Source organism: Acanthochromis polyacanthus, chromosome 2 (assembly GCF_021347895.1).
Source record: "Acanthochromis polyacanthus isolate Apoly-LR-REF ecotype Palm Island chromosome 2, KAUST_Apoly_ChrSc, whole genome shotgun sequence".
Taxonomy (NCBI): domain Eukaryota; kingdom Metazoa; phylum Chordata; class Actinopteri; family Pomacentridae; genus Acanthochromis; species Acanthochromis polyacanthus.
The window spans coordinates 21,876,867-22,021,045 of NC_067114.1; the positions used below are offsets into that span (position 1 = coordinate 21,876,867).

At 40.7% G+C, this 144,179-nt stretch overlaps 3 protein-coding genes and 1 long non-coding RNA gene across 13 annotated transcripts; all 4 read left to right on the forward strand.

The window, feature by feature from the left end:
* The first annotated feature begins 12,598 nt into the window (after positions 1-12,598).
* On the forward strand, positions 12,599-20,805 carry aktip (akt interacting protein). Of its 4 annotated transcripts, none has more exons than XM_022195092.2 (10): positions 12,600-12,766; positions 13,482-13,605; positions 15,144-15,355; positions 15,557-15,621; positions 15,962-16,062; positions 16,533-16,621; positions 17,231-17,329; positions 18,872-18,979; positions 19,095-19,155; positions 19,324-20,805. In XM_022195092.2, the coding sequence occupies exons 2-10, from the start codon at positions 13,558-13,560 to the stop codon at positions 19,429-19,431; spliced, it is 891 nt and encodes a 296-aa protein (XP_022050784.1). In that variant the 5' UTR covers positions 12,600-12,766; positions 13,482-13,557; the 3' UTR covers positions 19,432-20,805. The 4 variants fall into 4 exon arrangements, with proteins under 4 accessions (XP_051797441.1, XP_022050784.1, XP_022050941.1 ...); XM_022195249.2 differs by having other exon boundaries at positions 15,147-15,355; XM_022195173.2 differs by having other exon boundaries at positions 13,485-13,605.
* A 668-nt stretch (positions 20,806-21,473) lies between these two features.
* chd9 (chromodomain helicase DNA binding protein 9) lies at positions 21,474-98,616 on the forward strand. Of its 7 annotated transcripts, none has more exons than XM_022195368.2 (39): positions 21,474-21,614; positions 27,817-29,490; positions 50,937-51,346; positions 64,660-64,765; positions 67,277-67,423; positions 68,109-68,177; positions 68,440-68,495; positions 69,261-69,378; positions 69,733-69,819; positions 70,096-70,233; positions 71,325-71,446; positions 73,337-73,580; positions 75,825-76,001; positions 76,131-76,274; positions 77,630-77,885; positions 78,428-78,638; positions 80,354-80,549; positions 80,907-81,089; positions 82,522-82,707; positions 82,895-83,005; positions 83,127-83,326; positions 83,615-83,814; positions 83,942-84,101; positions 86,972-87,061; positions 87,865-87,968; positions 88,313-88,430; positions 88,551-88,608; positions 88,738-88,786; positions 88,915-89,161; positions 89,316-89,521; positions 89,984-90,859; positions 91,039-91,208; positions 91,447-91,677; positions 92,621-92,798; positions 93,169-93,317; positions 93,457-93,678; positions 93,923-94,072; positions 94,334-94,438; positions 94,692-98,616. In XM_022195368.2, exons 2-39 carry the CDS (start codon positions 27,913-27,915, stop codon positions 95,664-95,666), a joined length of 9,027 nt encoding a protein of 3,008 aa, XP_022051060.2. In that variant the 5' UTR covers positions 21,474-21,614; positions 27,817-27,912; the 3' UTR covers positions 95,667-98,616. The 7 variants fall into 7 exon arrangements, with proteins under 7 accessions (XP_022051060.2, XP_022051144.2, XP_022051224.2 ...); XM_022195452.2 differs by having other exon boundaries at positions 92,624-92,798; XM_022195532.2 differs by having other exon boundaries at positions 91,447-91,626.
* Positions 98,617-99,143: 527 nt separating this feature from the next.
* On the forward strand, positions 99,144-112,857 carry LOC110952406 (retinoblastoma-like protein 2). Its single transcript, XM_022196046.2, has 13 exons — positions 99,144-99,274; positions 103,247-103,370; positions 103,749-103,855; positions 104,017-104,120; positions 105,128-105,265; positions 105,355-105,519; positions 105,625-105,759; positions 105,847-106,023; positions 107,895-107,966; positions 109,030-109,090; positions 109,556-109,716; positions 109,855-110,019; positions 110,127-112,857. Exons 2-13 carry the CDS (start codon positions 103,297-103,299, stop codon positions 110,364-110,366), a joined length of 1,599 nt encoding a protein of 532 aa, XP_022051738.1. The 5' UTR covers positions 99,144-99,274; positions 103,247-103,296; the 3' UTR covers positions 110,367-112,857.
* Positions 112,858-125,408: 12,551 nt separating this feature from the next.
* Positions 125,409-126,123, forward strand: LOC127532979 (uncharacterized). Its single transcript, XR_007940591.1, has 2 exons — positions 125,409-125,680; positions 125,926-126,123. It is a non-coding gene; the product is annotated as an uncharacterized LOC127532979 (long non-coding RNA).
* Positions 126,124-144,179: the final 18,056 nt, after the last annotated feature.

Sequence of the window (144,179 nt, forward strand, 5' to 3'; positions counted from 1 at the left end):
TAGAGAGTGTTCACAGCCTGCTAATGGTTGGGGGATAAAATAGATTACCACAACATTAATTACAGTTCAGCGGCAAAGTTGAGCAGCCCGATGTAAGCACACGGTCAGCAGCACAACCATTACAGAGCCCTGTTGGAACATACAGAACTGCTTTTGAAGCTGGACAGTTAGTGTTATGGAGGTAGTGGTGTGCAGAGCTAAGGAGACATTTACATCCCTATATTGTTGCCACACAGCTAACAGAATTAAAAGAGTTCTTAAACAGATACTATTAAGAAGCATGGTAATCAGTTGATTACAATTGTCTAACACTTTGAAGTGATCGACTTCTAGTTCAATTAAAGTAATAGTTTAACATCTTGAGGAATAAGCCTTAAATCTTCTTAACTAATTAACCACTGATGAGATTGTTCGCTAAACATACCAGAAGCAAAAGTGTTATCAATTCTCAATAACTTAGCAAAACAGATGGCGGTGAAAAAGCCACCACAGTACAGTTACAAAGCAATCAAATACAGCCAACACTGTTTAAGTTGGAGTCAATTAGCTTAGTTTAGCATACAACTGGGAATAGACATAAACAAGCCTGGTCATGCTCTCATCTCGTCACAATGTCTTGATGTCCCATTTGAACACAGCATCATTTTTCAGTGAGAATTATATTTTGAAAGACCAGGATATAACATTTGAATGGGTTTTGCACTGAAATTAGTTGTCCGTTTGCCTTGATTGTGTGCTTAATGATGTGAAAATATATATTTAAATCCAAACCATGGTCCTTTAAAAACTTAACCGAGTAGTTTTGGTACCGAAACGTAAGTGAACAGTTAAAGGTAAACTAAAAATAATACCTGTCACAAAATAAAACAAAACGAAATGGAAAAGTAATTATTGAAAATGGGACTGCTAGCAGCTCTCCAGCCTCATCGTTAAGCTTTCTTAAACTAGAAAAAGTCCTAAACATCTATCAACATTGAATATTCGTGGCACTGATGCCAAAGGTCACCTTTCATGGATCTCTTCACCGTCAGCGGCTTTGACAAGACAACAGTAATAAACACCCTTAGAATGCGAACACGTTGGCTTGTTGTTGCCCCTTCTTGCAGTTCGTCGTGTACCCTACTTGCACTAATCCTAAAGACCTACTTCAGTAAAAATTACATTTTTTGCCTTGGAAACCTCTCCATCTGGTGTTTTAAATTGTTGCTATTGACAACATGAGTGAAATAAGCAGCCAGCAAAATAAGGGAACATTTCCGCCTTGAAACTGCAGTGTACTGATAACAGTCACAAAAATGCAAATTCAAACTTTCAGGTTTTCAAATGTAACAAACCAAAGGAAGCAATCCTGTCAACTGGCTGGGTGGGACTTTTCATTCTATTACTCTTGTTTAGAATCCATTATTGATTCGAACATGTCTGGCAGAAATAAACTGATATGACAAATCACTATTTTATAGTGTAGATTCATTTTATATTGTTGAAGCAAGGTTAAAGGTGAGCTGGTGTGCTCCAGCTGCAGTGAATGATGGGCAGATGGGTGGGGAAAAAAAGTTGGGATTTCATGAATCTGGACAATCTAGAGGACACAGTGGTGTGGAATTTCATCTATACTATTTAAGCAAGAAGGGATTATTTTAATGAAAAATGCCTTTATATCTAACTTTGGTATACAGAGATGAGTTTAGGAACTATATCAATGCCCAGAGAGGGACCATAACAGACAGACAGGAGACAGGAACCAGTCATCTTATACAACTCCGCAAGAAAGCAAATAACCATTTTCCAACATCTATTCTTTTCCAGTTTTCCAAGTAATATCAGTTTGTTCCACAACACATAATGATGGGTTCTAACATTTTTTTCATAACAAGTAAATATAAAAAAACTTGATCTCAGGTCACAAGTGAAGCATTCGGACTGACATCATTCATGTTGCAATATATATAGCTCAAAGTAGGTGAAAAGCATTGGCAAATCCACAGACTCTTAATCAGGATAAATTTCAAGATATCAGCAGCACAGTGCAGAGGCTGGATTATATCACTTGATACGTCCTGATGGAGAGATGACTGAGAACATCACTCTTTAACATGCATATTTCTTCTCGTCTTAACCTCTAATAGAGGATGACAGTAATCTAATCCAGGATCCTGATCAGCAGCATAAACTCTGGAATCCAGTTAGTAGTGAGGTCGCTCCAATGCATCATGGCGCCAAACTGAGAACTCTACCCTCAGCTTGGGTTTGTATGAATGACCTACAAGTAAAAAGGCAGAAGAAAATGTGCATTTCTTGGTCATGTTGAATGCTATTATTCTAAAAACTGTTCACAGCCCTGCCGAAAGTGGATAGCTTTAAGTATAGTTCCCTTTCACATCTAGCCAAACCTCAGAGACCGTTTTTGCGTGGAAACAGACAAAGCCTGGTCATTGTCATGTTGTTCTGCTTGTTTTGGGGTTGAGGCAAAATTAGTTGCAAGTGAGTTTGAGGTCCCGAGACGGCATGCTCCCACGATGTTTGGGCCACCATTTGTCATTATACAATTTGTCGGTACTGTTTTAACAAACAGGAAGTCCCTTAAAATGTGCAGAGGACCTGGCAAGGACGTGTCTCGTCCGACAAGCTCAAAGAAGAGAGCTGATGCGATTGGACAGATTCAAGATGGTGTGGTTATATCTGATGGCTGGGACTTTTTCCTCCCAGTTTTTCTGAGGAAGGAGCCAGTACATTTGGACAGCCTGCCAGCCACTTTAGCGCGTGAGAGCTCTCTCCCACAAAAAACATTGTCATTCTTGTACTCTTTTTTTGCCTCTGGTTTTTCTCCTGAAACACAGGCACCCATGTGTTCCAATAACTGAAGCAGCATTTTGGTTTGCGCTCCCAGATTTCCATTACTTCCCCTCCCTGTCTTCCAGTGGTTCCAGCTGGTGTTGTTGGATTGCATATTGCAGGATGATCCTCAGGGAAGGCATTGTTATGGAAGTTGGGTCTACTGCACTCGAATCTATTCTAACTCCATTCAACAGCCTCCCTGTCTTAACACCACAGCTGTCAGCAATGTCACTACATGATGAGCTGTGACACCACCGAATCTCGCAACGCTTTGTCACCCTGATACACTTAAGCATTGGTTACAGAGCTCCAGCTCGGCAAAGACATGCTGTCAAGTAAGGAAAGACCATTATCTGCAATAGACACAAAAGTACAGGGGATCCCTGCAGACACAGAGATGATTAAGGGCTAAGTGTCATTCTTCCTGTCTTGGTGTATTTTTTTAAAAAGCTCTATCTCTTACTGTCCTTTTTACCGTACGCCTCAGACTTATAGCCGTATCTCTCATGCCTGCTCTGAAAGGACACAGACCCTGACAACCATGTTGGGGTATTATCCAGAGCTACCGGCCCTGGTCATACACCACATCTCCTCAAAACAACCAAAGAAGGACAAAAGATGAGAGTAAGTCAATGTGAGGATTTAAATACACGTGAAAGGATGTCAGTGATGAGCATCAGGACAGCTGAGTGTGACTTGGATATGCAGAGATGGTGAAGTACTTAAGAATGCACACATCAAAATCCGAGTCATGGTTTTGGGGGGCCGAAGTAAAAAAGTTTACTTTGTTTCATTGACATGGGTCTGAGTATTGTAATGTAAGTTTTTTGACATAGAATCAGTTTATCCAAGGAAGAGTTACACTGATCACTCCAGTCAATACAGGTAAATACAAAATGCATTAAATTTGAATTTTCTTTTTGTTTCTAGTAAACGGTTATTTACTGAAGGGTTGTGTTTAGTTTTGAGGTATTTAATACATCACAATTTTGTTTATAGTTTTACTTCACTACATTTCTGTGGAAAATATTACACTTTTTTACATCTTCTTTAATTACACTCTTAGCCATTTTAGATTTTAGAACTTATGAAAAGAGAGGATAAAAAGGCACTATATTAAAGTTAAGTTAAAATTAATAAACCTGAAACTGTATGAAGTGAGAAATATTAGTCCTACTGCAATAGGCTACAATAATAGAATTATTAATTAATGTTAATAATAATAGTAGTAATAATAATAATAAGAAGAAGAAGAATTAATAATAATAATCACCATCATCATCATCATCATTACATACATTTTGAATAAATGGAACAATGACAGCTGGTATTTTGACTGTATAGTACTTTTACTCTTAAATGGTAAATTTATTTTGTTTACACCTGTAGATTTTGAATGCAAGACTTTTACTTGTAAAAAAAAAAAAAAAAAAAAAAGCATTATAAAATTATAGTATTTCTACTTTTAATCTAAATCTTTCTTCCGACTCTGCCAGCAAATACATAGCTTTAGTCAGCAAGTGGTTAGTTCAGTTTCGCTCACGGATTTGAAACAAGTGAAACCGCTCGCCTGCCTCTGTCCATAGGTAACAAAATCTGTAATATTTAAACAGAAGTTTTAAAAGGACAAATCACTGGGAGTACCAAGAAATAGCCAGGTGAATTCTTGGTTTTTTTCACTCTGGTTTTTGTATGGATTGAACACATGACATTTAATGTGTTAATTACTGAGTAGAGAGAGCTGCTGATAGCTGGATTTAGTTACATTAAGACAGAGCCAGGTCAACTCTTTCCACTTGTTTCCAGTCCTTGTGCTAATCTAAACTAATGGGATGCATGAAGTAGCCTTATTTACCTTACAGACACAAGAGTGGTACAGCTCTTCTCTTCTTATTTCTATTGAACAGGAAGCAAGCGAGCATATTTCCCAAAATGTTAAACTATTCCTTTAAGGGAAAGTTCTGATTTTCATAACTCGCCTGCCCCAGATTTTGCAGCCAGTTTGGTGCCCTGAAAGGAAAATCTTTCAGTAACAAGCCTGCTTCACCAACCTCTAGGCTACTGTGAGCCCATAACAGCCTGAAGAGAGCCATTAGTATTCAGAGAAACAGACAGACAATCAGGCTCCAGTTTTATCACTCAGCATTTGTAAGAATCAGATCTGAGACACAGTGGTATCAATAAAAGATCTCATTTCCAGCCTTACTCGAACAACTGCGCCTCTTTCAACCTACACTGTGGGTATCAATTGTGCTCTGAATAATGAAAAGCAATTATGTAGCTAAACAAAGCCGGGGTGGTAATAGGCTGTTGTTTTATTTTTATCCACAAAATGAAAATAGATTTTGCGGCTGCGTCTGGTTTTCTTTTTTGAGATCATGTGGGTCATGCTCAGGCCATGATCCTCCTCACACCAGTCTGCCTGCAGCGTTATTATGATGGAGGTTTCAATCCAGATGAATTAGACGGCAAGTCAGAATGAATGCGGGCGGACAGCGGCAGACAATCTGGCTGAAACGAGGAGGAAACAGAAGTCGGCTGCTTAGATTGTGTCTCAATTAATTATTCAAGGACCAGATTCTCTATCCAATGACCCTGGTAAAGAAGCACAAATTATTTAGCAAGCTGCCACATCAGCGCTTGGTGTGAGGACATGAAGCATGGGCTCTCACTGAGGTAGCCTATCATAGGAGGTATGTGAACCCCTGTACAGGCTGCTTGCTGCATGACACACGGCCTCATGGGTATTGATGGCTGTATCAGGGTACAGAGGTACAGTTTCTCTCTCTGTCACCCATCCAGCCTGTCCGCATCTGCCGGCTCTGATAAGAGAGGTAAAATGTACGCACTTGTAATCAACCGTGACTGATTCGGACAAAACAAAATCTGATCTCTGCCCTTTTTGGAAAAAGTGACACAGATGCTCTGAGAACAACTGAGAGCTCAGAGGGAGAATATGAAGCATTTTTAAATACTTCCTTAGAAGTAAGCCTGTCTAAAATGGGTGACTGTCTTGTTTGGTTAATTGTGTTACTCTGATCTAAATATACTACATATGTTTCATGTGCATATACAATCAAACATGTATTCATGCCGCAGTGTCACCAGGACAAAGTTTTGAACTTGGTGACATACAGTGAAACGAGACAGCCACGTCTGACAGCGTGATTGTCACCCTGTTATTTTTGTTGCTCCTAAAAAAGCTATATACTTTCCACAGCCACTCAAAATGTGTTATAATTTCAGAGCGTGCCAGAGGGAGAGGGAGAGGGAGAGGCTGGGTGAGGAGAAGGGGACAGACTGTTTGCACACACATATGCAGGTGGATGTGTGTTTGTAGTCCTTGTGATGTGATAGAGAGTTAGCCTTGATCTTGTTAGTGGTGATTGGGGTCTCTGTGAGACCTCACACACTGGGCTGTGGGTGTAATTGGCCCTGGCAGGTCGGCCTGTAACCATGTGGAGACTTAGGAAAGAGGAATGGGGAGGAGAGTGCGGGGCCTTTGTTTGTGGCAGCCGCCACATGTCTGCCTGTGTGGCAGTGCCGAGCTCCCGGGTGTGGAGGCTTGGCTTCGGGGAGATGATTGTTATAGCACTGGTGTTGGCTTTAAAAATGCCTTTTTAATGGGAATGCATTTCACAGGCAAGAGCAGTGAGGTCTGGGAAGCCAACATCACCGCGGCGGGGTACAGAAGTTCAGCATGTGCTCATGTCTGAAGATAGTTGATCAGTGGAAACAGCCTGCCATCTGCTGCTGACTACAAGAATAACAGACACGCTTCTTGAAGATCTTGCCATACTTGTGTTTTTCAGATGTTGGCTCTTTACAGACAAATATTCTATAACAGACATATGGAAGTTCCTCTGCATGTGAAAAAGCTATTTTCAAAAATCCCTAAAGGATGCCATATGAATTTAGCCTAAAACCAAATCTGTTTCTTAAATACACACGCACACACACACACACAAATCTTTGAGGCTTTTGTATTTCAGTCACTATAACTGGTCAAATCAACTTCACTTACCGCTTTTCCATCATTTCTTGTACATTTATTGTCTTTCTGCCTGCTAATTCTGCTTGTAAACAAATGTGATGCATATGTCATCAGTTGTGTAACTGTGGTTGTAAAGTACCTTAATTAAAGATCCATTCAATACATGACCTTTTCCACTTACCTCAAGCACTTTCAACGCTTTTCCTTAATGAACAAATGAATTATGCAGTAACTTAGGCTCAACCAACAAAAGGCATTTGCCGCCTAATGTGTTTGCCTAAATAGCAGTGAAGAGAAGGCCTACCTTTTAAGTGGATAAGGTACCTCTGTTCGGCTTGCGGTAAGTGTCTCGTTTAATTTAATTCAATAATCCTGATAAATGAAATAAATCCCTTTTGGGACATCCATTCCTTGAGTAGTGAGATAATATAAAATGAGGTTCACAGAGAAAAAATTAGGACATTATGGTTGATTGAGCTTTTACAAAAAGCAGAAATATTAATACAGAGATATTCTTTATGTTTATAATTTTGCAATAATGAATGAAGGCATCCATGTGGAAAACAATCAGAGCTCAAAATGGATGACAGTGATTGTGAGGCTTAGTGAAAGAATGCATTAGCATTTTCACACACTCCCAATGCAAATTGTTTCACTTAAACTTTTTAAATACCATTTTGTGTTCTGACTTAATTTTAATAAGTTTGCAGATAAGGAAGCATAAGCATGGACTTGAAAGGCAGATCGTGAGTCTCTGCAACACATTTATTCACCATTTGATTCATGAGAGGAAAAGGGAAAATTGAAAAGAATGAAAGAACATGATCTTCTCAGAGAAATAATCAATTTTGTGCTGAATTGAGATTATTTAAATACAATAAAAAAATATCCATATCAAACATTAATTTGAATTCAATATAGATGCTTGTATAATTAAATGTGCTACTCTGCACAAATTAAAAGAGGCCTTTCTGGAGGCTGGCGCTGCTTATATTGAAAATGTTCTACTCATACCCATGCAGCTCTGTTTGGGCTGAAATCCATCTAATAAATATGTTTTGTACTATTTGTTATGTTATATTATGCCCAAACTGAGTGTGTTTGTGAGTGACTCAGTTTAAGTTTTATTTAGGACATTAATATGATAAATAGTTCTTTAGAATTTGCTCACTTCAATGAAAACTTTTCACCTGTATTTATACATAACATATGCAAGAGCTGAAGTAATGATTTAGTTTGCGCTGCAGCTCACGATACTTGAAACAGCGCCATCAAATCTTATGATCAGTTTGTAAACGTCCAGAGGATTTCAATTCATTATGCGTGTGCTCTAGTCATAGAAAAGCTGTCAGTGATCTCACTCTAAATAATGGACCGACTGTAAGTCTAATTCTGCTGTTCTTCTGCTGTACCTGCTCATTACCACAGCGAACTGCTTTTATTTAACCCCTCTTTCCTCCCTCGCAGACTTATCACTTGTTTCCGGCAACTGCAGCCTCTTGTAAGTCAAATTGATTGAGTTGTCCTTGAACATCTGTTGTTCAGCCAAGCCTCAAAGGTAATCCTGCTAATGGCCCTCTAAGCTATCCACATAAACACACACATAAATAAAAATGTTTCCAAAGAGATTTGGTCATTGACTTGCTGCTAATCAATTCTGCAGCCGCATCTGTTGATGAAGGTTTGGGAAGTACAGAGCAAGATATATGTAGCGATCAATGGCTGGCACTGGGCTGACTGAACAGTGAGTGACAGTCACAGCTCCACTGGGAGTCAACATTTACACACAGATGGACCGGGCCTGTCGACTGTCTTGGCAAAAGGCTGCTGTACACACACATAGACACACGCAACACTGAAACACTGACCGATAGAATGTTGTCCATCAATGACACAAGTGGGAAAAATTACGGACTCGTGTGAAGCGGAGTCAGTAAAGTGAAGAAGTGACATTCCATAATTTGAGCTGCTAAGCTCTGGCACAGACTGATATGACTGCTGCTGGATGAATGCCGCTTCAGAACGCCAGTGTTTCAAGATTTTAGAGGGAAAAAAGGGGGAAGAAAAAAAGCTTTTGGAATTGCTGGCTATGTACATTTTTTATATTTGTCACTGAGTAAAAATACATTTTGTACACCTTCAGCTTAACAAGTGTAAAAATGATCATTAGCAGACTGTGCTGCAATACGTTTAATGCTAAACAAAGTCATAGCTCACAAATACAGCACGATAGGAGAATCAAAATGATGCACCATTAATTATCCTACACCCATCTTGCATGTGGCCTGTTATTCCTGTGATGACTGGATTCAGGATGTTTGTTAAAATCTAAATCAAAACGCCCCTGTCCAGTTTGATCGAGGTCACCCACCGTATGGCTTCCTACTTTTGAACAAAGAGAAGCGCAAAAGGGCTGAAAGATACCTGCTGCTTCCTTACCCATAGGGAGAAAGTCAGAAATTTCTCCAACACCTGGGCTTATAGCTAGAGAAATATCTGCATATGACAGACCAAGCTGGGCTTTTTTGGATCACTCGTGCTGCCAAGCAATATTCATAAATTTAATTTCCAATCTGCTCTCCTTTTATTAGTTTGGGTGTTATTAAATGAGATTGCTTCATCTTAATATAATATATTTCCAGGGCCTGTGGATGTGGCTAGGAGCTGATATTCAAATTCAATAACATGGCCTGTACTTAGTGCATGGCACTAATAAATGCCAATGTATGATGCATATGAAGACGGGGCTCAGCGTGGAAGTCGCAGCAGGCAATAATAATGCTGTGAATGTCCTTCAGAGGTGAGACATGCCTCTCTCCACCTCCGTGCTGTACTGCTCATATACCTGAAGAAGCCCAGGTGACCTACATACAGAGATCGGCAGGATAGGAGTGCTGAAGAGAGGAGAGGCGACTGTTCATATTTCCCTGTATTTTATTAACTAGACTTGACAAATCCCTGTGCAATGTATACACTGGCTCTGCTACTGCACACCAGAGAGACGACTATGTAAATCACAACTGTGCGACTGGCCTTTAACCTCTCCACCGGACGATGAGGAAACAGACCTGTTGGATCCATCTTGGAACAGACACCGGCACAGTTTGACGTAAGAGAAGCACATGACCAAGCAGCTACAGTTTATAGCAGCAGCTTGGTCGCAGTGTCTCACCTCTTAGCCTCTGTAGGGTTAAAACTTGACATCTCTCCCTTTTTTCTATTTTATCTCTAGAACCTGACAACTGCTCTTGCAAAGGTTGCAGCTTAGGAAGCTTAGCTGCAGCAGCGAGTGACCTTTACTTTTATTATGAATATTTCTATTTCATCATTATTATAGAGTGAAATCTATGCATATGATCAGCACAATGGATTTCTTTTTCATTAGTTGTGTAAAATGCCAGTCAGTGAATGGAGGGGCAGTCAGGGCTGCCTGCCAGACTAGCCCCCTCCACACCCCCACCCCCTTCCTCCTCCTCCTCCACTGGAGGATCTGACAATTGGAATTAATATGCGCAGAGCTTTTCCTCTCCTTATGTTGGCTGAGGTTTTCCAGGCAACTTTATCAGGGGTAACATTATCAAGAGCTTTGCCGAGAGCTTCTTCATCATGCTCACATCCGAGCCTGCCCAACACTTGTCACTGTCAATCACAAGGTGATAATACACAGATGATTCTCTCATTTGGTTTAATAAAATCTCCAGGCTTATTTGAACTGCAGTCATTACAGCAAATAATTGCTGCATTGAGGTTTTAGCCAGGCCATGGCCTTAGGGATAAGGAAAGACTATTGCTATATGAAGGATTTGGCTGATGTTCTCTTTCTTTACTCCCCAGTTGTTCATATTTCTAAAATGAATATTACATTTGAATCTAGATTTGACTTCTTTATTCAAACTAACATTGTTATTACATATTATCTGGATGTGGAGTCATCTGTTTTCACTTTTTGTATCTATGTGCTGTCAAGACAGGTTTCACCAGGGACTGCCAATTGTAATTTTTAACTGTCATTTTAACCGAATTGTAGATCTGAATCAGTGGGCCTAAAATTCTCTGAAGAAATGGACTCACAGAAGGGAACATATTTCATCTTAAATTTGAATTCTGGCACCAGAGGAAGGTGAGTAGCTGGAAAATTCAGCTGAAACCACAATATATAAATCTTTCAGACAGGAACAATCTGATAATAAAATATCCCATTACATCATTGAACTACTTGGCAAATATTTAAAAGGATCTGATCTGATGCTTCCTATTTAAATGTATGTGCAGCATTTGCTCCCAGCTAACCTGAAATACATTTAACACTCGTTACAGAGCTTTTTGATGAATTTTAAATACTCAATTACATCTAAAATGATTATCAAGTCAGGGTATCTTATTTGACCATCTCTTCTCCATGCCTATAATAATAATTATATTAATAATGAAAACAAAACAGAAAAAAAAAAACAAGCAAAAAAAACCCCATCAAAATTAAGAGTTTAAATGCAGCTGATCAAAACATTTTCTAGTATAAAGGCTCCAACAGGTCACATATTCAATTAAGTAATCCAATCTTCCCACTTTAATTATATTCATTAGTATATTTGTTTGACCAAACAAGGTCACAATAATTGATTAGATAAAGAATCAATGGCAAAGACAAAAAACTCATTACTAGAGCAGTGGTGTGAATATTTGCCCCCCCCCTGTTTGGGTCGGACAGTATATCTCAATGTCGATGAAGGCAGAGAAGGCATAAACTTATTTGTTTTGAGGTGGTCTTTGATTTGTACATGTCAAAACAGTGATGGTGACCTTGCATTGTTGGCTGCCCCAGTAAAGTAGTGGGACACTAATTACCTTTGTCAGTGAAGTGTACTTGGGACAATATACAATCAGATAACAATAATGGAGTCAATAATTTGTATTTACTCTGAAACTTGGACAATGTCATTTCTCCCAATTAGTGCAATCACCCATGCATTAAATTAGTTTTTTTTCTCTCACCCAGAAAAAATAATTAGGGGTAATTGTTAGGAAATCAATCAATCAACTGAATGAACTGCCAATGAAGCGTGGTCAAAACTAAAGAAATGTGTGACACAGATGGCTTGGGTGCGTCTTACCCTCAGGGGACATTGTTGTGCAGTACACTGAAACATTGAAACAAAGGCAAGACAAAAGTGTGTATTTTCATGTTTATTTAAATTGCCCCTGAACACATTTGATTTGGTTTGACTGAAATTGTTATTTAAGATCCTTTGTTACTTTCAATTATCTATGCCCTATTAACCTTTCCACAAAACAGACTAGAGATTTCATACTTTGGATTTGTAAGTATTAAAATGCATATTTAGTGGCTTAATCTGTAAACTTATAAACAATATTTATTCAACCTAAAATGAAGCCTAAAGCCTAAACACTGAATACCCTAAAGAAACAGATACGTAGGAAGATGTTTACTATTTGCACAATTGATTAGCTATGAGTCACACACACATAGACAAACTTGATCACAAGGTGACTTAAAATGACAGGATGACGTCATTATTTTTTTTCCCTTAAATGCAAGCTACTATCAATAACTATACAAAATAATGACTAATGCTTGTGGATTTAACGTCTGACTGACAGCAAAGCATTGATCTATCAGCTACTACCTTTTCTGAGTAAAGTCCACATTGTCCTTCACGTGAAAAAGGCACCAGCCAATCAGCTGCATGAACGTTTTTCCCACAGACCAATGAGAATCCGCTCTCGCACACCAAAACGCCCCTAATTAAGTTAGATTGAACTCCGGTTTCTGTGTCTGTCAAATTATTTAGCTAGCAACATTAGCTTGCTAACTGGGATGACACCCAAAGGAATGCTGGGCAGCTTGTGCGGAAATTAAACTGGGAAACGCGTTAACATCTCCGTAAAAGGGACTTTTACAGATCTCGAGCAAACAGAGTGAGTTACATCACGAAGCTTCCTTACGTGCACTAGATAAATTTAAAGGAACAGTCAAGCTGTTAGCAACGTCAAAGATAGCTTATAAGCTAACGCTATAGATAGCATAAAGTGATACAGGTGAGATAACGTCAGTGTGTGGACATTAACACAAATTGTCTTATGCATTGACAGTATATTTAGTCTACAGTTCAGATGTCAAGCAGAATTACATCTTTTTACTAGCTAACACGAGTTCTTAATGTTTGCTAACGTAGCACCGTTTTCACCGGCTGTTGCGAATGACTCAATAATACGACGTACTGCCAGAAATACCACAACGTTAATGGCAAATTGGACTAAAATCTAAACATTAGTATAAATTGTTATCACCCTATGGTCGACTACTTCAGCTGCGCAACTTCTTAACTCCGACAGCAGCACAGCTGGTAGCATACTTAAGGTAACAGCCAAGTTAGCACGAAGCTAACCTATCCCAAACATCATTCCTGAGCGGTACAGTTTGTCGTTGTAGCATTCCGTTAGCTCTGAAATGTAAGATAATTCAGTGTTAATTGTTGACTTGCAAAGGTAAGTGGCTGTTGTGTTAGTTAGAAGACGTTAGATCAGCACTGTGTTTGATTGCAGTGTGATCACTCTGTTTATATGTGTTTGACCCCAGCTGCGGCAACATTAATTTGTTTGTGATGTGTGCTGTGTCTTTTTTCCATCACAGCAGCGGATGGCCTGGACAGCACTTGTCGTGGGACCTACATAAAATAGGGACACCAATCTGATCCTCTGAATGAGTAATGAACCTAAACCCCTTCTGGAGCATGTCTTCCAATCCAAGTCGTAAGGTAAAATTAAACGCACTGAATTACTTATTGTACTTCTCTCATAGCAATACCATAAAATTTGACATCACCTGAGATGGACTTTGTGTGGGACAGCATATAATCAAATCTGACAGTGGACAGTCTTCAGTGGCTGAAGGTTTGCATTAGATGACAGTGGGCAGATACATTTAAATCTGTGGAAGCCTTTCTCTGAGGTTTACTTCACATGATGGTCATGAGCTTTGCAGAGCTGAAAACCTCTTTCAAAGTCTTCCCACTTAAGTAATGTAGCTTAACCTTTATAATGAAATACCCTAGACAGTTTGACCTATTGTAATATAACTGTCCCCTAAAATTGGAGCCTAGTTACATGATTGGGTTTAGAGTCGACTCTATATGCACTTTCTTACTCAATTGGTGGTGTAAAGTTTCAATGTTTGCTGAAAAAACAGAGAAGCATAAACATATTTACTCATGTTCCTAGCATTATGAGTTTCTCTTTCAAAGAGACAATACTGAATCGGTGTCATCAATATCCAGTAACAACAAACATGTCTGTATGTGTCAGTCACAACCTTTTTGCCAGTTATAGTCAGTGATCATTTAATACTCTGCTTTATTCTCCATTTCTCTGTTCTCTCCGTTTTTGTTTTGAGCACCACCGTCGTAGGTCTAGTTTTCAGTTCTGCACCTGTTCCCACTTGCATTCATTTTTCTAGGAATCTTACTAAACTGGATTTTTTTAATACCCTAGTTATAGGTGTGGTCTGCAGCTCATTTTTTGGGAAAAAGTTCTTACTGTGTGGAGTTCAAGTATTACTGTATGACTTAAAACTTTCAGTTCTGATAAAGTGAATCTGCTAATTTTCATTGTTGAAGTGTTTCTTATGCCATTGGTTTACTACTGTTCACAAGTGCTAGAATAAATTTCCAAACACAGGGGAGGGGAGACAAATGTAAACACGCTGGTGCAACCCTGCTGAGGTGAGAATGAGGCAAACAAACTACTTTGAGCATGGGTGTGAGTCCATTCATTTGCCTCGTCACGGAAACTTTTTAAAAACATTCTATAGCCATGTCAGACCTCACAGATTGTGTAAGCTAGATCTGTTTCATTAGAGTACTGTTCAACATGGGCATTCCTGGCATACTTGTAGTGATTATCACCGGTACTCATTGTGGCTTCCTGATGCATCCTGACACCTTGCTGCTGTGTGCTAAATGTGTGCTCTGGCGCTGTACTGTAACTGATTTTATCAATTTCAACAGTATTAGTAAGATACAGTGATAGCTGTGTTTCAAAGTGCTTCTGCTTGTGGTGACATGTCTTCCTGATAAGCTGCAAACCAGATGGGCAGTGTAACCTGAGAGCTTGGTCACAGCAAATGGTCATTACCCTGGGCCACTGTGTACTCTTGAGTGTGCATAATAGCTCATAAACAGTAGCCTTCTCTAAATCTGCCTCTGCAAATTTTCCTTCTGTCTCCTTTTTCACATAGCAAGGATTTTTTTTTATGGTTTATGTGCTGGGATCCCTGTCATATTTTTGTCCAAAACAGCAGAGATCTGATAACGAGGACCAGAGCGGGCACGGGGAGCAGAGAGCCAGCCCAGCCCGGTTGTCCTTTGGCAAAAAGCAGCTTCCAGCCATTCCTAAGAATGCAGTCCCCATTACCAAGCCTGCATCAACAGGCACTCCGGCCCAGTCAGCCAATGGCACACATGCCTCCTATGGCCCTTTTTACTTGGAGTACTCTCTGCTGGCCGAGTTGTGAGTATTGGTCCAGTATCAGAATTCAAAATTCGTTTGGTTTGTTTTAAACCCTGTGTCATGTTTTATTAACATAGGCTTAGTCTGTATTTTCCTGGCATTAAAGTATCCCTTTAGTTTAGTACCTAAGAAGAAAATGAGTCATGTGGTTTTTTTTCCCCTATTTTGCTTTGATTTAACTTCCTGCCATGTGACCTGCAGCACACTAGTGATTAAGCAGAAACTCCCTGGAATTTACGTCCAGCCATCCTACAAGTCGGCTCTAAGTAAGGACACCCCTTTTTACAACTCGTACAATTTATAGTGTTTCATATGTATCCTAATAGAAAATGTGGCTCCTCAATGACTTCCAATGTGCAGTTTGCAAAAACAGAAGATGCAGAACTAAAATACAAATATTTATGTTCTATACTGTTTTTTTTTAAAAATTATTTCTTGCTCATTTTGTAAGATCCCATCATTTTTATGCAACATATGTCACTGTATACAGAAAGTATAGTTTAGCTTTGAAATCTATGCACGGTCACTGATCAACTTGCTGTGTTTTTACTCTGCTTGGTTCAGCATGACTTGATTCTGAAGTGTCATGTGTCTCCCCCTGTTTAGTGTGGTTTGGGGTCATATTCATCAGACATGGGTTATACCAGGATGGTGTCTTCAAATTCACAGTGTATATCCCAGATAACTACCCAGATGGAGAGAGTCCTGTAAGTATTGGTGAACTTTTTTGCATGCCTGTTTTTTTTTTTTTTAATGATTATGATTTTTGCCACATTCCCTGGAAAAAAACAACTATGATTGTATTTTTTTTTTTTTAGCAGAAAAAAGACTTTGAGTACACCCAATCCTATAGTCTTTCTACATATGGGCAGGATTTGTTCCATCATGTCAAGAAACTTTAGATTTTTCCATTTCTCTAAAGGCTTAGAAATAAAATATACATGCCATCTGAAATTATCCTCTGAAAAAATGATCGGTGTAGTAGCATTTAAACGTACACATTTTACATAGTTCACTGTTATGGATAAAATAAATATAAAACTCTTTAGAGCCATTAACAAGTAGCATTTGGCCTTAAATTACTGGATCTCTAATTTGTTAGAATTGTCCTAAATTTTTGTAGAACAAAAAATTGGGACAGACTCTCAAAAAAATTGTTCCTTGTGCTACATTTCAGAAATTAGTGTTTGACATCCCAGTCTTCCATCCCCTTGTTGACCCGGTGTCAGGAGAGCTTGATGTCAGAAGAGCTTTCACCAAATGGAGGTATGTTCTGTTTCTTTCTGTTTTTGCAAATTTCTCTCGTTTTCCTCGATTGATGTTTTGCAGTAGCAATAAGTGAAAACTAAATTATTCATTTGTGCACCCTGAGCCAGTCCTGTTTGTCCTTTCTCTTGGACTGAAAGGAAGCAGAGAATTGCAGCATTACAGCACCAATCTCAGATAAATCAGAAATTATGTACAGTAATACACAATCGGGTAACAACAATGAAACAAGTAGAGAATAAAAAACTAAGGATAAAACTTCAGCTGTGCTATGTGCTGAATATGCACTGTAAAATTGTAGATGCTGTATAGTACTTTAAGGGGGGCGGTTCTGCTGAATGTTCTCTGCCAAATCCTTTTGCACCAAACAAATTGATTGTAATAAGACTGTTTTCAAGAAGACAGCCTTTAACATAGTAAGAATAATGGTTTGAGATTTATAACCATTCTGTGAAGCTGTGTTGCTTTTGGTAGAGATCAAGGTAATAAAAAATATTTGATACTGTAAGTCACCTCAGTTTTGTCACTCCATTTACTGATGGCCTGGACCCATATTTCTGGGATAAAAGGTAAAATACCAAAGTTGAACCCTATGTTTTGTTCTTGCAGACGGAATCACAACCACATCTGGCAAGTCCTGATGTACGCACGAACGGTTTTTTACAAGATCAACACCACTGAACCACTCAACCCAGAGGCTGCTGTGCTGTGAGTTTGACCCTTCTTTATATATGCCTTATCCTAACATAAGAGAATATGTTCAAAAAGATTTTTACAATCGGAACACAAACTTGCATTATTAAAGATGTGTATTTCTGATTAATTTAATGTTATCATCATAGAACAAAATGCTTTTCTTTCAAAAATAAGGACATTACAAAGTGACCCCAAACTTTTGAACGGTAGTGTACATTCTGACTTATATCGAGGACTAATAACACCAACAACTGCTTGTTTCTGTTAATGTTGCAATTCTACCAAAATAATGACTTTAATATATTACCTGCTTAATTGTAGTCATACCGATACTGAAAGAGTATTAAAGCAGAAACCTCAAGAAAGGTAAAAAAAATATATTTTTAGCGTGAAAGCAAGGCTGTGATGTGAAAAGAAGGCATGTTTTCACACACTGTCACATCCAGCCAGGTCTAGAGGAACTCTTAATCATCTCTTTACATGATCACATCTCCACCTTTACATGCCACATTGCTGCTTATAAATGTTTAAATCGTTGTGGAGATAAGTTGGAGCAGTACCTTATTGCACATTTAAATCATCCACTTTCAGTCTGTAGGAATTAATTTTAGCATTTATAAGTGGTGATGTATAAAAGCCATGTACAACTAAGTGTTATCAGTGTGAACGCTGCGTTTGCATATAGATATTGGCTGAATTGTTAGGTTGACCTTAGATGAGATAAAGCTAAAATAAACTGTTATAATTACCTTTAATCGCCTCATAAAACTCTGGTGAAAGCATTTTTCACAATGCATCCCACTCATTTGATGTATATTTGAAGGCAGCAGCATGATATAATTGTTTTCTATCACATGTACTAATCTGTCACCGTTTGAATCCTTTGAACAAGTTGGCATGTCTGCTGGAGAGATGCTTTGCCAAGCTGGACATGTCGGCTCGCTTGATCTGCATCTGTGAAATCTTTTACAAATGGGCTATGTGGTGTCCAAGAGCTTACTGTTTTGTTATAGAAGTGAAAAATGGCCATATTCTGCTTTGTGCATCTGCTTTGTGGAAAGTTCATGGATTGTTGGCAAGTGCACTAGAATTAGCAGCTAAACCTCATTTGTTCAAAGGGAAAGTTGCATTGTTCTCATGAGAGGACAAAAAACTGTTCGGCCGTATGGCTGCAGCGAGTGGAAGAAACTGATAGGGACTTCTCTAAAAAAGAAAACCAACTATCATTTGTAAGTATTGATAGTATCAAAATGGGTTATGTATTGTTTATAATGGCAGGATATTTCAATGTCTTTCTTGTATCCGTATACCGTGGACCGATAGTTTCCATATTTTTAGTGTCCTTGAACCAGCATGCATGACAGGGATTCTAGCCACTAAAACATCTTTGATTTTTGGTATAAGTCAAAATGTCTACAGTAAACAAGAATTGTTCTTGAAGACAATTCTCTTTGAGAAAGGACTTGGTTTTCATTAAGAAGAGAAAATATGTATTTAAAAGAACCTTTTGTCATTGCTTTGGTAAAGAAAGCATTACTATTTTTTTCTTCTTAGATATGAAAAGGATGTACAGTTGTTCAAGAGCAAAGTGGTCGATAGTGTGAAACTGTGCAACAGCCATCTTTTTGACCAGCCCAAGATAGATGATCCCTACGCAATAAGGTTAGTGACTGTCCCTATTTTTAACATTCCACTGCTCACCACTACCAGAAAACGCACTGTAATCCTGTGTGTAAGTGTCTGATGAAGCTCTGAAGTGAAAATCCATTGGTTTCAGCTTTTCTCCATGGAACCCATCTGTACATGAAGAAGCAAAAGAGAGAATGTTCACATACAAAGTAAGTTGAGCAAAACTGAAGAATGGTACCCTCTCATGTTAACTACATTAGCTGAAGAGGGCAATCTACTGCAGGAAGTGTTTCGTAAAGCCACAGTTTAAGCTATGAGCTTAGTATTAGTCGGGCTGTTGCTTTTGCGTAGCTGCTTATTTATCTTTGTTGCTCTAGAGACGGCCTGAGGATCACCACAAGGGAACGCAGGTGTCGGGGTTGTCTTGGGTAAAGCCTGGATCTACGCAGCCCTTTAGCAAAGAAGACAATCCTCCCCAGAGCTGAACCTGCAGTGTTGCAGCAGTGGCCACTAGAGGGAGGCACCAGCATCGGCTGCCAAACCACTGGCTTGCCTCAACTCCTCATCTGAACTGGACGCTTGAAACAGTTGGGAGAACTTTATATTAAATCTACGTTATTGCTCAGCTTTAAAAGCTTTGTAGGCATCTCTTCAAACAGCTTTAGTGTAAGGAAACCAAGTTTGTATCTTGCAAATCGACGACGACAAATGGATGTGTCACCAACATCATTTAGGCTGTGATGCTATCAAAGCGCATTCTCACTTTGATTTTTATTTCCACACATGCATTTGGTTAGGTGATAACATACTGTCCCAAAAGGAGGTGAGATGTATGAGCAAAGCTACTTGCATTCATATGGTGAGTGTATGATCAATGCCACTTGTAGAAATTGGCTCAGGACTGTTTATTTGTCAGACTTGGAATGTCATCAGTCACAGCTGTGTGAATGAAACATCCTACACACACCCTCTCCCAGTACCCAGTTAGGTTGACATGATATGTTTTATATTTGTTACTTATGGGACAATGATTTCTTTATATTTCTACTGTGTAAACTATTGTCTTACATAGTTCCTAATATATGTACAAAGCAGAGCAGGCAAGTATGGTTTTAATTAAGACGCTAAATAAGTAAGCTCGAGTATTTTATTTTGTCTGATTTTAAATCATTTTGAATGTGTTATGTACCTTTTGGTTATCGATTATTAAAGGTTTGATGTGTAAATAATGGATGCTGTGCTACAGTTTGACTTCATGAGACATATCTGCATAGACGCTTAGATTTTGTAAGCAAGTGTTTTGATTTTCTTTCCAAATTACTGTAAATTATTTAAGCTCCCAAGTCAAAGAAGTTACTGCAGGATCCCTACAGAAGTCTGAAGGAAAGTGGCAAATGTATTTTGATAAGGTTAAGTTATTAACTGCTTTTTGAACAGCACAAAATGACGGTAATATTTCCTCAAGTTCCAGAAAAATATCAGTTTGTACTTGATGTCGTCATCTGAAGAGCCATCTGGCTTGATAGTAAAATTGCTCCTCCACTTTACATATGCAAATATTGCCGGAAAAGGATGGAATGTATAAAATGCGTGGGAATCTTACAAGGAAATGACCATATAAGAATAGCAAATATGGTGCTGCAACCTGTTAGACCTATTTATAGCTGCTGTGGAAGGCAAGGATGCAACAAAATCACAGTGTACCTTGCACACACTGTCATTTGGGCTGTTGGCATCTTCAAAAGGGAGTTTTAATGTGTTCTGTATTGAACCATTCCTTCTCCATTGCATCGATGACATGAGATTCAAATGCTTTGTTTTTTTTTCTCTGAAATCAATAAAAGGATTTTAAGAAGTTACACTTTGTTTGTTTTGTGTATGGACTTGTAAATTAAGCATGAAAGCATCTGTTGAACTTAAATAGAATTAATTTATAGCATATGTTGACTTGATTTCTACTTTCCTATTTTGTTGTTCATTCATTATAAAATACTCTAAGGAACCCTTCCAGTGCACCTCATCTCACTGACACAACTAGGACATTGTAGATCTATTCTAAATGTGTGCCATAGGCAATTAAAAACGCCATAAATTTCATACTTTCTCTAATAAAAACACTATTTAGGACGACAGACTGTGTTGTCCAAAGTGGGGTAACTTAATTAAGGGCAGTATGTCGCCCACGCATGCATCCACCAGAGGTCGGTGTGCACCCACGGTGGAGAGCAGCTCTCCCACTCCTGTCACGTTCGCACCGAGAAGAGACTCCGGTCCATGTGCGAAAGTAAAACCTCTCCGGATTGGCTCTGGCTTAGACGCGGCCATCTTATGCACTCTGTCAACACAACGGCTTTACAAATCATTACCTGATATTCAGCCGCTGTCGGGCGCTAGTTTGGGCGGCACTGACCCCGAGGTTCTCATACCGGGGGAACCGGTTTTTAATTTAGCAGGGATATGCGTCATTGTGGCAAATTGTGGCTGATCCAATCACAGAGGGCGATACTAATATGCAAATGTCGTGTTATCACAGTCACGTCAGCAGCAGCAGCAGAGCCGCTGCGCCGTGGTCGCCAGCAGGAGTACAACTAACAACACAGTCACAACTTCGCCGATAACACTCTGTCTACATTCACGTCTGGAGTTGCGCTTTTGTGGTTCATTTCAGGTAAGAAACAACACTTATTTTGGTGATTTTTTGAAAGACATTTCGGACTCGCGGGGTTCTGTTTCATTCAAGCTAGGAGCTGTCAAATTTCGGACCGTCAGTCAGTGAGGGTCGCCTCAGCTGTCTGATGACACACCGCCGAGCTGAGTGTGGATCTTCCCGGTTAGAAACAACAGCCGCCGAGTTGCCAAACTTGTCTGTTCTCCTCAAGTTCCCGTGTGGGGCAGCGCATATCATCGTACTTTCTCGGAGTTTTGTCGTGTAAATGAGAATTGTGCGTGGCTTGAAAGTGCTGATTCTCTTGGTCATGGTGGTCCTGAACTGACAGCGACCAGCCGGGCTCAGTCAGCACCGCACTTCACCGAGCTCACAGCTAGCAGCGCCAGTGTAGTTTCAAGCCGACATTACAAACAAAAAGTCCATGGAGAAGAGCAAACTAGTTAGCTGAATTGTCACGGACTCCATAACTGACGACCTCTCCATCCATCTCCGGCCTCCTCCCCCCTCCTCCTCCTCCTCCTCCTCCTCCTCTCTCCTCGTCTTCTTCACTGAGCAACGTCACGACACCTTTTGAATCCAAAGTGAAGCTGTTCCTCGGAGCACGTGCGGCCGCCTCGACAAGCAGGGCTGACACTTTTTTAAAATTTAAAATCAGACGTCCTGCTTGCGTTATATTTGGCTTACACCGGGCGAGCAGTTGCGCCTAAAGTAGCGCAACACATTGCCGCCTCGCCGGCTTATCAAGCGCCACGCTCGCAGCAGCTGAAGCCATTTGTGGAGGAAGATGAAGAGGATGCTGCTCACTTCAGCGGTGAGCTCGGCGTCTTATTTAATCATACTAAGACTCATCAAAGCTTTGAAAACACGACAGACGTGTTGCCAAGTGACACATGGCGCCACTTCAACAATTAAACCATTTCGAGTCTCATGAGTGTTAAATGAAATGTGTTTTCAGTCACAGCAGCGCTTACTTTTATATTTTAACTAACTTTGCACAAGCTAATTTGCAGGTAACATTGTTGGTTTAACGCTGCTTGACTGAGGTGCGCAGAAGCAGCCATCTGTTCGACACCAGTCCCAGCATTTAGTACGACCTCGGGACAGTTTACATAGACGGTTCTTGTTGATATTAGGCGTGAGTTGCACGTGTCTGGATGGTGCTTTCAGCGTCATGATTATGAAGGAAACAGCTGGAAATCAACAGAGGGGCCTGGTCTGCGCCTCAGGGCCAGATGGCTGGTGTTTAAAGGTTAGCAGTGGCTCACATAGCTGGCTAGAGAATATGTGTACTGACTAACGGCACATGGGAAATGTGATATATATCACGTTTATATCATCAAAAAAAGCTTAAGCTTTCATCGTGTTTTCTACTCACTTTAAGTGCTGATTTCTGCAATTTTCAGCTTTGCTTTCATTGTGTCTCAGACTTACTTTGAATAACACCACGGGATTATCAGCTATGGGGGCTAGGTGATGGGTTCAACTGATATTTGGTGATAAACCAAAATGAATTGTCAACAATTAAAATAACACAAATCCCAACATAAAGCTTGTTGAAACGTCTATGCTTTACACGTTTAATTTAAGGAGAACTTTTCAACATATATCCTTCAGCGCTTATAGTTATTCCTCATAACTTAACCATTCAGATAGTGTTGATCGAGACTACTGCTGCATTTTCATGCATTCTTCAAGAAAACAATAGCAATAATAGGTGAATAAAATGGTGAATATTGACTTCAGCCTGATATTTGGCTAATAATCAGTTGAACCCTGTTATCTACCAAACAGGCATTGGAAATTACTTCAAGTAAAACTCCTGTCTTGAATTTGCATATGCTTTGTGTTCAATAAATGAAAGGAGGCAAGCACTTTGTCTGCAATGTTTATGGCTTCGGACAAATACGAAAATGTCAGCCTGAATGATCAGTGAACATCAGTGTAATTATCATTGATAACCTAGGTAAATAGTAATATCAAATAATTGCTCTTAGAAACTTTAAAACTTATTACTAGGATCAGAACTGGTGTGACACTGTTAAGCAGTGGTTTCACATGCGTTCTGGTTTCACAGGCTGACAGTGTGCCACAAATCATCAGTACACTTCATATCTGTGGCGACATCTAAAGAAGCTTTAATTGACAAGTAGGAAATAATCATTTCAGGGCAGTCACGTGATTTTCCAATAAACAAGATGGTAACCAAACAACGAAGTGGAGTGCACCTAGAGCTAGAAGGACAGCCCAAACTAAAAACAAGAATGGCTTCATGCCTGTGTGAAGAGATTTTTTTCTGGGAACTGGTGTTTGGAGGGGGGAGTGTTAATGTATTTGGAATGTGCATGTTTGCACGACAGTAAGCTTTAGCAGGGACTGTCGTGATACAACAACAAACTAGATTGTTTTGGGGATAAATTTGTGATTTAAGTTGGTTTACATGTCACGCTTTTAGCAAATGGATTTTCTTTGCAACTTTTTGAATGGACTAGGAATGAAACGTAGTGCTGTAAAGGGGTTAGTGTTATATTAATTGGTGTTATGCCTGATTTATCTCTTTTATTTATTCATGCAGGAAAATACACAGTGCTCAACACTGGTGATATTGTAACAACATAATAAAGTTACAGTGAAAATAAGAGAGATAAACACAAAGTTCGTAATTTTAATAGCAGCCTGCTATAGCTTGCTCTCTGTCCTCCACAAAATTTCTGGTAAGAACAGAATTCAACATGTATCAGTTATTACAGTTTTGGTTCCTCTTACAGTCCGACCATGTGCATATTATGTTAAGTGGCCACTTTGTAGGGTTAGGGTTAGTTAAATTTGCCCGTGGGTGTGATTGTGATGGTTATTTGCCTCAGGATTGTCGAGCAACCTAACCACATTGTAGCCCATCTCTTGGCTCAGGTACATTTGGTAGTATGGACCAAAGAGACCACTTAGGTTGATTTATAAGGAAAAAGGTAAAATTTACAATTACAACCATAGTCAAAATGCTTCTCTAAAGCCCCACTGAGACATTAATTTCTCTCAGTTACTGTGACAGCCTCTGAACGTGGCAGCTTCATTTCTGAATGAACTCTCTGCTCAATTTTTTGTCAATGTTGCAGCAGCAATCTTACCAGATTAGACATAGTAACATTTCCGTATCACTTACAGCAGGGCACAAGTCTGAATTGCATGTTGTCACATTAACAGACACGCTCAAGCAGTAAACAGACACGCTCAAGCAGTATACTCTGAGTTGTACGAAGCGATTTGGAGAAGCCCTTTTGTCCATTTCAGGACCAATATGAGTCCGGCAAAAGACACAGTTTGGGTTCCAATACCACAAACACCTTTCTGATTCACTGTGACCTATAATTTCATATTTATTGCAAATGGAAGTGTTCGTAAAATTAACATTTTACTGTGATTGAATAGTGTAACTGGTAAGATTCATAGGACTCATAAATAATGATTGTAATCCAAGTTTGCACAAAACATGAACAGGCACTGAACATAAGTTTGTTACTTAGTGCCGTCAACTGAGTTCATTACATACTTGCAGCATCAGACAGCAGTAAGATCCATATGAGCATCTCTAGAACAACAAAGTCGCATGCATTTATGTACATGGAGCAACAGCGGTTACTGAATTTATTACCCATAATTAAAACAAACACCGACATGGAGACAGAATTCGTCACAATGTGCACTTTTCTTCATTTCAGACAGACGAGTTGTCTGAAGATTTACAATTTATGAGCTGCAGTTAAATCATTTGTTACAGGTTGAGTCCTGACCTTTACACAGGTGTCCCAATATTTTTTACTTCATTTGATAAGCTCACTGTTGGTTTTGATTTATATTTTTGTTCGTGTATTATTATCAGGCGTGAACTAACCGTGACGTCACCCGTTGGTTTCAACGCTGAGAAAATGAAGCCCGGATTTTGCTACTTCCTGGTCGCCGTTTTGGATTTTTTTGGAGCCAGTGATGTAAAAAGCGTCATCAAACAGACTGGACCGGAGAGCAACTAGGGGCAGGATTGGCTGAAGACTCTCTTATCCCGCCCACATTTTACCACAGAGGCTTCTGTTGCTGTCTATCAAGTATAGCCACGCCCCCTGGCTCCGCCAACTTTAACGATTTATTTAAAATTCAGTATTGATTTATTTTAAGATCGGCCGCCTAATCTCTCATTTTGACCATGAAAACTAACGGGAAAAAAATCCTGAGCTGTAGAAAATCAGTCTATCAAATTTTATTTTTTCCAAAAATGAATTGGGGTCTATGGAGCAAAAGCTTTTTGGAGCCAACCCTAGCGGACGGCGTGATATTGCAAGTTTTTTGACAGTTCCGGGTTGGCTTCAATTTTGGAGCCAGATGCTACATCCACTTTATATACAGTCTATGATGATTATGCATTATACATCACTTGACACTGTTTTCCTCTGTCACTATCATGGCCATGTCTGAGGAATGTTAACATTAAAAAGACCTCTGTCTGAATGATAGAATGCCATCAACTGAACAGGCTGATAAAGCCAATAATGTTATGTATTCCATGTCTGAAAAGGACTTGAGTTGAGTTTGCTTACAACAGCGGCAACAGGAAAGCTGCGAGTTGAACAGGAGGGATTTCCTTAAAAGAAAACCAAAAGACCGTAACCTGCCTGTCCCAGTGAACCACATTTGAGTGTTTGATCATAAGATATGAGAACCCTGACAATGTTTTCAGACTTTCCAGTATCAATGGTTTTTCCTGTATGTTTAGCAAATAATAGGAAAAACATATTTGATTTCACATTAAGGCCCTGCAGTGGGAACTATACGAACCACTGCATTGTTATTTATGGATTGGCATAGCCATTTGAATCATTTGTTGTCATTTATTGGACCTGTGATTACAAATCACACAGTAATGAACCTGCTATAGTTTTGGACAGAAAAGCTACAAGGAACACCAGGTTGATATATGAGAATGGGATATAAACAATAGCACTTTAAACCACTTACCAGCCTGCCTGTCCTTTTAAATATATATATTAGTCAGTGAAAACAATAAAAGGATCTCCACGTGTGAGACTGAGATAAAGCAGAAATGCCTGTGCTTGTTTGTGTTTTTGTGTGCCTGTGTGCACAGCAAGTCAGCACATAATGACTGACCTGGGTAAGCTTCTGTCATCTTCCGCTGGTCTGTGGTTGCAGAACACACACATGCGCGTGCTCAAGAGGCCTCTTCTGCCTCTGTCCTTCGCTGTTGAAATTCTATCAGCTGTCTGCGCCTCCCACACATTCTGCAGTAACAGGGCAGGCAGCCTCATTGGTTGTGGAGGTGGGGGGTTGAGGTGTGTATGGTGTGAAAGGGGTGGAGGTACAGGAAGAGACACCTGCTGGTGGCTGGCGGTTGGTTTGCACCAGCTGCTTTGCTGCACACATGAAAGGCGGTGCTGATAGATCACTGACAGTAGCAAATTTCTCCAATACCCTTCTGACCTGACCATTACCTGGATCTTGAAAGCTGTTGAATGAGAATGAGAATTCATGTGGCTCTAATAGTCTTCAGGCATGTATCATTGATGGGGAAATTGATGATAAAGTCAATGTGATGGGAAAAATATCTATTTGATAAGCTGTTGTGTCATTTCCAACTGAAAATGACTCATTTTGGTGTTTGTGTGTGGTGAGGTTTCTGCTGATTACGTTAGTAAGTATCTTGTTTGTTTGCCAACTGTGATCTGATCTTCATGTAGACAAGGGGTTCTCTAAGTGGTTCTCCAGAGGTCTGAAGTGACTGGTGATTATAATATCACATTTAATCAACTCACTTATAAAGCATTCCCTTTTATTAGCGACATAACAAGTTGAAGACAGTCAAGATAAAAATCTATTCAAAATATATACAAGCCTAGTGGGAGAGGTGGAACTGTTTGTCTGCAGTCACTTTCATCAGTGTGACCGCTGAACAATGATGAATGAATACATCACAAACGTACATCTCTTGTAGCTAGGCTAGCATTAGAACAAGGCAGACACAGCTCAGACAGTTCATATTTATTTCTCATTCAGACATATTCTTACATTTACATTAGTTGTAGAGATTATGTGCTAAAGAAACTGAGAGAAATTCTGTAACTGAGCTGTAGGAGCTAATATTTCTTGTGTAACACATCTTCATCTTCTTATATTGTATTGTTTTCTCTGCATCTCTTGGCAGGCACGCAATATAATGGACATGCTGTAGACAAGCTCATTGGGACCAGCTTGGATCTGGAGGTGTTCCAAAGGTTCCAGTCACCCTCCTGCTTCTGCCATGGACTTCTTTGATGATCCCAACCTCTTTGTTGGAGGTTTGGAAGGGCTGGATGAGGATGGCTTTCCCACAGCACCATCACTTGTGGATGAACTAAACCTCAGTGCTGACTTTGAACCCCTCCAAGTGGAACCACTTGGCCCAGGGAAGCATCAAGACATGATGCCACCAGTCTCTACCCAACAAGCCATGTCAGGTTACAGTCAGCCGATGGGCCATTACATTGGCATTAAGACACAGAATCCTATGGGGCAGGCATATTCTGGTTCTCGGAGCACAGGTGGGGCCATGATTGCAGAGCAACATGGCCAGTACCCCAGTGCTGCCATGAGCCAAGTACCTCAGTCCAATGGGCTGTTCTGTAACAGTGGCAGTCCAATGTGGGGCAACCAAGACCAGAATGGGAATATGTACCACCCCTTATCTCAACAGCATCATCATCAGCAACAACAGCTTTGTCATCAGCAGCAGCAACTGCACAACCAGCACCTTCATGTCAGACAACAACAAACACAGCAGCAACAACATCTCCCGTGTCATCAACAACAGGAGCAGCACCACAGAATGCGACAGCAGCAGCTGCAACAACAGCAAAGTCATCAGCAACAGCTGTTAAACAGGCACCAACAAATTAACACACAGACTGTGTCCCTGCAGCAGCAGCAGCATCACAATTTCCCCTTTCACCAGGGAGGTCAATCCAATAGCCAACAGCAAATTCACCACACACGGCAGCAGGTTCAGCACCAACTAACCGTAAGGGAACCTCAGTTTCATTCAAGGGCTCTTCCTAGTAAATCTTACTTGGATAGTCAAAATGCTCCTCTGAGTGGGACTTGCTTGCAAACACAGCAGCAGCAGGGTAGCTACCAGTTGATCAGAGGAGGTCAAACTTTCTCTGGATCAGGACCAGAGGACTCCAACCTGCCTTTTCCCATGCATTCATCATCTGTGGTTCACTCTCTGCCGACATGCTCTGTCAGTTCCTCCAACGCTTACCAGCCGGCTCAGTACCCTGCCTATCCCGGGGAGCCAGAAATACCCAGTCTCAGCCAACAGTCTTTGTCGTCAGCCTCTGTATCTAGATCCACCACCACCACTGCAACACTCACTTCTACAGTGCCTGAGCTATCAGGAACAGCATGCCAGTTTCCCTCCACAGCACTTATGAGTCAGCAGCACACCAGGACCCCAGTTCACCAGACAGAGGAATGTCCTTTCCGGGCCATACGATGTTCTGGAGAAACCCAGGGAAGCTGCAAGTCATCCGAGATATTTGGTGAACCTATGAGCTGCTATCCTAGCATTGCCAGCCACCTGCCCTCTGAGCAGCCTCAGAGCTGCGGGGTTATCAACACTAATGGATACCAAGCTTTAGGAGACAATCTACTACCACCAGAAGCTCAGGATGGAGACTTAGAGGGCCTGGAACCTCCTGACCTCCTGCCTGACCTCTTGCCCCAGCTTGAAGATGCTTTCAGGCAACAAGATGGATCCAACTGTTCCTGGCCTGATTCCAACCAGGAGAGGGGCCATGAGGACAGGAAACCCCCACCTATTGAATTCAAGGAAGAGAAGGTAATATGTTTTGTCTTGACGCGTCTTAAAATTCACAAAAAAACTTTTTATAGCCCAGTTAATAGCTGAGTAATCATTAGAACTTTTGATTCTCTCTATACCAGTTCATACACATGCAACCTGTGCACTCTGTCCTTTACCCTTATTTCATCTTAGATACAGTTGCTAAGGAGAATGAATATTAAGTTGAAATTAACTGAAACTCAGACATGTAGTGTTTGCATAAATAGCAATTTTACTGATGGAGAGCATTTCTTTGCTTTCATTTGTGTGGTCTTTATCTTCCTAGTATATCACGGCAGAGAATCCAGTCCCTTGTGCAATGTTTAACTAACTATCCCAGATAAAACATGTGCTTGTCTAGAAGGAAACCTGCAATCAGTTGTAGAGTGGGGGAAGGTGGATAGGCAGTACCTATGGCAGTCTGAAAGCCTTCTGAAAATGATAATGGTCAGTCCAGCTTGGCCTGTCTATCTGCCCGGTGCGCCGACAGCAGGTCAGGCCTGATTAGGCTAAGAGTGGCAGGAGTGTCTTCAGGACTTAGCTGTAAGCATACTTAGGGCTATATCAAGATGTGGGTCAGGGCAAGCCAGAGGCACTTGCACGCTGCCTCGCTGGAGTGTGGGGGAGGTTGCGCGCTGTTGTGGTAGCTGCCACAGTTTGTGTGTCTCTGTGTATGAGCGCATGTGCACGTGTGAGAGAGCGAGTGGTGGGAAAAGAGCATGGTGAAGGAGAGTGGTTAGCACTTGAGAGAGGGGGAGGGGGTTTGTGAGATGGAGAGGGCAGTAGCTCATGGAAAAAGAAGGAGAGCTTAGGAAAGAAAGGGAGGGAAAGAGACAGAGAGGAAGAGCAGGGAGAAGACAAGCAGAGGGGGAGGTTGGGAGAATGCATTAGCTGGCTATAACAGGCTTCAGGCGGTTCCTGGACCTCAGTTGGCTGGTAACTTAGCAGCATCCACACAGCCTCCTAGCCCATGAGTGACACATGACCAACAGCTAAAGCAACAGACATTTCATCATGGTCTGCACACGTGAAAAAAAGACGTGGATTTCAGTACATGTGTGTGTTCCTCTTTGATAACATGTAAGATTTCAATAGTAACTCTGAATCATCTAAACTTGTTTTGTCAAAGGCAAAATAGACATGCGCACAAGTTGAAAATTCAAGCATTTTTTTGTAAGGGCTTTTGTGTTTTAGAAGGCCCACTGTCAACACAGAAGTGTTGTTTGACATTATTGTTGCCTGTCCTCTCTTTTCCGTATCTGCACTTACCCTATTGTAGTAAACACACAAATGACAACAATTTCAGAGTACCAGTTTGAGTTTGTCATTTAAATCTCTCTAAACAGGGCCCTCTTATTGGCAGCAGACTAATTATATCCCCCTACCTCTGAAACCAAATCTATGTCCCTGAGCCAAAACCAGCTTGTGTTTTATGTTTTAAGCACTTTGACTTTTTTTTCAACAGGCAGCAGGTGACAACAAAACTGGTGGTCTGCCGAGACCACAGCTCATCCACACAGGCCATTTGCTCATCTCTAAAGGTCCTTGATTGAAATGGGGCCATGAACCACAGCCATCTGAACGAGCCTCTCCCTGTCTGTGTCAACATCCAGTCCTGTGTTGATGCTTACAGGCTGACTGTGCTATTCGTGTGCACTGATGTGTGAAGAGCCTGCTGATAGTGTGTTTGCTGAACAGGCAAGGCATCAGGGGATAGCAGCCCACTCTTCACTCCCCCGCAGTGAATGCGGCTAATTAGGATTTCCAATGGTTGTAATGGTTAGCTACAGCTGTGATGGGCACCGAGGGTCAAGATTGAACAGTGGTCCCAGGCTTACATACTTGGAGGTTAAATTGAGTTAAGAAACGTCTTAGGTCCTGTTGTAATAGGTCTTAATTCAAATGAACAGATGTATGTAGAACTCTAGCTTAGGCCCGATGAATCATTTCAGCAGCATTTATGGTCTGCTAGGGGCTTTCTCTGAGGAGGTAGTTCAAGCTTGCAGGCATGAAGCATTCAACTGTGACCCTTCTGAGCTGGATGCTGGTTCATAATGCTTTTGTGTACTTGTGGCAGTCAGCAGGCAGTCTTTATGCTGTCACTAGTCAGAAACTTAAGATTGATGTTTCTGATTTCTGCACGTTAAACCGGGAAATTTATTATATGTAAGTTATATGTGCGATTTTGGGTGCAATGTTGCAAATCAATGAACAGGACTTAATTGTGGCTGTAATGTGAACAAGCAGTGGAGTTTCTGTGGTCATTGGATAATTAGTCTGACTCACAGATCGAGTCAGCTGTACTAATCCAATGCACATTTTTATCAAACTCAATGTATGAATTTGATCAAAAGGGAAAAATAACTATGCTGTTTGTTTGTCTGTGTGTATGCTATTTTTTGTGTGTGTGTGTTTGCCCACATCACTTGCTGTGTAAATGGGAAACTTAATGGTGCATCCTGATCCACATAACACTATTTCTGCATGTCCTGTGCGCATTTGTGCTCGTGCATAGTACAGGGGGAAGGGAGGGAGACCAGAAATGGCTGGATGGAAAAGATACTTAAAAGCCAGAGAACTGATCATATGAAATTATAATATTAAGTATTGTTAGTTATGAGAATAATTGTCAATCTGACAATTCAGATTCTGAGTCTTGGTGTCATATCGTTCTGCAGAGTCAGTGTTAGCTTCAATAGAAAAGGAAGCAAATAGATATATTTTGGCTCTTACCCCAATGCCCTTTGTCAAACCACTGACTTGTTACCTTTGCCCAGTACAAGTCAATGGTTTAGCAATTTTGGTTTGGTATAAAGTTTGGAGTCATAGTTTGGTAGGTTTTGGAGCAGCAAAACTTAAAAGAAAAATTTGATACTGAAATTGCCTAATTGTCCACAACCCTTATTGTAATGAGTAATGAACGGAAATGCTGCATTCTGTTTAGAAGAAACGACTCTGAGCTGTTTATTCTCAACTATAAAATAATGAAAGTATAAAATGTCTATTAAGGCAAGTGCAGCACATTTGCCTAAACTATCTTAAAGGGGAACTTCGGTTTTTTTCAACCTGGGGTCTGTTTTCATATGTCATTTCATACATGTGAGTGATGGAGAAATGAATTTTCGACATAGCTCCAGTATTTAGCCAGGCAGGCAGCTTAGCAGCTCAGCTAGCAGCTCAGCTAACGAAAAGTATTGGGCAATTACCCCCCTGCGTCAAAGTCCGCCCTAACGTGCTTTTTTCCCCACACAGACCAGCTCGGATAGTCTCAACGAGTGTCCCACAACATAATAGAGATGAGAAGTGAACGAAAACCTCCACATTAGCTGGCAATCGCTCTTTGTTGTGGTCTGTATCCAAATCTCAGGACGCTGGAAAGCAAATCTCATTCCGAAATCGCGTGATCGCTCGCGAAATCTCGCGAGAGCTCACGCCAAAACACCGGTTATAATAAATAATATAATAATATATAGTAAAACTGGCACAGTATCTTTTCAGCTTTCAAACTTTACCTGCTTGCATGCTGTAGCTAAAAGACGATAAATAGTGTACTGCTGAAACATTCCCGGTGGTGTTCACACTGTATAGTGTTTGTTCTGGTAGTGCAAGTTTGTCTACATAAATAGACTTCTGACGGTAACTGTTTGGCTCATTGAGGAACTTTAATTCTGAACTGTCAGTGCAGGAGTTTGATGCTTTATCACAAAATGTCTCCCACAAAGCTGACTACCAAGTCATTAATTCTAAAACGGGTCCAGACCGTTGTTTTTGAAGAACCGCAAGATAATGTTTGGGTGGGCAAACTTCAGATCCTGCCTGGTGCCCATGCGCTTAAGTTTCACCTTTTCCCACCTTCATAATGTTTTAGCTAATCTCACTGCAAAAATCTAGTTTCAGACTTATTGAACCAAATTGAAATCTTTGTATCAACATTTTTCTTTTTTTTCACACACCCATACATATATACAATTTTGTCTTTTACATTACCCACATGTACTGTTGAAGGATACTCAGGTAAAATGTTGCAAAGCACAATAATCTGAAAAAATGACAGCTTGCTGGCCATCCGGTTTAGTTGTTTGATTTTGGACATATTTTTATCTAATATGTGCAGGTTTACAGTCTGGATTTGGGTCTGATTGTGGTTTAGTTTTAAAATGGAATTTATGCCCTCTTTATTATTTTCTGTTCTTGAAGACAGTCTTAGCAATCTGAATGTGGGTTTGACAAAGATTTATATGGGTACAAGTTAATGTAAGCCTTAGAGGCAAAAAGGAAACTGGTTGTAGAGATTTGTGAAGCAACAGCAGCATATTCGATGTGTTCCTTCTTAATGTACTGGAGCTAAATTCACTCAGTCTGTGGTTCTGTGCACCGGGGTTAGTTTGAGAAATAAAGTTAGTGCATGAAATTGGACAAAGCTATATGCAACTGGCTAATTAAATATCCTTATTAAGCCAAAGGACAAGCCAAAGGACTCCATGAAGAACCCCAATCATTTCAAATGGCCAAAGGCTCGACTGCAAAATCACACTTTTAAAAACATTTGATTCCATTTTTATTGTCAGACTTTTATTTATATGTAAAGGGTACAGGATGTAAAGTAGAAATTTGAACAGCCAATCAGAGCGTTCGACACGAGAAGAGTTGATTGATAGTTTTCTAGATTTTTAAGAAAACTTCTTCCTCTTGTGCCAATGATTTGAAATTATATTTTAATTGTGATGGTGATTTAATGCAGCAGGTTCACAAATTAAAAAATAGACCTGAAGAAACAGTGAATGGATTCAGGTATTTTCATATCAAGTCAGCCTGAATTCATTTGCTCTGATGTGGAAATGTGCACCCCTATTTGTTGTTGTCAAGACACATGTATGTGTGTACATGCCAGCTTCAGTGCATTAACAAATGGCTTTGTTTTTTTTTTTTTGCCTTGCTGCCACACACTACTGCTCCAATTTCCAACACACCAGGAGCTTTAAATATAAGGGTGCCAGTGTCTCCTTTGCTGAATAGAATAGAAAAGAGGTGGAAGTGGAGACTGATGGATACTTATGGTCTGGGCTGCTGCAGCCACTGGAGGCCCCCTGGCAGTGACACTGAGCAGGTGTCTCCTTGCTGTCGGTCTGCATCGCTGCTTTAGATTTATTATCTGACTGGGTTTTGCCAGCTTCCCCTCACTGCCAGGTCTTGGCCTAAGAGTTGGGTCGGCAGTAAGCAACTCAGGGCGTTTGTGCAGGCTCTTATCTAGGCTTGCTGTCTGTATGTGTGACACTGTAGCTTTGTTGCTTTCTGACCTCTCTGAGGTTTATGTAACTCGCAGCCAACCAGCCTACCAGACTGGGCAGGGAATGCCATAATCTGCGCTGAAACTTGACACCACGCATCACCCCAGCCCTCCACCCACCACCCACATGCGCCACACACATACAAGCGCACAAACGCAACAACATTTTGCACACTCACACCCCTGGGAAAACTGCTGCTTCGGTGGCCACATGGTGATAGGCTGTCTTACTCGCACACTTTCTCTGATCACCTCCCCCAACATCCATACACAACCTAGCCTCCCTCTGGCTCTCTCTCCCAGTGTCTTTACCCTGTCTCTCTCTTGCTCACTCTGTGAAGCGCTGTCTGTTTCATCCGGCCTGATTGTCCTGTCTGTTTGGAGACCTGCCAGATGAGGGCGGAGGCGGGGAATAACTAAGGGTCAGAGGTAAACAGGAAGTCAGGTGGTCTTTGCTGTAGGCGGAAGGGGAGGGCTCATTGGAGGAGGAGTGGGTTGGGAGGAGTTGAGAGTGGAGAGGGAGGAGGGAGTTGTACTTGGATTGAGTGTGTCAGGAGCATGTGGGAACTCTGCCAGCCCCAACTGCACAGTAGGTCTGAATTTAAAGTATGCTCTTTCATGCAGCTTTTCTTTCCTTCCTACTCTCTTTTGCCTCCTTCTCAAGGGATTAAATGGCTTTGAATATTTTTCGGGGGTGATGGTTGGGTGAGTGTTTGCCCAGCAGTCAAATGTGGAGTTTTTTTCTTGTTTGTGTGTGACCAGAATGCGAGGCTTTTTGGTCGTTGGTTGTGACGTGAGGCAACCTCCTTGAACTCGTGTTAACCTTTGACTGGTGGAGAAGGAGGCGAGACAACCACAGTCAGTCTGGGTATAGAAAGAATCAGTTTGAGGAAAACAACGCGAAAACGGTTTGTAAATTAGCTCAGCGTAGAGTATAACACAGGAAATTAGAAAAGACATGAAGGTATGACGACCCCTTTGTCCTTGTGTTTACGTGTGTCACAATAGTTGTAGTGTTGTTCTTCAAGGGAGGGACTGTCTCAGAAAACTTTGGAATACAACATTTTCATATCAAGCAAAAGTTAAATAAAGTTAACTAGAGTATGGCTAGTTAAACTTGGTGAGTATACATTAACTCTGTATTTCTCCTCATGGTTTTCTGCACCAAGCTTTGACTTTCACAGAGCTAAATGTCAGCTACATTGTCCATAGAGTTGGCGGTTGGCTCACTGGTTACTGATTTGTAACTTCAGCAAACAGGTTTGTGTCAGTAGGAAGTCATTAGCTAGTTGCCATGGCTGCTAATGTTGTAAATGGAGACTTGGTTTATTGAGTGTTATGCTTGTGTTTTACACCACTGAACAATATTTAATTCGTGTTGGCAGACACATATTTGTTTACTTTTGAGGACGAAAGCTCAATGTCAAAACCAGCATGTCACCAATCTATGATTACTCGCAGTGATTCAGTGTACAGTACCCTTATCCAGCCTCTATTAAGGATGCATTTAAATAAAGATGCCATTGGTTACAGCTTTATTCCATAATGTCAAGGGTTTTAAAGAATTTATTGAATAGAGGATATGTTTCAGTTTATTCATTTCATCCAAAGTGGTTCTGTTCTTTTCTTCATAACACTTAGGAAAAACCTTGAGGAATCATGTCTGCTCATTGGTTTGAGCTTAGAGCCCATCTAATGTTTATGTTAATGTGAGAGTTTAGTTTTCGTGTTACAGTACATCACCTCTCCTGTATAAAGCCTAATTGGTTTTCATTCATTCAGTGCTCAAGAGTGTACTTACAGTGCAATGCTTGTCAGGAAACTGCTTCAAAATTTCAAGATGGAGATCCACAGTAGCAGATCCAAAGTAAAATGCGCTGTACGTACTATTGTGTCAGAAATTAAATGCGAAGAATGGTAATGTCATTCAAAATTATTTACACACTTAATTTTATTTTAATGAACACAACTACATCAATTCCTTCTGTGGAGTTAAACAATGAGAACAGATGCAGACAAGTAAAAGAAGAAAAAAAAAATGTTAAATACGAACTAAATTCAGCGAAATAAAATGGCTGAAGCTTTTCATCAACAGGAGGTCTCCAAAAGTGCAAGACTTAATTTAAAAAAATAAAAAGCCAGGGCAAGTTGAACTGGAAAGGTATGAAAACTTAAAAAGAATGGTGATCTGAGATATTGTCATTTATAAGCCGTTGTGCTTATTATGCCACCAGTTGGTTGTATATTAGCCAGCTTTATTGTTACTTGTGTATACATATTTTTTTTCAAAGCCTGTTTAAGTCTGGGCATTACAACAACATTTTAGGGCTGTTGTAGGTTAAATTGATGTATGATGGGTAATATTTTGAAAATGAGATCAGAATTTTCAAGATTAAAGTCACAAATTTAAGAGCAAGGAACTGATTATTTTTCACTTGTCAAGAAACCACATTACTTTGGTACGGACTCATGGGCTGACCCATAACCCAGGGGTCAATCAGGTTGTCTCATGATGTGACAAAGCTGCTATAAGTTATAAATAATTTGTAGAAACATTACGTAGAATAGGCAAGGCTATAGTTACTAGTTTGCTTTGCAACTCATCTTTCTCCACTGTCTTTCTTTCAAACTCGCACATGCGTGCAAGCCATAGCAGGTACAGTTCCTGTTATGTCCTGGTTGTTAATAATCTCCTTGAACTATATGGAAACCTACATCTATCATACATCTGTGTGCACCCAGGCCATGATTTATAACTAGCATCTACTGACATGAAGTCGTGGAAGACCAAGAGGATCATACAAACACACTGCTGCTCATAGTATTCCTATAATATTCTTTTGATATATCAGTGATCATTCAGTAATATTTGTGCTACTGCCAGTTGACCCTAGACCAGTGATCATCAACTGGCGGCCCGCGGGCCGAATCCGGCCCGCCGAACCGTCCAATCCAGCCCGCGACTGGATTCCAAAATTGTGAGGATCAAAGAGAAAATATCATGTGGTCCACACTATTAAAGCAGTCAGTCCAGTCATTATTAAAGGATCTGTTTTCCACATCAACTTTTCATTTCGTGGCCTTAGAGAGTGCCATTTTACCCGTGTTAAGAGGCCTTTTCCTGTCACTTCTGCGGTGTTTCTTTTTCAAGTGCTCTGTGAATAAAGTTGACTTGAGATGAGGCAAAATATCTCTATCACTCCTAGTGGTTGACTGTGGTACAGGTGATAGGATCACTGACTCATAAAGGCTAAAAATGCCTTCAGTTTTGTAATGAAATGGAAAAAAATATTAAAAAAATAAACATCAAATAATAATGTTATGCAAAAATTCGATTTTTATTTAATTTTTGTTTGAGGGTCCGGCCCCCAAAGTGACTGTCCGGTAAAATTCTGGCCCTCTGGCAAATATAGTTGGTGACCCCTGCCCTAGACCAAGCCACTGCTATAAAAATACTTTAGAGAGTCATGACAACAGATACAACTTGTACCGTGGGTGTTTGGTGGAACCTGGGAGTGGAGCAGGTGTGACTGAGGAAATTATCCTTTACTGACTGCACTGTGCTCAGGTGCTGCAGTTATATAAAATTTGAGGGCGTGTAACTGAAAATGGCTCATTTAAGAAACATGGGGAAACTGACGATTCATAGTTGATAGTTAACTGAGGTCTTCAAAGCAAGGGAAGGACAGTTCAGCTGTGTGTGTGGGTTCAGATTAGGGACAATAAGATTTTGAGCTTATAAAGAAAGATCACAGTTAATTCCAAAAAAATATGGAGTTGTTAATTAGCTGTGAGTAAAAAAGAAAAGAAAAGTTCCCATAATCTGCAGTACTGAATACAAATGTTGTACTTGTCTTAACACCTAAAACTGATTGGACAATAATAATGCAATCATCCAAGCAGATGTCGTAACGTTACCATGTGTAGGAGACTTTCGAAATGCACGCTGCCGCAGGCCATTCCTGTGATTCAGGTGGGTTTAATTGTATTTGATCCTGCTGAAAGTAATGGTAAACATTTCATGTGCTGTGTTTGTATGCAGTGTGCAGGCCATGTTATGCACCACTGATGTTTGTAAAACTGCTTCTTTTTTCAGAGTGGCATTGTGTTAACTTATCACACACATAGTTTGTTTACAGACTTATTAATCTTTCCCACACATGCATGAGCAAGGATTTTTCTTGCAGATGTATTTCACAGGAATACAAAGGTTAATTTATACCTTAAAGCTAAATCAGTTTCCGTACTCAAAATCTTATTGACCCTAATTTGAGGCCACTGTGGTAGGGCATCATTCCAGTGTGTAGTGTGGATCCATAATCAGGGTCTATATGGAAGAGACATCAGAAGAAAACCTTACTTGTGTTGTTGTTACAAAAGCCAATGACTAAAATATGCAAAGCAACATCTGGAAAAGAGTCATTTTGGAAAGGAGCGCTGTGGGGAGCTGAAACTATCATTGAGCCCTTTGGCCACAATCCACAAAGGTATGTTTGTTAAAAAAAGAGCAGCATTTAGTGAAAACACCTTGCCAGCTGTTAAGCGTGATGGTCTGCTTAGAGGTTGTGTGGCAGCCAGTAGTACCGGAAATGGCTCCTAGAAAAGGGAGGAATGACTCCTACCGTCCCTTGACCGTTTCCTTTTGGAAAATATATAACTACGATTTTTCTGGCGTATTGCAACTGCGATTAGATTTGTGATTTTTTTTTTTTTTAAATCAAACTTTACTTCAGGAATCATTGACATATATTTAAATCATACATTTCCCAACGAGACATCATAACTGTCACATCAGCTTGTACAACCATTGAAACAGCAGTTTAAACCCTGGACCAGGTGCGTTGCATAGCATATATCCTAAGGTTCTGGCTTTGCAATTTGTTATTTGCATGGTTTCAAATCGCAGTCTTGACCTGAAAGTGATTAATTGTCCACGCTTAGCACAGCATTTGAGCTTTCCCTTCTCATCCAATCAGGGGCTGACATTTGCATTTTTGGTCTGCTCATATTTTTAAACATTATTTAAATTCAGCCATTTTACATTGTCATCACTTGTTGCTTCATGTCCGCTCTCTCACAGCCCAGTCAATGCTCTGTTTGTCACGATGATTGGCTGTACTGAGCTAAGCTGACCTATGAATATTTGCTGCTACACTTGCGGTGAATGCAACACTTGAACGATACTGAAACAAACTACTTCTTGACAACTTGCTCGCTCAGATCAAACAGTTGTAAACAACATTGTCTATAGCATCATATCATAATAATCTGATCAATGGCAAAGGGGATGATCAAAGACCAGAATGACTTGCTATGCTTATTTTTCAATTAAAAATACATTCAAAGCACATGGGAAAGCCTGCAATATTTTTTTCTTTTTCATCAGTGCCACGTTTTTATTTCAAAGTTTATTTATTTGAGCTGCTCTGTACAGTCTCAAAATTTCACCATGGTTTTCAGATTTATCTCTATTTATTTTGTATGATTTGATGTACATAGAATTTGTTCATTTTTCTTAAAATTTTCTTCAACAATTTTCCTTGTCTTCTTTATTGCTGGCAGAAGGTCTATGTGCTTGGCCTCAACCATTCTAGCACATATTAGTTCCACAGACATCTACTACCTCGCACAGAGCGAGAGGTGGAAATCAGAGCAGGGAAAAAACAAATCCTTACTTCAACAAATCCTGAAGGCTGCAGGTCGACTACACACCCGCACCGTCTTGGTTGTGCACAGATGTATGTAGTTGCCTCTCTGTGTGTTCCTCTTTACGCAGGCATTGGCCCTACTCCCTTTGCACTGCTTCAATAATGAAGGAGTTGTAAAGGTCTGGCAGTAAGCCCCTTGCTGAATTCCCTTCCACCTCATCCCTCCCTCCTTCTCCCCTTCCCTCTGCCTCCATCTCTGTCTGGCTCTCGCTCGCGCATCCTAAGGGACCTCCTCTCAGCTCCACTCTTCAGTTTGCACCGATGTTCCCATTAATGAATGGCATCATCCGGCTTGCTTGTTTTGCACAGTTCAGCTTCACTTCACTGCCTGGTGTCTGACCTGCTGTGCCATCTCTGATTCAGAGAGCACCACGTCATTACTGAGAACAACTGCAGCTAAAAACCGATCTAAAAGAAGACCGTTCACAGTTTTGCTTTTGACACTTCATGTAAAGTACATGAAGACCTTGGGGTGTTCAATATGCAAAATGGATTTCAGGGTAGATGAATCATACAACTTCTGCAAAATTGTCACTTCTTTAGAGGCCACCTATGCTGCTAAGGCCTTTTCCTAAAGCTGTACCAGAAATCCAGCAAGGCTTTCCACTGTGTGTGAAACTGACAGGCAGGTACTTTTTGGTAGCAGTTGAACAGAACAGGGACTGATAGAATGTGATGGGTATGCAGGTTTTGAGTAGACTAATATTATAATGATCACAAAAGAAACCTGCAATTTAGAGAGTTGAATATCTTTGTGTTTCCAAGGAAAAGATCTGCATGCTACTGCTGTTATGTGAAATCTAGGAGTCAGCTACTCATTGTGAAAGGTGTCTCTCTGTGGATGGATGGCCTCATGCTTTCACTTTGGCTCATGCTCACTAGTGCACGCACGCAGCGCTAGCCCTTAAAATATCATCTTAAATCTTGCTGAGCGACTGCCCTCCTAGCTGACACTTAAAGATGCAAGATGGGCAGATGCCCTAGTTAGAATCACTGCCTGCTCTTCTCAGTCATTGGGGGTGATTGACACAGAGCCAGGCCTACGCTATACTCTGTATTCTGCACAACCCTCAAACCCACGTCACAGATGGTGTCGGTTTTTTTCTTTCTTTATTTTTGTAGGGATCACTGAGATAATGAGTGTCATGAGAAAGCCAAACTAAACCAAGCCACGAAACAGAGACCAGGCCACAAGGTGTTTTGTTGCTGTCTGTGTGGTCTTTACTCCAATAGGCTCTTAAACAAAATGAGATTTGAAAGGCATTCACTAAATTAGTGAATGAACGTTGTTGAATACTACCGTTCACATAGCCGATATGTTAAAAAGTCTAATTTGGATTGTATTAGTGATTTTAGAACATTGGGGGCAGGCAGTACTTTAATTCCAACTGTTATCTGGGTAACCCGTTAAGGAGAGGAAATAATTGCAAATGCTGACCCACTGGCCATACTATTCCAGGCACTGAAACCAGAAAATCATTGTTGAAATCATTGTTTAAAAAATTCAGAAGTCTGTTGAGTTGATGGTCAGTTACACAAACTACATATGTGAAACAACTATAATAAAGCCCCAAAATGCCAGTTAATAATATCACTGCCATTTTATTGTGAATTGTTCTATTGATTTCCCCTTTGTTTTATTTTTTTATGCATGTTAGGGCAATTTAGAAAAAAACAAAAAACACACTGGCATTTTCAGTGGCATGATTGAGATATAAATGGCTCCTCGTGGAGGTGATTGTGGACATTATTTCTCTTTACCTTGGGTTTCTGCTCTGCCTCCTCACAGTCACCCCCTAGTGTTCAGTTCTGTCCTAACCACTGGACAAGGCCTATTACGCTGTACTTGTAACACTTAGCGTGGATCTGTCTGCACTCACAAGCCTTGTTAGCAGTAGGAATATCTGTCTGTGCTGAGCATGGACAAATAAGAGTTGACCTCTGACATAATAACAATTTCATAGTATTGAAGACTGTTGGATCAGTGCTGCTTGGGAGGGCAGCAGGGTTGTAGTGGCACATCATAAACTTTAGCTGGACCAGTTAGTTAACTGTATCCAGTGCACAAATTAGTATATTTGGACAGAATTAACCCTGGCATAAAGATCAGTGTAGATGTTCCAGAGTGAATGTGAAAAGACAGAGGAAATTGAACAGACTGTTTTCTGTTTGTCTTTATAGTCATGGTCCTTTGGGTTTTACATGTGTGTTGACTATAAATATCTCAGACAGACACATGCACACGCACAAACGCAAGCAGAAAGGTCTGCTAGTGGTGTTGTGTCTTCTGAGTCTGATACGATGACAGGCTTGAACTTTGTTCATTTCTTCTTTTAACATTTTGGGATTGTTCAATGGTTAACAATGCAAAGACAGCGGTATATATGTCTGTGCTATACTGTATTTTTGTGCCAACAGTACGTTGAAAGAGGCTGGTAGACCATTCAAAAATGGCCAATTGTCATTATTTGCTATTGGGAATAAAAGAAAATTAATTTGAGTAGCTCTTTTGCACATAAAAAGAAGGTGTATGGAATTTTTTAATAAGCACTAGTTATTAAAGACAGGAAACTACATATCAGTCATATTTTCAGAGTGACCAGCTACAAATCCTGGCTCACCGTCCTGAAAATCTGCTCATCTGGCAGCTCAGTTGCCTGGCCTCAGCCAACGATAGAAGCAGCACCTGGGTGCAAAGATGTAATGTAGCATGAAATAAAACCATAATTTACTTGTTTTCTTGCAGTGACATTGTAACTATGATGCACACTTTTCCTATTGTTACTATCCTGTCAGTGCGTGAGGCTAGACTATAGTAATAATGCTCAGTTATACTTTGAGCAGCTTCTCTAAAGGGCATGCTCAGCCTAGCTACTCTTACTCTTGACCCTGGATCATTAATGCATGGTGCTGTATTTAATTGGTTGAGGAAGCATTGCTATGCATCCTGTCTGCTTTCATTTATCAACTCTACTGCGGCCTCACACCCGAGTCTGGCTGCAAACAGGCTTTTTAGACATACTTCTAATTAGCAGAGCTTAATTTTCTTTCTCATGCACCTGGATACCTACACAGTGTAATCTGCGTTTCACTAATAAAGCCATAGGTGTGACATTTGGTGATAGTTGACAAGGCATCAGTGATGTTTTAATTACTGTGAGAATTGCCGAAGGCTAAGTCTATTCTTAAACAACACTGGCAAACATTTCCACAGATGTGTGAAAAAGGAGGCAAGAGGTTAAATCAAAGTTGAAAATGGAAGTGATAACACTTTGTCAGGCATGTTTTTTCATGTCATTTGTAATGTAGTTGTAGAAATGAGCAGCTTCTTGTGCTGACTCTGTGACTAACTCAAACTTGGTCATTAACCCTTGGATCACGGATATTTCAATATATTTGAGCCAAAGCATTTTGATATGAAGACTGATCAAAGTCCCTTTCGGATGCAGCATTTATGCAAATCCACACTGGAAAATTACTTTTTCATGTTGAATCTCAAATCACCAGTGAACAGTTCTGAACTTGAGAGAGACACTAATTGCTACTCTTTACAGGAAATCTTTTTGGAAAAGATCTTCAATTAATTTGATCAATTATGAGCATTACACTTTGCAGAAACTCGTGTGTGTCATAGTTAAATATAAACTCTTTACACTATTGTTCACTGATCCAACAAAACAAGCAACCTTTAGACACTGGTATAACTTCTAGTGGCATTTTCTTCCTGTAAACTTCAAAATGTTTCTGAGCAGTTTATGGTCCTGTTACACTTTTACACACTGTGCACTTTATTCACTTTAATATCCAGCACCTCTATGGAAACAGCACAAGTAAAGAGAACTCAGCTATCTCTTTTGTGCAGTTTAACACAGTTATAGTACCATAAATCATTAAAAATTCCAAGTTCATAGGTTCTGGTTAATTCTGATAAAACAATAAAAGGAATCAAAGTGTACAACATTTCTCCTAGCACCCACAGGCTTTAAATGCAATAGATATTTTACTGCGTACATTTTTAATCCTCTATTCTTGTCTCCTATCTGCTCTGTGCAAACAAAACAAAATCTGGTTACTGCAAAGGGTTTATATTTGGCAGTTTTTTGAAGAAGGCATTTAGAATAAAATGATTTTGATGAAGTATCCAGACTTTTTAGCTTAGATTTGATTTAGATTTGTTTTTCCCCATGACACCAAAACTATGTCGGACTGTCTGAAAACTAGAAACTCTGCTGATTCTTGCTGTTTCTTGAGACAATAAATGTTGCAATGTTGGCGCTTATAGCATACCTTTCAAACCCACAGTTAGATTTTGGGGTTCAGATGGACAATTAATAATTTTTACATTCTATAGATACAAAACATCTGGAGAATTTTCAAAATGGAGAGTCAGCTACTGGACAATTGTCCTTAATTACGTGTAGATTTTATGTCATAGGGACACTACAGCATCCACTAGTGCTAGCAGTGTCATCCAAACCATCTCAGCTGTGATAGTTTAAAGCTGAATTAACCACTAACAAGATCAAACATGTGCATTTTCTACAGCGGTGCATAATGGATCAAACAGCTTTTTTTTTAATCATTCAGTGCACCATGGATAATGACATTAACACTGGGTGACACTATGTTTCAGCTGGCTCAGGATTTCATTTCCGTGCATGTCAGTAGAAGCTTGCTGTAGGCTCTGAAGCACTGGTGGGTGCTAGCCATCTTGTCATTTTCAGTCTGTGCATTGTTAGCTCTCAGCTCTCATTTCCCTAATGGTGAGTTAGGGGAGACTCTCACGGTGGTGCAGGCAAGAAATGAGAGCAGTGGCACACTAATACAGAGCCTTTGATGAGGAAGTAATGGAGTGTTCAGAGACAGACACCTGTGCCTCTGCAGCCACCCTACCTCACTGCACACACACACACACACACACACACACACACACACACACACACACACACACACACACACACACACACACACACACACACACACACACACACACACACGTTTTTTTTTCCACCCACTTCCTTTCACCAGCTCTGCTACTCCCCTCCTCTTCCTCTCCCCTCCCTCATCTGTCCTGAAAGGAAGCCACTCCCCCTCATACAGAGCTGCCAGGCTTGTTTGCATATTAACTGTCTAGTTGCCAAGGAGCTGTGGCTTCATGCCATGTGACCGTTGAAGCATGTGTATGTTGTTGGCTGTTTTCTTTTTTCCTTTTTTTCTTTCTTATCATGTTTTGAGAAAACAACCTTTCCAGTGAAAATAACGTGTGTTTTTTTTCCCTTTTTTTTTTTTTTTTACCAACGGCAGTGTATAGTAATGATAAAGGCTGTCTGTATTTTAACTAAAATGTTAACACTCTCGAAAGTGCCATTATGTCTATCAAATAGTCTTTTTTGCTGTTTCCATAATCTATTTGAGTGACGTATGGCAGTTGTTATGTGATGCTTCTTTGACTATAGTTCATTTTTCTGCCTTTCCAGTGAAAAAAAAATTGTTGAAAGCACAAAAAAGCACAAATATGTAGTTATGTGACATACAGTAATGTATGACAGTTTCTTTCTTCATGTTGACTTTGGTGATTTAGTACGGACTATAGGGAGAGTTTTTTTTGTTGTTGTTCATGTGAAAAGGGCACCTATTTCATTGTGAATGTGTATAGTCAATGTATCCCCAGGCACTGTACCCTGCTGGGCATTATCTGACAGTGGATTTGTTTAGCTTGGGGAGGACGCTGTTGCTCAGCTCCCAGTAAGCATGCGGTCTGCTTTAAAGTCCAAACTCCAAGGCCTGGCTTGGCAGGTTGATTCGATGCCTGCTGCTGCACACACTTGGAAAGGACAGCCATTGCTATGCGCGCATGGCAGTCATCACAGTCTCTGTAGGAGATATTAAGCTGTAGGAACACCAACCACAGAGAGGTAGTGTGAAAACTTCCAACACCACTGTCATACCAACACCCCTCACCCCCACTTAAACACACGGGGAGATTCTGAATAAGGCTGTCCACACCGTTCCAGTTGGTTAGTTGCACAGAATTTTATTTAGGTTATCTGCATAACATGCACTGAAAAGCCATATTGTGTTGTAACCGACACATGCTCACCCACATATTTCACACCGTACTTGAATAAACTTACAACAAGGAGTGTAGTGAAAGGGATCAGAGTGGAACAATATCATAGTTTATTAAAAATAACATTAAATGGGGCATGCCTTGCCCAAGAAAAAAAGATCCTGCCTGGAGGTCACGCTCTTTGTAAAAGCACATGGAGAGCATTTCATTTTTTTCCTTTGGTGATGTCTTACTGTGCGTGTTGTGGTGCATTATTAATGGCCTTAGGTCAGCAACCCTGCAGTCAGCCTGACCAGTCAGGAGTTATCTGCTGAGGTACTGTGTTTCCAAAGGTGCTAACGCTTTTAATCATATGTGGTGAACACTCATCGCAAATCAAATCTCAATATTAGGATATACATAAATTGATGCAATTATTTAGTGCTTTTAGATGTGTTCTACATCTAGTCATTAGAACCGTGTGTTGGGGACATGGCATTTAAAGTATAGTGCTTTCTAGCCTAAACTGGGCAGTTCATAGTGTGTGCATCTGGATGAAAAAGAAGACTGTGTTTGGTGAGAAAGACGACAGTTTAGCTGATTTTGCTCAGTAAATACAGACTGAAAAAGCTGATGGGGTATTTGTCAGTAACTCAGGCCTGACCCAGTAGTGCTGAGTACTGTACCTGGCTTCATGCCAGCTGTGTGTCTGAATATTTCCCAATACCATGTGCCAGCCGGTGCACATGGCCCCTGCATTGTGCTGTCAGGAGTTCACTGGTAGGCCTTCTCGCTCTCCAAGATTTCTTCTGGCTCACAGGAAGGGTTGCATATCTTGGACACATCCCAGCTTCCCTTATTGGAATTTTTTTCTCCAAGAGTCATAGCAGGGCCCGACCTTGACCTGGTAAGAGGGCTTGTATTCACCACTGTGTAGACTGCATGTGCCTGGTGTGGTTCGGAAGTAGAAAGTCTGATGTTGATCTCTTAATGTCTGTAACTTTGTTTGCTGTTTCTGTCGGGAATATATTTTTAGCTTTTGAGAATTTGTTTATCTGGGTAGTCATCGAGCTTCTTGATGATGTCGTTTCATGAATAAATCAGCACATCACTGGCAGCAGCCAACATGAGGACACAAAAAGCTACAATGCTGACAATCTGTGGCGTGGGAGAAATCCAGTACTTTGGGGGTTAAGTTGTGAAAGTTAATGTAATAACTGCTAGCACCATCTGCTGGCCTACTTCCTTACAGAGAGAGAGAGAGAGTGAGAGAGAGAGTAAGTGAGCGGGAGAGAGAGAGAAAAACGAGTCTGGGTTTTAACGACATCTCTAATATTCATGCTGATGCATTTTGCTGCTTTGTGCTTTCATTTTCCGCCGAGTCTCGAGCTCACCATACACGCCCCAGCCAGGGAGAGTGGAGGGCAGCGAGGGAGAACGAGGAACAAGATAAGTGGGGGGGAAAGGAGGAAAAAACAATGAGCCAAACAAGCAAGCAAGATAACACAAAAGCCTTTTTTGTGTGTAATAAAAGGAGTAACCTACCTTATCCTGGCTGGTGAAGAGGACGAGGAGAGGCGCAAAAAAGAGAAACGGGAAAGAAGAAAGAGCAAGAGAGACCAAGAAATAAAGAGGGACAAGACTCAGAGAGAGGCACTGAGAGCGCTCAGTAAAGGCAGGCGGAAAGAGGAATCAATGAGAGGGGAGGAGAGAGGAGGCAGGGGAAGGCAACTCTGACACACACGCACACAGAGAGAGAGTGAGTGAGGGAGACTTGGGTGAAACCGGACGGCAGCAGAGCAGCACGCAGCAGCAGAATGAGAGCTTCCTGGACTGCCACGCACCTCCTCTACCGCCAACAGCGCTGCTCCCTCATCACCCTGTGAAGAGACAAACGAGGGCGAGAGAGAAAGAGAGAGTGAGGGGAGAGAGAGAGAGAAAGAGAGAGAGAGCGCTCCCATGCGCTCCTCTTGAGCCCTGCCCGCTGGGGGAGGAGGAGACGAACAGCTCCGGCGCTCTTGCACTGCCCGAGGAGAAGAGCTGACCGGGAAGGAGGAGGGGAGGCAAACGAGGAGAGAGGGAGGGGAGGGGGGACACACGGCTCAAGGAATACTGAGGGAAAAACGACTGTAGGAAGGGAAAGAGTGATTGTGTTGGAAAGAGAGAGTGTGAGTGAGCAACGGAGAGAGAAAAAACCCGGCGAAAGGGCAAGGCTTTTGTTAGCCGGTTGGAGAGGGGGAGGAAAGAGGAAGGAAAAAAAACACCATGTCTACAGTGAAGAGGCCAAGAGGAAGGGTAAGTGAGCTGCTCTGAGAGCTGGGAGGGAGGAGGGACGAGGGGGAGGAGGAGGGGCCGGCAGGAACTGAACAACCTCCTCTGCTACTGGCTCATGCTGCACTGCCGCCATCTTGAACTCATTGCTGCTTTTTTTTTTCCTCCCTCCCCTCCACACTTACTTGCTTTGCTGTACTAGACCTTATCAAGGCATACTAGAATGAGTGCTCTCTTTTCCCCACCCCCACCGTCTATTCATTTCATACATCACTTTTTCACTCTGGCTTGAATTGCGCTCTCCAAACTGTCCTGCTCTGTAGTTTATGTACAGTATGTGATGTGTGTGAGTGTGTGTGTCCTCCATGAGTTGAGCCTGTCAGTCACCAGAGAGCTCACTACATGTGGAAATGAGGGGGTGGGAGCAAGGGAAAAGGTGTCCGGCCCAAATGGAGCTTACTCTACCTTTTCATCGGCTGTAATGGTCTTTGCCGTTTTCATGGCACTACGTGCTGCTAGAGAGATTGAAATCACTGCAGTGCTGGCAGGCTGTAATTTCAGTTATTTATAGATGTATTACACAGCTGCAGTGCTCTCAGTTTTGGTGCATTTTATCTTTTCTCTCTCTCTCCCTCTCTCTCTCTCTCTCTGATACGAGCCTATTTTCATATTTTTTCTTCTTGCTACCTCTTTCATGTGCGCTCATGTTCTTCCGCTCCTGAGCATTACTTTCTACTCCTCCCTCTCTCTCTCTTTTTTTTTAGCAATAACTTGAATGAGAACATTCCAGCATGATCCAGTAAATTTCTTCCTAATAGCCTCAGCAGTGTTGCACACGTGAAAATCATAATGCAGCTCTTGTGTGTGTGTGTGTGTGTGTGTGTGTGTGTGTTTTTCCCCACTTCCTTCCAAATGAATTGCTAGTTATTCAATTCCCTCCCCCCACTTTGTCAACGAGGTTCAAGCTAATTCTCTTTATTTAGCAAGGAGTGTGGAAAAAAAGCAACCAGCCGTGCCTGGGCCATGTAGGCATACGCAACACATTTTTAGATTAGGTCATCCATTTATGGGTTCCCTCTTCACTGGGCTCAAGGCCCACCACAAGGCGCTTGTATAGGCATAACCGCAGTCACGCCATCTATTATTCACATATTATCATGTATCAGACAGGCTGGATTATTTATGTCCACAAGGCTCACTGTAACCTGCTACGTTGAGCCAGTGTTTTACTCTACCTTTTAAAAGCTTACTTCATGCAAAAAATTTTGTTTGTATCAGGGTTTTCATGTCACATGCTTTCAGAGTTCAGAGAGACCTTTCCACCTGATCTAAATGAATTCTTGGAGGAAACACTGGCGGTTCTCATGCTGAATGTCCGCTAGTAGTTAGATCAGAGGCTGGGAGTTGACGTGAGCAACATGTGGAGTGAGGCAGGTCCACCCCCCACCCCCAGCATCTGGGAAGGGGACAGCAACAAGCTCTGCTGTCTGCGTGGTTCACACAGCCTCAGAAGGTTGTGACTTTCTAAATGAGTGATGGATAGTTTCACTGGTCGCATTGCCGTATCATGGTTCATTTTTTTAGACTCAGAAAGGGTTGCTATACAGTATTTTCTTTTTTATTTTAAGTCCATCTTTCACATCACATTTAATGTTCATACTAAGCTTCTTAGATTGTACAGTGAAATGGCATCTCGCTGTGCTGGTACCATTTTGTGTGAGGGGAAATAAAAATGTGCTGGTTTTATTCACTTGTAGCTGAGCCGTATTACTCTCTACCAGCCATAAATATAACATATCTTGTTTATGGCTTTTATTCTAACATAATTACTTGTTATGTGTCACAAAACACAAAGACAGATATTTTTAACAATGCTTAGAAAAAAGACCAACTGTAGCTTTTGGATGCGTTTAATGCCAGAACTGGTGAGAAAATAGATTTAGTACCTCAGTACAGCAGCTTTTCTTTAAAGGTCTCTTTGTCATTGGTTCTTTCTGTGGTACAGGTTTAAGTCTTCCACTAAAGACTAGAAGCCATCATGACTGTATTATTTCTGAAATATCTGTTATCCTGTGCTTCATAAATGTAAATGCTAATGATCTCTGTATTTTTTTCTTTCTGTCCTTAGCCTCGAAAGAACGCTAATGGTCCCGGTGGTCAGGTGCGGGTCCTCAGTCCCCCAATGAAGAGCAGCTCATCATCCTCCTCCTCTTCCTCATCGTCTTCGTCCTCATCTAGCTCATCATCAGAGAAGAGGGTGCCACGAAGGACGCTTCATCAGATGGAGTCAACTCTGCAGGACAAGCAGGAGAAAGCCAATAGGATAATATCAGAGGCTATTGCTAAGGCCCGGCAGCGAGGGGAGAAGAACATCCCTCGAGTTATGAGTCCGGAGAGCTTCCCCAGTTCTTCGTCACAGCATAGGACCCATCGGGACCGTGAGCACAAAGGAAACGGCAAGGCACGGCCCAAAGAGAAGGTCTCTAGGAAGGCCTGTATTGTACCCTCTTCCAAATCCAAGCAGAAGGCCAAAATCGGGTATGTAGCCACAACCATCGATACTGTTCTGTAAACCACTGCAGTGTACTGTTAATTGTTGAAAAATAATCCGCCAAGTGGAATTTTGATCTAATTTCTTTTAATTCAACTCATGCCTGAACCACTGTAGCGCTTCATGAGCTTGAATGAACAAGTGACAAATGCCACAGGTTAACTTGTCAATTTGCAACCAGACTTGAGACAAATGTAAAAAAAAATGTAATACCTTTATAGTAAAAAAGGTTTTAGTATAAAGTTACTACTCTTCTCTTTTCATCTCTATTAAATATTTTTATTCAGTTTGTACAACAATAGCAGCAAATGCACATCAGTTTTCTGAAGAACAGTGTGATATTTTAATGTTTAAATGGGCACACAATACAGTTAACTGTGTATTTCAAGAAGCCTCATTTATGTTTGACAAGGGCAGTTCTCTTCACATGATCTATTGACAGTACTTTTAAAAGAATCTGAACGATCCCATTAAGAAACGTCTGCCTCACTAAAAATTCAAATTGGGCTCCAATGGGTTTGAGCTTAGAATCAAAGCCCTATTACTTAGTAATTAAAATTCTATATTGTGTTTAACAATACACAGTGTCTTCTCAGTATGTGTGACTATAGGGCTGCAGTAGTGTATTTTGCTGATTTAGCCTGCTTGTGTGCTGCTTGATTTTGTTGGTACATTTTTTACTAGCATACATTTTCTGCCTGTGGTTGCCAAGATGGAAGCTCAAAGTTCAACAGAATGTACTGCACACCACAACCATAAACCGGGCTCAGTCATCAGCATAAGCATGGGAGGAGCAAACAAAGACTGCATTTACATGTGAGACAGTGCTGCCTCGTATGTTTGGGCAAGTAGTGCTGATGTATAGATACCGTAATCCGCCTCCCATCCCCCCTGTTTTAACTGCCATAAGCAGTGTGTAGCTATAAGCCACACCCAACACAAGCTATTAAAATATCAGCGAGTGCAGATGTTAAGGCAGAGGCAGGGAGACGAAGGAACAGGGGAATGTTTAAATATGGTAATGTCAGATTGTGCAGCTGAAAAGCGTTATTAGTTTTAAACCAGCACCGAGAACGCCTGTATTTTTGAGACCTAGAGTGAGAGTGACCGACAATGGTCAACAATCATAACTGACTGGCAGCTGCGTTGATTAATAATTAGATGAGCCAGGCAGAGGGAGAAAAGCTGTAGCAGATAATGGATTTTGCTTGTGCGTGTGTGCGTGTGTGCGTGTGTGCGTGTGTGTGTGTGTGTGATAATTACAAAGTTGTGGCAGCACGGCTGTTTGGGAGAATATTGAGATGATGGAGGCATTCATCAATGTGATACAGTCCTGCTGTAGTTGGAGGAATTTGTCTGGTGATGCTCGTAGTAACTCTGGTGTATCAGGTGTTCAATTAACCAAAGAATTGTTGATCTGGTAGAATCTCTGAACAAGCTCTGTTGTGATCATTAAGTTAAAGTTCTGTTTGATCAGGCTATTTACCTTTGATATGCAACACTTTTAAGATCAGGAAGCTTCATTCCAGCTTGGTCAGTCAGCGTACACACAGATGTGTTTCCCTCCGAACCACCTTGCATCTGTGGACACACAGTTGATAAAACCATCAGCGGTTAATCAAATGCAATCTAAGACTTGTTAGTCTTGAAGGGCAGCTAACAGTTTGTCCACAATCTGTTATTCAAAGGTGTCACAGATAACAATCCTAGCTGCTCCAAGGCAATGTGCTGTGTGACCTAAGAAACCATACCTAGCCTACATGTGAAGAAAGCATCAGATCAAGATGCAAGCAGCAAAGCTTGCTTATGGAGCCTAATATTGTCTCAATCAACCTTTTATAGCAAAATCTTAGAGAAAAATCTCTATAAATCTTTATTTTCTAAACCAACTTTAGTTTCAGTTTCTCAACATAGCCACATGCCTTCAAGCTGAGGTTCGTATTAATGCTATTATGCTGTGTTGAACCAACTTCAGTAAAGCCTAGTAAAGTTTGAAAGATGCATTTCTACTTTAAACATTGTGTGACTTAAGCTTTGCTTTACTTGAATTGATGTATGACACACATTTGTAAGCACTCAAACCTTAAAATGGTGTAAATTTAGAATAGGTCTTGTAGGACTGCACAGTTAATTGAATTTTTTTACGTTCTTGATTTCCCACAGTTAAATGTGCACGATCGACTGTGCTATTGACCTTTAAAAAGTATGCCCTACTTATACAAAACTCAGCACATAGAAAACATGTAGATAAGATCACATGGTTTCAAGTTGGGTAAATCTGACAATAGAAATAATTTATGGTTGCACACCTGTTTGATTTGTGTGTGCTGCAGATAGCAGCACATAGCTAGCATCTAGCATAGCCTGCATGTGAGGTGATTAGGAAGCATCGGTAAACTGTAGTGTCTATTGATAAGCAGGTGTTTTACAGGTGTGGCATTTTGGGTTCAATTTAATTTATATTTTGCCTCGAGGAGATGCATTGAATTCAGGCATAGAAAAAACCTATTTCCAGTCTTTATTTGATGCAGAGATTTTTGCATCAGCTTGAATTAATGTTAAACTACATTACATAGCAGTACTCTGTTTATTTTAATATGAAAGTGCAAAAAAAAAAGTTTGTCCCTGAAGTCAATGATTAATTGTAGTAAAAAATTGTGAACTCACTATTGGTAAAAAAAAATCATGATTATGTTTTTTTTTCCATAAATCATGCCACACTAGGCCTTGCATTTAGTAAAATTATAGTTTAAAGTTAAGGCCACTTTAAAAGACCGCAGTGATTGTTTAAAATGCACCTTTGACTCTAGGCCCCTCTCTTCCATTTCTTGCAAGTGAGAAAAACAGGTCCAATTCAAAAGGCCTTCATGCAAATGTGGGAATGACGTATAGCTGTCTGTATATGACAAAAGGCTTGTGGGAATGTGTGAATACTTCATATGAGGTGTGAGAACTCAAAGCTCAGAAAATCTTGAAATATTGCTGTTAGTCTTCACTTTTTACAATTAGAAGTAGAAACTGAAGAAAGGAAAATTCGGAGCACATTTTTTGGAAGAGCTGCACTTGAAAACCATTAAGTCCGGTTTCATTGAGGTAGGCAGTTCTAGTCCTTTAATCGTGAAAATCGGAACATGATCAGTTTGAGGCTCATGCCTCTACTCTAATGTAGTAAGATCTAAAACATAAATTTTATCATATTGGCCTGAACACTAGATGACCTGATTACGAGATGACTCTGCTTTTCAACACTTGCTTTTAGACTTTTGATAAAACAGTAGGCAGATGCCAGTTTAACTTACTGAAATTCATAACTTCATAAAAAAACAGGGAGTTACTATGTGTGGACATAACGCAGACAGGAGGAAGCTTTTTAGCATAGCAGAACAAACATACCACCGTAAAGCAACACTGAGTTGGCTGTAACTGTTGTAGCAGTAAGTAACAGTGTTAGGGGATCATCTGCTGCTGTGAATTTTTAATGATGTCATTTACATTTTTATGATGGACTCACAGGACTCTTTTTCAAATGTATAATCCATAAAAGTGTACTTGCATCACGGCTGTGGGTGTGTGGCGATGTTCTTAATTCTACTGTGGACTTTGCTTCTTTCTTCACTGTTCCTATCAAGGCCTTCTCCTCATTAACCTGAGGCATTGATAGCTGAAAGTTCAGCCAAGTTCACAAAGTTGTTAATGGAGCGGGGTTGGGGTTATACCAAGGTCCTGTACAAAATGCTGTGTTTAGACGAGAGAATATGTTAGACATGTGTTACATACAGCGTTATGTATTTATATATGACTTACTACTTTTCTAGCATGTTAAGAACTACGGCTTTCTAACAAAGACTGCTCTCTGTTTATTTTGTTAGTCTGCGTATATGTTGTTGGAATGTGTGTCTGTGCGGATGTAGTGAAGGATAGCCATGTATTGCTGTTGTGTTGAGAATGGTGTTCATTGAGACAGACTGCACACATGATGACAAGAAGCTTCTGGTGAGAGATTTATACCGGAGGAGTGTTCTGTTCACATGCATGCGCCGCCTAGGATCTCCCCATAAAATATTAATGCATCTCGGCTGCAGAGGTACTAACCTTCCACTAAAGTCATTACTTCAGCCTCTGCTCTGTAGAGGGTGTGTACTGGCCAGCGTTCAGAAAGCTTGAGGTTATGTGTGTATTTGGTGTTGAGTGTATGCTCATTCTTCCATTGCATCATCCCACTGTTCTTTAAGCAGGGAGTGGAGCCTGAGATAAGACTAATATCCTAATTGTCTGTGTACTTAACGGTCTGTTTCTCTGAAACCACTATGCTGTCATTACTATCTAGTTTTCTAGTAGAATCAATTCTATTTTTCCTAGTGTTGTCTGGATTACATAGCTGGTTTGCTCTATCCGTCAAGCAAATTAGGGGTCGTATCATCATATGGAAAATCTGCCTGATGAGAAACATAAATGAAAGCAGCTGATTAAAATATGGATGCACCAGCCGCTGTGACAGGTGGACATGATGCATATCCAAGAAGAATCCAGTTTAAAAAAATGTTCCCACATTTGTCTGTTTTCTTTATCCGTTTATCAGGGGTCTTTTACAAAACACAGCCACATCAAAATTTTCCTTTACCAAAGTTGAAACCAATGTTTTATGTAACCAAAGCAAAATGTGGCACATTAAAGTCTGCTATTATGGAAAGTAGTTCTATGAAATTTGGTTGATAACACTCTTTATCATTAAACTGACTTTAATCACTGTGACTCATCAAAGCTTAATTATAAACAATAAGCTCCAAAAGCATGAAAAATCAAAAACATCAACAAGCCCTTCTGCATTGCTGCTGGAGGGGGAAGTAGCCCTGGGGAAAAACTCGGCATCATCTGTTAAAAAAATACTGCAGGTGTTCGTCCTGCAGCTTCAAATGCTTATAGTGTGATGAAAATGTATCTGGTGTGAATCACACAGAAATCTTTCTTATGGAAGACATCATTTATTAAAGAATAAATGACATCACAGTTAATCACATATATACAAGTTAGAACGGAATGACAAATAGTTACAAGAGAAACACTCAGAGCGCAGTACTCTGCCAAGGCTGTTCATTCCCTAATTTGTGTATTCAGAAATCATGGCAACATAGAATCTGGCCATTTAATATAGATATACCGACAAACTAAATAAATAAATAAAATTGATGCAACCAGCTGACATAGTGTTCACTTGTTGTCATAGCTACAGTGACGCTGTTCCGCTATCTTGCAATGATACAGAAACCTTGAACAAATTTGTGGATCCATACTATACACTGCATCACTGCCAGAAATCTAATGAGGTGGTCCTGGTGTCATTTCTGACCTTCCATGAAAATTTCATCCAAATCTGTTAGTCTGTTTTTGAGTAATGTTGTTCACAGGCAAACAGATTCATAGAAAGACAAACGTATGTCGATCGTCACATAACTCTGCTGCGTTTCTTGTCGGAAATGTTGTTGGTAAATATACAAGCTCCAATAGTTATCATAATCTTTATTGCTAACTTACTGTTAGATAAGTCTAGTACCTCAAAATCATGATTTTAAAGTAATGTGAATCCTTTGCAAATAAGCATTACCAAACTATTAAATGAGAAGAAAAACAACAGAGTGGCTAACTAGGTAGTTTACAGATTTCCTCTGTCTTCTGTATGCCCTCACATATCGTGTGTTGTTTCCTCCTCTACTAGTGGGATACTGATGCCATTAACAGATTGCATTGAATAAAATTACTCAGGGTTTGGACATTGTTGATGAAATTTGGTATAATGTCAGTATGCAAATCAAGAAAAACTAACAGCAGCTTTGCCTTTAAGGATCTCATTGTGCATAAAAATATGGAAACTGAGTTTTATCAGAGACTGTTGGATTTAGATTTGGAAACTGTGTGAGATCAGTGCAAAACAACAACATTCAACAGCTAACATTTTAACTTGTCATAGTTGGTGCAGTACAAACTTAAAGCTCAAGATCAAAAAATTAGTTTTTCACCTCACAGTCTGTTTCAAAAAATATGTTTTCACTGAGAGATACTGGGCCTTGGGTATTGAAGGTGTAGTCAAGATGTCATCTTAGTTTTGGGGAGGGTGACGACTGGGCTTGCATTTCACTGTATAAATAAATTAGGATATAAAGTAGATGCAGCACATATAACTGAGTTTTGAGAAGAAGACATTTGTGTGAATACTAGTATTTCAGTTTTTTATCTTCTACAGGAGCCCGAACTTGACAAATGCAACTAAAACACTGGTAGGTTTTAGTTCCTACTGTTCCTACAGTGGATACAGACCTACCTGTATCTGCTTTATGCATTTCCATTTCCAATATTACTATATTAACCAACATATCCTACCTTTGGGAGAAGCAAGGGTTATTTTACAAGCTAGGCTTGACCGATCACAGGTCTCAACGGGCTGGAATTTGCTTTTCCAGGCAGCCTACCTGCTGAAAAATACCCTCATAATCATCGGATGAAAACACTGTGCCGCTCATTCCCTTTTTTTTTTTGTTTCTCCCTCCCCCTCCTCTTTACATTTTTTCCTAGTACAAATTTGGCTCTTCCAGCATGCTCAAAGCTGTGCATCCAATGTTTCCTGTGAGCAGGCATGTTCTAAATATGCTGATACTACAAAGCAGCATGGTAGCAGGGAAATATCAAACAAAATGGTGCTTGTGAGATCAATTACATGATAGAAAATGGAGGTTTAAGTCTAGTGTATATGCTGCTGCGTATAGCTGTTCATATTTCAGTGCTTGCCTGCTAGCCGTCTAATCTCTTTTCCCTCACTTTTTTCATTAGGAAAGGCTAAAGCTGTTTTTTAATTGTTTTCCTAGTTAATCCCTTGCAGTGTGCAAATGTCTACATGTTCACGTGTGCTGCCGTGTGATATATAAACATGTTTGTGGGTCTGTGCATGTCTTATTGCAAATGTGTTTGTAAGTGTCTGTGTTTTGTGCATGTGAGAGTAGTGCCCGTTTTTTAAATGTTTGCTGAATATAGCAGAAATCCCGTGTGGCCATGTGCTCTGTGCTGATACAGTATTTGTCTTTGAGAGGGGCCTTGATGGTGCTGTTACTACTGTTTCCAGTTGTGTTATGTGGCACTGAGATTATAGCCTTCCATTCATAAGAAGGGGGATTTCCTGACAAAGACCAGCACTACTGTGTCAATATGCCCCTCAGGACGAGAAATGCACACAAACACGTGCACGGCGCACGCTTAACAGCAATGCTGAGGATAACTCAGACACAATCCTAATGTCTGAGGTAGACCAACTATAGAACGATGAAGGTTTCTCTGACATGCTGAAGCACCACAGTGCAGCCTTGGTCTGCAAAGCACTCTCCAGTCTTGATTCTATTAAAATCAAACTCTCACACATACACTCCCAATGGCGGCATGCCAAGTAGGGCAGGACAATACTGGGGGGACAACGGATGGGGGTTATTTGGCACAATAGGAGGATGGGAGCCAAGAAATCCTTGAACAGAAACTAGCCTATTACTCTGAGGGAAAGGCTTGTGGTAGCCTATCATCGGGGATCACTCCGTAAAGTCAGATCAGGGGCAGCTGTAGTCTAATTAGAGATGCAAGATTATGTCTAGAGGATGGCCTCTTAAAGTCCTGATGGAGAGGCAAATAAATCATTTTCATCTCCATCAGTAAAAACATTAATGGCAGCCGGCCCCATCCAGGTGGCTGTATCTTAAAGTATTAAGATGAAACAAGGTGGAGAAGAGTGTGCAGTGCTAAAATTGAAAAATATAGGCTTCTTGTGGGTAAAAGCATTAGGTGGAGTCAACGAAAGATGTTCATTATGGTATCTGAAACTGTATGAACAAAATAAGATGCAACATTTCAGGGAAGGAATAAGTTTAAAGAATAGCTTAGAAAAATACCAGAAATGAAACATATTTTAAACATAAGTTTTTGAAAGAAATTTCAGTTATGGTATTAAAATCATTAAACATAAATCAAGTGCAGTGTAACTGCTGTGAACACACCAGCTTCCTTGTGTCTTCTACTTTTTAATAATAGAAAAGCCTCCTTTCATTTCTTTGCCTTAGATAAAGCAATTATCACAAAAGACAACTATAGTTAGCCTCAATCAGTCATAGAGGTGTCAAGATTTGGATCATGTAAGAACAACAGTAATTTCACAAGGGCTGCTATTTGGAGTCAAAATTTGTTATCCAAATAAGAGTCAACAAGATACCTAAAATATATATGTAAATGATACCTAATACTGTGTACTAGTAGTGTTGTCAGGTTCAAAATATCAGACCGCTCCACTCTTACTTGTGGGATACTAGTTATAGTTTTCTAATTAGGTCACAGGCGCAGACCTGGATTGTATTTGCACAAAATAGATCTTTTACACTTTTAGAATACAGAAGCACAACAGTTTTCTGCCTGGCTCTGTTGACAGATAATTCTGATGATATTTTTTTTCATTCTCTTGGTTTTAAAAGACATTGTATTGCAATTGTATTCCCTACCTCCCTCTCCTTCATTTATCCTAGCCTAGTTCTTAAAGCAGGTTTGCATAAAAGAAGAAAGTACATAGGAGGACTAAATTGAGCATACTTCACATCAGCGTGGTGTTTTTTCTTGTGAATTGTGTGAAGTAGAATATTGGGAGGCATACAACTTGTGCATATGTATCTTTCTTTCAAAGTATGTTACACTTGGGGACCTGGATGTGTTGTAGGTACGACATAATTCACCCAGAGCATGCTGTATTACTACTTAAACAATACTGATACATTCTGATGTATTCACTCCTACATGTCCCATGTGTCTCTGTGACTGGTTAGCATCTGTTACTAAATACATTGTGCAGGTTTCCTGCTTCTTTGTCATATTAGAAGAGATGACCATCAGACTCTGTCTTGCAGGGTTTAATATTCACTTTCCATATATGCAGTATTATGCAGTACATAAATTTTGCTTTCCAAACTGTCTTAGTATTCTTTTTAGCTTTTGCCTGACAAAATTTGCCTCTCAGCTTGGCCAGGCAGTTAACTACTTTATAGTACGTAGGTCAGTGGATATAATTTCTGTCATACTGTGGCATTTATACAGCCTGTGCAAAACTTCTTCACATCAGGGAGACTTGACTATGGACCCTGAAGAGCAAAACTGACTGCTTAACCTCTTTTTTTATCAGTGAGAGGTTGATTTAAAAGTCTGACTTTCCTCCCTATCATTAGAGTTAATGCAGTATATTTTAGCTTGGGGGAAGGCTATCCAGTCAAAGGAAGCATGTACATTAGCACCACTGTTAGTAAATGCTGGGTGGTCCTGTGTCTCAGCCACAGCAGGGTGGAACAGGCTGGAACCCTCACTCAGATGTGGTTTATGCTTTGTGCGTTTCTCTGTGTGTGTGTCCGGGTGAGTGAAATAAGAATGTATACTTTTAATTCAGTGTGGTATGTAATAGATGTCAGTACAAAGGTACCGCATCACTGTCAATATTCTGTCCGCACTGTCTGTCTCTGGCTCAATTGATGATTTTACAGCCCTCAAGTGTCTCGTTTCACAGTTCAAGTTTTCCCATATGGGAATCAGAGCGATGTTTTAGCTCTGTTATAGGCTGTTAGCAGCTGAGGTGCTGCTTGGTGATGTGACACTGCTATTCTGCAAGGTCCATATCACAGCCAGCTTTTATTTAGTCAATAGTGCTCTGTCCCATTCAGCTGCCTTAGTATATTTTTTTCCTTTCTTTTCCTATTTTTCTGGGCGTCACAGCTGGTTAATTTATCTTCTTACATTGTGTCACTGACTTGGCACATTGCCTAGCCATTCATAGTGTCAGTGGACATGTTCTGGTGTTGTTTTTCACAGGAAATGATGTCATCATGAACATTCCAGCCCACATTGCCAAATGCAGTCCCAAGGGCATGTTGCATGGCAACCATTAAGTGTCATTGTCAAGAGGATTTGTGAAATGTAATATCATCCATAGGGGGCAGGAACACCAGCAGAGGGGACAGCTCTTCCACATGGTGCTGCTGGACAAATGTGCTTATTTTTGCTCTCCGCAAATGTTATAATAGGTGCATGGATGGATGTTAATATGTTCTGGAGAGTCTTTAGTTCAAATAACCAAATCCAACTTTTTCGTTAGTTAGGCCTTGGGTGGGACATTAAATTATTTTTGACCAAATGTTGCTATGAATGTGAAGTTGAACGAGCTGATCAGGTCTGAAGACTGTCTTAACTATTTCAGAGATTTTATTTAAAAAATGGGTTTATTTCTGTTTGTATTTAACTGTAGAAATCAGGTAAAAAATGTAAAGATCTTCTGAGTCTCTTCTAGTGTGTGTGTGTGTGTGTGTGTGTGTGTGTGTGTGTGTGTGTGTGTGTGTGTGTGTGTGTGTGTGTGTGTGTGTGTGTGTGTGTGTGTGTGTGTGTGTGTGTGTGTGTGTGTGTGTGTGTGTGTGTGTGTGTGTGTTTTATCCACGTGATGTACCTTTGTCATTCAGCACATGGATTAGAGTTCACTGCTTCAGCTCCACTCACACAGACTAAGGAACTGTCAGTATTTACTTAACTGAATGGAAAGATTTCCAATACCCAAATCAAGTTGAAAAAAGATCTGACACTTCAAGTTAGACGAGAACTGGAGAATTTATTGTTCTTTTGTTAATGTATTGCACTGTAATACAATGCAGTCAGTGTTGTTTTGTTCCTCTATTTTACCTCTATATGGTAAGAAGATTTCTAAGATTGTGACGGGGAAAAAGAAATAAGTCCGTTTATGATGTATCTAAACAGAATTGATATATCTTGGAGGAGAAATGGTGACAAAACTGGAAATGGTGGATAAAAAATATCTTAAACCTTTAAATGGTCAAATTGCTCTCTTAACAAGTCAAGTCATTGTTTCTTACTAAACTTGCATATTGTTTAGCCAGTTGACTTTCTGTCTAGTGGATACCGAGTGTCTAAAGACATGATTTGCTGACAGTCTAACTGAAGGATTGGCGGTTAACGGGAGAAGGTATTAGCTAGTGTGGGAATCTTTGTTCAGCCTCTAATGTAATCTCATATGAACAAGCCCCACGGGGACATCCTCCCCACTAGAGACATACCTGCTCATGCACCATGTCTGAATAGGGCTGTGACTGCATGTGTGGCGCACAGAGGCTGTTTCTCTTCGTGGGAAGGAGGGGGTGGATTTGTTGTGTATGCAACATTGTTGGAGAGTGAGAAGGAAAAATGGCTTTGTTTGTTAGTACGACAACAATGTTTATATATATATATATATATATATATATATATATGTATGTGTGTGTGTCTATTTTTTTCTCTTTTTTTCCACCATTAATATCACACCAAGCTAGAGACTTGGCGCCGCTTGTGACTTGCAAGAGATAATACATGTGGAGAAGTGCAAGATAGGAAGTGTCTGCATAAGTGGTGAAAGAATATATGTGGAAAGGTCACAAAAATAATATGTGACAGTGTGTGGAAAAAATAAGAGAAAGTTAAAGCCTAAAGCACTAGCAAAACAGTAAAAGCTTGTGTCAGTTCATTGTGCAACCTGCTGATATTTGGGTTCCTGATATATAAACATTTTAGTAGTCTGTCTTGGTACTATAAATGTGTATCAGGCCGATGGTGAGAATTTTACCACTGACAAACTACCAAAGGTATTTTAGTGAGAAAAAACCCTGCAAAATATGTAGGAGCTTTAGCAAAGCACTGAATTCCTAATGGCATAAACAAATGCAGCGCCGTTTGTGAGCATTAAGATACATGTAAGCATTTGTGTAGTCACGATTCTGCAGTTTCTAACTTCAATGCAGTATCCTCCTGTGTGTGTTGCCTCTTTTGAACAGAGGAAGAACATGTAGCTGGTATCAATGTGTTTAGTCTGTGGAAAATGAGTACTGAAACGGTTTCATATTAAAATATTCAGAATCGATATACATTGAAAGTTAGACATTTTTGACAACTCTTGCAAGCATTCCCTATAATCCTTTCACTGCTGTAGTTGTATGCATGTCAGGGTTTAAAACTGCATGCTGACAGCTGTACAGAGAGATATTCTTACCAGATATAAGGCTTCAGTTGCCTCTATTTATGATGGACTGGAGTCTAGCTGAAGTAGATCTGTGAACATGACCGAGGATTCCCTTGCAAAGACAATTTTTTTCCCCCCAAGAAAGAGGTTATAGGTACTCTGCAAAGAAGTTCTATCCAGCGGCAAAAGAAACTTGCAGGCACCAAAATAAGAAGAAATAGTTTTTAACTATTCGTGTTAATTGGAGTTTAATTTCCTCAAGCAGAAGAGACATTTTTGTTAATCATAAAGTATGAAATGGCAGGAAAATACAGTAATCTCTGTTAAATATACAAACCGGGACTCATTCCTTTACTGTATGCAGAGTGTTCATGCTCAGTATCATGTGTAGTCAACCCCCAAAAGCCTATTCTGAGCAAGAAAAAAATCCATGACTACTCTATCTTAATGTGTACAGATGGAAATCTTCAGGGACTTATGCACGTGCAGTCTGCAGTCAAATGATCAAATGGTTTTGGATGCCTATCTAGCCTTCTCTTAGAATCCATCAGACAGCCTTTCACCCAAACAGTTCCTTATCCACCTACTTAGAAGCAGTTAACATGCCTGAATGTAGATTGAGAGCAAAATAACTTTTTTCTGGAATGAATGCCAGTTCTCTTTGCCTTAAGGTTTTTGCTGTGAAGAGCTGCTGCAAAGAATTCGGTTTTCACCAAGAGATCTCAGATGCTCTTAATATGAGGCTTTGGCAGTTTGAGTTAGACAAATTAAACGTTTCTCCAAATTCACTGTCATTTTAGCACATAATCCCTCTTTCTGGTTCTATGCCGCACATGATTTGTGCATGCTTTTGCATGCAATTTGTGCATGCAATTGTGTGAAAATTGTGTGATACTGACACAGTAAACGCATTTCTCCCCCAAGTATTTTGTAGGGCGTCGCACAATTGCCTGAGTTCTTGGTTATTTGAGATGGACTCTGATGCTATTTTTGACATTCATAAACACCAGAGTTGAAGATGCCTAGGTTCTGAAAATATGTGTAAAATCACGTTATTGTTTTCAAATCAAATGTTTAAGGACTGGAGATGATGACCGGTTGCCTCTGGGCTGTATCTTCAAGGCATTTGTCAACCCAGAATATGTCTATAAACAGTGGCGTGGTAAACATTATACACTTGGAGCAGGTTTTTATTACTCTGGCCTTCATTTCATTGTATTCATGGTGTGTCTTTCTCTCCCTCAGGAAAATTGTCATCAAGATTGGAAAGAAGAAAAAGCGAAAGCCAGACTCTTCAGAGGAGTCAGATGATGACCCTCCTCCTCGACACACTCCTAAAGATGACGACTCTGTAAGTTTCAGCATTTACACACACTCACAAATGAACACATAAAGACATATACACACACCGTGCAAGTCCACTATTAGTGTACCTAGAGCTTTAATGCTTTGGAGCACATGTGGTGTATTTCATCACGCTATGTCAAATTAAGATATAAACCCTAAACTGTGAGAAAACTGTTGAGTTTTAGGTGGAAATTAATCTACTTTTCACTGTGCTTTAATTCCTCACTTTATTCAGACGTGATGTTACGTTACTGCCTGTAGTGTCACCGCTGCAGTGAGAAAACAAAGGCAAAGGCTGGCTCTTTGTCTGTTAACATTCTGATAGAAGTGAGCGAGTGAAGTGGTGTCCTCGACCTGACTGTTCACACTGCTGCCGAGCATAGAGGAAAGCTTTGCAGCTTTAGTTTGAGCCTGGAAGGATTGACTGTGGTTCATGTGGAGGTCATTCAGTGGGTGGCTATCTCAAGTACACATTCTTATCTGTGTTGATGATGGAGAAAACTGACAGCGGAGAGAAATTATCTAGGTCAAAACATCAAGAATAGCACTTCTGCATGCACACAGATGCCTAAATTTAACACTAATGGCAAGTTGCATTGTGTTCAACATTATTCAAAATTGTTAATGTGAAAGGAAGTGTAGAAACAGCTGCCAGTGAAATTGAAGTGTCTCCTTGTTTTTTTTTTCAAAGTCAGAGTAATTAGAGCTACATTCTGGTGGAAAATTAAATACTGCTCTCTTGAATTTGAGATTATTTAAGGTTGAAAAGGACAGGCGATGAGTATCAGTTACATCTTAATTAAACCTGTTGAGTAGTCCCACATTATTGTCCAAATATTTATAGACTACCTTGTTTTACCTTACCTATAGGTGCACTGATCACACTTTTTGTTATTAAAAGAATTAGCTGAAATTTGCGAGTGAAATAAATATTTCTTTTATGAAAAATCTGTACTTTTTTATGATCTCATCTTAAAATGTTTAAAGATGTTCTAAGAGAATTTATGAAGCGCTCAGCTGCGTAATTTATCATGAAAGGTGGGATTACTTCAATGTAGATAATCAGGTAGAACTAATTCTGTAGAGCGCAATATAAAGTTAGACTGGACACATGCTGCCATAAAGTCAAAACCAAGCAAAAAGCTTGCATTCATAGTTTACATGGGTAATTGCTGTCTAGTATTTATTATGACCATATCACAGCAATATTGCGTCTTTTTTTTTGTAATCTGAGTAATTGTGATAATAGTAGTGATGACATCTGAAGTCAGCTGTTACAACACAATTCTGAGTTGTGTTCTTCTTTACTCGCTGCTGAGTCCTGTCAGATTTTTGACAAGTGACATGTCTGAATGAGTAGGGCTGACAAAGGACTTCGTCTCCTCTTACGCCCCACCACCTCTTCCTCGTCTTTTTGAGTCCTATCCGGACTACATCCTATGATATAATTACACTCGTTAAATGGCGCCCCTGGCCTTAATTAAAAAAGTCTGTTGATGACTCATTTAGGATGATCGTGTGGCAGAAGTCGAGGTAACGCGGCCGACAGAACAGAAGCGTGGTCTCCTCAGGGGTTCAGCCCTGTTGTCGTGGCATGTGGCAGGTTTGACTCTCCAGCTTCTGGTCAGCTTGGCTTTGTGGATGTGAGGGTATATCTCCACAGGGATATTATGCTGCACACCTAATTAACTTTGGCTCAATGGCATTTATTCCTAATTAACTACATATTATCATTAGGAGGGGTTCATGTATTGATGCAGGATACAGCAGCCCACGCATGTGATAATTATAAAGGCTTGACAGGAAGGAATAGAAAGAAGCTGGGTTTTAAAGCGCTCTCGTTTCTGATTTGTCTCATTTGCAGTATGTATGGTGTTTTTTTCTGGATTTCCTGCTTGATTAATGGAAATTTAACAGGGTCATTCATGGGTTATGTTTGGTCATTCATGGGTTATGTTGGGTCATGACCTGTTGAAAGGGAGAACCCATATTATCATTTTCAGTATGGAAATCTGTGACTGTTGATGTTGAATGCTTTTACCATTCATGTTTTTCACACATTGACAATTATAACTCATGAGTTGCTGTGATATTGAGAACGAAATTGCTCCAAATCTGACAGATTATCTCAATGCTACTTTCTAAAAATAATTTGAGCTGTGCATTATATTGAAGCTCTAGATGTTATACAAAATGTCAGGGGGATAGCCAGGAATTTACACAAGAGCAATTTTGACCACCTACTTAACCACAGTGTCTACCTGTTGCTGTTGTTACTTTGATTTACATTAAGTTCAAATTCAATGTAAATAATCTTGACAAAACAACTCAGAGCCTTGACAATAAAGCAGTCTAAATTAAAAAAAGTATTATTCTTTGACAACCACTGAGGGAAGGTAACCCAACTTACATCCTGAACTCATTTTTTTTTTTTGATGTTTTGAATTTGATTTATGAAGCACTCAAGATTGATTTTCTTTTTTGTGTGTAAATGTCCCTGTCTTTCTTTTTCTAGAAGAGGCGGTCTAATCGCCAGGTGAAGAGAAAGAAGTATGCTGAAGAGCTGGAGGCCAGGCTGTCCGATGAGGAAGTCAAGGTTATTGTCAAAGCCAAGAAATCCAACACTGCAGCATCCAAGGAACCTGCTGTTCAACTGTTTGTTGTAAGTAGCTCTGTCTATAGTGTCTTTTTGCTAAGAGGTTGAATTTAAATTCCTTTATTTCCAAAATTGAGGACAATATTGTTCCTGAGTGCAGAATGTAGGAGAAATTGATTTAACTGCTGACAAAGCTTGCAACTCTTTAAAGTATTGTTAACTTACAAAGATAAAGGATTGTTTGTGGCATGGATATTGTTGAAGAAGCCTCACTCACAAATTGAAGAACATGAACACTTCATTCTGTAGAAGAACAACAGGACTACAGCCTCTGAAGTGCAGAACAGCCTGTTCTTTTCACCATCATGCTGTGACGTACAAACCAGGACCCCTGCAGTAAGCCTGCACAAAGAGGAAAGACACATATTCAGTGGGCATTTTTAATGATTTACATGCAATAGCAGAGAAATTAGGAAGGGAGTATTGTGGAGACAACTCTGCTCAAAAACATCTTTCTCCAAGTACTGTATATTGTGGAAGAGTTCCACCCCACTTCCCATTGTCTAAATCTGTCACATGTCAGTTTTATTTATGTTATCACACATTCGCCTGAGGGATTTGCGATTCGCACAGGATGTGACAGACTCTTGTGTGTGGCTTTTGTGTTATGAAGACGTTTATGCAGCTTCATGCTGGGGGGAATCAGTAGTAGCTGTTGACATTAAATGTTTCATGTCCACTGCATTTGTAGGAGAATCCCACTGAGGAGGATGCTGCTGTTGTTGACAAAATCATGTCTTCTCGTATCACTAAGAAGGAGGTAATTAATTACCACTGTCATTTTTTGCTAGTTTTCAGTGATTCTAAGAGGCAAATTGTTGCTCCCGTTTTATTAAAAGCTGATAATTTCATTGCTTGATAGTAGGATTTTTTTTTTAATTAACACTGTCTGGCAGGTTCTGAGCATTTTAAACTTGATATTTTAATCTTTGTGCTATTTTTTATTTATTGTAGGGCTATGAAAAAATGAAGTCTTTGCTCCTAATTGTTATATTTTTCTGTCACTTTAAACCTCTTTGTAGGTTTCGCCAGGAGTGGTGGTCGAAGTGGAGGAGTTTTTTGTGAAATACAAAAACTAGTAAGTTTTTTATTCAGTTGTACCTTCTGGGTAGTTAGTGATATTTTCTTAAGAACTTTGTAAAAATAAACGCTGCCTGTAGTCATTCCAATAAGTGTGTGATCTGTTTGTAGACACTGTTCCAGACACTGCTGTTGCACTAATCTTCCTAAATTATAACAATTTTTTTAAAACTAAAATTAGGCCAAAACAGAAAGCAGATGTCCTGAAGGCTTTGTAAAACGATGCTGAATAAGGACTTGTGCAATCACAAGCTTGTATGCCTGTGATTGCAAAAGCATACAAGCATCACAGACATCCTTGGACGGCTTTCAGTGTTGGTGTGTGTGTGTGTTTTCATGAAATTTCACAACAATTAATTTTCCGATGTGAACTCAGGAATATTAATAAAACTTCCAGCTCATTCACACAGCAAAGTGTCAGTATGAAAGTTTTTGGAATTTAGGATTTATGAGCCATACTCAGCTTCTCAGAGAAAATCATTTCTTTCCACATGACAGATAATCTGTCATCAGCCAGATCATATTCTTACTTCTTAGCCAAATGCTGAAAAGGATAAAAATATGAATGTCACACTCGAAATTTTCTAAAACAAATATGACTGAGGAGATCAGTTCAGACAGCTTCCAGTGAAAGACTCCGTGACCACATCTGCAATCTGTGATCACACCTGCTGGCCACAGCAAATGCCCCAGATGCTGTTTGGAAGGTGTTTTTCAGGGTTCCTCACCCTAGTCTGTTTGTGTGTGTGTGTGCGGTCATCAGCTCCTATCTACACTGTGAGTGGGCCACAGAGCAACAGCTGGAGAAGGACAAGAGGATTCAGCAGAAGATCAAACGCTTCAAGATGAAACAAGCACAGAGGGCACTCTTCTTTGCAGATGTAAGGCTGTATGACTGTGTTTTGTGTCTGTGGACATGCTTAATACTGTCTGTGGATAACATTGTTTGGGCATTGCTATGAGCAGGTGTGTGTTTGCATAATTAGATGATTTTTAGCACACATGTGCTAAGTGTACACATATTTATCTATTGTGTGTGGATGTTCAATGCACTTTTTACGTTTGGTTTGTGTGGGCAGGCACATCTGTGTGCATATATTTGAATGTCTTTGCTCAATCAGTTGATACAGTAGTGATTTTTAGCTCAGATTCCAGATGGTGAGTGGGCACTTGGGTTTATTCTCTCCGTTTCGATCTCTCCCGTTCCCTTTTGTCTTTCTTCCTGTCTCTCTCAGATGGAAGAGGATCCATTTAACCCTGACTATGTAGAGGTAGACAGAGTGCTGGAGGTGTCGTATTGTGAGGACAAAGACACTGGAGAGGTAAAGGGAATCCTCTTTCATTTGTTATTCACATACATGAGTAGTGTGTGTGCGTATTTGTGTCAGCATTGCTGAACATGTTTTACTCTTTTTTTTTTCTCATTTTTGTGGTTGTGCTCCTTTCAGTATATTCTCCACTGTAGCGATGTCTTTGTATCTTAGAAATGCCCAAGGCCATCCTAATGGGCTGCCTCGCAGCCTTTGTTAATATTATAAAAGCAAAGCTTGGCCTCGCTCTAGTCTTTTCCAGTGCTGATTCTTCTCTGCCTGCTGCAGGAAGTGGTATACTACCTGGTGAAGTGGTGCTCTCTGCCTTATGAGGACAGCACCTGGGAGCTGAAGGACGACGTAGATCAGAGCAAGATTGAGGAGTTTGAGCAGCTGCAGGCAGCCAAGCCAGACTCACGCAGGATGGTAAGCCATGCCTACCAGCATTCCTCAGTCATCACTGTATTTTTTATTTTTCTATCACTCTCATGCTGTATATATGTGTTTTCTTTGGTTGCTTGTATTTTGAAGTGCTAATAAGGGTATTCCCCTGTTTTCAGAAATGTAGTGGAATCTTTGGTAAATAAGTGTTTACACAGCGTGTGCAAACATGTACTGTATGGTGAATTTAATTGGCATCATCAGCCAAACATTAAACTCATCTAGGAAAGACCTCATTCACACAGTAAAGAGAAGAAACTTGAAAGACAAACACCTGCTGTCACTCACTGCAACATCAGTGAACGATGCTTATACTGAAAAGGTAAAAATAATACTGTTTTTATCCGAGGATTTTTCCAAATAAAGACTCAGAAGATCTAGAGAACAGAATCTAAAAGGTAAAATTTAGGAAGGAAGAAATAAACTGGTATCAAAGAAAGAACAGTGTTTTTCAGCATAACTTACGGGTCCTCATGCAGGGAACTGCAAGTATTATTGTCTTTATAGTGTATTGTAGTAATCAGACTACACATGATCAGTTGTGTTTGTTGTACTGCTAAGACTTGCTAAAAATGTTTTCTTTCCTTCTTATCATTTTCACTTCTTTGTTCAGTTCAATAGTTTACATTTGGGTCAATCTTTACAGCACCTGTTTCCCAATAAAGAACCAAATGCATTTAAATGCTCACCGCCATTCGCCTAGTGCTGTATATGACAGGAATGGTTCCACACAAGTTTTAGACCAATTTCCAAAATATCACATGCAACATTACATGGTTGTCATGCTATCCTGTGGCTCTGCTGGTGTGACAAGGTTCGACTGGACGTTGGTTTCAGTGCCTTTGCTCTGCTTTTAATCACGCCTATTTCTTTGGAGTCTTCTAAGCTCCACTCCATGTATCTCCACTCTGCACTTCTTTGTCTTTTGTACCTTTAAAACAATTTTTACTCTTTTATCTCTATTACTTTTCTATACATTATATTTACATTCTGTAGGAATCTGTTCATTCAAAATACAAGTGTAGAGTTAATTTCACATCTGACATCTAAACTTACCCCTTCATTTTGTCATCTAGGACCGGCCCCCAGCTAATCTGTGGAAGAAGAGGGAGCAGTCGAGGGAATACAGGAATGGCAACAGCCTCAGGGACTACCAGCTAGAGGGGGTCAACTGGCTCCTCTTCAACTGGTATAACAGGTCAGTTTTACCTGCTGTCTATGCAGACCTGTACAGACCTGAAGCTCACTCGTACTAAGAATAACCCCAAATCCTTGTGTACTGCTGCAGTGAATTTGTCGTTGTGATATCTGCAACCCTGATCTTGACCAGGGCATGCAGGTGTGACACCACAGCGGTGATAAGAAGTGACGTGATCTTCTAGTCTTCTATACTGTGAAAAAAATGCACAAGTTGTTTGATAACTGTTAGCAAGTAAGTAATGTAAGTGACACCCTTGGAAGATAAATCTGGAGCTCAATATTAGACCTCCTGCTGAATATCTCCAGTTGCAAGTAACTTCAAAAACATCTTAATCTTAAGAGAGAAGCGCACACATTACACAATATGTACAGCTCTGGGTAGCTATACTGCAGGGTATTGACAGTCTGATGTCTTGCCTCTTCAGATAGCCTGGTCTCCAAATTTGATGCTGATGTTCTGTAAACATAGATTAGCTATTCATGATTGAGCAGGTTAGGCAAAACGTCAAACTTGTATTGTAAAACTGATAAAATTACACTGCTTTTCAAATCAAATATAATCTAATTACAGCTGAAATCAATGCAAAACTAATCTAAAATAAATAAGTTAATGTACACTCAGTTGCCTGTTTACTAGTATGCCAAGCTAAAACTGAATGGGAAAAAGAATCGCTGAGTGAAACACAGCAAGCCTCCAATACATCCTAACTTCATCAAGGTTATAGTATTCAGTTTTGCTTGTTTTGCAGACATGTTATTTCTGCTGTATGGTCATTTAGAAGGATGTAGATTGTGGTTCTGTTGAACTGTTTTGCTTGATAAAGAAATAGGTGTTTCTGTTATTTTGTCGGCCCCGTTTCTATCAGTATCGATAGCCTAAAGAACGGAAATATCTCTCAGTGCAGAATACTACAGTATATTTATTGATTGATTGCACATAGACATTTTGTATTTCAAGAAAAGTCTTCTTTGTGTATTAGGACTGCAGATAATGAATATTGAATGACTTTTCCTGTTTTGTATCCTGTGTGTGGACCACGCTGCGATTTGGCTGTATTCACATTATTTGGTGAGGCCTGTGTGGAGAGTCAAATTTCCTGTCAAGGTGCACACTGCTGCAACAACAATTGCTTTTCTTCGCCCACGATCACAAAAGAAGCGCTGCGCTGTACATCTGGAGTACACGGTGTCAGTGCGCTTGCATTAACCCTGGGAATTGGTTTTGTTATGTGTGAGCATGCGAGAGTTTGTGTATGCCTACGCACAGAGATTCATCAAAAGTAGAGAGCTGCTTAAGAGGCCAGTGGGAATATCTGCACGTTGCAATTAGCATCAAGACATAATACCCCCACCCACTGGACAGCTGAATAAATGGTTTGCCGGAGTACACCACGCAGCAGAGGCAGTTGTATTTGCTGTTATGTTGTATCTCATATCTTTAGTCTGTTATTACTGCTGATGATGTCGTTTTTTTCCTCTGTTGTTTGCTGTTTATTCTTTTATTATCATGGGAGTGTTGCATTTTCCTTGTGTCACTCCCTTTCCTTTTCTCCTGTTGGGCCTCCTTACTTTCTGTTTTTTTTTTAATCAACCAGTTTAAGAACACATGCAACAAAAAATCCTGCTATGAATGCACAGCACTTTGTCTTAGTGATATGAAGGCATAATGCCTGAGATGGCAGCCTAGTTAGATTGTAAACACCCTCACCTCCACACATCCACTTATGCTGTACACACCAGAGATAAAATATTTAGTTTTACACAGGCGCTCACAATATGCAAGCGGTTCATCAACTTTCTTAAACCATTTCTTCTTTTCTCTTTTTATTCTGTCACAACAGTGTCCACACCTTTTCTCTTCTAACCTTTGTTACCTTCCACTCGTCAGACGTAACTGCATCCTGGCCGATGAGATGGGACTGGGAAAGACCATTCAGTCCATCACATTCCTAGAAGAGATCTATCGCGTAGGCATCAAGGGCCCCTTTCTCATCATTGCTCCACTGTCCACCATCGCCAACTGGGAGCGCGAGTTTCGCACTTGGACCCACCTCAATGTCATCGTCTACCATGGAAGCATGATCAGCAGGCAGATGCTCCAGCAGTATGAGATGTATTTCAGGGATGCACAGGTAAATGGGGGCTGAGCTATCTTTGTGCATGGAACGCTTATAGGGAAGGGGATAAGTAGAGTCAAGCTAAGCTGAAGAAATATTCCATATTAATCAATTTAGGAAATGTATTAAATGAGACACCTCCCAATACAACAGAGTGTACATTTGTGTGAGCTGGATGTTAAGAGTGTTTAGTGGATTTAATACTTGGGTTTTCTATCAGTACAGCTAGACTCCACTATACACTATAGTCCACACCATTGTCAGTGTTTTCCTGTAAAAGCAAAAAAGCAAACGTCTGCAGAAATCTGTGCCCGTTTGTAGCCTGTGAAATTGTTATTCCATCAAGTAATCTCTATAATGAAAGGCTTACTATTACTTTCAAGTAAGAGTACAAGGGTAACAAGATTGACAGCTTTGCAAATGGCCCCAGTGAATGCACTTTCATTATAGGTTATACATTTCTTGTCAAATGCAAAAAAGCTTTAACAAATAATAGATTATTTTAGGTTCTTTAGGTGTGGTGTGTGGCAGTGCAGCTATCAGTGTTGTATGTTCTAAGAAAGAGCTCAGCATTCCCCCTAGTGGTGTTTCTGTGTTTTGTCACCACAGTGGCTGTTTATTCCTGAGAAAAAGCCTTGAGGAGCTGGGCAAGAGTCAGATGTATACTCACAAGAGGGCATCCAGCTTGTGTCACTTTTCTAACACAAACAAAATGATGGTGATTGAGAGGCCTTTTAGTTATTTCTGACATACCTAATCTTTCCTTTTTAAGGACAGGCAAGTGGTAAGAAATACTGCTGTGCTTACCTTTAGAGTGGAAAGCAGTGATTCACTTCTATTAAAATAATCACAGTGCTTTTTAGAAAACAGCAGCACTGTCAGCAACATGAAATCCAGTGAGTAATGTAATGATATGTTTCAAATACGACGCCTGCTTTCAACAATGGGAGTCAAATATTGAAAAGCCACGCAGTTCGTGATCACCACGTGTAACACAAAGCCCAGATACACTTTACGGTTCTGTACTACTGCAGTAAACTCACTGAACACAATGTTTGAGAAGAAAAAAACTCACCTCTGTAGAGAGATAGAAACAGGCAGTTTAGCACAAGTTGTCTGTAAAGAAAAACGTCTTTATTAAGGCTGTGCGTGTAACAATCTTTAGAAAATGTTTACTGTTTGTGACTATTGATTAACTTTTTCAATTGTGTCAAATATAATATCAGCAAATGTTTCTTAAAAATCTGTATTTGTATATATATATAAGTTAGTGCTAAAGAGTTCAGATCTTGTTTCAAACATTTCAAAAAGAATTGTAGAATATTAAAATCAAATGTAATTGTTTATGTAGTGTGCTCACTGTGTTGGAAGTGAAAATGTTTAAATGAATAACCAACTTAAAATACTATGTCCCCATATAATGTGAATCAAACAGGGGCCCGTGTCTGACAATAAGTAGGTTGTGAGGTAGTTAGTGAGCCTTGGGCAGAGGCTTTCTGTGGCTGGCGGGCCATGTGATGTGTCACAGCAGGCAGTTAGGAGCTCTTAGTATTCAGAAGAACCGTAGGAGGTATTAAGGCGAGTGCGAGCAGAACAGAGTGGAGCCGCCACCAGGCTGTCTCCCAGGCAGCCTGTGATGTCATAGCAGCCCCCAAGGGGAGCTCTCTGTCAACGCTGCTCAGGCATATCAGAGAGAGTGGCTCCTCTACAGCAGTCTGCTGGCTGGCTGGCTGGCTGTGGGAGGGGGTTACTGGATAACTGAGTATCCCTCGAGGACTGTTGTCAAGGCAATGGATACAAATGGAGAGGCGGGGTAAAGCAAAGCCTCCCCAGACAGACAAACAAGAAAACAAATAAACAAACAGCGTAAAGACTCACTAGCGGGTGCTCGTGTACTGGTAATACTGTAGATAGCTCCCTAACCAAGAGGTGTGTTTTCAGGTTGTCTGTAAGAATAAAATAAAGGAATGTATTGACTGTCAACAACAAAAGACTGCAAACATTTATGGTCCTAGTGTTATCAGGCAAAAGGAACAGCTCAAACTGTGCATTGAAGAACTACGCATCTGAAGTCTCCATTTTACAGTTCAATAATGACATAATCATTGTACACTCGGTGTGCAATCTGTGTAATTGGAATTAATAAATGGGGATATTTCTTACAACTCAAAGTAAAATAAATGCTTCACATACAGTATATACATCCGTCATAATTATCACGAGTGTCATCTCTGAAATGTCTTCCCTTTTTGTCTTAAGCGCCGTGCGATACGGGGTGCCTACAGGTTCCAGGCTGTTATTACCACATTTGAGATGATCCTAGGAGGTTGCCCTGAACTCAACGCTATAGAGTGGCGCTGTGTTATTATTGATGAGGCCCATCGTCTGAAGAACAAGAACTGCAAGCTGCTAGAGGGGTTCAAGCTCATGAACCTGGTACGTATACCATCAGTTTGTGGAGTTACACGTATTTCAAGTAGCCTTAGTGCTCTACAAGACTTACTTGTAGATTAAAATTTAATTGAACCTGTCTGATTCTATATTTGAACTCTTGTCCTCTTCAAGGAGCACAAAGTCCTGCTGACAGGGACTCCTCTCCAGAACACAGTTGAGGAGCTCTTCAGCCTGCTCCATTTCCTGGAGCCGGCACGCTTCCCCTCTGAAAACACCTTCATGCAGGAGTTTGGTGACCTCAAGACTGAGGAGCAGGTGAGCTCACAGATATATGCAGAATAACATTTTTATGTTCTGAATGTACAGAAGAGTGAACATATTGTATTATTGAACCCACCGTCTAATTGAATGCCACAAGATCAGATCAGACAGCGTAGATCGGACTTTCGCTGCGATATTTGGCACATTAGCTGCAACTGTTAAAAGAAAGTATTTTTTAGTATTGGCAAATTCTGTGAAAGGACAACCAAAGTGACACTTTAGACAGACTGATCCTTAGATCTAAAGATTCTGTTAATACAGGTGGAACCGTTGAAGTGGAGCTTTTTCTGACTAGGCCACAGTGATATTTTGAACAACACAGACACATGGTGGATAATGATAACAGATAATGGGGTATTAGGCTACTTATTGTTGGACTACGCATTGGCACAATTGCTCACATTAAAAGGGCTGCTTTCACAGCTCCTTCTACATATTGCTGTTTTGCATTTCCTTTTTAGCCAGCAGCACTAAAGAGATGCTCAGAGAAAAGACCATTAAAGACCATTAAAACATGATGGAGGTGTGCAGTTGAAAGCAAAAATATCTGGAACAGCCACACTAGTCACGTGGTACTAAATCTTGCAGCCAGTGGAATTTTGTAATCCTTTTCATAGTAAAAGTTGCTGGTGCTGTTATAAGACACAATTTCAGCACACACCATAACTGATGTTCAACGAGGTCCTGTACAGTACGTGTAATCAACAAAAAGAACGCTGGTTGTGCAAAGCTGGCCCAATCCTTGCGGTGTAGTTGTAACTAAGCTGGGATGCTGTACTGTAGCAGGAGCTTATGATTTGGGAAATGTGTTTTTTTAGTACATATTAAGGCTCAACCAACTATAAATAACAGAATGAATATGGCAATGCCTTTGATATAAAATACTACACATAGGTTCAGATTATTCTTTAGTGACTCTGCTTCAGGAGTGACATAGAGTGATATGTCTACTACGGATGTGGTTCACAGCAAAATATCATTACCATACAAATACAAATGGTGTCCCATGTGACATATGGTCTACTTTTAGGAGTTTTTTTCACCTACATCACCCATTACAGTTGTAAAACCCACATTTCCACTTGTGATGGTACAGGTTGTCTCTCAGTTGGTACAGACACTGAGTTGCTGTTGCTGTAATTCTTGAAAACAGTTCTGAAATACAATGAATTTGAACTTTGTTGTGAAAGACAGACAGAAGCAGATCAAAAAATGTAGTGGCATGATGAGACTGTAATTGTCTTCTTATCCTGCCCAGGAACAGCATTTGTAACCCAATGCGAGTTTAGTATACAAGCAGCTGCTGAATGTCTTAACGATGAATGTCTTGTCATCATTTTGGCCCACAGGTACAGAAGCTTCAGGGTATCCTGAAGCCCATGATGCTGCGTCGTTTGAAGGAGGATGTGGAGAAGAAGCTGGCTCCTAAAGAGGAAACCATCATTGAGGTTGAGCTCACCAACATTCAGAAGAAGTACTATCGTGCCATCCTGGAGAAGAATTTCTCTTTCCTGGCTAAAGGAGCTGGCCAAGCAAATATGCCCAATCTGGTCAACACCATGATGGAGCTGAGAAAGTGCTGCAACCACCCCTACCTCATCAAAGGTAGGATGCGACTGAAAACCTGACAATTTGGGGAAAAATTGAATAGGTTTGAAATATATATATATATAGTTAAGGAAAAACAACAGAGGGTCTGCATTTCCACAGTTTCTAGATTAGCCTCCTCATGGTGTTATCGGTTCACTTTAGCAGTTTAAGTGCTCACTATAATTTGCTAACTCAAGGACATCAGACTTTGCATATTGCCCAGAGAAATCCATGAGAATCTCAAGAGATTTTATATGTATTTGCATTTTTGTGCAGAGTAATGTTTTGCGTCTTTATTGAACCAGTGTCAGCAGTACCAAATCTGCAGATGCCTATTTTTTTAGCATATGCTCAATAGTTAAGCCTCATATTTTGTATGTTTCATAAACACCTCAAAGTCACCATTACAAATCTTCTTCGAAATGTGTTTTTCATGAATAAATACAACTTGATCTTTTTAAATGGAGAGTGGACAATAAATAAAATCTTCTAATGTAGAAAAAATCTGACATGTAAAACCCAGTATTGGTGATACATCCATGTCTTTGCTATGTTAGGGGCAGAGGAGAAGATCCTTGAGGACTTCAGGGAAGTACACAGCCCCACTGCCATCGACTTTCACCTGCAGGCTATGGTGCAGTCTGCTGGGAAACTGGTCCTTATTGACAAATTGCTGCCTAAAATGAAGGCAGGAGGGCATAAAGTGCTCATCTTCTCCCAGATGGTGCGCTGCTTGGACATCTTGGAAGACTACCTCATTCAGAGAAGGTAAGGTGGTCTGATTATACAAACCCTAGCAGACAGTGCTGCTGCTCAGAAATGTAAATCACAGGATTTTAGTATAGTGCAGTGGCTACATTGCTGAACTGATTCATGGTTGGGAACAAGACATCCTAGTTTCTATAGCATTGTGTTTGAGCCTGCAATAGATAGCCAATGACCAGTGAGAGCAGCTGGTAGCAGCATTCACAAGTAGAGATGTGGAGCCCGGTGTTTCATCACAGCAAATGAGTCAAAACAACACATTCACATCTATCCATCCATTTTTTGCATCAATTTATCCTTTTTTGTGTCAAAAGGGGCTGAAATATATACCAGTATGCAGTAGACAACACATAGTGTACACACATAAACATCCATGCATTACACAGCAAGCATTTTAATACTTTGCCTCACACCTGTGAGTAATTTAAAGTGTCCAGTTCACTTTAACCTTTGGGCTGTTGGAGGACATCGGAAATTGGTGTATTATGTCCAGACGGATCTCAACATTCCACGCCATTTTACCAAAATATATCATGAGTCCTTTCAAACCATTTTACTGATGACAGCTTGCTATTTTAATCTCCAGCAGTCTAACTCGATAAGATCTCAGCTCCACCACATAGTTTCTGTTTTGAAGTTCAAAGAACAGCTTTTTCACTCACCAAAAATAACCCATGGGATTTTAGGCCTTTTTTTTATTTTATTTTTTTCAAGACAGAATCTGCCTTTTACTCTTTGTGTCCTGTTTCCCCACCCACAGAGCACAGCAGCAGCTGATAGCAATAATTGAAAATGATTTGGATTTACATCATAGCCATAATGCCGTTGTGCACAAACCAAGTCCCAGCTGAACTACAGCATTGCTTTGAGATCCAAAGAATTAAGCTCTTTTCTTGGTTCCCTCCGCCTGGAGACGCCTGGTTCTGTCTGTGTCAGTGGTGTCTTGGGTAAAGCTCAAAAGCGCCATAAAAAGCTAAAATTGAGTCTGGGAGTCTAGAACATTCAACCAGGCGATCATGGCGTCAGCTTTTCAAGAAGGAATTAGGTTTAGAAACTAATGACATTTTGGAATTTACTAATTATGGATAAGAGTTTGGGTCTCAGTTTCTTATTCTTTTAAGTGTTATTCCTCTGTCTTTTCCACTTCACATTCCTTACTTTTTTGGTCTTTCTCTGTATCCTTTTGTTTGTCTCATGCCTCAGTCTCATCCTTTTTTCTCTCTCTTTCTTCTGGCTTTCCACAAGAAGCCAGCGCAAACCCGAAACCATTGTAAACATGTGAGGTGCTGCGCAGCACAGACCTCAGACAGGGTTCAGCAGCAGGTTACAGAAGCCCTCAGGGCTCAACCACATTAGACAAGCGGGAGCTTCTGTGAGGTTTCTCTTGAGTGGAAGTGGATTACACCAGGGAGGGCAGAGGGTCAGATTGTGGGAGTGGATGAGAATGGACACAAGGATGGAAAAGCAAAACTACTCCTTGTAGAAACAGTTTTATCTTTATAAGGGATGCTGTTTCTCAGGTGTAGAAAGGAAGGAAAACAAAAGAGTTTTGATTGAGCTAAGTTAAGCTGTTTATTAGCATATTAGCAAAATTTAAACATAACTGATCTTTAAAGGGTAAGTAAGCTTATTCCAAAAACCCAAATAAAGTGTTTCAGAATAACTTGTGTATTTAATGAATTATTAAATGCATCATGGTTCGGCCATTTGTGTTGCAGGTACTTGTATGAGCGGATTGATGGACGTGTTCGTGGGAATCTGCGACAGGCTGCTATCGACCGCTTCAGTAAACCCGACTCGGACCGCTTTGTATTCCTGCTGTGTACAAGAGCTGGTGGCCTTGGGATCAACCTCACCGCAGCAGACACCTGCATCATCTTTGACTCTGACTGGAACCCACAGAACGACCTGCAGGTTGGACTCAAAGACCCACTCAGCAGTACACGGCACATGCAGCTGTAGATTTGTACCAATAATGTTTAAGCATTAGAGGAATTTGGCATTCCGGGAATTTTTTTTTTCTTGTGTGACATCTGTTCACATGAACGTCTGCCAACAAGACTTGTCACCTTGGAACATGGTTTTCCACTGTGTCCAGTCAAGCATACATGTGTAAAGTATCATCTGTTAATTTAACCTGCTACCTGCTCGTCTGTAGAATTTAGCAGTCATTTCAGAGCAGACGTCATTCAAATCAAAGCAGAGATATTTAAACAAATGCTGTTGTTTATATATCTAGTGCCGATTTCTCATTATTTTTGTACTTTACAGGCCCAGGCTCGCTGCCATCGAATCGGTCAGAACAAGGCAGTGAAGGTGTACCGTCTGATCACCAGGAACTCATACGAGCGAGAAATGTTCGATCGCGCCAGCCTCAAGCTGGGCCTGGACAAAGCAGTGTTGCAGAGCATGAGTGGCCGAGATAACAGCCTGGGAGGAGGCACCGGGGGAGGGGTAAGTTAGAGAATCATCCAAATTGTCTGGAATTGAAATGACAAATTAAATCATTTAGTCGTGTAAATTATGTTCAGGTAATTTTCAAAGACACTGCTGGTGATAAATGCCATCCTTTTCACCAGTTGGTCTTGGCTAGATATAATTATTTCAGCATTTCCAGCCTCAAATATCAGACAAAAAATCTGGATTTTTTTGTAGTGAAAAAAGAAAAGCTTTAATGCTGATTTTAATCCATGTTTTCTTCTTGATGTACCTCAGCCATACCCATTAAATTTATATATTTCTAAATGTCGTTTTTATTTGTTTACTCTGTTCAGCCTCTTCTGCAGCTTCTCAGTTGGGCATCACATTGAAAATAGGTTGCAATCGTTATTTCTGAAAAATTGACATTAGAAAATTAGGTAAAAATTTGTTATGATAAAATTACTCATAAGTACACAAACCTTTTTCTACCAACTAACTCAGCACTCCTGTTAATATGTAATAGTAATAAAACACAACATATAGTGTTTCATTTTTCCCATTTATGCTTCCAATAAAATAGACGTTAACATTAAAGTAGTATCTCAGCTGCAGACTTACATTAGAGGAACAATGTAACAGATGGTGAACAACAACAAGATGCCATGCCAAGAGAAACAACCCTAAAACGTGAAGGTCACTCTTAAAATTTCCACATGAAGTGTAACCAATCCTATTAGAGTCTAATCTGTTTGTGAGGGAGTGTGTCAACAGTGTGTGAAGTGTGTAGGTGGATGTTGAGCTGCAGTTTGTGTCCTCAGAGAATTATCTAACTATAAGGAGGTTGACGTATTAGCAGTCTTCCACATCTGGTCTAACGGAACATATTTGCATATTAAACAGCTGCTCGGGTTAGATACAGGGCTGCTGATGTTATGATTTTAATTATCCAATGTGTGTGTATTCGGTTGTGTGCATTTAGAAGGCTGTTGATATTGGTGCTGTAAAGTTTTGTAGGTGTTTGTGTCGTGCAATATGTAGTATTGTGTTTTCTAGTGTGTCATTTTGCCTCATAGGTCCATTTCAAAATCTGTTGGCCAATGTAACTTATTTTTAAGTGCGTGATAGTTTCGTAGGCTTTGTGGTTAGCACTTTTGCCTTGCTGCTAGAAGATCCCCGGTTCGCATCACAACCTTCTCGAGATCTTTCTGCATGAAATTTGCATGTCCTCCCTGTGTGGGGTTTCTCCGGTACTCCGGTTTCTTGCAAATGAGATTTTTTGTCTATATGTGTAGCCCTGCGATAGACTGGTGACCTGTCCAGATTGCCCCCTGCCTTCACCCTAAGTCGGCTGGGATAGGCTCCAGCCGACCCACTACCCTAATGAGGATTAAGCGGTGTAGATAATAGATGGATGAATGAATGATAGTTTCTTTACCTTAACTGGATGTTTCTCTTTCCCTCTCAGGCTGTACAGCAGCAGCTGTCTAAGAAGGAGATTGAAGATCTTTTGCGACGTGGCGCCTATGGGGCCATTATGGACGAGGAGGATGAGGGTGCCAAATTCTGTGAGGAGGACATCGACCAGATCCTTCAGCGCAGAACAAAGACTATCACCATCGAGTCTGAGGGACGAGGATCCACTTTTGCTAAGGTGAATAAAATGGACAAATACAACTTATCTCAACGGTAGCTTTCTCACTGGTGTAACTTGTTACACATTAGGATTTTCCTTGTCAGTGACTGTTTTTGATTGTCGACTAAAACCAACTCATGACATAGACATACAGGAAATGCTAAATGCGATTATGACTTGATATGATTGTGATGTCTGCCTACAGGCCAGTTTTGTAGCATCTGGAAATCGCACAGACATCTCTCTGGATGACCCTAATTTCTGGGACAAGTGGGCCAAAAAGGCTGACATTGATATGGATATGGTCAATGGCAGAGTAAGTACTAGACTACACTGAGTGAATGAACCGATGCAATACTATGGGTAGACCTGGAAAGCCCTTCAAGCTCCCTCAGCGTCCTTGAAAAGGTTTGTCTTCTTTGTCCCCTCTCCAACAGAACAGCTTGGTGATCGACACTCCTCGTGTCAGAAAGCAAACAAGGCCATTCAGTGCCACCAAGGATGAGTTAGCAGAGCTTTCAGAGGGTGAAAGTGACAGCGATGAAACCAAACCTAAGCTCAGGCGAAACCATGATCGTCTCAACAGCTACGGCCGCACAGAGTGCTTCAGAGTCGAGAAGAACCTGCTTGTATATGGGTAAGATAAATTTGATAGTTTTAACCTAGTACCAATCCTTGATTAATATGATTGGTATTCAACAGGACTCAACAAAAAATGCTAGAATGTTTAGATTAGGATGCATTGAAGAGAAATGCACTGCAGTCATTGAATATGCCCATGTATTACACACAAATAGACAAGGTTATCTATATTCTAATGGCAGCAGTATACCTGCTGAATGTCACACTAAAATAAGCCTGTCTGTGTACTTACACTAAATCTTAGACATTGTTTCTTAATTTGGCTTTCCCTTTGGTTTTCTAGATGGGGTCGTTGGAAGGATATTCTCAACCATGGCCGTTTCAAGAAGCAGTTGACTGAGCGTGATGTAGAGTCCATCTGCAGGGCGCTGCTGGCCTACTGCCTTGTCCATTACCGTGGAGATGATAAAATCAAGAGCTTCATGTGGGATCTCATTGCCCCTACTGAGGACGGACGCACAAAGGAGCTGCAGAATCACCTGGGTGAGTTTCAGGAAGTCAAGGCTACATTGACTGACCGTAACACAACAGGGAGTAGCACATGGTGAAATATAAAGTCACATTTCCTGTTCAGCATCACTGACTTTTATTTTCCTCCTTTTTTCTCCAGGCTTGTCTGCCCCAGTGCCTCGGGGCAGAAAGGGTAAGAAGATGAAAACCCAGTCGAGCTCTTTTGACATCCACAAGGCCGAGTGGCTTAGGAAACACAACCCAGAGCACATGCTTCAGGATGATGGCTACAAGAAGCACTTGAAACACCACTGCAACAAGTAGGTGCTTCCTTATGCCACTTCACACTGTTCATATTGTACACTCTCAACAATTCCACATATTGAAGGATTTATATTATGTTTTCAGTTCAGTTTACATCATGTAAGGCAGTTAGATTACGTTCCTAGTAACCACTATCCAGGGAATTTATATTCCTGTCTAATATAGGATCATTAAATGAAAGGGAATTGTAATGTGTAATATTACTTGCTCATAGTGCACATGGTGACTGTCAGTTTTATCTTTTATGGGTGACAGTTTGTGTGTTCTTGTGTCTGTGTTTAAACTTTTCTTCCATTATAAAACTGGCAGGTGGTCATTATTCTCTTCTAACAGCAATTGTCTCCATTTATTTTTAATAGAGTGAAGCCTAAGTGTATTGAAAATACAGTTTGCACATGGCTCAAATGGTAACGGTGGCACTGCCAAGCCACAGTAATTAGGAAGCACTAAAACATCTATTGGAGCTGACAGTCTACTGATTGATTAACAGACGTGCGTCATATCGAGGCTAACTGAGTGATAAGAATCTTCATGAGAGCTTAGCCCAGCTAATGGCCGTCATAGATCTCTTTTATTTACAAGCAGACGGGTAAACATGGCTGCTATCAAAGCATAGGGCATTGAGATATAAAGCCAAAAATGATGGCCGCTCCTTTTTAAAAGGGGGGCTTGTGTCTGTTGGGCTTTGGATGCAGAACGCTGCAGCTTCCATAGAAAGTTCTCCATTGTTTCCTTGTCCAGTAGTGCTGAATCCAGGGATTGTCTGATATGTGACACGCCGGGCAATTGGGGACATGCAGTCAGCAGGGTTTGCTGACTTCTGCGTTTTCACTCCGAGGACCTGGAATGTGACTAGTGGGGGATGTTCACTGGCTTCCTTACCAGGGCAGTAAATGTAGGACACAACTCCTGCACAGCAGTGGAAACTATAGGCAGGAGTGATAAATGATTCTGAGGGTTACCAGAATTGAAGTCTTGAATTGTCTGAAAGGCAGAAAATGAGTTCATAATGGATCGTAACATTGTGAATATTTTGGTCCTGAACCAGTTTGCTCTTTCTTTCTGTACTAAACAAATAACTGCATACTGTAGTAAAGAAGGGTCACTGTGACTATTCTATCTACTCAGGCATATTGGATGCAGTTTTGATAAGGCACATAAACATTTCATGGTATTTGTGTGTTTTGTTTCCATGTTGCGCTGGTTTTTGATGGTGTTTTCTGTGAACAGACCATGAGGGATTTTTTGCATGCCACTCATGTCAGGCATACTTGGTTTATTTGCTTCTGAAAGACTGCATACGACTGTGCTGAGATCCTCTGCAGTTTCTCTGAGTGAACCACATCCCTCACACGCACGCACTAACTAACAAAAGCTTGGAAAGGGGTGATGAAGGGCTGTGCTGACAGGCAGAGGAAGCAGCAGCTGCTCCTGGGCGGGTCCAGTCACACAGGGAGGGTGGAGGAGGGAGAGGGAGGAAGTTTAACTCTGATTTACCACAACTACAAGTCCAGACTGGTCACGACAGACATCCATCATTGCCGCAGACAGGCAGGCCTTGGAGTCTTGCAGTTGTTCTTAGTCCTGTCAGTGAATCAAGGAGGGATTTCAGGCTCATTTATAACAATATTAACTGAGTTACAACAGAGGAAAGATGGAATGCCTGGCATGCTATATTTCAGAACCGCAATCCACAGTTCTTTCAGTGCTCTTGAAAGAAGAGCTGTGGAGAAGCCTTGGCATGAGTGGCCACAGATTCACACAATGATGGATGAATCTAGTAGCATTAGTGATAACTGTTCTAAAAAGTTGGCTGCGATCCAGAAAAGCAGACAGCGTAGCAGTTTATCTGGACAGGGAATTGTGCAGGTTTGTGTTCATGTTGTTCCAATGTATGGAACTTTGAGATGAGTCTGACTCGGGGTGACTGTGCTCAAAGCTGCCATTAGTTGAAATGGTAAAGTGTAAAACGTGCCTGTGAAAATCAGTTATTTGGCACCTCATTTACATGAATATGTTTGACACAGTTGGGTTTAAATGGTGTCATTCCAAAAATATTCCCTAAATTTGTCATGTCATTTGGCATTGCCAGAGGTGTATGTTGTCAGATGTGGCCAGTATGTGTAGATAATTGTATGACGGCTGATAACTCCTCAATACTCCATTGAGAATCTTGCATCCAAAATCCTTGAAACCCCAGCAGTGCATTTTTCCAGCAGACATCATGATGTCAGTTCCCACCACTTCGCTGTGTCTCCGCTCAAAGGCTGCTGCCTGTGATGTGCGATCATGCATCACAGAGCTAATGTCTCCCCTGTGAGTCAGCCTCTCTCTACCTTGTCAGCCTCGACTTCCCAGCCTTTATCTGCCGCCAGAATACAACCACATGACAACTAGAGAGAGACGCTTGTCTGTTCTTTCAGTCCTCAGAGTCGAGGCGTGGAGCTGCTCACGACTCCCTCTTAGGTCTATATAACAACGTCAACTTAAATGACACAGTAATTCACGGTTAATTGATCAAACTTGGCCTGTATGCTGGTCTCTGGCCAGTTATGCAATGTGTCCTGCTCTGTGGGATGCCTGCCCTGCTAATGATTTATGGCTGTGCTCTGCTCTTGGTCAAATAAAAATCATAGACGATGGGCATGAATTCAGTTGTGTGTAATGTGGCGTTGAGTGTATGGCAGTGAAAATGATAGAACCAAGAATATGTAGTACAATCTTCAAATTCCAATTCAACATGTTCCTCATTTCAATTGTGTTCAACAGGTTGCTGCGTGTGTGTATGTGTGTGTGTTGGTTCTGCTTGCTCAGCGTTTGTGCGTGGTCAGGGCTTTATTGTGACCACTGGGTTTTCTCTGTGCAGGGTGCTGCTCAGGGTCAGAATGCTCTACTACCTGAAACAAGAGGTGATAGGAAGCCAGGCCCAGAATGTGCTAGATGGCATCGACTCCAGGTGAGCTCAACTTCGACCTACTCTGATGTTACGTTAACATGCCTGCACTGACAGTTCAAACCATCGGTTCCAGAAGCTAAGATTTTCTGCAGTTTTCACTGTGAGACCGTTGAAACATAATTACTACCTTCATTTAACAATTAAATCTCCTAGACATCGCTGTTTTAGTTATATTTAAAAAAGAATAGGAGGCATTTTACCTTCTACACAGTATGGTTTGTTGAATTCTACAGTAGTTGCAGTAATGATCTACACAGAAAAGTCAGCTGCATGAGTCAGCTTTACTACAACAGGACAGACCTGGGCAGAGATGTTTAATGACAACAGCTGAGTCTCCATTTCAAGGGGAAATAGCCGCCTCATGGATTTGTCTCCTTGAGCAGCGGGCGTGCTCATTATTAGTATGTGGTATCAACCTGTTGAAGGGAGAAGCAGATGATCAGCCAAATTCATAAGAAGGTTATTGAGCTCCACCTGCTGGTGAAAGATAGGATTTTGTTTTATTTTTTTATTTTTTTTGTGCAATACTTGGAAATGGGTTAATCATTGCCAAAGTTAACAAATACAAATCAGTATCCAAAGTTAGATGAGGCGTAGTATTGTGTCTAGATTGTCTTTGTTGTTTTACCATAACAGCGTGGAAGGGAAGTTAAGTGTTTGTAATAACAGCAAATTGATACTGCAAAACAAGGAGTGTTTTTTTTTTAATCATTAGAAATTTTATTTTGCAAATTAGGCAATTAGAGAGATACGAAGCAAAATAAAATATATAATATCTGTGTAACTCTGCTTTTGCTCTACAGTGAGATAAAGATCTGGGTGCCGGAGCCTGACCATTCAGAGCTGCCTGCTCTGTGGTGGGACGCAATCTCTGACAAGTGTCTGCTTCTGGGTGTCTATAAGCATGGTAAGAAATTTCAGGGCATTGTTAGTTTAAGTATATAATCTATGATACCGTTATCAGTGTCTGCGGTCACTTTGTAGAAAGGAAAAAAAATCAGCACCTTAAATTAAATATTAACACGCTATTATGTAACAGTCCCAGTATTTAAAGTTACCAACAGAAGCAAAAAAGGAAAAACAATTAACTGTTACTGCTGCTGTTCCTTTTTTTTAAGCACATTTTCCATTGATATCCAGTGATTGTGGGAACTCAACCAGCCTGTGCATATTTCTTGGCCCCTATCTATGAGTTTCCATGCATTCTACTCTGCTAACTTTAATGTTTGCTTGTCCTGTGTGCACTTGCAGGTTATGAGAAGTACAACACTATTCGTGCAGACCCTACCCTGTGCTTCCTAGACCGTGTGGGACGACCAGATGAGAAGGCCATTGCTGCTGAACAGAGAGGCAATGACTTCATGGATGGGTGGGTACACAGCCCCAGCCAAGGACCTGATGAATACTGTGTTGCCATGATTGGCTGGTGTAGAAATCTTATAAACTGTATACTGCAAAAATGACACAGATTTGATCTGTGTGTGTGCAGGGATGTGGATGATCCAGAATACAAGCCTGCTCCAGCCCTGCTGAAGGACGACATGGAGGTAAGGCCTCAAATATCAAAAACTACTACCTTTGCTAATTTCAGGTAGTTTAATTTGCCATCAAATCAAAAATAAATTTCTAGTCTAAGTACAATCCTGCAGCCTTTTCCTTCCACTGTTCTCTCACAGGATGACGCCTCTTCTCCTGGAGACTTGGTTGTCACTGACAACGCTGGAGGTGAGTAGCAGGTGTTTGTGATCCACAATGGAATTATTATTATTATGATCATAAGCACAGGCAGAAAGAAACAAGTAACAGAAATAATGTCATTCTGATCGTGGATATTTGAATGTACTTTGATCCAGATGCAGTCCCAGTGACTGGGGGTGAAACTGCCTACTGGCCCTCCCCCTCAGTGTTGACAGCCAGACTGAGGCGTCTGATCACAGCCTCCCAGCGCTACACTAAGAGTCGGCAAATTCTGCACATCCACCAAGCTCAGTCTCAGTCCCAGCAGACCATGATACTGTCTGCTCCACTCTGCCCGCTGCCCCCCACACTCAACGATACCCTCAACCCTAAGATGGCTGCTAAGATTGAACGCCAACAAAGGTTAGAACACAGATCACATCAGTGATGTCTGAGAAAGAAACTATTCAAAACATCCGAGAACCAAATGTTCTGTAATAGAAAATAAAATATTATGGGATTATTTTTGCATCTTTTATTATTTAAGGTCTCATTAAACATTTTCTGTTTTTAACAGGTGGACCAGGCGAGAAGAGGCTGACTTCTATCGTGTTGTCTCCACTTTCGGTGTTGTTTTTGATCCAACTCTTGCGCAGTTTGACTGGACCAAGTTCAGGGCCATGGCTCGGCTGCACAAGAAGACTGATGAGAGTCTGCAGAAATACCTGTGCTCTTTCACCGCCATGTGCCGACGGGTGTGTCGACTTCCACCCAAGGAGGGAGGTCAGAAGCCTATTTGCTTATTCATACAAACACACACATACAGTCAGTTTGTATTTCTGTACACCTGCAGTAAGATGTCTGGAGACTTTAATGACCTCATTCTGATTTTAAAAAGCTGCCTAAAGAGTGTGTCTTTTAACAATTTGATCATAACAAGAAAACATGTCTCCCCCTATGGCTGTTATTTTTAATTTCACTGACAAATAACTGGATGTGAAAACATTACTTTTTCAACTGTGTGCCACACTCATTTCTGGCTGTATGCTTTTATTTTGGAGCGAGGTCAGTATCACCTTGGTAAACAAGCTGGTTCAGCAGTGCTGAAGTAGATGGCTGATAAGGTTAATCATTTGTGGAAAGACAAACAGTGTCATGTTTAAGCTTCCACACAAACAAGTCATTGGGCTGTACCTGGAGAGAAGCCTTTCTGTCCTCACACCTGCTTCTTGTTTTTTGTTCCAGACTGTGCAGTGGACCCTTCTCTGACCATCCAGCCCATCACAGAGGAGCGAGCGTCGCGAACCCTGTACAGGGTAGAGTTGCTTCGTCAGGTGCGGGAACAAGTCCTTCGACATCCGTTGCTCTATGAGCGCCTGCCGCTGTGCCAGATGAGCTCTGACCTACCCGTCTGGTGGGAGGCTGGCACTCATGACCGCGACCTGCTAATTGGTGCTGCGAAGCACGGCGTCAGCCGCACTGATTACCACATTCTGAGAGACCCCGAGCTCAGCTTTATGGCTGCTCAAAGCAACTACAGCCAAACAAAAGCTGCACAGCAGCAGTCGCGTACGTCCACCCCACTCCTACACTCTCAGTACCAGGCTGCCAGCTCGATGTTGACAGGCTCTCCTCTGCCCCCACCCACCCAGAGAGACGCAGATCCCTGTGGGATTGTGCCCAAAGTGGAACCGACCTCAGAAGGGGAGGAGGGCAAGGAGAGGCAGGGAGAGAGCTGGAGTCCCCCTCAGGCACCAGCTACTCCCACAGGTGTGGAAGAGAAGCCTGTTTCAGTGACGAGAGACAATGAGAGGCAGATGGTGGCAGCACGAACCAAACCCCTCACACCTAACTCCACAGAGAGAAAACCTAAGAAGGCCAGCAAGAGAGGCCGCAGGGAGGCCAGGCATCGCTCAGAGTCCGACTCAGATGGCTCATCATCAAGTTCTTCATCACGCTCCTCTTCCTCTTCATCATCATCCTCTTCTTCCTCATCACATTCCGGGTCCAGCTCCTCCTCTTCTTCATCATCTTGCTCCTCTGGCTCTTCATCGTCGTCCTCCTCCTCCTCCTCTTCTTCTGATGACAGTGACAGTGAGGGAGAGGAAGGGAAGAAGAAAGGTCAGTAACTGTTACTGTTTTTATTGTGTGGGGTCCAAAAAAACAGTCTCTCTTGCTTTTAAGCAAAAGAAGATGGAGTTTACTATGTGAATGTGAGTTTCTTTGTTTTTATCTGAGCATAGGTCTTTGCATGCCTAAAGGTTTCTGATGTCTTTCTCTGTGTCCTGTCATGTTCTCAGTGCCTGCAGCAACCAGTGTAAAGGGCTTTGATGAGGACAGTGTGGCATCTCTGAGCACCACACAGGATGAGACACAAGACCCCCATGTAGCTGAGAATGGCATCACCAACAACTCCTCTCATCCTTTCCAGGGAGGAGGATACATGCTCGCTGCATCCTACTGGCCAAAGGTAAATTACTGTACATGTGTGCAACCCAGTCACTGTTGTTGACAGTACATGGTTTGTGTATCCTCTAAGACATTATGAGTCTGAGTAAGCAGCTGTTCGAAGTATTTGGTCACCAACTACTACAGATATTTGTCTGTGGAGATTAGCTCTCATGATGTAAGTAATGGCAACAAATCAATATGTAAATAAACAACAGCAGGGAAATCAGACTGAGGTTGTTTGTGTTGTTGTTTATTAGGATCGCGTGATTATCAACCGCCTGGATAGCATTTGCCAGGCAGTGCTTAAGGGCAAGTGGCCCGGAACACGTCGGGTGTACGAACCTGGAGGTGCAGTGGCCTCCTTCTACACCACCAAGCTTCTGGACAACGCCAACAGCCTGTGCGAGGACCCCTCTGCCTCGCCACAGGGGTCAAAGGTGACCAAGCATGTTGCAGAAAACAAGGAGTTCTCAGTAAAACTCAACGATGTATGTTGATTTCTCCCTTCCTCCCCTCCTCCCTCCGCTTCGCCCTAATCGTAGGACCCTCCCACTTCTGCTGCCATGACCGGTGTTAGCTGCACTGTTCAGCATGTTTCTCTGGTTTTCTTCCTGCTTTCCTTTGGGTATGATTAGTGGTTTTGACTGCCTGGCAGGAGAAGAGATTAATTTAATAGCAGCCTTCCTCTCTTTTCCCCACACACTCAATTTGAATTGGGCTCTCAGGCTGTGATTACATGAGCACAATCATTCAGTCATGAGAATATAATAAGGTTCAGTTTGAAGCCTCTCTAGACTGAAGGGGTCTTGCTAATAATCTGATTGAAATGGAGACCTCTGCTGTGGGTGTTCTCTAATATGCTTTTAGGCAACGTGGCAGGTTTGGCAGGCTTCAGATTTGCTTTTATTTATTCTTTTCTTTTATCTTTTTTTAATCCCTTTCCAAATTTAATGATTTTTACCATCACAGATCCTCAAACACCTGCTGCTTGTTGCCTTTAAAATTGGGACTTCGTGTGCTGATAGCAGCTATCTCTTTGGCATGGCTTTCAACTACAGTCCAAACTATGAATAGACTTTACCCACTGCCCTGCTAAGCACTACCCACTGTGTGTCCATGTGTCCCAGTAATACTAACAAGAAAATACCTGAAGAATATTTGCTGTTATTCTGAGATGAACTTATTTTTGAGATGACGTCATAACACAAATCGCAAGTCAGTGTACCTAAAGAGCTATGCAAACAATACAAGTTCACATTGTGATCCTTAGATCTGATGATAGACAGAGACAGCTTCTATATGTAATCACTGATGCAGTAAAATAACAGAGTGAGCTGATCTAGTCCAACGTTTCTCCTTGTTTGTAGCGCTGTATGTTTGCCCTGTAGTCGTGTTCCTAGACTTGTCTCATGCTGTTGCATCTGTGTATAGCAGGAGGGAGGTCTGAAGCTGACCTTCCAGAAGCAGGGTCCACCTCTGAAGAGGCCCCTGGAGTCTGAGGATGGCCCCCAGGCCCAACAGCAGTACCTGGCCCGGCTTCACGAGCTGCAAAGTGCATCAGACACAGGCCTGGCTGACATCACCAAGCCTCAGTGCAGCTTCCAGACGGGTGTGTATTTTTTTTTTAAAACCATCAAATACATATATTTTGTATACAATAGAAATATCAAAGGACCAGTGCATATGGAGCATCTGTGTTCCACCACTAGATGGCAGCAAAGCACAGTTTTCACATTAGTCTTGTGAGGACCTGTTGGCTTTGTTTACAGATATTTAAGGAACAGAAGATGTGTGTGTTTATTCTGCAAGCTATCGGAGTTGTTTGTAAAATCGAGTTACAAGAGGTGAAAGTCTGAAAGTGATTGTGCTTACAGCTTAACAGAAATTGGAGATGCAAGTCAAAGCTTGATTATTTGTTTTCAATTAGCCTTTCTGTGTGAGACAGTAGCTACACGGCTAACAGCCTGGTTCTTCTGCAGCTCCTCCAGGTCTTACTGGTCAGATGAGGCTGAACGGAGTACTGGATGGCCAGCCAGTGGTTAAGAGACGGAGAGGGAGGAGGAAGAATGTGGAAGGGGTGGACCTCCTCTTCATGAACAGGAGTCGAGTCCCTGCTGTTCCCGATCAGGTAAACGGTTATTTGTCTCTTTTTAAGGAGGGACATGAGTCCCAGTAGCTGTGTTAACCTAGAAATCAGAAAAAGAAACGCATAGCTGTAAATGATCAATTGTGATGTCTAACATCATTCTGTGTTCATGTGTCTCCAGGTGCCTCCAGGGTGGGGGGGTATTGGCCAGGTGGGCATGGCTGTGCCCGGCTACAGCCAGAGCTCCAGTCAGGTCCCCGGAGACACTGACACCAGAGTCCCTGTTATCAACCTCAAAGATGGCACCCGGCTTGCAGGAGATGACGCTCCCAGGAGGAAAGACCTGGAACAGTGGCTAAAAGAGCACCCAGGCTTTGTGGCAGACACAGGAGCCTTCATTTGTGTGAGTCCTCCTTTCCAAAGGCTGTTTCTGCTAACTGGAAACAGATAAATTATGGTAAACATACTGTTTAAGTTTAATAAGTAACAGATGTGGCTGTCAAATAAATCTAACCGTCAGGAAAGTGTTTTCTCCAAAATTTTATTCGAACTTCAATAATTATTTTGATAGTACCAATAAGTATAGAGCCTGTCCCTATGGGTGCACATTTTACCGACACACAGCTGTCTGTTCGTTTCATGTCTAGGGGGTAAACAAGATGCAAATGCAGTTCCACTTACAGGACGGTCGGCCCAAGCAGAAAAGGCATCGCTGTAGGAACCCCAACAAGATCGATGTCAACAGCCTGACAGGAGAGGAAAGGGTCCAGATCATCAACAGGAGAAATGCACGAAAGGTGTGTTTGGACCTGGTTTTGTTTGTGGCTCCAAAAATACAAAACTGAGGTAGAATTTAGACAAACCGTAGGATCTGTTACATTGTCTGAACACACATCTCATTCAGATACAACTTCTAGCTTAAATGACACACAAGAAGTGATAATTTAATGATTTAAGCTCAACCTAAAGAGGGAGCTGAGTCAGACCACGGTGTGCTTTCCACATGTTGTCTATTGGGCACTTGGTTTCATGTTGTGTGTATTTATTTTTTCCTGTAGGTTGGTGGAGCATTTGCTCCTCCTCTGAAGGATCTGTGCAGGTTCCTTCAGGAAAACCCAGAGTATGGAGTCCCACCTGAATGGGCTGATGTGGTTAAACAGTCGGTAAGTCACAAAACCATACAACCCTCACAACAGAACTATCTGTGGAAAATGTGACGCCAAGAAAGACATTTTAACGAGTCAGTTTTTTGGTTATTTGGTATTCTTCACTAAAACCAATGCTGTCTAATACATCAGCAGTAAAATGTACTGTGATCAAGGTTACAGGCTGTTTCAGTGTTCATTCAACTCACTGTTCATATGTAATAAAACTGTCTGTCCTGTACTCTGCCAACCTTTCATATGTTTTATCCAGGGTTACCTCCCAGAGAGCATGTTTGACAGGATCCTGACGGGGCCCATCGTTCCTGAGGAGGTGAGCCGGCGAGGACGTCGACCTAAGAATCCTCTGGCTAAGGCAGCAGCAGCAGCGGCACCCAACCAAGCAGCCTCTGCTCTGGGTCTAAACCCTCTGCTGGCCAACGGCCTCCTCTCTGGAATGGACCTCACCAGTCTGCAGGCCTTCCAGCAAAACCTCCAGAGTTTACAGTCCCTGCAGCTCACCGCAGGCCTGATGGGGCTGCCGTCCGACGCTAGCAACCTGGCCGCGAGTAACCTAGCCGCCATGTTTCCCATGATGCTGTCTGGCATGGCCGGATTGCCAAACCTGCTCGGCATGAGCAGCTTGCTCGGGAAGTCTGCTCAGGAAGGTGCAGGAGGCTCGGAAGAGAAAACAAAGGGAATCACCAGCGGTGGATCCGGAGAGCCGTCTGCCTCTAAAGCCCCCCCTCACACCTCAGACACCAAAGGAGAAAGGACAGAGGGCTCGAACACGACTCCTTCCTCCACTTCCAGCTCTGCTTCCTCTGCCACCGCCACACAAAGTGCTTCAGCTGCCTCTGCAGCCTCCAGTCACCCACTTTCTCTTAACCCCTTGTTACTCTCCGGTATGCTTTACCCAGGGATGCTTCTCACTCCAGGCCTTAACCTTCCTGTGTCCGCCACACAGCTGCAGAGCTCCAACAGTGACCCCACCTTTCCAGCTGCTCCGCCTTCAGCCTCCCAGTCATCGGCACAGGAGACGGATCGGCCACAGGCAGAGAAGGATGGGGAGGAGGAGGAGGAGGACGAGGCATTAGAAGAGGCTCTGGATGAAGAAGAGGAGGAGGAGTCCACAGAACAAAAAGACAACAGTGGTCCTGAAGGTTCAGGGAAAGCAGAGTCATCTTCATCAGAATCTGGGAGTTCTTCCTCATCCTCAGACGATTCAGACTCAAGTGATGAGGACTGATCCTACGAATATATAATTATAAATTTATTTATGTATCGCCTAGAAATGTAAACATATATTCACATATATATGGATTTTCCAGCACTTGTGTTGCGATTTCTTTACTTGTAAATACAAGAACTAACTACGATGTTGTGTAATAAAGACTACAAAAATCTACCAAAAAAACAAAAACAAAAAAAAAACAGGAAAAACTGACCGAAAAGGAACTGAAGTAAAATGTCAATGTTTGTTCACAAGGTACAGTCTTGTTTTGAGACATTTTGCATGTCAGACTTTAGTAGATTTCTGAACTCTGTGAAATTGTACCACGCGATTATGTACAATTGCAACAAAAAAGGCATTATTGTAATTATGTCAGGATTAATTTTATTAAAAAAGTGAAACTACATCAACATGCTCGTTGAGCTGTACTATTAATATATTTTGATTGTCGGGGGTGTGGGGGATCGACACTTTGGTTTCTCTTGTAAATATTCAGTACTTTTACAGGTGGGTTGACACTTATGCTTTGCAGATCATACGTTGGATATGTCAGCAATAACTTGGGCAGCTAATGAATGTCACTGAAGCTGTAGATTCTCTCTCTCTGCCATGTTCCACCCCAGTGCACAACTCACACGGCCTCACCAACCTGTCACCTACCTTCATATCACCTTAAAGAGGGTTTTATTTTCCATTTTGTTCGTGTTCGGTTTGGGGAAAGAATCATGGGAAGCTCCCTCTTGAATAGTATTACTGAGTATTATTTTTCCAATCATTCATACACGAACTAAAATTCTTGAAAGTGGATTGTGATTTCTTTCTCTACTGTTGAGTCTTTGTTTTTTGGAAGACTTTTAGAAGCTCTTCATTTTCACCTTTACCTTACAAACATGCCACAACATGTTCAAGGCGCACTTTAGCTCCCCACATTAGGCATACACATTCACTTGCACATCTCTTGATTCCCACTAAAAAGCTCCTTGAGCTGGGGTGACACGAAACAACCTTCTACTGTGTGCCAAAAAAAAACAAAAAAAAAACTGCCCTCTTACCTTTTGGGGTCCTGACAGAGTTGTGGGGTCTCTGGTAGTGGAAGGATTCTTGATGATGGGTATTATTACTACAGCCCCGGCGTATTTGACTGCATCTTACCTCAACTTTGCTAAACTGATTGGCTTCACTGTGCAAATGTACATGTGCACGGGTGCGTTATTCTGCTGTCCACGTACACGATGCCCTCGTCTGCTGGAATGTGTCTCGGTGGCCTTTTTGTTTCGTTTCTTTCTTTCTTTCTTTTTTTTTACTGAGAGCTTCCACTGTGTGTTGCTTGGCTGTGCTGCTCCTCACACCTGGTATCTACTGCTTCCATAACTTTCCAGTCTGAATGTTATGTCTTGGCGGGAGTGGGAGGGAGGGGGGTTTCTTGCTTCAAATGTGTCTCAATTGGAAATTTGGACAGGCTTAAAGTCCTGTGTGAGATTATGTGTTGCGTGATGACCTGTGTTCTTGCGGAACATGCGTGGCACAAGCACAAAATAGTTCAAATCTTGGTTTAAGATTGTAGTAGCCGTCGTCTTCGAGGATCACATTTTACGCAGTGCCAGACGGGTTTTGCTTGAGAAGGGCTCAATAATAGCAGCTTGCGTTGCTGGGGGGGGGGTGTGCAGCGTTTGTCTCGTTTTGTTTCACTTCGTCCTCGACTCTGTCCCGCTGACAGACAAAGCTTCAGCTAGATGTAGAAGTGCCCTTATCCTCACGCTCTCATTCGACCGCTCGCATCTGTGCTCGGTGTCCATGCTTTGTGTATTTTCTTCAGCATCCCTGCACATGTCCATTTTAAGCTGTAACCAGGATACACACACCAACACTGGGGTTCACTCGAGCCGAAGTACCTTTTTGTAATCCTCTCTAGCACAACAGTGCTCGCTCTAGGACTGCTGTTACACAGTGGACTGTTAGATACACAAACGATTTCCGAGCTGACGTTTCTGTTTGGGCCGAGGGGGCGACGGCCCGCTGAGTTAACCGTTTAGTTCTTAAATAGTTGTAGCATCCTTCTCTCGTGGGTTCAACCATGAACACAAAGACTGAAGACACGTCTGATTTCTGATGTTGCTTTAAAGTGGTTTTCTTGTATGCCTGTTCTCTATAGACCTCGTCATGGGTTTGCTTGCAATGCAGTTGCATTTTTTTATTATTATTATTATTATTACTACTAACAGTACGGTATTTTTCTATGTCTTGAGCAATGAACTTAAACATGCCACTGTCATTTTGTATATCTGCACCTCTGCTCTCTTTAAACTTGTAGTGCCCTTATGCAAACACCCAGCCACTGCTACGTCTGCTGTAGGTGACTGATCTAATGACTTTTGCTACTTTTTGTTGCCCCACGTCGATGGGTCGATGACTGCTGAGCCTCTTTAGGACACAAATGGAAAAAAACAAAGTAGACATAAGATGGGACTTTATTTTGCTTTCATTTGCTTTTCTTCTAATTATTATTTGTCTTTTGGTTGTACTGTGCAAGGACTCCCAAACCACTGCCAGCGCTAAAGGAGCAGTGCTGAATCTGGGTTAAACACAGACACAAGTAAACAATGACCAATATGCAAGAGGAACGACAAACACACTACTGCTGTACAGGGAGGTTTCCTTTCAGTCTGCATACTTGTGATCACTGAGACGACAAAACTAGCCTCATGGGTTTTGTATTTTGATTTCAAGCTTGATAATATTCTAAATGTCACCCTGGTCAGTTTGTGTCTTTTTTTTCTCTCTTTCTTTTTCATTGGACAGTTGTAATATTTGCAAGTTGTGCTCTGTGTAGTCAATAATTCTTCATGTAGTGCAGGAAAACGCGTCTTAAAAAGTCATTTGTAATTTATTGGATTACTTTCTATGAAGTTCTATAGAGGAAATTGAGGTTTAATTATTTTTATTAAACATATTCTTCTGACTATCATTTAAGTGTGCCTTTGCTTTTTGCTTTGTCTGGAGAAATCTCAGCAGCCTTTTCTTGGGAATGTATGTGAAAGCTAAACAAGTGTTTTGACTCTGTATGTTTCACAGAGCCTGGGAATGGTCTGTATTCTCTAGAAAGCTTTTCCACAGGTGTTAATGCCATGTTCTAGCATAGCCTTTATCCTCTGTTTTTATGATTTTCTTTTAGGAAATGGAAAACAGACCGTTAAAAATGAGGATTATAAGTTCTGTCTGTTCCACTAAATCTTCAATGCATGCAGGACACGTAAAGTTACCAACATGCACGTTATATTGGTAGACTTTGTACAATAGTTAAATATAATAATAACACAGCTGCTGTATTCATCAGTACATGAACAGCTCTGTTAAAGCAGAGAGTCCCCTGCATTTCATCCCTTCCTCCTCTGGGTGGTGCTCAGTGGCCTGTTTAAGCCTCTTCAGCTGCTGCTTTATCTTAGCAACCAGGAACAGATGACAAGTTGGGACTTGTCTGCTGTGAGAGGCCAGTGGGCTGAACTTCCTCAGCCTGCAGAGCAGAGCAGCAGGGTGGCTGCTGCTGCTGCTGAGACACACACAAGACACCCGCTCTGGCTGTTCAACTTTCCAGAACCGCCCTGCAAGAAGAGCCACTGGCACCGGTAAGTGACTCTGAATCTGCTTCTTGAGTTTTGTTTTCTGACAAGTGGAAAATTCAGAAATTCCTTTTTGACCTTTAAAGTGCACAGAAAGTCAGCTGACATGTGGAGTAAAAAGTAACTGTCATAAACTACTGTTGTGAATCTAAGAAGCTGCAGGACAGACTGGACCTCTGCAGCTCATTGTTGACTATCAGCTCTCTGCCTGCAAAGCCTTAATACACAGAACAATAAAAGTTCAGACAAACAGCAATAATCTGCAGTGAACAGCCATTTAAATGTGGAGCACATGTCAGAAAGTGAAACTAAGGCCTGCTCTGATGAGACTAAAGAAAACAGGAAATGGGTGTAATTCAACCCCAAACAAGCACAGTTGGAAGACACATGACACACAAAGCTGTTTCTTTTGATATGATGCTGACACATTTGAAGACAAAATGAGGTGAATAATGAAGCGTGATGACTTTCTGTACTGTTGGTGGATTTTATGTCACTGCTGCTCACTTTGTTGTGGCACATTAGCTGGACAAAGGAGGATAAACGAGTTGTGGGTGTTTGCGGTGAGCAGCGCTTGGTCAGGGTCCAGAGGTTCCTGCTGAATGCTACAGATTACAGGATGATTCATGCGGAGGAGAATCTGTGATGAGGCTTCCTGCTTCTCTTTATTAGCTGAAGGAGTTGGAAATGAGTCAGACTGAGAGACAGCTTCACGTTTAAAGATTTCATTCTTAAGACAGCACGAGACACTGAAGTCTGAGTGAGCTCTTCTAACCATTTAACCTTCAGTTAAATAGACACGTCTGATCAACTCCACGTGGAGGAAACTGCAGCCCGCTGCTGTTTGAGCGGAAGTAGTGAACCACTGTGGATCTCAGGAGAGCCTCAGTAATGATCGAGACCCTTTACTGAATGCCGCCAGGCTGAGCAGATATCTTTTACTTGAGCATTTAAAATAGAAGGTCAGTAACAAATAGCTACAGTTGCAGACTCTGCGTGTCTTCAGTCAGCTCCATAAGGAGGAAACACACAAACAAATGTTGAGTTTGTTTGACTTGTTCACATGATGCCAAACCTTATGATCCTCAATCCCCAGAAACTCATTAGACCGGACAGCCAACACACAACCTGAAATGAGGAAGGTGTTTTGGTCTTCAAAAACATCAAACTGCTGCTGCTAAAAGCTGCTTCTTCTTGAGAGCAGGCGTCTCCATAACCTGCTATAAATTTTCATGATGTGGCCCGAGGCGGCTCTGTGTTTCATCATTCTAGTCACTGTTTACAGACACGTTGGCTCCCTGGTATCTCAGACATGTCTGTTGCACTCGACACGATTCTCTGACCGACTACATAATAAACCTGCTGATCAAATACCAGAGTTGCCGGAGAGGAAACGGTGAGACTCGTTGGGGGAATTTCCCTCTGTGAGATGCACAGTAACAGGTGTGACTGATCACAGCAGGAAATACTGAGGACAGACTAACGGTAAATGAACAGGGATGCAAAATGGTGACTAGTCCAACTATCTGTCCATCTGTTATCTATACACTACTTAATCCTCTTTAAGGTTACCAGGGGTGAAGTGCTGAAGTCTATACTAGCTGACTTAGGGCACAGGCAGTCGACACTCTGGACAGTTCACCAGTCTATCACAGGGCTGCATATGCAGACAAACACACTTGGATTCACACCTACAGACAATTTAGAGTCCTCAATTAACTTCAGCATGTTTTGTGGGAGGCTGCACAGCGGAGTAGTGGTTAGCACTTTCGCCTTGCAGCAAGAAGATCCCCGGTTCTAACCCCGGGGTGGGCCTGGGATCTTTCTGCATGGAGTTTGCATGTTCTCCCTGTGCATGCGTGGGTTTTCTCCGGGCACTCCGGCTTCCTCCCACAGTTCAAAAATATGCTGAGGTTAATTGGTCACTCTAAAATTGTCCGTAGGTGTGAAATCAAGTGTGATTGTTTGTCTGTATATGTAGCCCTGCAACAGACTGGTGACCTGTCCAGGGTGTCTCCTGCCTTCGCCCGAGTCAGCTGAGATAGGCTCCAGCACCCCCATGACCCTAGTGAGGATAAAGCGGTGTATAGAGAATGGATGGATGGATGGATGTTTTGTGGGAGGAAGCCGAAGTACCTGTACAGAACATGCAAACTCCATGCAGAAACATCTGTGAACCGGGGATCTTCTAGCTGCAAGGATAAAGTGCTAACTACCAAGCCACTGTGCAGCCCCTTAGTCCAGCTAATGCAAATAATAACAACAACTCTATGCTGGAAGAGTTTTGTCAATAAAGCTCAATCATCTTCTTGCCAAGCGTTAAATGTGAGTGCTGATACTAGACTCACTTGAAGCAGAGGATTAGCTCCATGGAAAAAAAAGGCAGGAGGCTAACATTAGCTCCTTCTAGTGTTCAAAAACATATTTACTAGCACCTCTACACACTACAGCTAATGATTAGTGGACTGACAGAAAAACAATCTGCAAGTATATTGATGCTCAATTAGTTCAGAAAATTTTAACCAAAATTTGTAAAACACTGGCATTATTTTTTTCAAATTTCCCCATCTGTTACTTTTCCTTGTCATATTTCACTGTACACCGGGTTTTGCTATTGGTTGAAAGAAATATGAGGCATGAATTTGTCGCTGACCTTTTTTTCACAATTTTATTGATGTTTCTTTGAATTAATTGTTGATTCACTTAAAAAAAAAACAATATCTTGAAGCTAATGAAAATGGTTGTGAGTTTCAGCCCCCCCCCAAAAAAAACGCATTACACACAGATTTCTTTTAATTCAGGAAACATTTTACTTACTTGTTATTTGTGTGTGTGTGTGTGTGCCCATGTTTTTGCTATATTGTGGGGACCAAATGTCCCCACAACTGTAGGAAAACCGAAAACTATGTCACTTGTGGGGACCTCATTTCGGGCCCCACAAGTTTAAACAGTGTTTTCTTGGCCATGTTGTTGTTACTGAAAAAAGTGAAAGTGCAAAAACGTTTCTTTAGGGTTATGCATTGTTTTGGTTAGGGTTAGGGTTTGGTTAAGGTTAGGGTTAGGGTAAGGGTTAGGGGTTAGATATGAATGGGAGTCAATGGTATGTCCTCACAATGATAGCAAGACACACACACGTGTGTGTGTGTGTGTGTACTTGTTTCTGCTATACCGGTGGGGACTTTGACCTGACTATTTGCTATAAAGGTGGGGACTTGTCTTACGGGACCTAAAATGAGGTCCCCACGGGTGGCAACACCGTTTTCTTGGCCATATTGTTGTTAATAAAAAATGTAAAAGTGCAAAAATGTTTGTTTAGGGTTAGGCATTGATTTGGTGATGGTTAAGGTTAGGGTTAGGGTAAGGGTTAGGAGTTAGATATGAATGGGAGTCAATGGTATGTCCCCACCGGTATAGAAAAACAAACGTGTGTGTGTGTGTGTGTGTGTGTGTGTGTGTGTGTGTGTGTGTGTGTGTGTGTGTGTGTGAATAAATAGATAAGATAGAAAATGACCAGATCCTGACTAGATGCTTGCTGGAGTTGTATCTACTCTCAGATGTACGTCGCTTTGGATAAAAGCTAAACTAAATTGTAGAAAATTCTTCATGAGTGTTGGAGATGCTAATTTATTTATGTAATTGGAATCCCTCAGTCTAGCTGTTTCCCTTCATGTAAAGTGGTGCTATGCTAACTGGCAGTAGTAGCTTCATATTTAGTGTACATGTTTAACTTGATATTTAACTCCCAGCAACAACAAAAAAAGCAAATTTCAAAACTGACTATTCCAGACACCACATCCGTGTTTCTACTGTTAATAAGTACAGCATCAGACTGTTTTTGTTTGATCTAGTTCCTTATTAAAGTAGCATTAGAGTGGCATCAAAATAAGACACAAACGGAAACTCAAATTATATTGAAAATATGTTGCAAATGTATGTTTTTTTTGCCCAAATGTTCCTAACATTATTCTCCCTGTTTAGGTGTCCGTTCCTTCCCCTGACTCTCTTCCTGTGTGAGCGAGGGGGTCACTATGACAACCGTGCCTCAGGGCAACATGGGAAAGCCAAGGTTAGGCCTCAGTGACGGTCTGATGGCGGTGTTCAGGTTAGCGCTGCAGTGGCACATTACTGCTCACTCACACGGTGGCCATCCTCTGACACATCACACACACAATGTTATCAGTGCGGGTTGTGGAATTGTGCAGCTCACAGTCATGATTCCTGACAGTTACCGTAAACCGCAACAGGAGGCAAACACTACATGCTCGGCTAGATAAATGTAACAAGGGCTGCTGACTGTTGAACATCTGCTGCGGGTGAAAGACACACAGGGTGCGGTCTGCATTGATAATATGTAAACATGCTCAGTCGATGAGGTTTTCTGAATACACTCAGAATAGGTTGTTTTTTTTTGCATTTTTGCCATTTTGTGGCCTTCTATGCGCTTCACTTTCCGTTTCCTTTGATGGTTCCTCTGATCCAGGGCCTGCTCCAGAGATCCAACAGAGGCAATTAAAACACGGCTGAGTGGTATGCTGAACGTGTTTCTGCAGCACCTCAAGGACAATGAAGGAAATGAGAAGACCAAAGGTATACTAGCATAACCACTGGTGGAACAATAGGATGTGACCCTCAGTGTTACTGGTTAGAAAAAGAAAAACAGCTGCATTCTAATGGCAGGCATTACATTTATGGTGAAAAGCCATACTGCTGATAGATTTTACATATAATTCATGTGATACTCTCCACAGAGTTGGCAGAAAAGTGCTGCCGTGAGGCCGTCATCTGGTACTACAGGATCTTGGAGAACCTTGTTTGTCATGAGAGGAACCGGCAGGGTGTTGGTGGAATCTCAGTGAGTGTACTGCCAACCTGTGGCCACAGCTGGAACTGCAGTTCAATGTGTTTGCCACAAGGAATACTGTATGTTATACATGTACAAATATACTTGGTAAACATCTCAACTCGTTATCTGAAAGAAATGAAATACATTTGTAGATGTTACTTTTTTACATTGCAAGTTGTTAATTCTATTTTTCTCAACCTAAAAACGAAATGTACAACAACATATTTTGATGTAAGTCACTTGTCTTTGTATCCATTTATTTGTGATTACTCTCATATGAGCTTGTCGTAGAATATCAATTAGCTGGAGAACATTTCCAACAACAAACGCCTTAAATGTAACACTGTCCCACAAATAAATGTTTGCAATCGTACATAAAGACAATCTAAATCACTGCATACCCACGATGCTGCAAAATGGATAAGATGTACCGTATGTAGATGTGGCAGAGGGCTGCACAGTGTAGTAGTGGTTAGCACTTTTCGACTTGCAGCAAGAAGATCCCTGGTTCGCGTCCCGGTTTTCCTGGGATCTTTCTGCATGGAGTTTGCATGTTCTCCCTGTGCATGCGTGGGTTTTCTCCGGGCACTCCGGCTTCCTCCCACAGTCCAAAAATATGCTGAGGGTAATTGGTTACTCGAAATTGCCCGTCGGTGTGAATGTGAGTGTGATTGTTCGTCTGTATATGTAGCCCTGCGACAGATTGGCGACCTGTCCAGGGTATCCCCTCCCTTCGCCCGAGTCAGCTGGGATAGCAACCCTAGTGAGGATAAAGCGGTGTATAGAGAATGGATGGATGTCGCAGAACAGCCGTTTTCCATTACATATTGACAACTTCCTGTCACTCTTAAGGTGCCCTCAGTGAAATACAAAAACATGTAGTGAGAAAAACACAGAACTTTGTAGCATGTTACAATAGCAGTAATAGAACACTGAATGATCCAGAAAGTTTTCATTTCTGTTGTTTTTTTTTTTTTTAAGTAAAGCGCTTTTTGCTTGTGCTGTGCTTGATGCAGGGCATCTTGGAGAACCATCTTTTCCAGCGCTGTCTGGTGGCCTGTTGTCTGGAGATCACAGTAACCTCCAAACATCTACCATATGGCTTCCCTGTACTCCTTCAGATTTTCAAACTGGCGCCATACCACTTCTGGAAGGTGCGTTTCCAGCTCGGTAACTTGACAAACATTGCACACATGTATTAAGATTTGGGTTTAGTGGGGGTTGTTTTCCTGTGGTCCAACAGGTGATAGAACCAGTGCTGAGGGATGGAGCTGGTCTGCATCCCAGTCTGTTCAGTCATTTCGCTCAAGTGGAACAGAGAGTTTTGGAGAGTATGGCTTGGACCAGCGACTCACCGCTGTGGGAGGAAATCCGAGCCAATGAGGGCCATCTGCCTACCTGCCAACAGGTCGACAAAAACACAAACACTCACCTGGTACACGGAGTTAGCATCTATAGACCTTCAACAAAACATCAAAAACACTACAGCATTTCTCCTTTATGTCATATGCAGGTGACACCTCCTGCACACCTTGAAGATCCAATCAGAACAGACTCACAACCTGGACTTTCAGCTGGAACAGACCAGCAGCCGTCAGCTGTGAACACGCCTGAGAGAAGCAGCTCCCTCCAGCTGTTTGCTCGCAAGGTCAGTTCTACGATAAATGTCTCCAAACTGCAGTTAGCACCACTGTTAAACCGTATGTTTAGTGCAGCCATCTTGTCTTTACCTCAGGTTTACATGCTGATGGGAAAGCGTCTCAGAGAGCTGTGCTCCATGCTGGACATCTCTGACGAGCTGCGCTTAAAGATCTGGACCTGCTTCGAGCACTCTCTGGTCCACTGCATTCACCTCACAATCGACCGTCACCTGGACCAGCTACTCATGTGTGCCATCTACATCATAGCCAGGGTGGGTTTTATTATGTCTCAGAGCACCTTCAGCATTAGTAGTGGTCATTTTTGAAAGCAGATGCCCTTTGTTTCTCCGTCTAGGAGCTATTATTAGGTCAACAGGTGCTAAAAAGAACCAATCCAGTTTTGAAAAATTAACCTAGTCTCATATTTTTTATTTTGACTTCAATCTGGGTCCTTGGCATGCATTCCTACTGCACTAAAAGTCACCTGTATAAATATTTACAACTTCATGCAAGTTTATTCCAGGGAAGGTAGACAAATTGACTCGCTTCAGATTTTTATGTAACGTGTGTGACGCTGGGTTGCATATATACCAGACATGCTAATGTAATCCATTTATTTGGAATCCAGTAATTTATAGTCTCGCACATTGTGGGGTCCAACAGATCATCTTTCATTATTTTCATGTAAACGTTGAATTAATCAGTGTTATGCCCAGCCTGGCGGTCACGCAGCACAAGACAAAGAGGCAACCTTCCCCTGGTCCCAAGCAGCGGTAACACACATACAAATGAATGTGTTTATTTACAATAAGTGTGGGAACAAAAAATGGTGATTGGTAACTAAAAGCGACAGTGAGCAAAGCCAAAACAACAAACAAAACGCCACTTATCTAATAGTCAAAACTGACCTGCCAAAACAAATTTAAAAAAAAAGAACAACAAAGTCTTACCTCCCTATCTTAAACATGAGAAAAACAGTTAAATAAAAAGGTGGCTGCTCACTGCCATCGTTCTTTATCCTCAGAAATCAAATTGCTACTAGCCCTCAGTCTCAAAATCACAGAATGGGGTTATGCCGTGGTGTGCCTTGGCTGGAAAACAGGAAAGGATGTTGCCACGCCCTCTGCTCCGGCCGACGTCACGATTTCGCCTTTATATCCTGGCCTTCCTGGGTCCCTCAGCCAATCCAATGCTGACCCGTCATCCTGGCGTCCAGTCGTGGCGGTGGTACGGCGCAGCCCTATTTGCATAGGTGATCAGCACATAAAAGGACACACGCAGCACAGGGAACTACATAATCAATCAGCAAGTGTGAGGATTTATAAATATCAAAATACACAAGAAGTTCTGATATGTAAAATTGCTTTTAAAATGTTTAAGTTTTTTTTTCTCCAAGACATAGAAAAGCAGCGGTGTTACAGATGCACAATTAGCTAAATAAAGACCTCGAGTTCTATCAAACAAAGCTGATCTAGTAGTGTCTCAGAGGACGACGAGCATCTTTTACAGCAGCTCAAAGTGGATGATTGAAAAAAAAGTCCTATTTACTGATGAATCACAGTTAGTGACCAAAGTGTTTAGAGTTGGACATCTGCCCCAAATTGATTCCACCAATGAAAAGCAGCATGCCATTCTTTAGATATATGCTCCAAATGTATGGTTTGCATGTTTGTGGAAAACGATTCATACTGCAACTTCGACTTGAAGAGCAAAGTAGACGAAGACGTGCTGACTGTTATGAACTTTCCTCCACAGTTCACTGAACATTCAGCAGAGAACCTGAAGATTAAAAAAGCAATCATGATGTCACAAGTAACTCTTTGGAACATTATCAGATCATGCTGGGATAACAGTAGTTTCCAGGTTTGGACAAATTGATGGAGTTCATACAGCCAATGTGCTACTGTCAATACAGCAAAGAACAATATCCCATAAGCACAATGGAACACAGTGACATTCACTTTACTCATTCTACTATTACAACTGCCACGCCGTATCAAGTCTTATTTGCTCTTCAATGATACAGTGTGACTGAAGAACCACTGACTTTGAACTTCTGAAAAAAAATGATATGATATTAAATCCTAGAGTCCATTGCTAGAACGTCTGTTTTTAACTTGTGTTATTTGGATTTCTTTTACAGATTACTAGGGTTGATATACCCTTCAAGCACATAATGAAGTGTTACAAGTCGCAGCCACATACCAGCAATATTGTAAGTATCTGTTTTTTCAAAATTGGATTTTAGATATTACCATATCGTTAGAATGCAACCATCCATCCATCATCTATACACCGCTTAATCCTCATTAGGGTCGCAGAGGGGGCTGGAGTCTATCCCTTCAGTCACCAGTCTATCAACGGGCTACAAATACAAACAATCACTCACATTCACACCTACAATGTAGAGTTACCAATTAACTTCAGCATATTTTTGGACTGTGGGAGGAAGCCGGAGAAAACCCACGCATGCACAGGGAGAACATGCAAGCTCCATGCAGAAAGATCCTATGAAGCCCTGATGCAAACATATGCGTCTTACTTGATGACTGATATTAATTTAACAACTGAATCCAAATCCCAGGTTCACAGTGAATAAAACTTCTGCATGATTATTACACAGACCTGGAGTCAGCAAACTCCAGATCTGTGTTTGCTGTGCTATCTCAGGAAGATAGTTTGTTTCGAAAGGTCGACCATCCAAACATTAAACTTTGTGTGATTAAAGAATGACTGCAAATGATAATTATGCTAATTGATTCAAATTGATTGAGTGCAACTGAGATTAGGACCAGTGAGTTCTCAGCTATGCTGGCGGCACAGATCGAAGATAGAAATGTCAGCCTGTTCGGCCCAGATTGAAACATCTCAGCAATAATCAGATGAATTATCATGAAATTTCATTCAGATAATTATATGTCCCTCGGGATGAATTATAATAACTTTGGTAATCCACTATCTTATCATGTAATGTCAGTATCAGGTCTTTTTTTTTTAGTTTGTCCAACGCTTAGCTTCATCCCTGAAATACCCGCTAAAGCAATGTTGTTCCCATCAGCCTCAGCTGCACTCTGCTGATTAGCAAACATTAGCATGCTAACGTGCTAATGCTGTCAGATGGGGAACATGGTTATTATTGTGGCTGCTTTACATAAGCATGTCAGCACTGTCATTGTAAGCGCATTAGCATGTTAACATTAGCGTTTTGCTTGAAGCGCTTCTCTGCCCGATTTGATTGATTCGTTTAATATTTATGAACCGATTGTTTTTGTCCTCAGGTCTGCAAAAACACTCTGATCTCAGGAAGAGTCGCGGAAAACCCTCTCATTGAAAGAAACAGTAAGAAGCCCTTTATGAGAAAACAGAAAGCCAGTCCTCTGCAAGTAAAAGAGCAGAATTACAATGTCACACAACTACTTCAAAACATACACAGAAAACTAAATACTCATTGTGTTCTGTTTCTCCTAGCACATATGTAGATACAACTATAACCCTAAGAATTCAAAACACTGTCATTTTATTAGAATCAACATGTTTGGACTTTGCTGTTGGCGCAACATTAAAACACCTTTTTTTTAACCTAAATTAAATACTATGTTCCTTTAACTAAACCTCTTTATCAAGGGTCAGCCACAGATTAAGTGTCATGTATCTGCAGAGCTACATCATAGCTAAGCCACAGAGTACATAAAATACGATTCATCAAGTAACCACGAGAATTCATATTAAACATAAAACCTCCAATGTGTCAGTACGCAAAAGTAATTCCACAACGAGAGCCGATCATCATGTTGCTGATTACAGATAATGGAGACCACAGCAGCGCTATCCCGACCCCCGACACACCATCAGCACATTATCCTGGACCTTCTCAGGAGGAACGGGGCAATCTCATCGTTTTTTACAACCAGGTCTACTCGACAAAGATGAAGCACTTTGCCAAGCAGTTTGTCCCAACATCTGGGGTGAGGGAATGATTTTAGGTGCAAGTTTGATCAAAGTGAACAAGAGAGGAGTGAAAAAATAAACTGGGGTCACAAAAAAATGAAAAAGCCAAAACAAACAGACAATGCTAGCATAGTAACGCTTAATTTCTTGTGCAGGGAGACACTCCTCCTCTGTCTCCGTACCCTCGACTGTGGAAAGCTTCTCCTCGCTCATACCGACTGTCCAGCAGCCACTCCATCTTCATTTCACCGTTCAACACAGAAACCTCCCCTCCTCGTACACCTGGACTCTGCTACTACTTCAACTCAAGCCCCTCAGAGGTCTGTGGTCAGAATGTGTGACCCACATTTTCATCTGAGGCTATTGCATTATGGTACAGTGTTGTCAGAAAGGCGATTTATGGGAACATTTCACTCTGTTTGTGCAGCGTCTGCGTGAGATCAACAACATGATCAAAACGGGCTGGTCACCCAACAGGCGACGCTATGCGATGTCACTGGATACCGAGGATGAAGGCGCAGAGGGAGAAGATGGACCGTCAGCTAAGAGGCTTCGCTTGGACGATCAGTCAGCCTGGCAGAGGCGACTTCGGACCGTGGTCAACGATCGAGCCACTAACAGAAACCAGGGCCAGACGTGCCCTGTTGCCAAACCTAATCTGCACTAGAGTGTGGAGGAGCAAGTATTCTAGTAGCAATAATGTCAAGTGTTAGAAGAAAAGCATGGAGCAGCTGTGCCTCCCTTTACAGATACCCATTAAGAATTCCTTTGAGCCAAGGTCTTTGTCAGCTTAAAGCGCTAAAACTCTGCCTTTTTGCTCTGCACTACTTTTGACTCCAAGGGAACTGTGTGGATGTCCTTGAGTAGGACACTTAGCTGCCAGCTCAGTGGTTACTGGTAGACTGCCTGGTGAAAACACACTGTATGGTGTTGTATGAATCTGAAGTAAGGTACGGCTGCAAATGGCTCCCTGGGCTTTCCTTGGTTAAACAGAGGGTCACACTGAGACAGTGTGCTACCGTCTGATCTGCAGTTCTGCTACTGTTAGTGTCTGATGAGCTTGTCTGCCCCATTCCGAGCTCACAGGACTGAGCATATACATGGCGACGTGTGAAAAAGTACCGTACATCTCATGGAAAATGTGTTTTTTTGACACATCTGTAAAAGTACACATTTGATCTTGTTTAAAATAGTGCCTACAGTTGAAGGCGGTATACTCTAACTCAGCCACAGGGGGGAAAAAAGCTTGTCAATCATTTTTGTAGAACCTACCCATGGCATCTGAAGCTAGTAGAGCCACCTTTAGCAGAAATAACATCTTGTTGGCATTTTGCATAATTATCAGTAAGTCTTTGACACTGGCTTGCTGAACCATATGATCAGTCTCGTGGGCAAAATTGCTTCAGCTGCAAGTTGTTTTTGTTGAGGTCTAGGCTCTGACTAGGCCGTTCCATAACCCTCCATTTCCTGTTTTAAAACCAATCATTAGTGGATTTGGTTGTAAACTTAGGATCATTATCCTGCACTTCTGGTTTAATGTCAGCATTTGGACAGATGACCTCATACTGTCTTCATCTGCTCTCGAAAATGATGTAGAATTCAGGGTTGAATCGATGACTGCGAGCTGTCTAGTGCTGGAGACAGTGAAGCAGCATGATTCACAGTTGGTATGAGATTGTTCTCCAGGAAAGCTGTCTAGACATTTATGCTGTTACTGTAGCCAAACAACTTCATCTCTGATTTGTCTGTCCAGTGCACATGATTCCAAAAGACACATTTGCTTGGTAAACTGTGGTTTTGCTGTAATGTTCTTTTGGGACATTTATTTCCTGGCACACCTCCCATGGAGGTCAAATCTGTGTGATCTCTTTCTGATTGTACGCAGCATTTTGACGCCAACAGTTGGAAGTGTTGCCTGCTGGTTCTGTAATGAAATTTTGGGGTTCTGGTCTTGGGCTCTGTCCAAGTTTAACCAATCAGCCTTTGTCCTCAGTCAGAATTACCTGGAACAAAGTATGTACTTTTTATCCCCTGGAAACAATCCTGACAGACGTTCTACAGGGGCAGTTTTTGCAGTGGGAACAAACACGAATGTTCTGGCCACCTTAAATAGTTTCTGCAGTAGAAAGCAGTCTAATGGCACCTGATGTGGAAGTTCTATGTTTGTGGGTTTGAGAGGGTCATAAATGCAGGTGTGCTGATTTTTCCATGTGACTGATCTGTTTTAAAAATGATTTTAAATTGTTTGGGGTTTTTTTAAATGGCAAATATATGTGATATCTTTTTGAGCATATCACACTAAACAGGATTGAATGTTTGCTTGTTCAAATATGTCACAAAAGTTTTCCACCTTCACTTACTTCTTCATCTGACTAAGCTTTACGAGTGTGTACCTTCTGCAAGAATATTGTTAGATTCTGATTAAGTGAGAGATGGTACTAAGTGTTTCAAACTCAAATGATTTTAATGTATATTTTTAAAACTGTAAAACATAAGCTAATGTGAGACACGAGTGCACTATTTCACAGGAATGACGGTAAAGTGCTGTTACAGCAGCATGAAACTTTATTCAGTGGCACATTAAACTTCGACAGATCTGACACAGAAACTAAAACAAATTCTGTCTGAATAATTCTTTCACATCCTGCCACCATTCCAGCCACTGCTTAGTACAAACGGAATATCTCAGCTGATTCAAAAGGACATCAATCAGAAACTGCAGAGTAATTTTATTAAAGCCACCCCGCCTCCAGTCAGAAAAGTGTTACTGATTTTTACATCACTTGGACGTTTGAGCTTTATTGTGTTGAATGAGGAATGTTTGTTCGATGGAGGCTGGTTTCACCTTAACCTGCAGAAGTTGCACTAAGTTAAGTCTCAGTTTGACAGGTTTACGGTCAAGCGTTATTTGTGACATGACAACTTGTGTAGAAGCCAATCATGGTCCAAAAGTGTGATGTAAAAAAGGTGAAATGCCCAGTGCCCATAGCGTACACTAAATCAACAATCAGTTATATAAGGAAAAAACTCTGAATCATGGATATGTTTATTTAAAAACTTAAAAGAAGTCTTTTAATGGAAAATCTTAAAGTCCTAATTTTGAACAGCAATCTGTCAATTTAAGATATACTGCATAATAAACTGAATTTTGAAATTTATCTTGAATGTGATTCTTGTTCCTTAAATGTTCCTGTTTGGATTCTGTTAAATGTGCCTGCTATACTTTGTGTAATTCTTGAGGGAGCTGGTTTACATTCAGCCTCATGGCCTCTCAGTTGCGCTCTCTGTACGAAGTCATTAAGATGCAAACAGATAACCTGTTTTACTGGACAGAGCAGCACTCTGCTGGTAGAATGCGTTTCTCTTCAGGTGCTTGTGCAATGCCTTAATGCTGCTGTGGTACACAACCAAATTCCTTATTTGTCACGGTTGCATGAAGTTTTTTTAATTCGGAATTATTAATTCAGAATTAACTCATTCAGAATTAAAGTTTTCTGCGTCGAGTTTACATGGAAATTTTAATTCCGACTTAAAGTTTACATGGACTGCACATTTGGGTGTTGGAAGGGATTCTGATTGGACAGGGAGTGGATGTGACGTATCCCCGTTTACCGGAAGAAAACAAACTCCATTTGCCGCAGCATTTCTTTTCCCCAGCAATATGGAGGAACAACTAATAAGCACGCTTTTTGTTTTGCTTTTTATTGTCGTTTTGAAACAGCAACTCGACAATGGCGTACTACTTCTGTTGCGCCAGTAAGGTCGCAGAATGTGTCCGTCGCTACGTCATTGCTTCGTGAGGAGCCAAGCATGCACAGAATGACTGGAATTAACTAAAGCGGAATTAACTGTATACATGAATACAGGAATTAGTTTATTCGGAATTAACATCGGAATAAACCAGGTAGTTTTTTTGTAATCAAGTTTATTCGGAATTAACTTTTTATTTCGGAATTAAGTGTTTACAAGGAGATTTTAAAGTGGAATTAACTTTAATTCTGAATTAAAGAGGAATTACAGGTCCCATGTAAACGTACTGATTGTTTAGTGATAATTTGTAGTGCTCCTAGACTTCTAAAGTCTTTGGAAAAATTCACAGTGAACTGAATCGGATTTTGCTGCAGCTGCAAAATGTCTGACATTGTGATGCAGTAATTACATCCTGATACTGAAGAAAAGCAGTTGTTAGCCTCAGGACACTAGTCACATCCGCATGATAGCAAAATAGCAAAGTAGCCCCATCAGAAAAGTCTTAAAAGTAGTAATTGAGACCATAAACTTCTCACTTTCTAGTTAGGCCTAGGCTGGCCTGTCCAGTACAAAGGCCTTCCATCTCTTACGATCATCTACAGTTTAAGACATTCAACGTCTCTCAAAGAGAATTCTCTGAATGTAAGGACTGTTTGATGTTATCCAACCATCTCTTTCTTGGTCTTTTCACTGGTCACACTGCAACAGCTCAAAATCTTATCAAGTCTATTTGTCTTAGTTTTAGTCAAAGTGTCTCATCCCACTTGATTTAAGACAAATTCTCTGAACAAGTGACATTTCAGCAACATGAAGGGACTTGTTTTAAGACAATGCATTTTAAATATCTTGTTAAGTCAATCAATTTTGAAATAATCTTGTTTTGAGTTGAATTTTACAAGAAAACTCAAAATAAGTGTAACCCTCGTCAGGGGCGGATCCAGATTAATTTTAGTGGCGGGGCATAGGGGGTTACAACAGATATTTTGGGGTGGCACCAAAAAGTTGTAAGAAAAAATGAAAGCCGCTACCGACCTCTCGCTTTTACAAAGTATTTTTTATGTTTTTATTGGTTCTGTAACCCAATAGGAAAGCTGTATATGACCTTTTCATTTTGGACTGCTAAAATTCAAATTATGATGGACTTGTTTCCTTGTTTATGTGAATTACAACATTACCTGCAGCATCTGCCTGTTATGTAAAACTAGTAAGCTCAACGACAGAATCCTGAGGGCAATTAAGTGACAAATATTGTACAAGAATAGCACTATATAGAACCCTGTCAATTTCCACTTCTTAGAATGTTTACTGACAATTATCACACCCAAAATAAGGAATAATATTCTGTACTTTTAGCAACTAGTTCTCAGCTGTAAACCAGAAACATCATAAGGTTCTGTATACTAATCAGCCTAAATCAAAATGAGTACTACCCAATACACAATGAACAACAACAATCTGTACCCTTGATCTGTGGTAAAATAATCTGAAATGTTCTGTGCAGTAATGTAAATTTTAAAATACAGTAAGTAGCACTCTGTACATTTAACAGTAAACCTGAGAACAATAATAAACAGTAACAATATTCCATATTCTTAAGTCATTTAATAGTTCACAGCTCAGTAAACATCATAGTGTTCTGCATAGAAATCACAAAAAGCTGCTCTTAATAATCTTTACAGTGAGCAGATGTTCTTGTGTTGCAGGTCCATGGTCCAGATGTGGCCATCGAACAAGCTGGGGGGGTCTGGCACTGTCTACTTCCTAGAGAACCTCCTCTTTTTGCATTCTTCATATGGGATGGAAATAAAGTAACGTTGGTTTAGCATGTTGATCAAAGGCCCGTAGGTGTAAAGCAGGAAGCCCTCCACAAGGAGGATGTGAGTCTCCTCCTTCTCCTTCTCCTTGTGGTCGGACTTCTGGACGATCTCTCTGTCCAAAATAAGTTGGACTTCTACATGAGAGCTTTAGTTATTCTTCATCTACTTCCTGAAAAGTTTGGTCAATAAAAAGACAAAAACTAATATTTTCAGCTGAACTAAAGACAGACTTTGTGGTTTTTCTGCTCACATGTTGTGTTGTTGAAAACTTACTCTTTCAAATAAATAGCCACCTAACCCCCTGGAAACCAGCGTTTGTCCTGATTTTGTTTCGCTCCTCGCTGATCCAACCGAGTTGTAGTGTTTTTTGAGCAACACACCATACTATGACCTTTTTTACAGTGAAGGTTCTACTATGAAACCAGTTTGACATGTTCAGGTGTTCTTTGTGTGAAAACTCAGAGATTTCAGGTATCAGAAGGTGGTTTTCAACTTTCTTTGTTAACTTTCTGCTTCGATTTTAAACTAAATTTTCTTCACTAAGCCAGCCCTCTGGACTTCCAGTAAGCTGTGTTCCTATTGGCTGTCCAGGTGGCTGCTTGGTGTTATCAGGAACACCTGAGCAGCTCAGTGTCTTCCTGCTTTATGACTGCAGTCAAACATTTCCTCTGCTTCTCTTCACTGAACCGGGTTTAGCTCTGTTGCTTTAGTTTGTTGTTTAGGTGTTGGCTTGCAGCTTCCAGCAGTAAAATCATCTTTAATGTGTTTCTAGGTGTGTTTTAGGGCTTTGTACTGGATAGTTGTCTTGGTAAATGTGGTTCTTTTGCCACAGTTAGCACATGGTGCTAATGTGTGCAGTGATTAGTGGATTTGGTGCAGCTGAGTTGTGTCTTTATCTTGGCTGTAGTGAGTCTTCAGAGGTTTTTGGTCAGACACATTCTGTATTCTTGTTTGTGAACCAATGTTGGTTGTCCAGAAGGTAAGAGTTCCTGTCCTGATTCTCTGTTTAAAGAGGTTCTCTGGTAGGCTGCAGGAGACTTTCGCGTTTGGGTTGTGCTAGTTTGGATTTTGTACGGTTTCATTTGGATGACTATCTTGAGGCCTCTCCATGTGGTTTAGTGAGGTTTTCTGTAACAGTTCTACAAAGCAACCTGCAGCAGAAGAGACTTTGAGAGTTTTAGGAAGTTCTGGAGACCAGACTTTAGAGCAGCAGAAACATTTGTCAGCAGTTTGAGCAGGAGAAGGTGAGCTTCAGAGTAGAAATGAGAAGGAAACCTTCTTGACCTGTGTGGTGAGATCCTGCACGAAGAGTTTGAGCAGATTGTGAAGAGTCTGTAGTTCTTTGGTCTGAAAGCACAAAAAGAGTTGACTCATTAAAGGAGAAAACGGGAGATATTGTTGGTTCTTCTGTCGCTCTGCAGTTTCCTTTGACTGAATATCAAGTTTCTATTTTAAATAAATGATTTACCATGTGAGCCCAAGAAGACTTCAATAAACTCCCTCCACCCCCTGGAAACATGTTTTATTACCATGTTAAATCTTTTTTTTTTTTTTTTTTTTTTAAATGTTCTTGAGTTTCAATAATAGTTTTAGCATAGTTCTTTCTTTTATCATCTGTGCGAAAGGTGCTAAACAAATAAAGTTGAACTGATAAACTTATTAATTGACTAACTCATGATTGTGACAACAGAAATATTTTCATTGTGATTTAAGGCTTTGTTTCATTTTTAGGTTGGGGTTAAAATCTTGACAGAAAAATAAGATTAAAGAAAAACTATTAACATTTAAAAAGCAATTTAATCAAAGGAGAAAAACATTTAATACAATAAAACTATTAAAGAAAATTATTACATTAAATACAATTAAATTATATTAAACAGATATTTAATTAGATAATTAAACAGAAGATACAAAAATTGTAATTATGAAATCAAACATTTTTTCAACAAAAATATGAAACATTAAAGATGAAATATGTTAGATAATTAAACAATTAAAAAATACAATTAAACATGAACAAACATTTAAAAATACATAATATTTAATTAAATTATTAATCCTTTAAAAAGACAAAACATTTAATTGAAACATTAAATATTTAATTAGAAAATTAAATCATGAGGACAATAAACTTTAAATAGGAATTAAACAGAAAATGCAAAGAAGCATTTAAAAAGAGAATTAAACATTAAAAAGTGGTAAAATATTTAAAAAGAAAAACCTTAAAGATTTAATCTAAAAATTAAACACTGGGAAAGAAAAGGAAATTTTTCAAACAAGCCAATAAAACATTTGAAAAAACAACAATTAAACATTAAAAAGACAAAACATTTCAAAATCAAATCAGACATTAGAAAAGAATAAAAGCTGACAAAAGAGCAAAACTAAATATTTAAGAAGAATCAAACTAAAGACAAACATTTGAAAAGACACCAGTTAGACTTTAGAAGATCAAATTAAACAGAAGAGACAATAAAACGATCAAAAAGAGCAAAAACAGATAAAGGTCTTAAAGCGTTTTCTAGTCTGAAATGAAAACATCAAGTTGTTTCTTCAAACATTTCCTCTTTCTATGGTCTTGGTTTGATTATGGACAGATTTACTAAGAACTCATTTCAGAAAACTGCTTTCAGATAAAGTCTACGAGTAGTTGAACTACTCAGGAACTTAGAAGATATCAGTCCTTGGACTGTCTGAAAGTTAAATCTAACAGAGATCTACTGTAGGACTTAGAAATTTTCAGCCCTCAGACTGTGTGAATGCTCAGGTCCTGAGGACTCGGGAGGTCTGGAGGCTTTGGAAAATCTTGGAACTGAGGGTTCAACCCTCCAGCACAAAAGCTGAAGTCCAATCCCCTCAGAAAAACGGTCGAGACGAGACTCAAGTTAAAAAAAAAAAACTCAAAAAAGACAAAAAATAGATGATAAATGCGCAAAAAAAGAAGCATTAATATCTGAGCAAGTAGCTCAGAAGGTTAGAAGAGAGACTACCAAGTAGAAGGTAGCAGGTTCAAGACCCACCACTAGCATTTTTCTTTCTTTTTCTTTGTCTAAGTTTTTCAGAAAATTTAAGAAGGGTCTGGTTTTGAACCGGCAACCTGCAGCTCCATAGGCAAACCCTTAATTCACTGAGCTACAGATCAGATAAACAAAAATAATTTTGTCATCCCTTTGTCATCGAAGTTTCCAAGTGACCACATGGGTGGAGTCAGGGTGGAGAGTAGGAGGGGAGGTGGGTGGCGGCCTCCCCTCTCAACCCCCCCCACCTCCGCTCACTGCCCCCCCTCTACCCCCCACCACCCACCACACCTTCCCTCACCCGACGAGTTTTTCGAAAATCCGAGTCTCGACGGGTTTCCCGAGTTTCTGGAGTTTCCATGAGGTCGGAGGCAGAACAGGTTGTCATGAAGAGGTGTTGAAGTCGACGAGGATGGAGTGACTTTTTACAGTGACTAGAAGGAAGACGACTAGAAGAGCAGATCTTTAACCACCATCCCTAAAATCCATGGAGTCGGCTCCAGAGAAATGAAGGGAGGTCAACTTTTATCAACCTCCATCCAGATATTCAACTTGATATCTTTACTTTGAGATTTTTCGCACCACAAACCTTTAGTATCACACTTTACTATCATTTATTAGGACTTTAATGGAATCCACCAGCAGATTTAATTTTTTTTGAGAAACTTATTCTTGTCGTTGTGGGACTGCAGGATTTAAAACTGTTCCTTCTTTTTGACCTGATGTTTGTTAGCTTTAGTGGAGAAAGCCATTTTAGTTGTTTATTAGTCTCTTAAAAACCAAATAATAAATTGGATTAGTCAAGAGGCTTAAATTTCTTACTTTTTCATATTTTAAATATGACAAAAAATATAAGAATAAAGCATCTTGAGACAATTTGACCTGTAATTGGCGTTCCACAAATAAAATTGAATTTAAATTGTATGTATCTTGTATGTTGGAGTAATTCAGCCATATTTGTTGGAAAACACATTTTCTTTGTCCATTAATCTGTTGATTGTTTTCTCCAGTAATTCATTCCTTGTTTTGGTTTATAAAATGTCAAACTCAAATATATTCGGTTTACTGTCATTAAAACTCAAAAGATTTACATTCATGATGCAGGAATCAGGCAGTTTTTCACTTTTTATCCTAATTGAGTCAGAAAGATAGTTTATGTGTGAATTGTTGCAGCTTGTGAGCCGTAAAAGGTTTTAATCTTTGGGTCTGAGTCTCAGAAAACATTTAGAAACCAACATCAACAAAACACTCAGATTTGAATACCATTAAAGGGAAATCCAACTTTTGCATGACAATGTCTAATAAAAGGACATTTATTTCCAACGTAAATGTGTGATTTTCATCCTCTGGAGCGTCTTTTTACATCGTCTTCCACCTGGACTGGTTTGGTCGGGAGCATGTGCAACAAACATCTGAAAAACTGCACTTTAACATCAATGAATGACACTGAAGTTTAATCTCTACATAAATGAGACTGAGTCTGGATGTGCTGCTCTGTCATTAACTCCTAAGTTTAGGGAAAGTTCAAACTAAAGAGGACAGTTCAGATAAGACTTGAGAATGAGCTTATTTTGAACAAACATCTTAGACTTTCTGAGCTTCAGCACCTCCAGCAAGATATTTGAACAACAAGCAAACCCAGAGATCAAGAAGTTGGAGAGAGTTAGCTTTAGCTGAGCCACAGAACATGTGGGACGCTAACCTAGCAAACATTTTAGATTTTTCTCTGTGAATTCTGAGAATTAATTTCTTATTTAATGACAGAGCTACACATCTGAACTCAGTCTCATTAAAACAGACTAATTCAGTGTCATCCATCCATATTAAAGTGCAGTTACCCAAAATGTTTGTTGCGTGATCGCCAACAAAACCTGTCCAGGTAGAAGGCCACTTTGACAAACAGGAAGCGGAAGATTCCAAGCAGATTTATAGAAGGGGAACCGGACTGTACCAAGTGTGGTCGAGTATAGAGGGGTGTTTAGTGGGTTTTTAAGACTGATTATGATTATTAGTGAGACATTTGGAGTAGATATTTATTTGCAGTAAATGAAAGTATTTAAAATCTTGGAGTTAAACTTAGAAGAACACAAACTCTAACATAAAATTTTGTTGATAAGTTTTTGTTTTGTTTACAGATGTTAAGTTAAAGGAGTTTTATTCATGACGTACAGTATAATCAATCAAATCACTCCAGAAGACAGAGCGACCACAGCTAGATAAAGGTTCAGAGACAAAGTAGCACCATTTTTAAATTGATTTATTACCGTAAAATATAAAATACTGATAGTCAGTAAATCAGTCAACCCTTTGACTTACTATTTGTACAATATACGATGTATATGATGGCGTTTTTTGAACCAAAGGCTATACTATGATGTTTTCTCAGAGACATAGTATGCTATTCTGTTTGTTCTGGCCCTGGGCCACTGCACTCCTCCTCTGGTGTTTTCTGGATTGTACTCAGCTGCATGCCTTCGTCCACCCGCCCTCCGTTGACTCGCTGAAGCTGGATTGGATCAGACCAAAGAACAGTCCAATCACGATGCCGGCTGCCTCTCAAAAGGCTCCTTCATCTGGCAGCACTTCTTCTGAGGGGAAGCTGAGCTGGCCTGGCAGAACTTTGGAGATGTGTTCCAGTGGTTGGTGGATGTGTGGGGAGTTGCAGAGGGAACTTTGAATTGTTCAGAAAGGAAAACAGGAACCCATTAGTAGTTTCAGTTTAGGGTGCTACTGCGGTGTGTTTTGGGGTTTTAAGAGGTGAACAGGAAGAGATGTTTTTTCTGTATTAATGATCTTTTACTTTGTTCCTGGCTTGAATGCCCATCAATGTCAACATGAAGTTCACTTTTAGTTCTATGTATTTATTTATATTTTACTAACACCCATTTACTTTTAACCCCCTCACATGTTGTGTTGTTGTAAACTTACTCTTTCAAATAAATACTTGTCTAACCCTCTGGAAATCAGCGTTTGGACTGTCTTTGTGTTGCTCCTCATTTACTTCAGACAGCCAGGACATAACAACATTTTGTGGACCAAAGGCTATAATATGATGTTTTTAGAGCGACATACTATAATCAGTGTTGGGCAGTAACGTCACTACAAATAGCGTCGTTAGTAGTTTAACTACATTTTTCTGTAACGACGTGGTAGCGTCGTTGTTTACAAAATCAAAAAACGTTTCAACAGCTTAGCTAATCTTTTGGTCATGTAGCGCGGTAGCGAACGCAAAAAGCTACATTTTAAAATGATGAATGTTGAACTGCTTGAAGCGGAGCTTTCTGCTCTGCTGCAGTCTCATCTCACACTTTTAAGGATCAGACAGTGACATCCTCTCCAAACGCCGACATGTCTGTGTCGACCAATAGAAGCGGAGGAACTGTTGATGTCGTCATTCAACAATCCCTTCCACTGGATCCACACACACACAGACGCTCGCTTCAGTTCACTGAGAGATGGCAGAGAAGGACCGAAGGAGTCAGAGTCACCGTGGCCCTACCTAAATAGTTATATGAGTTTTTGTGAAAAAACGGAGAAAAGTTGTTTTCAGATGCCTACTGTGCCCGCCCAAGGCGAAGTTTCTGTCAACTTCAAAGACGTCAAATACAAATCAGAGAACCCATATACAGGTGACTACCGAATATGCACAACCAGCAGCAGTTAGCTAACCACCACATGTCAACCGCAGTATAAGATGCACACACAAACGAGCTACTTTTCAACATATAAAATTCGCGTGGCAGTAAATTAATTAAATTAAGCGTAAGGTTGTGGTGGCAGTGTGTGAATATGTATAAATTGGGGGATTAAATAATTAAACTGATACATATAGGAGGGAAGAGGTATGGGAGAAAACGAGGTAACAGTAAAACCAAAATCTGTCTTCTTCAGTATTACTGTTGACACTAATGAGCAAATGGCTGAAAAAAATAACAGAAAGGGTAACAAAAGTGATGGCATAAATGATTAAATATCTTAATCTTACACTCAAGACCAAAATTGAGTTAAGTAGTAGTGGATACAGCACTTTGGGAAAGCATTGAATGATTTTACATAGATATTAGACTTAAGAAATAAAACTTGATTTAATACCCAATGTGAATACCCAAATTATGTATAAAATTGTCTTACTATAATATTGCTTACTTTATATGGAAATTATATCAAATGTAACCTATTATACCCTCCAATGTAAGTGGTGTGTTAATATAAGCTACTGCAACTTAATTATCAGATACATTATGTCTGCAATACAAACTAAAAAGAAAATCAAAACAATGATTTCTAATGTTAAAAGGTTGATTCATTTTAAATATAGCTCCACATATTCCTCAGTGTATCAATTTACTAAGTTTGGAGCACTGAGAACAAAAATGATGGTTTAATAATAAACAAGTCAGCATTTTCTTGTCTCCGTTTGACTGACTTCATTAGTCCCTGAAATTTTTTGGTAAGAAAAAAAGTAACTTGAATGTATTAAGCTACTTTGGCCATATTGCTGTAGCTTAGCTTGCTACATTTCTGTGGGTCGTAGCTTCAGTGTAGTGAAGCTTGATTTAACACAGAGTAGCTGGTAGCTTAGCTCATTACAGTTTCCAAGTAGCTTGCCCAACACTGACTATAATATGATGTTTTCTGGACGACCTGTTATACTATGGGCGTTTTCTGGACCAAAGGTCATACTATGACGTTTGTTGGGCAACACGCTATACTATAGGCTTTTTTAGTTGACATGTTACTATGACTTTTTTTGTTTGTTCGGAGTATCAGTAATGTAAATGGCTCGATGTAAATGCCGCTCGATCGCGGCATCCGGGGTGGGAGAGGCCAGCCAACGCTAGCGGCACCATCGTCAAACTTGCTGATGACACCACCATCACAGGACCGATCAGAGACAACGATGAATCAGCCTACAGGTAGGAGGTCCAGCATCTGCGACTATGGTGTCATCACAACAACCTGAAACTCAACACCGGAAAGACGAAGGAGATGGTCTTGGACCAGAGGAGATCAAAGCGAACAGAGCACTCCACCCTCTGCATCGATGGGGAGGAGATGGAGAAGGTGGAGAGCCTCAGGTTCCTGGGGATCCACATCTCTGCGGACTCAGCATGGTCCACTCACACCTCACACCAGGTGGAGAGGACTCAACAGAGACTGTACCTCCTCAGGAAGTTGCGTCAGGCTTATCTCCCCCAAAAGCTGCTCACAAACCTCTATCGCTCCACCATTGAGAGCCTCCTGACCTACTGCTGCACAGTGTGGTTCACCTGCTGCACTGCAGAGGACAGGAAGGACCTGCAACGGGTGGTGAGAGCAGCAGAGTGGGTGATTGGGACCACACTACCTCCCCTCAGAGACATCTACAACAGCAGACTTCAGAGGAAAGCCAGGGGAATCACAAGAGACCCCCTTACACCCAGGACACTCTCTGTTCTCCCCCCTCCCCTCAGGTAGACATTACAGGACACTTAGATTCAAAACCAACAGACTCAAAAACAGCTTCTTTCATCTCAAGTTTTATTTAGAAATGAAATGGATTGGCAGTTAACTGGTCCTCACAGAGACGGCAAAACAAGTCCGCACACATTTTCCATGATCTAACACTGCTCTGTTTCCTACTCTGACAGCTGAGGCCTATTTGGACTCCTATAATTGGACTTGATGTATGCTCTGATGAGGCAGTTGGTGTTTTCTCTGAACAACAGCGTCAAGCTAATGTTTGTTTTGTAGTGAAAAAGTTGATTTAGCATGGGACTCATTTTTGACCAAATCAAGGTAAAATTATTGCTCTTGACTATCTTTGTAGATTCTTAGTCATCCAGATCACAGTAATTGCAGAAGCTTCAGTAAATTCAGCACTCTTCAGCGCTAAAATACCTCCTTCTAACCCAGCATCCCAGGAAAGGAAGGTGGTAGCATTACCAGGCAGAGACAAAAGTATGACCATTGACTTTAAGGAGGAATAAGTCAAAAACATTGACTTGCTGTCTGAGGTTTGGTCTTTCTATTATTTTGTAGCATTTTTTTCTTTTCTTTTTCGATGAAAGTTAATTATTCCTGATTCCTTCTGTCTCCTGTTTTTTGTCTTTGTCAGTGCTGCAAATAGTCTGGAGGGGAAAAAGCAACAAGAAGCAGCATCCTGTGACAACAACCAACAAGGTGAGTTCCTTCATACAGGTGTGAGGTCTGACAGGGCAGAATGCTCACAGGGGACGACAAAATGACAACAAGAACATAGGCGGAAATCCCAGGGGGGACACAATGGACGTGTCCCCCCCTTCCATAAAGTTCTCCCCCAAAAATCATTGTAAGCACACAAAAACAATTTAATAATATAGTAATGTTTAATAAAAGCACAACACAAGCGTTTATTATTTAAAAACCTGTATGCAGGTAGAATATGCACTAAGACAGAACAATGCTATAACTGCTATTATTACTTTCAATAATGTGCTGAGGGCTCCTGCAAGGCAAGTTCCAAAGGAGCAGGAGAGAGAGAGAGCAATTTTTTTCATGTCCCCACCAGGAATTACTCTCTGAAAAATGACTGTTTATTGTCCCCCCCCAAAAAATGAAATGGGATTTTAGCCCCTGGATGACGTCATGTAGTGACTTTTAGCAACTTTTTGGACAAACAATAGCCACTTTCCTTACCGAGGACTTAGCAACACTGAGCATTGCCTAGTGACCAAGCAGCAAGAGACTCTAACACAATTCATACAATATTCTATCCATTTCTGATTAATCATCATTTGTTTTCATTTTTCTGCCTCACTCCTCTTAAGTTTTACTAAACTGTAAGTAAGAATCTGCTCTGACATGAGCAGACTGATGATGGATAAAGCTTCCTCCTCTCACTGAATAAAAATATAAACTCCTTCCGCTTTGGAGAATGTGGTAACTGAGGCTGCACTGTGACTGACACACAATCCCCTTCGGTGTTTATCAGTAACCATGTTTTGACACGCTTCTGAGTTAATTCTTAACCAGTGTTGCCTGGGAGGTCATTCCAAAAAAGGCAGAACAATCCAGTAGACAGAAAACTGTAAAATAAAACCAACACAGTCAGGAAGTGTCAAGGTTGCCATAGAGAACAAAGGCACCTGAGCACACAACATTCAGACAGGTTTATGACCGGCGTTTTCACGCTCTATACGCTCCAGGACTCCCACCAGCTGAACAGCAACTGTACACTGTTGGATTTAGCCAAATCATGGGCTGCAACACAAGCAGAGGCACCACAGTGGTGGACCCGTCCGAAAACCCAGAGGAAAGGCCGAAGACAGCCACTTCCACCAAGGAGGTATCTGCAGAGGAAACGAACGGAACAACAGAGAAAGAAGAGGAAGAAAAAACAGAGAGTTCCAGCTGAGCAACTCCTCTCACCTAAAAAGGTGCGTTTTTCTCATATATTAATCTGCATGAAATTACCTGTCTGTCCTCTCATTCTCTTTTCATTTCTATCAATGAACATGGATGTATTGCCTCTCCATAAAGCAAGCAATTTATGGGCATTGCATTGGGGTCACTTTGATACAATCACCTCTATAACTTGACCGCCGTGTCTCTCGGTGGCTGTTTGACGTGACAAATGTGCTGTGTGGTGACTGAGATGGGCTCTGTGGTGTCTGTGTTGCAGTGTGTACAGATTGGCCTGTCCGAGGGTGAAGGAGGGCCTGTCAGCAGGAGGAGGCGACACTGCACTACTGTCCATCAACCTCCGGTGTCATCTGGGCCAGCCACACACACTGGAAAACGCACACTTTCGAAGAAATCCATCTCTTCTGTTCGGATTTCAGAAACTATTTTGTGATAAATAAACCGATTTGAATCCTGAGCCGTGTTGTCGCGTACCTGTGCTGCCTTTCTATTCTTTTTCAGCCTTCATTTAGATCTTTGCACACACACCCTGGGGCGTACTTTGCATCGCCCGTCTTTGTTTTTCACAGCCGATCACCACGCTCATGTTCATCCTCCTCCTCCTCCTCCTCTTCTTCTTCTCCTCTCACACTCACACACCTCTGGTCAGGGCTGATAGTTACAACACACTCTTTCAAATGCTTCCAATTCTGCTGCAGGCTAAAGCAAGCAACCCTTTAAGATAGTCAGCTTATGTTTCAGCCGTGGATACCTTGCAGCTCTGAACTAGATAGCATGCTCTGCATATCTGAAGACTGCTACTGCTGTTCATTTGGACAATCAGAGCCAGCGAGTGCTTTACACAGCAAATAATGAACTGCTGCCAAGAGTTTTGAGTTAAAAAAAACATGTTCCAGCACTTTCTGGTTTCTGCCAGCAGGGGGCAGCAACAAACAGAGGAACAGTTCCCTGAGCTGCCACCAGGGAGCAGGAGCGATCTTCCCACGTTGCTGGGGAGACATCTGAGGCTGGCTCCATTTGCTGAAGACATTTAATCTGAAATATAGGTTGTAAGTTTATTACCAGCTAGTGAATGGAGCTGGAATGGAATAGCCATTTTACAAAGCCATATCAAAAATACCCATCTCAGAAGGCAGTGGAAATTACATGAAAATATTACCATTATACAATGGAAAGTGTGATTGAATAATGTGCTGGAGAAGATAAATGAAAAGCACTTTGTTGGAAATCGTGGTACTAAATAGGTTTTTAATTTCAGTAGTGGGATAAAAGAAGCGCATTTTTACCCCATTTCACTGCCAATTGATTAGTGTTCCACACCTGCAGATAGAGAGGGGGCCTTATCGTCTCATTATCAGTTAATTAATATGCATGCACACATGCCAATTATCTTCCTCTGCCATTTAGCAGAAAAGAGACATTGATGTTTTAATGGTGCCGGAATGGATAACTCCTCTGTTGCTTTAAAGACAAGGCAGGCACATTGATTGACATAGGCAGGGAAATGTTAAGAGAGACAATTGAATTAAGAGCAACCTGAAACGCTTGATTATTATATTAATACTTCTCAGCAGCCAAGCCTATTGCTGTTACGTTCCACGGGCTTGTGATCTAGCGGAGTTCATGATTAACACTCTTGTGAAAGATACAAAAGGGCAAAGCTTATGGCGCAGTATATGTACATATCTACCAATGAGAACCATTATGGATACATTTATTTGAAGGACATGCAGAATAGCTAGCTATTACATTTTTCAGCTGTGCCACGACTATTAAAGGACCCAAGGCCCACACCAAGTGAAGCAAACCCAAGATGAAAGTTACATTAATCATTATCGGCTTACTGTACTATGTGCACTGAATTTATGTTCATGAGTCACAGGCCAGTGTTATGTGCCAGTGAAATAGGCAATATTATGGAAGGAAGCACTATGACATTTTTCATTTCTGCATAAATGCTCCTGGTTGCACATTGCGCCCAAGGCTGTAAGTTTTCTTTTTTTTCCCAGTGCACTTTGAGCTCAATGCCACAATGCTATAATGTTGGAGTGATTCAGTCTGATCAAAAAATGGGAGAGAGAGAGAGAAAAAAAATTGCAGAGCTCTGCCGGCTAAATCCAAATCTAGGATCCATGATTTTTCCACGCATAAAACATCACAGAGGACAAACTTGTGCCACTGGAGGCAGCTGCTCACAGGACTGTGCCAAAAAAGAGGGCAAACAGAAAATGAGAAGGGCAACTAAAAAAAACTCTCTGGGGTGTAATCTCCTTACTCAGTAATGGACCATTTATATGATATGTATAATGGGCTGCCACAAATATTCACAAGTAGTGGTCTTATTTTCAGCCAGCCTCTCTTTAAAGATGTGTTCTTCACAGGGTATCTTTTGTGAATATATGATCAGAGGCACGACAGCCCCGGTCTTTAATCTTACACTGGCCTTGAAGAATGTCACTGATTCCAACCCTCCTCCTCCTCCACCCCCACAACTGCAGGCTACAGAGAGTGTCCTATTCAAACTGGTGCAAGAAAATGTCTCTGTGGTTGTTAGATGGCTTTTTATTTTGTGGTTTAAAAAATATATATATTAAAAAAAAAGATATTCATAAAAACTTGTCACAGCCATCTGATCCCCAAGTGCCACTAAGGCCTTTAGAGTGCCGCTTGTTAAACAGCAGATGAACAAAAATAGTAAAGACTCTCTCAGTGAGCTGAACGCTTAGAAATGTCTTTTGTTGACCTCTCAGACATCTTTTCTCTGCTGTAACTCTGATGATGTGTTTGCTGGTCATTTCAAATGTATTATATGTCATGTAATATCGTTTTGGTTTTAATTAGGTCTGGAGCAGAGCAACTAATCAGGGCAGGATAATTATCAGCATCAGCCAGCAGATAGAAGTAAGAAGTAGTAGTAGAACAGCTTAGCACTGTCTAGCTGGAGAACAGTGGAGATCAATTTACCACAGTGTAGGTATGCAGACAAAGTACTAATTATTATCTCAAAGTACAACACTGATCAATGGCTCATATCTGTCCCCAGTCACTTCCCATTTAACAATAGTGCACTATACTATATTTCTGTTTTTACAAAATGTCACAATGGAACTAAAATAGCTTTGTCCATGACATGTACAGCACTGTGCAGTTTTCAGATGAGGCTGTCTCTGTGTCTTCTGTCTCTTGGATAGGGCCCTTCCTCATAATGAGAGCTGCAACTTTTTCCATAAATGTTCAGCAGGATCAAGATCAGTCCACTTCAGAGAGGTCCAATGTTTTCTTTGTATTCACTATGCTTTTAGATGCATGTTTTGGTCCTGCTGCAGGAGCCATGCTATGAAAAGTGGAGTCTCCTGGGGTTTCATTCACTGAGGCCACTTTCATTTAGAAAGCAGCATATGGTACAACCACTGGCACGGTTCGCTCTTCTGTCTTGATCTTGGAGGTCAATTTGTATGCATTTGGAAATAGCCTCATGTTCAATCTCAGTTTTCCTCCTGCGGCCTCATCTGGGGAGGTCGACTATGATCCCATGGACCTTAAATTCCAAATATTGCCGACTGCATAGAGATGACCTGCAGTCTTATAATGCTGAGCAACTATTTTCTTTCTTGTCTGTGTGTTAAAAATGTGGCACACAACGGTACCAAACAGTTATGATACTAATAGGAGACAACATTCTGATTAAAATATAACCACAGCTGACATACTTTAGCTATCACCACTTGGATAATTCAGTTCAGGCCATTTTAGACGGGCTTGCAGAAACAACAAGACTTTATCACAGCGTCTTTCTTCTTCTCCATGACAAACCAAGGCATGCAGGTATGCATGGCAGAAAAGCCTTTCAATTTGTTTCTGTGAAGTGCAAGGGCACTAATGACTACATCTGTATGTACTCAAAAATGAGGACAAATGTTCCCAAATTTCTGGAATTTACACGACCAACAAATCAGACTTGTATAAAAATACAATAAACACTAAAGAGACATAGTAGCTAAACTACAAGTCTAACTCTGTTTACATTAAGCATGGTATGTTAGTTAATCCATTCAGACTCTGTGTTTTGTGTTTCCCTCAGTTAGTGCCTCTCTGCTGAGGAAGAAAAGTCATTATGTCATTTACAGAGAAGAAAATCTGACAGTAAACACTGGTGGTGATTCATCGGTTCGTTATGTAGTCCATTACATTCTCCTTTTACTGGACAGTAAACACTAGAAACTCCACAAAGTTTTTTTATGCTTTTTCTTCAGAGTGTTTTTATGCTTTTGGGAGCTGCTTAATGAAGCACACATCCAAAAAGGTAATCTCCTTGAACGATGGGGAAAATGTCCCCGGAGCAAAGCGTCTCACAATCCATCTCACCCACTGCTTCCAAAATGGTTCACTAAAAGTCGACCTCAAATGAATACAGGGACTGAAATATCTTACCATTAAGTTTTTTGTCAAATGTCATAGCAATGAAAAGTCTGTAGGACACTGCAAATAGATTATGAACGAGTGGAAACCCTATAAAGTCCTGAAGGCAAATAAGATTTAGCTGAAGATAAAGGTCAGGGCGCTGGAGGAGAAATACAGGGAGGCATGTGGACAAGGATGACTTGATTATCCTGGATGGGAGCACAAAGAGACATGTCCTTTTGGGACAGGGTTAGAAAATAAATATCATCTTTTAATAACAGAAGCAAAAATGTCAGTAGAAATGCTTAGAAAATGCGTGTATGTAATCTCATTCCTTAAAAAAAGTCAACTTAAAACAAATGTTTCTATAATAATCATTGCTTACTGAAACTAATGCTCATGCTTTGGAATCCTCAATGTTATTTGTGAAATAACATCAAATGCAGTTATTCATTATCCGGGGTGTAAGTGAGATTAACAGAACAGCCCGAGGCTTATAATAAATCTTTTGAATTGTAGCAATTGTTTTAATTTTGAGCACTTAAGCATTTTCATTACAGTGTGTGACTCCTTTTTTAAATTATACACACATATTTGAGGAGTCACTCAAGTGCTTCCGTGTCCGATGTGTTCCAAAGTAAGAGGGAAGCAGCTCTGGATGGGCCAAGTCGTTACTGTATGTATAAGTCAGTGCAGTAAAATACAGGAGCTCAGAGGCAGAGGAAAGCTTTCAGTATGGTTGTGTGTGAACGTGTTCGAGTGTGGATGTGCGGATGGTCCGTCCGTACAGCGTAACGCCTTTCAAAGAAAACGGTGAAAAATAGGAAATTGTACTCTAAATGTCATTCATTCAGCTCGGATGTCGTGGTGACCTTCAGCAGAATCAACTCTTCCTATTGTGAACGTGGACGAGTGGGCTCTGCAAAATATCAAATTTGATAAGAAAAGTCCGTGTGAAAGCGAACGTGTGCGACTGCATGGTCAATGTAGGCTCAGATGTGACTGTTATCTGCACAGATTGGATACTATTGTGAATATGTGTTGTATGTGTTGTTGCTTTGTTTGGTTCATTAGATAACCTTTGTGAATACAACAATAACTCATACACCACATAGGTTTTGTTACATTTTGATAGGTTGAGTTTTGTAGCTTTTGCTGAGACAGAATTAATGGCTTAAAAACAAAACATTATAAAGTAAAGAGAGTAGCAGGGTATAAAATATATGACAATATTTGACACAAATTGCTGGAATCAATTAGGGATGGGAAGCTACTACCAATAAATAGGGTTAAGCAATATTGGACAGTGTTTGATTGAGATTTGTTTTGCGATATATTTTTTAACATCAAGCTTCAGGTCAACATTCACTGTGGAATAGATTTTAAACATGTGGTGGAGAATTAAACAGAATATATCATGAAAAACATGAGTGGCACACAATGAAGATGGCATGAATTTGTAAAACTGCTGGCACAACAGTTTAAATCCCAGTAGCATATGACTTGATTTGCTATTTACATTGTTTCAAATTTCAGTTTTGACCTAAAATTAATTAACTGTTTAGCCCTAACCAATACCACTGAAACTGTCAGATTCATAATACCAGGTTGCAAACCAGAGCAAAATATAGAGCAGGTAAATGAATGAATTTTAACATCTCTCAACTTGATTTCTGTGTACAGATGTGGCAGCTGCTTAGATAAGTTTGAAGTGTTCCTCCGTTCATTACAAACACGGAAGAATTTGCATTCTGGCTTTTGGTCGTCTGTAAGTGGTTCCTGATGATCCAACTGAAACACTAAATATTTCCATACACAACAGCGGAATTGTTGCTCAATCTGCAATCACAATCTCCAGTAGTCGATCTACGCAACCCTGTCTGCCAAAATAACACTTGACTATAACTACACCACATTCTTATTTGAAAAGAAAAGCACATGGATTTGAAACAATCGAGCAAATTAACAAAAGGTAAGACAACGATGTAGTCGGAAAGGTTTCCAGTTCGAAAAAGCAACTAAATCTGTGTTAGGAGATAGGAGACACCAGATATTTTCACCAGGGACCTGTTTGAGACTATTATTCATAATCGCAGATTTCAGTTTCACTCATTGTCTATTCTCAGTTTTCACTCCCTGTTTAGTCAGTTTTAGGAAAATATCACATTTCAGTTCATGCTTTCATGATAACTAGTTGTTAGAACCTTGGTTACTTCAGAAACCAAAACGGTGTGGTAAAGTTTAAGGAAATAGTATGTTTGATTTAAGATATGACCCTTTCACAACATTTTTGACACTTTTCTATTTCCTAGGTCACCGGGCTGATAAGTCCCGCCCTATCCTATGTTTGACTGATTGGCTGAGAAGGGGCAATATGAAGCACTAAATGAAATGGCACACATACACTGATCAGCCACAACAGGTGAAGTGAATAACACTGCTACTATGTGGTGTTCTGCTGGAACACCTTGGATTTTGGCATCCATGTTGAGGGGACTTAGACACCCAAATTAACATTGTCACAGAACAAGCACACTCCTTCATGCCATTGGCAATCCTAAATGTCACTGGCCTAGCCCTGCAGGAAAATGCACCTCATCACATTGCAAAAACACGACAATCGTCCAAGATGTTTATTTGACCTCCAAATTTCCTAGACTCTATTCTGATCAACAGTTTGATTCACAGAGGTCCCACTGCACAACCCAGATCACCCAAAGGATCCACTGACAATGCCAGACCCCATAGAACACCCTGAAAGGTCCTCTTGTCCATGCCTGTCCATGGTTCAGAGCATTTTGACTACATAAGAGGACCAACACAACATTAGGCAGGTGGTTATAATGTTATGCCTGATCGGTGTATGAGCAGGAAGATCCTAGTTCCCAAGATCTTAGGTTCATCACCATTTACTGAGAGGTCTTTGACAACATCTTGTTCAACAGCAGCACTCACCTCCAGCCTTCATAAAACATAGAAGGTTGTAATACTGAAAGAATCATGGATATTGCATGTGTACCCGCCATCAAAGGAAGATGATGCAAATGTATGTACTGACTTGCCTTTTTTGTGTGTTCAAATCACTGTAAACAAATCCATTAGGACAAGAAAGGCTTATACCACAGTTATTTTTCCCGACAGTTTTGCTGCAGCCTTTGTGTTCACCATGACAACAGGCCTAATACCCCTGAACATTACTAAACCATCTGCAGAAGGAGTTGCTTTATGCACATCAATAACAGTAATAGTCTGCTAATGGCATTATTGCCCGCTGTGTCATCATGCCATAGTCCTGCATGCCTCAAGGGAAACGAGAAAATCTGTTCCATTATTCCAAAGTTAAAGCTCTCATAGCCAAAATATTAAGATTATTTTTATTTGTTTTCCTCGCTGTGTTTCTTCATTTGTTTGTTTGAATTTGATCATTGCGACTAGAGCAGGGAATAAGAAAAAAAAATCTTGAGGGTTTCTGCTGAATGGATGTCTTTTAGCCAGCATGTTTGTTTATGTGCATATTGTTAATAACAAGCTATCCTCTCTTCATGATTGGGCCACGAGGAATGTGACCTCATCTCTGGGAAAATAATTAGGACGGGCGTTCAGAGCATACTGAGAAGCCCTTCTGTCTCTCCCAGAAACAACACTGCACAAAGACAGCTCTCTATTCTGCCTTGATATTTCTGTCTAGTGCTCCGGTTAAATAATCTTAACGCGATGGCTAAATACTACCAAGTTTGTGGCCTGTAAAGGGTGGCTGCAATTAGAGTAAGATTAGCCAGAAGAAGGGCAGGTTTCACACTCAGGCTGATTACAGGCTTCACAGAAATAAAAGCTGCATGCCAGGTTTGGCTTCTTTCACATTATCTAAATGTGTATCACTACTGTTGCACGGCAGCATAACATTAGCATCCAATCGTGAATACTGGCAGCTACTAAGCAACTGTTAAAGGGTCAAATGGAGGGAGCACATTTATATTTCATTACATACAAAACAAAGATGCTTTGAATTCATAATATATGAGCTTTTAGGTAGCTGCATCCATTATTCACTGCAGATATCATTACTGGAGCACAATCAGATATGTGCTGCTGTTTGTCATATACGGCCATTATGTCACATAATTACTGTCTGTATTGTGCGTCCTACAGGCAGATTTAAGTTATTACATATTCAGATAAAAACACTGCATCCCCCCTTGAGAACAGATGATTACTAGAATCTTTGATGTTGCTTTTGCAGGAGAACAATGCGCCTAGCATTGGAACATAGGTAAAGGTTTCGGTTACAATAAATGATGGGCAAACAGAAATGGCATATTTGATGTTGGGCGCTTTCATCTTGCGTATCATTTCATGTTAAGATGTACTCTGGCTGTTTTGCATACAAGCCAAATGAATACTAATGGTCATTTGGAAGCTGCGTTAGTCTTTTAATTAGGTGGAAAGCTTTTAGCCAAACTACTCTCATCCTTTACCATCCTTCAATCTCTACATGCGAGCTGTAACAGGAGCCTGTTGTGAATGTTGTAATTGCCAAGGTCCTCAAAGCTATCTGCCGTAAGACAGCTGCACTGATAGGCTGTGTGTTTGGAACGTGTGTGTGTTTTTAATCCATCTGTTTACATGAGCATCTGTGTCTGTGTGTTTAGTAGTTCTTGTATAGTTAACAAAGTTATTGTTCCCATCGCAGCACTAATACAAACAAGAAAATCATCAGCTTGGGTTCCAATACGCAGTGGTGACTCATGATATCATTACTTTAATGTTTAATGGTTTAATGATTAGTTTAATGATTTAATCGGCCTTTGAGCCTTGGCATGGGGTTGTGTAGTGTGTGTGTGTATGAAATTGTTTGTCACTGTGTTCTGTCTGTTTCTGGATGTCCACCAATTGTTCACCCCAGTGGCTGCTAAATGTTTGCCCGTATGCAGCCATAGATGAGTGTGTGTGTGTGTGTGTGTGTGTGTGTGTGTGTGTGTGTGTGTGTGTGTGTGTGTGTGTGTGTGTGTGTGTGTGTGTGTGTGTGTGTTCTTGTACTTGCTACATTGTGAGGACCATTTTCTGCATTTAACTGTCAAAGTGAGGACATTTTTACAAAGTGAGGACATTTTGGCCGGTCCTCACTTTGAAACAGCCATGTTTGAGGGTGAAGACTTGTTTTAGAGAACAGGTATGAATTGAGGTTTGGTTAGGGTTAGGGTCAGGATTAAGTTTAGGTAATCAGTTGTGATGGTTAAGGTTAGGGTAAGGCTCTAGGAAATGCATTACGCCTATGGATGTCCTCACTAAGATAGAAGTACAAACGTGTGTGTGTGTGTGTGTGTGTGTGTGTGTGTGTGTGCGTGCGTGCGTGCGTGCGTGCGTGCGTGCGCGCGCGCGCGCGTGCAGAAAGCTCCATTGTGCACGTGTGTGTATATGTAGCATCTGCTCATTGTTGGCTGAGTGGTGCAGTGTGTGTCGGCGCTTAGGTGCAGCTGCTCTTGTCTCCTGTTGCTGTGATCTCTGAGCTGAGAGGCATTATTAGCAGCCTGCAGCTCTCGTAGCCTTTTCCACCCTAATTACATACCCATCATTAAAATGCTAATTCATACTGTTAAAGGGGCAATTAAAAGGGTAATTAAAAGGCTTTGTTCCACCAGTCTACCTGCGTGAACAGTCTGACCATTGCTGGTTCTCTTTTGATCTTTACTGCTTCCATAATGCCTGAGGCCTAATCCCCTTATCCAGGTTCAACTGGGTGTCAGTGGCTACTAGTGGAGGCTAAAACATTACATGTAGAACACTCCAAAAAAAAAAAAAATGAATACAGTCACTTAAATTAAAAGGCATGCAAAAGGACACTGTATCATTAAAATTTGAAAAGTTAAATATAATACATAAGATTTTCTCTTCCTTCCTCATGCTCAGGAAGGTCAAGCAGTGTGTTTAACTACGGGTTACAGCTTTGTTTGCCTTTATCTTAAGCATCCAATTTCAGTCTGTTCTTATACAATATGCAACCTATTCCAGATTAAATGAATCATTTATAAATACATATGAAATTCACATTCATGGAGGCAGTAGGACAGCACCTAAAAATAATTCTACCACAGAACAATGTTTAGCTACAGAAAGAACAAGGGAACCTCCATCAGACGTTACGACCCTCACAGAGGCCTGACATCAACATCGCCAAGTCTGTCTTTCTGTTAAATATACTCTGTGTAAAGTTAAATGATGATTAATAACTTTTCATCATATTGTTATTTAAAAACATCCCCTCTTCAGTTGGACACTCTTGCACACTAGTGTAAGCAGTGAAGCGTATTTTACTACCTCTACCTTATTTTTATCGTTCATCTTTTTTTCATTTTTGATTCTGTTGTAAAGAGCAACAAATCATTTCTGGGATGTGGACCTAAAGCAAAACTCAAATGAGTCATCCAGGAATCATCTCCACCATCTGTACCATTCAGAGCCAGAAAACTGTGATTCAAACTGGAACACACATTTCGAACATGCATGGCTAGATAATGGATGGATGGATGGATGGATGGGTGATGGATGGATGGATGGATGGATGGATGGATGGTGGATGGATGGATGGCTGTTCCTTTGGTAGGATGGAGTCTAACTCACTGTGACACACAACAGTGACAATAATTATTCCTGTTTTGTGCATAATAAAACTAGAGAATGTTTGATTTGATTTGTTTGTACTGTTTTGTTGTTTTTAAGCTCTATATATTTTAATCTGGTATTAAACACAATTGGACCTGGTGACTGAGTGGTGTGGTGTTTGCCCATTAGAAAGGAGCTCACTGCCGATACAGCCAGTGTTAATGAAACTTAGCGCAGATGGAACCCTCTAAAAATGAGAAATGATGGATTCGCTCCAGCTTGCAGATGCTGCGGGCCCTATTTGGTTTCAGGGCCGGTGAAGTGTCAGTGGTTTAATTTTATAGTGCGTAGTTTTCCCTGATTTCCCCCCGGAACGGAGCGCTGCTGGAGAATACGGAACATCTGCCGCCACTCAGAAAGAGATACATATAAAAACCATCATTCCTATCAGTGCTAGTTGCAGCAGAGTCAAGGAAGAGAGCCAAACACACATTAGAATAAGCTGCCTCCTTTTTTTTTTTTTCGGTCTCGTCTTGGCTCTTGGGGATTGGCAGTCAGAAACCTATTAAATTAGCCTGTGTTGTTACAGCATTTGTAGCATTCAAAGATGAGCCGGAGGCAATACTGGCTAAAGGTACACTATCAAACACAGTGAAGAAACCTGTAAACTCTATAGCATGATGTTATAATTGAATTTGAGATAAGCAGTACTATTATCTCACATTGTACATCGACGGAAACTATCTTGGTGGGAGCTTAAGATGTGACATCGCAGGGTCAGCGCTTCATTGCTCAATTTGCCCTCCTTCTTAGAGCCATAAATAAGAATCAAAGAACTTTATTTGCCAAGAAATGGGGAAGCATTATCTTGAGAGTCCCAATTCAGTCAAATAAGAAGGTTATGTCTTAAACGGTGTGCATAAAGTTCTTGTTTAAAAAAGGCTAACTTTACACCAACTGATTTGACTTCCACGTTTGCAAATTTATTCTGATTCTATTAGTAATTCGCTTTGTTGCCTTGAGGATGCTAAAATTAAAGTCTGGTTCATGATATTAGCAGCAAACACTTATGAAAATGTTCAATATGAAAGTTTGTCTGATACAGTCTGGAAAGCAAACAAATAAAAACCTGTGTGCCCTTATTTTTCCTCCAAATGTAATTCACAAATATAAATAGTAGCATTAGTAAGAGATACATTGCACAGACGGACTTTTATAATCGTGTCCCAGGCAAAATGCAATTTTATAAAAGCACAATTCAAAAATAAAATAACAGCTTCCTATTTCATTGCATAAACAACTTTAATCATGTCTTTTCTGCTGTTGTGTAGCTTTATTGCATCATGATTGTTTTCCTTGATAGCTTTGCCTGCCTCTCTATTTGTTATTTATCTGGTGTGTGTGTGTGTGTTTTTCACCGAGGGTACGTACTTCTCCTCCCGAGTAGAATTGAAGTCATTTAGTCTGTCATGTCTGCTTTCATTTTGGCAAATCAGACAGTGCAGTCTGCAAGTCATTAGATGAGAATGAAGCAATAGACTGTGAAATGTAATGTATACAGAGAGGGGAAAGCAAACAGTGACCTTCACAAAGAAACAGAATGAGAATGAAGGTTAGCAAGGCTGTGTGGAACATCTTTCTGGAAGTAGTAACACTTATCTATGCCCAGGGGATGAGCACCAGAAACATCAAGTGGAGGGTACTGTTATTTGCTATTGTTTTGTGAGAAGTAAACTTGAATCAGTTTATGTTGAATGCACTCGGGATAATGTTTACAGAGATCATAATCATGTTTAAAAAATGAGGTTTTGGTTCAGTCAAAAAAAGTGGAGCTTGTATCGCACACACACGATAACAGCTAAACTGCATTCTCAGTTACATTTGAGACCACACTTTCTACCAGATTACATTGTTCTGTCACATATAAATACGTTTCAAATCAACATAGCTTTGACATTTATTTATTGCTTTACTGTTGCTCCTTTCAGCCCTGCAGTCACAATCACACGGGACAGAATTCATAACTCTGATAACTCAGGAAATGTAGGAGAAGATTCAAATATGCTGTGAAAAGGTCATATTTGAACCACAAACATAGTAGTTCCCAAACCTACCCAAGTACTTTTTGTGCCCAAACCTAACCAAACTGTAAGTGAAACCAGAAGTAACAGTGAGTGAAAACAAAATTTAAGTGGTCCCACAGGGGAAACAAATGCCTGTCTCCTGGTGAAAGTCCTTCTGCTGACTTTTGCCTCCAATCGTTCTTACACAGACTTTATAGCTATTAACAACTGAAGACTTCCTACTATGTCAGCTTCTTACATTCAAAGAGAAACTACATTTGTTTCAGAAAGAAATTATTCCCTCAAACTTCAAGTAGTATAGCTTTATAGGAATGTTTGGGAGACAGGGCTGGCTGCAGACTACCGTCTCAGCAGATATTTATTGAACAGACTGGACTATTCTTATTGCCATTCTGTAATTTTCAGAGCTAAAGGGTATTACTAATGGCGGTGTTTTACACTTTTAACTTTTGTGGTTTTACAAGAAAACCCACAGACGCCTTAATTTAGCCAACCAAATAGAGCTTAGAGCATGTTCAGAAGTAGTTATCACAGAGATGACAGACCTTACTTCCTTACTGCACCCTGAATATGACCATAATGTCCTCTAGTATTAGTATCCGTATGGTGATGTGGTACCAATGGTGAGACAAGACTGGAGGGGTATGAAGCTGCCATCGCTAAGTAGGCACATTATTGAAACTGTCCACCGATTTGTCCATGAATTTAGAGTGTGGGCAAAGAGCGAGTTTGCCTTTCCAACATTGTGGAATGTTGCTTCTGTAAATTACACAGTTGATATAACCACAATAAGAGTAGCAGAGAATTTCTTTGAACAAGTGGGTTATTTTTGCCTAGAACGCAGTTGCCTCCAGGAAATGTTTGCATAAATACAACCTTAGTCTCTCTGCCTTGTTGTCTTCTTTCCTGTCAGTCTGGTTTTCAGTAACCTTTTATATCTCCCTTTAAGCATATCCATGTGTTTGTATGTTGGTCTGGTCATTAACATCTATTTTCAGCCAGGTCCGTTGTTTGGCTCGTTTCACAGCTGGACCTCTTGTCTGACTGATACTTCGCCAAATATTGTGCCCCATGGAATCATGGGATAATTGAGACAAGGTTGTCATACTTTACGGTGCTCCCTCCATCACTGGCTCATGGTTCCAGACAAATGTAATTTGGTCCAAGCTTGTCCCCACTTGCTAAAAACATAGGCTTTATTGGAGGTCCAGAGATGCATTTGCAAATGTCAGATTGGTCATGGTGCAGATTGGGAGAGGAAAAGACAAAACAAATAGACAGCTGGTTCCAATTATGGTTTTACTAGGCGCTGATGGGCCAGTAATTACAGGATTAGAGACGTGTAACTGCACACAGCCTTGGGTGCTGCTCTCCATGTTTGGAGAGGCAGAGAGACGAGTGCAGGCTGAAGCCAGAACAGCTCAAACAGTAATGTTTGCACATTACAGCAGCAAAAGCCCCGTACGTCACACATTGTGTCCATTGGCCAGAGATCTGCTGAGACTGCGGCTGTGACATTTGAGAGTTTTTTTTTTCTCAGTGACTGTTCATTCCACGCTGAAAAAAAGATCTAAAGCCTTAAAGTCTTTCCATTTCATAGTCAAGTAGATGTTGTACAATACACAGAAACACAGTAGCTTTTACCAGTGAGATCCAACCTCTAGATTTTATCAAAGTGTTCAACAAAAACAGATTCTAGAACAGCATAAACACAAGCAATACATTATATATTTTTAAAATCTGGTTTAGAAGCAAATGTTATGTAATAGACAATTCCATATTTCGTCTTAACATACTTGTAATTAGCTTATGTCTGTCCCCAAGTAGCACAGTGCATCAGTAGCCTTAAATCAGTCTACTAGTGGCCATTTGTGCGCACTTGTTGCCGCTGCATGAAGAGCCTAAGCACAGAAAAGTTGAATAATGCTATTGAAACAACAAATTAATGATTATCATGTACTTTGGGGTTGAAAAAAAATATGTAGTCAGTGAACTTAGTATCAATGTGTTCAGTACTATGGGGATCTCCTAAAAGGCACTATTTAACAGTGTTTCCTCATGACATTGAGAGAAAATGTAACCTGGGCACAATTACATTTCCTTCAAATCATATTTGCTGTCGAGTCCACTTCCATAGAAAAGTAATTTGCAAGAAACAGCACTGGACTGATATATTGGCATATACTTATGTAAATCCCTTGATTATGTTTAGTGACTGTGTTGTGTTATGTATCAGTTTGTTTGGCAGTGGGTAAAGTTGTGATTTAAAACACTTGGTTGAGGTTGGAGAAAGAGCATGGACTGGCTTAATGAATAACAAAAGACGTCCATGGTGACTTGAGGCTGTTTATTTACATTTAATCAAAACCAAAGTCTTTCCTGACATTAAGCAAAGTGCTTTTGTTGACTAAATCTAAACCACAGACAGGACTCTGGATGCAACACACTTGTCATGCACTTTCTACAACCATCATCCACCCAAACCACCTCCTATCAACTCCAGTGCAGTTTAAGAATTGTGGCGCCTTATTGCCTCTGAGAGTTAATCTGACCAAAAATTACACTGCACAATTTAGTTGTACATGAACTTGATTTTTAAGAGAGGGTGGGTCAGTATAACGTCTGATAAGTTGGTTGAATAAACTTATATCACGATGTCATGTTGTATAATTTTTCCACAGAAACTGGGTGTGGACCTGAAACTCTGTTTGAAATGTTCAATTTTCAATGTTTTTGTAGATTCTGAGTCATCCAAGTCACAGATCTTAAAACTTTCAATAGAAAACATCTGAACTTCTCATCAAGTATTGAGGATGTTCACCTCTCATTTAAGGGATTTTTTCATGTTCTGACTGATAGGAGTCCCGAAGGAAAGAACTCATCATAGTTCATATGGTTCACTGGCCAGCAACCCCAGACTAGCAAGCCTTGAGCTAAGAATGGTCGTAAAACTGCCTGGTTAGGGATGAATGAAGATTTAATGGTAGTGAAACTTCCTGGGGATTCCATCTAAAGACTGTCTTATAAGTACCTGGTTGTACCTAAGTTGTGTCAAAGATCTCCTTCGCTGTAGAAAAAGCTGTTCCAGTTTACCATAGACTGCTCCCTCTCTCAAACCATTTATCTTCTCTGTGGCCACAGAATCAAGTATACACAGCAGAAGGATCATTTGTTCAGGAATTAACACACGTCAACTTAACACCTCTACTTGCACTTACATACTGTAAACATATCTGTCCATCACATCTCACCTGTTTATCTCTGTCAATGTAACACTACTTTTACATCATCTTCTAGCTTTCAAGTCCAACTATTCATCTCTTTCCACTCATTGTTCTCCTTTTTACACCCTCAAATTTGTTCTCTACTAATCAACTAATGACAAAGACAAGCAGTGAAGGGCCCCTCAGAAACAAGTTTCACATCCAGTCCAGGGCCCAGAGGTCCCATCTAACAACATCCCTACAAACATTCAACCAGCATACCCAGCATGACATCAAGCCGGTCAATGTATATATCATTCAAACCATGTGTACTGCCATTAACAGCAATGCTCAGCCTGTCTCCTTCTTTCCTGCTCAGATATAATGGCTTGTGTGTGTGTTATGATGGAAAACATGTTCACTTAAAGAAACACAAAATGCAATCTGAAATGTCTTTAAAGTAGAAGTAAGACTTATTTTTAGTCTTACACTTTATTTTGTACCAGTGAAGAGATCCAACTCCCTATATAACTGAAAACACACATCAAGGTTAAAATGAACTACAGCTTCATTCAAACTCAATGACCTGATTTCTAATATACCAAGTAAGCAAAATCTGAGCTGCAGCAACTGTGAGAGGGGGATCATACTGTAATCACAGACTGGGAGCTTTAAACCCGACAGAACCTGAAGTTTTTCCTCGAGGTCCTAATGTATAAGAAGTATAGCCGGAGCTGCAGATGGGCCGGCCTGAAGTGTCTTAATAAATTGTAAACAGACGGGACTGAGACATCTGTAGGGCTGCTGTGTTCTGAAGGGGGCTATAGAGCCGCAGGTCGATGTCACCAGTGGTAGCTCTGGAACTGTTTGACTGAGACCAGTGTCTTGCAGCGTTAACAATGGCAGATGTAGGATACGAGTAGGGCATCCCATCACTGATCATGGTGGACTGAGCTGTCAAAGCAGATGCAATGCTTTTAGAGTTAACCCAAATCAAATAAACCGATTAGCCCATTAAGAGAAAACCAGCAACTACTTTAATGACGGATTCATCATATGAGGCATTGTTCAAGCAAAAATGACAAAGGTTTGCTGGTTGTAGTCTCTAAAACATGACAATTTGATGCTTTTCTTTGTCTTATGTAACTGAATCTCCTTGAGTTCTGAATAGTAAGAGGGGAAAAAAACAAAAACAATCTGCATAGGTCACTGTGTGTATGTTTATGTAAAGTATGTGTATATGCAGAACAAATGTGCATGTATATTTTATATTTAAAGCTGTAAACAAATGCCCATATCCTTTTATATACAGTTATCTTTCTGTTTACATGTGGATGGCGTAGATTTGTAATATGCAGAGTGTGTAGTTTCTAGTTGTTAAGCAACAAGGACTTGATAATGACTACTCAAAGTAGCATGGCTGTTCTTTTCTTTAAATAATCAACCCTCGCATTATGAGTCCAACACATGCCCACCATATGTATGCACGTGCACATACATTTAAGTGTGCATGAATGCACTTATCCCATATCTCCATATCTAGGGTGCAGTTTCTCAGCATTGGGTCGTCATGATTTCCTGCCTACAGTCAGTGAGCCGACAAGACAGTGAGGAAACAAACTGATCTCCAGCCTTCTCAAGGCCCGAGGCTGAACCCTGATCCCCGGAGGTCAAGCTCCATGTTGTCCTCCTCAATCAGCTCATGAAGAGTCCTGCCATGTGCCACAGCTCAGCATCCCTCCAAAGGCAGAGCTACTGGGAAGCATATGTTTCATGTGACACAAGGTTGCACTGACACACGTGTCAGTGGTATGCAGTTATACAAATAGCAACTTCCTACTCCCCCAAACATACACAAAACATAACACATATTCCCATTCCCAAAGCCACTTGGAAATAATCACTAAAACAAACATGCCTGTATGTATGCACAGCAACATTAAAACACCGTTATCACCCTATAAATGCACACACGCTCACATTAATCAGTGACGTGAATGCTCATATCTAGATTTCCAGTTAAACAAATCTCTGCTTCCTCAGCAGCTCACATTGTCCCAACCCCCATCCTCTGCAGAAGCAACAATACCATAGCAAACTAGCTGGATTACATCCAGCATAATATGTATTAGATTTGATGGAGTCAAAGCACTAGCCATAATCTAATTAAAGCTAATGTGTTTATATTTGTGTTGTGTGCTACTGATTGCACTCTCAGTGAACAG

Excerpts from the sequence above, each read along its gene's own strand:
- aktip (XM_022195092.2), top strand. The coding sequence starts at position 13,558 with ATGAACCTAAACCCCTTCTGGAGCATGTCTTCCAATCCAAGTCGTAAG. Across the intron at positions 13,606-15,143 it reads CTTCCAATCCAAGTCGTAAG|CAGAGATCTGATAACGAGGA; the intron begins GTAAAATTAAAC and ends TGTCCAAAACAG. Across the intron at positions 18,980-19,094 it reads GATGATCCCTACGCAATAAG|CTTTTCTCCATGGAACCCAT; the intron begins GTTAGTGACTGT and ends CATTGGTTTCAG.
- chd9 (XM_022195368.2), top strand. The coding sequence starts at position 27,913 with ATGGACTTCTTTGATGATCCCAACCTCTTTGTTGGAGGTTTGGAAGGG. Across the intron at positions 87,062-87,864 it reads CTAGATGGCATCGACTCCAG|TGAGATAAAGATCTGGGTGC; the intron begins GTGAGCTCAACT and ends TTTGCTCTACAG. Across the intron at positions 93,318-93,456 it reads TCCCTGCTGTTCCCGATCAG|GTGCCTCCAGGGTGGGGGGG; the intron begins GTAAACGGTTAT and ends ATGTGTCTCCAG.
- LOC110952406 (XM_022196046.2), top strand. The coding sequence starts at position 103,297 with ATGACAACCGTGCCTCAGGGCAACATGGGAAAGCCAAGGTTAGGCCTC. Across the intron at positions 105,266-105,354 it reads CGCCATACCACTTCTGGAAG|GTGATAGAACCAGTGCTGAG; the intron begins GTGCGTTTCCAG and ends GTGGTCCAACAG. Across the intron at positions 109,091-109,555 it reads CCCTCTCATTGAAAGAAACA|ATAATGGAGACCACAGCAGC; the intron begins GTAAGAAGCCCT and ends TGCTGATTACAG.